This window comes from Erinaceus europaeus, chromosome 22 (assembly GCF_950295315.1).
Source record: "Erinaceus europaeus chromosome 22, mEriEur2.1, whole genome shotgun sequence".
Lineage (NCBI taxonomy): Eukaryota > Metazoa > Chordata > Mammalia > Eulipotyphla > Erinaceidae > Erinaceus > Erinaceus europaeus.
Window position 1 is genome coordinate 3,439,100 of NC_080183.1, and position 120,095 is coordinate 3,559,194.

The window sequence follows — 120,095 nt, forward strand, 5'->3', positions numbered from 1 at the left end:
CCTCCAGACCCCCAAGGACCAGGGGCTCTAAACAGACAGCTTTGGCTGTTGAAGGGTGTGTGTGTGTGTGTGTGTGTGTGTGTGTGTGTGTGTGTGTGTTGGTTTTCTGTCCGATGTGTTAAGAGTAAGGAGCTGCAGCTTGTGGAAGGCTGAGTGCAAGGCACACGATGTCCTTGAAAATCCCTGATGCCAAGAAGGGACCAGCTGGTCTCAGGTGCCTTCCAGCTCTGAGCTCCGTTCCCTAAAAGGAAGTGACAGGAACGGACATAAGGTCCTGAGTTCTATCCCTGGTGTCGCATTTGCCAGAGTGATGCTCTCTCTCCTCTCTCTCTCTCTCTCTCTCTCTCTCTCTCTCTCTCTTTCTCTCTCTCATTAATGTCAGTCTATATCATCAAGGCAAATGATACAAGTTAGCTGTTTTTCTTTTTTATTTCTTTATCTGGTGATAGATACCCAGTTCCCTGTGTGTGGTAACATGCACTTGAAATGTATCACCACTGGGGTCCTGTAGTATCTTTTCTTTCTTTCCTACTTTCTTTATTCCTTTCTCCCTTTCTTTCTGTCTTCTCTCCCCCCCTCCCCAGATGTCGTGGTGTTTGTATATAGAACTTGTTACCATGCTCAAGGCCCTGGGTTCAAGCTCCTGCAACCCACCTGCAGAAAGCTTCATGAGCAGTGAGGCAAGTCTACAGATGTCTCTCTTTCTCTCTCTCTCTCTCTCTCTGTTTCCCCTTCCTTTTCGATTTCTCTCTGTCTCTATCCAATAAGTAAATAAAATTTTTTTGAAAAGAAATATATTAGAGGCCAGGGAAGCCTGTCCTGGAGCCCCTCCCTCAACTCCTGGGCAGACTGGGCGCCCATAGGCACAGGGCCAGGGGCTGGGTGCTCAGTACCGTTGTGTTGCTGGGGAGGGTCGAGAAGCGGACAAGGTGGGACCCCACCCTCCACTCCCCGCCTCCCCTAGCCCCCAGGCCTGTGAGGCCCGGGGAAGAAGCCTGCAGACATCAGCGTCCTGACTGTGAGCAGTGACACAGCCACCATCTGCTATTTAATGAGCGATGACAAGCCAATTGGCGTGTCCCCTCCTCTCTGATATGGCAAATGGAAAACTGGGTCTCTCCGGGTCTGCATCTGAACGCTTCTGACTCCCTGGCGCTCCCTTCTCACGACTGTGTTTGTGAGTATCACCGTGCTAGACCAGGAACCCCTCCTGAGCGTTCTCTGGGGGGCTGGGGTCTTTGGGGGGGGGGGTTGGGCAGAGGGTAGTAGAAGGGGTCTGCCTTCCCAACTCTGCCAAAGGAGGGGGACAAGTCTGATCCCAGGGTGAGCTCCCCAAGTCACAAATCAGGGGGAGCTGGGGTGCCCTGACCCCTCAGCGCATGGGGTGAGGACAAGCCACACAGTTCAGGGAGACCTGGGGCTTCATCCTGCAGCGGCTCTGCACCCCCTGCCCCCCACAGGACACCCCTCCTGCCTAGTTTCTGCATTAAGGAAGGAGGCCTTCCCCTCCCCCAGGGCCCTCCTTTTTGTTAGCCTGTCTGTCTATCCCTCCCACCCCCTGGAGACAGGTGTCCTGGGTTTGAGAGGGGACCCTGTCACCACTTGTTCCCCGAGTGACCTCGGGCAAGTCCACATGTTTCTGGCAGAATCTATGAACCAGCCAGGCTGGGTAGCAGTGCCCATGTCCCTCACCAAGCCTTGAAGCATAAATGAAAGAATGAATGAATGAATGAATGAGTGAATGAGTGAGTGAGTGAGTGAGTGAATACAGTCATCCTTGGAACAGCTCACTCAGCTCTGTGCTCGGGACGTGTCACCTACTGCTCATTCTGTCAGATCCCCTCACTTGCCTGAAGTCCTCTGAGATGGCCCCCAGACTCCCCAGTGGTTTTGCAGAAGCTTCAGACCCAGAAGGCCACTCAGCCGCTGAGAGATGATCCCAGAGTGACTAAACCCAGGTCCTAGGCGTCTGGTACCCTCAGAAGAAGGGGACAGCACCGTGTGGCGCTGGGCCAACAGCCCTCCAGGTCCCAAGTGCAGCCCCAGTGCCAGGTGTCATGGCCCCTCGCTGGGACCGAGGACCGAGGGGCTGCCACCCAGCCCCGTGCTCCACCGCCGTCCCAAAGCCGGGCTCACGTGACCACCGCCGTGGCACCATGTGATGAAGCGCAGATGGCTACTTTGTTGTTGTTCTTTGAACTGACAGCTGCTGGTGTAAAAATAAATTAAATTAAATTTCACATAAGTCAGACTTGGGGGTATTAAAACAAAAACGGAAAAAAAAAGATCTAAGTTTTTCTGGTGGTGTTTTGTGAGACTGTTTCTTTCCCTCCAGCATACGGAGCAGGGGACAACTCCAGGCGGTAGGAACAGGAGCTTTGAGGAGAAACGGGGGGGGGGGGGGGGGGGACACAAGTCCCAGCCTGCCGCCACCCCCCCCCCCCAGCCCCACATCCCCAAGCTGCAGGAGTGAAAATAAAACTTAGCATCTCTGTCAGGGGGCCCAGCGGCCAGGGAGTCACAGGGCCAACAGAGACCAGTGTCAAGCTCCTGGTGTTTTCTTGGCTTGCAAAGTGGACAAAGCCGGGGCCAGGAGGGAGCTTCATGAGACCCAAGACTCACACTCCAGCACCACAGGTGAACCAGCGAAGCTCAGTGAATGGCTGGCTTCTTCCCCGGGCAAGGAGTGAAGCTCCTCCCCCCCTTTTTTTTTAAGATTTATTTATTCCTAATGATTACTCTTCCTTTCTTCTTCCTCCCCCTCCTTCCTACCTTCCCTCCCTCCTTCTCTCTCTCCCTCCTTCCTTTCTCTTATATATATATATAAAAAAAAAAAGCCCAGAGTCCCTCTCTGGCAAGTTTATCGTGAGGTACTGCAGCCCAGATGCCCACCTAAAGCAAGGAATGCACTCTAGCTGCTAAGCCACCCCCCAGTCCTTGCCAGTGTTGTTCATGGTGTCAGCTTTGTTAAAAAGAAAAACTTTCGGGAGCTGGGAGGTGGCACAGCGGGTTAAACGCATGTGGCACAAAGTACAAGGACTGGCATAAGGATCCCGGTTCGAGCCCCCGGCTCCCCACCTGCAGGGGAGTCGCTTCACAGGCGGTGAAGCAGGTCTGCAGGTGTCTCTTTTTCTCCCCCTCTGTCTTCCCCTCCTCTCTCCACTTCTCTCTGTCCTACCCAACAACGATGACATCAATAACAACAACAATAATAACAACAACGACTATAAACAAGGGCAACAAAAGGGAAAATAAATAAATAAAAAGAACCTGTAAAAAAAGTCACTAAAAAAAAAAGAAAAACTTTCTTGTTATTTGCTTTGTGTATTACTATTATTACTTTTATTTCTTTATTGGATACATTCAGAAATCAAGAGGGAAGGGGAAACTAGAGAGGAAGAGAGACAGACGCCTGCAGCCCTGCTTCACCACTCGCAAAGCTTTCCCCCTGCAGGTGGGGGCTAGGTCTTTCTGCATTGTATTTTTTAAATGTTTTTATTAGGGAGTTAATGTTTTACAGTCAACATAAAATACAATGGTTTGTATATGTGTAGCATTTCTCAAGTTTCCACATAACAATTCAGCCCGCATTAAATGTGCGTTGTAACATATGTGCTCAGCCAGGCTCACCACCACCAGGCCCCCTTTATTATTATTTGATAAGCTTGGGAGAGGGAGGCCAGAGCACCGCTCTGTCATATGATGCCTGGGACCCTACAAGGAATGCACCCTACCCGCTGAGCCTCCCCTCCCAGCACAAGGTGGTGGCTTGTAGAATTCTGAGCCACATCCTATCCAAGGAGAGGACATGGGGCAGCCATGGGTGATCCCTTTCACTTTCTTTTTTTTTTTAATTTTTATTTATTTTTATCTTGTGAATAGAGAGAGACAGAGGGAAATGAAGAGGGAAAAGGAAGATAGAGAGAAACTTGCAGCCCTGCTTCACCACTCATGAAGCTCCCCTCCTGCAGATAGGAGCAGGGGCTCAAACATGGGGCCTCAGTCAGGCTAATAATTGTGCTCAGCCAAGTGGGCCACCACCCAGTCCTCCTGTTTGCTTTCGATCCCAAGGCCAAGGTGGACGTATGTGTGTGTGTGTGTGTGTGTGTGTGTGTGTGTGTGTGTGTGTGTGTGTGTGTGTGTTCAGATCCCCCAGCCCCTGCCCTGCTGGTTCCTGAGATCAAGAATCTTGTGCCCCACTGTTAGCTCAGTGCCCAGAGCAGGACCTGGTGGTACTGTGACTCAGTGAAGCTTGTTGGCTGAGAGGCCTCCGCATAACTGAGAGAGACAGTGTTGGGTGTGCAGGAGAGGCTGCAGGGCAGGCTTGCCCTTCTGCCCCTCTGACTCGCTGTGTAGCCTCACACACTTATCATCTCTATCACATCGCTCTGATACCCCATTTCTCCCTCTGGAAAAAAGGGGTAACTAGACATTCTCCTGGGGCCCTCATTGAGCATCAGAGGCCAGGCAGCAGCAGACGGGGAGTCTGGGCAAAGAGAGACCCCTCCACACACACACACACACACACACACATCAGACTCGGCATCGTTTTTCCGACCAGACAGGACGGCTGGGTCCAGAGGACACTGTCGCTGTCTGCAAACACGCTGGGTGTCGTGCTGGAGACAGGCAGTTGGCGTCTAGTGGGTAGATGGCAGGGATGTTACCAAACACCTGCGACTGCAAGAGGCGGGGCCCCCCAACAAGGGCTCATCCCACCCAGGAGTTAGTTGCTAGGAAGTTTAGACGGCCCCATGTCAATCAAGAATGGCGTCTGGGAAACTGAAGGTGGACGGAGAGAGGATACGCGCACACCTGTCTGAGTCCTCCAGCCCCCAGCCCCCTGTCACCCAGAGGAGAGGTGAGGGGAACAGGGGGTGAGAAGCCCCTGTCTCCTGGGACAGAACTCCCCTGGGCTCCTGGGGGCGGGCCGGGGGGGATGACCTGTCCACCTGCCCCCTCGCAGGTGAGCACCAGAGGACTGAGGTGATGGATAGAAGCTGCATGGTTCACAGAACTTTGTGGCATGTCTCCCCCAGCGGTGCCTTTTGGGGTAAACCTTGGGCACCTGCTTCCCTCCTGCCCGTCTTTCCTGTTTCCTTCATGGGCACAGCCCTTGTGGGTTCCGGATCAGCACTGAGTTCTACGTGGGGAGCTCAGCTTCCAGAAACTTCCTCAGGTCCCTCGAACTGCCGTGGAGGCTGAGCTTCAGGAAACTCTGCCCCAAGTTCCCAGGACCTCGAACTGCCGTGGAGGCTGAGCTTCAGGAAACTCTGCCCCAAGTTCCCAGGACCTCCCCTCCCTCCTCACACCCCAACTCTAGAACCATTCCCCGTGGGAATGAAGTGTCCGTCCGCCACCGGCAGGAGGCCGCCCCAGCATCTGGGAGATCCTGTGGGGCTCCCTCCAGCCGGGACACAGCTGTGTGCTTGGTCCAGGACTGCTGTTGGAAGGAGCCCATGTGCTCAATAATGCATGCACCCCCAAATGAGGACATCCATCAGGGGGAGCCCCCAGCACAGCTGTACCTGCACGGCAGAGCCTCCCAGCCCTCTGGGGGCCTTTGTACGCCGGCAGCCCTGCCAGCCCCCCCGCCCCCCGTGCATGTCCACGCGCCTGAATAACGCAGCCCCCCCACCCACCGCAGCAAATCACGTGACCCCAGATGATGCAGAAAGTGGAAAGTGAGGGGCTGGTTTTTCCTCCAAAGCCTTGCCTGCTTGAACTGGAGAGGGGCTCCCCTGGAAGAAGGGGAAAGTCTGGTGGTGGGGTGCTGCCCAACTCTGTGGGCACCGGGCACATGACTGACTCTGCTGAGCCTCGGTTTCCCCATCTGTGACTGGAAGGTGCAGCCTTGGAACCTGAGGTGAGGCCGGGTGGGGAAGAGGAGGTGAGACTGGGCATCTTCTCAGTGGCTCCTTGGCCGTCTGTCTGTATTGAAGGCCTTCGCTCACTTTTCAGCGGGGTTGTTTACCATTTGAATACCGAGTTCTCTGAGTGGCTTATCCATCCTTGACAGGAGTCCCACGTCTGCCTGCGTGTGTGATCTCCCGATCTTTCCCTTTCCCTTTCCCTTAACTTTTTTTTTTAATCTTTTATTTTTTGGATAGAGACAGCCAGAAATCAAGAGGGTGATAGAGAGGGAGAGAGACAGACATCTGCAGCACTGCTTCGCCACTCGCAAAGCTTTCCTGCTGCAGGTGGGGACCGGGGGCTTGAACCTGGGTCCTTGCACATTGTAACATGTGCGCTCAACCAGGTGCGCCACCACCCGGCCCCTCACTTAACTTTCTAAGATTTTTAATTTGGGGGCACAACAGTTATGTAAAGAGACTGTCCTGCCTGAGGTCTCAAGGTCCCAGGTTCAATTTCCCTGCTAGAGCTGAACAGGGCTCTGGTAAAGAATAATAATAATAATTTTGATGAGCTTCAATGTGTTTATCATTTCTTGTGTTAGTTCTTTTTTTGTTTATCATTGTTATTATTATTGTTGTTATTGCTCTTGTTGGCTAGGACAGAAAGAAATCAAAAGAGGAGGAGAGAAAGACAGACACCTGCAGACCTGCTTCACCGCTTTCTTCTGCTGATAATAGACAGCTGAGTCCAAACCATTCATGAACTGGCCTCTTCTTGATCCGCTGATGAAATACCAGTTGCTTGTGAAGCGACTCCCCTGCAGGTGGGGAGCCGGGGGCTCGAACCAGGATTCTTACGCCGGTCCTTGCGCTTCACCCGCTGCGCCACCGCCCGCCCCCCGACCTTGTGCTAGTTCTTTTGGTGGTGAAGCTGAGAATCCTTTGCCAAAACCAAAGTCCTAGAGATTTATCCACAGGTTTCCCCTAAGAGTTTTCAATTTTCTTTTTAGTATCTTTATTTACTTATTAGATGGAGACAGAGAGAAACGGAGACAGAAGGGGGTGATAGAGAGGGAGAGAGGGGTCCGGGTAGTAGCACACTGGGTTAAGTGCACACAGTATGAAGCGCAAGGATCTAGGTTCGAGCCTCCGGCTCCCCACCTGCAGGAGAATCACTTCACAAGCGACTGGTATTTCTAGCAGCAGATCAAGAAGAGGCCAGTTCATGAATGGTTTGGGCCCAACTGTCTATTGTCAGCAGAAGAAAGCGGCTCCTGACCTCATGCCGTAGAAGTCAATTAAGAAGAAGTCATAGCAAACACTAAAGCTCAAACAAGTGCAAGAATAAAGGAGGGGCGAGGTTGCGGATGGAACAAGGCAGGAAACAGAATCTCACAGGAAGCGACAGGCATATTTGCCTATGTACGAACGAAAAGCCATGTGGCACCCAGTCCTGTCGGACCCCCAGAACGTGCTCAGTGGGTTTGTGGTAAGGTTGACGGCTCCTCCAGCACCAGGATCTTGTGTCCCACCTAGGACCGCCCCTCCCTTGAGAGGAAGCCCCAGAGGTCCTATTTGAGCCAGGCAGGGGCACCAAGGGACACCCAAGTACCACACACTGGGAGCCTGGGCCCCAGGGCAGTGCCCAGACCACGGGGCAGCACCAGCCTCCGTGACCCAGCAAGCAGCCCTGCCCGCCCCTCCGCTGTGGGGTCCCGGTCCCAGCCACAAGCTCTGGCTCTGGACTGTTGTGCTCTTTTAAAGCCCACCCGATAAATGTATAAATGTAACACAAGTCTGATCAAAGCCTGATCAAGAGTTTAATGGGGTCTGACAAGCTGATTTTGTAATTTTCAGAGAGAAGAGTACGTGTTTGAGAATAGCCAAGACAGCTTGAAAAAGGAAAAAACAAAGACAGGAATTTTGCCCGACAAGATGTCAAAGCATATTATAAAGCAATTTTAATAAATATAATGTGATATTAGCACATGAATAGATAAATAGATCCTTGGAACAAAAATAGAAGACAAGGGAAAAGAGCCATGGCTATCCCGGAACCAAGAGCAAGGTAGCACGAGAGCAACAGGAAGTGATGAGCTGGTCCTAGTGGGGGTTGCATTGTTATATGGAAATCTTAGAAATGGTATGCATGGACAAACTTCTGTATTTACTGTTGAATGTAAACATTAATTTCCCAATAAAGAAATTTTTAAAGGGGCAACAAAAGGGGATAAATAAATAAAATAAATAGGGGAGTTGGGTGGTAGCCCAGCAGGTTAAGCGCATGTGATGCAAAGAGCAAGGAACAGCGTAAGGACCCCGGTTCGAGCCCCCAGCTCCCCACCTGCAGGGGAGTCGCTTCACAGGCGGTGAAGCAGGTCTGCAGGTGTCTGTCTTTCTCTCCCTCTCTCTGTCTTCCCCTCCTCTCTCCATGTCTCTCTGTCCTATCCAACAACGATGATATCAATAACCACAATAATAACTACAACAGCAATGAAAAACAAGGGCAACAAAAGAGAAAATAAATAAATAAATATAAAAATAAATAAAATAAATATTAAAAGAAAGAAAAAAAGGTCATTAGTCAACAGACACTGGAGAGATTCACTACTTGGAAGGAAGTCCTCCCTCTCTCTTTATTAACAAAAAGAATGAAATCAAGACAAACACCTGTGTTTTTTAAACCATAAGAGTGATATATTTGTTAACTGAAGGGCTCATACACACGCTTTAGAGAAAATGAAAGTTTATAATTTTCAGTACAGAATTTTAAGGTCTATACAATGAAAGATAATATAAAATTCAGTTGTAGCCTGACCCTACTGCATTGAAGGAAGCTTCGATGCTGTGGGCTATGTTCTCTGTGTGTCTCTTTGTGGACAGAAACAGAGAGAAGTTGAAAGGGGAAGCAGAGAGGGCAAGAGACAGAGAGACACCTGCAGCCCTGCTTCACCACTTGTGAAACTACCCCCTACAGGTGGGGACCAGGGGCTTGAACCCACATCTTTGTGAATTGTAATGTGTGCAGTCAACCAGGTTCGCCATCACCTGGCCCCTTCTCCTTGACTCACTATCTGTCCCTCTGTCTCTATCTAAAAAAAAAGAAAGAAAGAAAGAAAAAGAACAGAAGGATGGAAGAGAGGGAGGAGGAGGAGGAGGAGGAGGAGGAGGAGGAGGAGGAGAAAAAAAGTAAAGGAGAAAAAGAGGAAGGGAGGGAGGGAGGGAGGGGGAAAATCAAAGACAATTGGGAGGTAAGGGAAAAATATTTACGACACAGAAAACAAACTAAGGATTAGTGTCCAGGATATATAAAGAAGGTCCTTTTATACAGAAATGGAAAATGAGCAGGAACACACACACACACACACACACACACACAAGAATAGAACTGACAAAGGGTTAATACACATCTTATAAGATGCTCAACTTGTTGGGGGGAAAAAAGGATGTTCAAGTTATTAATACCAAAAAAAAGGGAAATGCAAATAGCTCTGACATATTTTTCCCCGTCAGATTGGCAGAGATTTTCCTGGTGCCAGCACGGAGATTTGGAGAGTGCAGGCTCCTGCCGGCTGCTGGGAAGGCCCAGGGCCCATGGCTGTAAGAGGGAGCTGCAGCTCAGGAGCTGTCCCCAGGCACAGACCAGACAGGGGCCACCCAAAGGGCAGAGGAAAGTGACCCAGCACGGCACAGAGGCTGACAATCTGCCATAACAAGCACCCCAGATCCGGACTGCTAGTGCTGGGGGCCCCAGGGCAGAAGGGCTGAACCAGGAAGTCCAAACCCCAGTTCAAATGCATTTTCTCGCACACTTTTCTTTCTTTCTTTCCCTCTTTCTTTCACCACTTGTTTCTTTACATATTACTGGTCCTCTGAGCATTTTAAAGATCTGTTTGCACAAGGACCCAGGTTGAAGCCCCTGATCCCCACCCCCGGGGGGAAAGCTTCACGAGTGGTGACACGGGGCTGCAGGTGTCTCTCTGTCTGTTTTGTTCTCCATCTCTTCCTCTGTTCTCCGTTTCTCTCTGTCTCTATCCAGTAATAAATAAATAATTTTTAAACAATGGTTTGTTCCACCCTAAGCTGTCTACTTTCACCCGCACTATTCCTGCTTTCTGGATCCTGCTTATTCAACAGTTTGTCCTGCTTTATATCTTACCAACTTTCAGCCACCAAGTTGCAGATGCTATCATGATATCATCCTGACTTCCCCGGGCAGTCAACCTCACCAATGTGTCCTGGAACCCCACCTCCCCAGAGCCCGACCCCACTAGGGAAAGACAGAAACAGGCTGGAGGTGTGGATCCACCTGCCAACACCCATATCCAACAGAGAAGCCAGAAGTCCCATCTTCTGCACCCCATAAAGAATTTGGGTCCATACTCCCAGAGGGATAAAGAACAGGGAAGCTTCCAATGGAGGGGATGGGACACAGAACTCTGGTGGTGGGAACTGCGTGGAATTGTAGCCCTGTGATCTTACTATCTTGTAAAATATTATGTCACTAAGAAAAATTATTTAAGAAAAATAACCATTTGTATGGCAGAGAGACAAAAGAGACCAGAGTACCGCTCAGTGTGGAGCTAAGGATTGAACTTGCAACCTCAGTGCCTCATCTGTGCAAGTCTGATGTTCCACCGCTGCACAACCTCCCTGGCCCTGTTCAATGACTCCTTGCTAGTGGTGTGGAGCGAGACTTATCTGTCCAGCTTAGCTGTGTATCCCTGATGCCTAGCACAACAGTCCTGGGGGCTCTTCCAAAGAGTCTCTGCCCTGTATCTGCTGTGGTTGGGAGATAGCCCAGCCGCAGAGTACAGGACTTGTGTGCCTGTGGTCTCGTCTCTTCCTGGCTCTCACATAAACATTAACAAATATTTATTTATTTATCCATTTATTTATTTAAAGCATCCACCAGTATCCTGGGAGGTAGCACAGCAGAAGAGCTCTGGACTTGTGGGTGTGAGGTCCAAGTCAGATCCCTGGCATTGCATCTGGCAGAGCAAGACCAAGGCCTGCCTCCTTCGCTCTCTCTCGCTCTGTCTCTGAAATAAATCTGGTTTATGCATCAGCTGTGACACTTGGGGAGGGTGTTCTCACTGGCCAATCCTGCAGATCAGGACGTGGAGCCCTGGAGAGGTGGTTCTGAACTGAACTCAGGCAGCTGGGCTTCCGACTGCATCCAGGAGACAAGCTGAGCAGGCTGTCAGGCCTCCAAGGGACACCACTGCCCCCACCCATGTCCGGCCAACCTCGCCAGAGCAAGGCCACCTGGCAGCCACACCTGTCTGTCCCCCCCACCCCCCGCCCCGGGCACCGAGGAGGCTGAGACCCAGAGCTTCGCTTAGCCAGGGAGATCTGGCTTCTTTCTTTTCTTCAAAATGTCACAGGAAGTCCATTCTCATGTCTGGAGACACTGGAAGCATGTCCGCGTGTGGTGTTAATTAAGGCAGAGGATGACAGCCCCCGGGAATGCAATTAAAACCCGCTCTTGCTGTGACCTTTCGGGAGAGCACATTTACTTCTCCATTCTGCTCTGTTATTACCAGAAATCACAGAGGGGTTCCCGAAAGCCGGGGTTGCCGGCCTTCTGTGTGGCTTGGGGTCCCCCATAATGGGGGGGGGGCTATGTGTCAGGGAGCCCTGGGCTTTGGTCCACAGAACCAAGACGACACCCCCCACCCTTGCAACACCCCAGGGTCTGGTCCTCACCCAGCCCATCGGCCCTCCAGCCCCTCGCCAGCTGGTTCCTAAGACCCCACTCAACCACAGCTGTGGCCACACCTGGACCCTGGTCCTCCCTCCAGAGAAGCTCTTCAGCCTGCCCCTCCTGGGCCCCCTCCCCAAACCCTTACTCCTCAGCTCTGGAGCTCAGAAGACCGCAGCCCAAGACTCTACCTCTTTCTTGAAGTTGCTTTTTAAAAAATATTTTATTTATCTTTTTATTTATAGTATAGAGACAGAGAGAAATCAAAAGAGAAGGGGAAGACAGAGAGAGGGAATGAAAGAAGGAAACACAACTGCAGCCCTGCTCAACCACTCATGAAGCTCCCCCCTCCCCGCAGGTGGGGAGCAGGTGCTTGAACCCAGGTCCTTGTGTGTGGTAACATGAGCTCAATCAGGTATGCCACCGCCGAGTCCCCTCGTCTCTCATTTTTTAAAGTTGTATTTTTGATAAGGCAGAGCTGAGCAGTGCTCTGTTCTCTCTCTCTCTCTCTCTCTCTGTGCATGTGTGTGTGTGTCTTTCTCTCTGTATCTCTCACTAAAATAAAACAAATTTAAAAAATACTTTTATTTATTTAAAAAACAATGTATTTTTGGTTTTTGACAGTATAAGAGAGAGGAAGAAGAAACCATCTCAAAGAGAAAACACAAGTAGAACCTGAACTGGAATTGGCACCAAATAAAAGACTCTGGGGTGGAGTCGGGGCAGAGAATACAGGTCCAAAAAGGATGACAGAGGACCTGGTGGGGGTTGTATTGTTATATGGAAAACCGGGAAATGTTATGCATGTACAAACTATTGTACTTACTGCCAAATGTAAAACATTAATTCCCCAATAAAGAAATTTAAAAGAGAGAGAGAGAAAGAGGGAGACCCTCTCAGTGTGTGAGATGTGGGGTGGAGCTGGGGTCTCACACAGGTGAGTTCTGTGCTCCTAAAAGTGGGTCTTCAAAGCTCTTCTCACAAGGAAAACCAAGTAATGAGTGGTTGTTCCAGGTGACAAGTGTTGGCCGTCTGTGGTCTCCGTGTTGAGGCCTCACACATGCCACGTCACTGTGCTATGGACAGTAAACAGGGGCACACGGCCGCAATCACCTTCTAGGCAGGAATAAGTGTGTTTGCCAAAATGTTTTATCTTCTCCGCATCTGTTGCCACCACAGATGCCCCAGTGCCATCCCACCAGACACACCTGCCCTCCTGTCACCCCGTCCTGTGTCCTCTGGTGGCCACCATGGTCCTCACAGGGTTTAGGACTCAGTCTGGATCAGCATAAACAGGAAGCGACGGGTGTTGGTGAGTCTGAGGGGAAGCGGGACTCTGCCCCACTGCTGGTGGGAATGCGGACTGGGGCGGCCCCTCTGGGAGACTGTGTGAAACCCTCTGGCCCAGCCATCCCACTCCTGGGCATTTGTTCAGTGGATACTCGAGCGCTAATTAGAAGGCACACAGGCACCCCTGTGCTCACAGCTGCATTACTCACAACAGCCAGAGAGTGGATGCAGCCTCGATGCCCGTCAGCAGATGACTGGATAAAGAAGTGGTCAGGTAGCCACTCCACAGAATACTACTCTGCAATCAAAAAGGTGACATTGTGTCCTTTGGGATAAACATGGATGGAACTGGAGCTGATTTTGCAGACAGGCTCACACATCCTCACACTCACGCAGACACGCTTACACACACGCCGGCCCATGCACACTCACACACGCCCGCCAGCACGCCAAACACACTCACATGTGTGTGCACACACTCACACTGACCTCCCTGGACCTTGGCTTCTTGTCTGTCACCAAGGCCACCCTTGAGTCCCCAGGGGCGGAGGCGAGGCTCAGAGGTAAGTGCCCCTACAGGGAACAAGCTTGGCCCTTCATTTCTTTTTTATTTTATTTTATCTTAATTTATTTTCCCTTTTGTTCCCATTGTTGTTTTTCATTGTTGTAGTAGTTATTGTTGTAGTTATTGTTGTCGTCATTGTTGGATAGGACAGAGAGAAATGGAGAGAGGAGGGGAAGGCAGAGAGGAGGAGAGAAAGACAGACACCTGCAGACCTGCTTCACCGCCTGTGAAGCGACTCCCCTGCAGGTGGGGAACCAGGGGCTCAAACCAGGATCCTCATGCCGGTCCTTGCACTTTGCGCCACGTGTGCTTAACCCACTGCACTACCGCCCGACTCCCGGTCCCTTTATTTCAATCAGTCACCGAGGGGCCTCCGGTAGCCTCGGAGGGAGACCCCACAAGCCAGCACCATGTCCTGGGGACATGGTGGGGGGGTGCTTGTCTCTCATCAGGTGAAGGCACATTTGTGGGGTGGGAGCCATCCTGGCAGAGGGGAGCCGCGCCAGGGGGTGCAGGGGCACGCAGAGGCAAGAAGGGCGGGGTTGGAAGGTGAAGGGTGTCAGGAAGGCCATTCCAGGGCACCTCAGGACACTCCAGGGCATTCCAGAACATTCTAGGCCAGGGGGTGGTGGGCCCGGTCCTGGAGGAAGACCGTGGGAGGCTGTGTGGTGACCCCTCCCCGGCCTGTTGGGAGGGACGGGCTAGCGCCCAGGAAGCCCACTGCAGACAGCCACGAGGCACCTCCCCCGGTGAGGGGCTCCAGTCTGTATGGTTGCTGCTGAGTTCTTAAATTGCCAGCAAAATCTCCGTCCCCCGTTCCTCTGTGTGGTCTACCAGCCTCTCAGCATTCCGTCAGAAAAACAAAAAGCACCACTTGGACCTTTCTGTGTTGCTACAGATTTTTCTGCAGTTCTTACTGTTCTTTTCAAACAGCCATGTGTGTGTGTGTGTGTGTGGGGGGGTATTCTTAAACCTCTCAGTGTAGCCTCAAAGCTGGTTTGTCTGACTGTGGCTCCCGGGAGGTAGCCAGCGAGGGTCCCGGCACTGTCCCCGAAGGTCCCGAGAATCCAGGACCAACACCCGGGACCCTAGTGGCCAGTGGTTGAAGCCAGACATACAGGACAGAGACCCCTGCACCCAGCCTCCCTGTGTCAGCGTCTCATATGACCACAGGGCCAGAGCAGAAAGGTGCAGCCGGTGACAGTGACACCACCACGGGGCTCCCAGTGTCCCCAGCATCTGCTCACTTCCTGCCTCCGCTCCAGAAGTCACACACGCTCCAGCTTCCACAGCTGCTGAGTCCCCTCCAGTCTAGGACTGTCTTTTCATCTGTCCATCCCTCTGTCCGTCCATCTGTCTGTCTTTGTGTCCCCCGCACCTGGCTCTTTCCTGACTCGTTCTGTAGGGAAGCTCATGTGAGGTTTCTCCTGGGAGCCTCTAACTTCAGCATCCACTCAGAATTCATACTCAAATCAATAAGAAAAAAAAAAAAACAAGCTCCCCAAAGACACAAGTCTGGGACTTTGGGGCCCTGCGTGGCTGACAGGCTCGCTGTCCTTTATGAAGACAGGAAACTACATTGCGGCCACCCCCTGAGCAAAGAGGCTTCACAGGCAGTGAAGCAGGTCTGCAGGTATCTATCTATCATCTATCTATCTATCTATCTATCTATCTACCTATCTATCTATATCACTATCTCTCCCTCTTCTCTCAATTTCTCTCTGTCTTATCCAATAAAAAAAAAAAGGAAAAAATAGCTACCAGGAGCAGCAGATGTGTAGTGCTGACACCAACAGGAAACAAAAGAAAGGAAAAAAGAAAGAGAGAAAGAGAGAGAGAGAGAAGGAAAGAAAGAAAGAAAGAAAGAAAGAAAGAAAGAAAGAAAGAAAGGATAATTAAGCCATGGGTTGCATAAGCCCTGTAGCAAATACAGACCTGGTACTTAAAGATGCCCTCCCTGGTCTGGTCCCCAAACCCTCAGTCTTTGGGAGTGCCTGTGAGAACTGGACCAAATCAAAAGCGCCCAGAGAGGGGCAACGCCTCATGGGGTCCTCGCTGGCACATGCAGTGTCAGAGCTGAGACCTCCTGCATGCAAGCCTTGTGCCCCACCACTGCCCTGTCCCCCAAGCCTCTACTTTTTTTTTTAATGAGTTCTCACCAGAGATCAGAGTCCATTCCATTGCTGGCCACCTTCCTGGCCCAGTTTATTAAAAAAATTTAATTTGACTTGATGTTTATTTTAAAAATATTATTTTAAATTTATTATTGGATAGAGACAGAGAGAAACTGAGATGGCAGGGAGAGATAGAGAGGGAGAGAGACAGAGAGACACCTGCAGCCCTGCTTCATCCCTTGTGAAGCTTCCCCCTGGGGGTGGAGACCAGGGGCTCAAACCCAGGTCCTTGTGCACTGTGCTGTGTGCGCTTTACGAGTTCGAGAGAGAGACTTCTCAGCTCTGGCATATCGTGGTAAGAAAGAGCAGAGCACCACTCCAGTGATGCGGAGCTGGGGTTCGAACCTGGGACCTCTTGCTTTGCAGGGCCTGTGCTCTGAGCCATCTCAAAAGCCACTCTCTTTGTCTGTCGTGCTCTGGTGAGGGGCTGGGGGTCGAACCCAGGTGCCACCCATGCAAGGCAGGTGCCCTGCCACTGAGTGCCTATGGAGCTGTTCACTGGCTGTGGTGGCCATCTTCCGGCTGTGGTGCGGAAGGCGGTGGCCCTGCAGCTCCGCCAGGCGTCCTTGGAGCCCCCTCCCACAGCTGGGGCAGACGCGGCCCTGGCGGCAAAGGGCCTTGAATGCCAAGTGCAGAGTGGCATGCAGGTGGTGGGTCCTTGGGCCCTGGGGGTACCAGGCAAGCTGGCGGGAAGGCAGCCAGGCTAGAAGACCCAGAAGTGGGGTGCTGGCTCCTCGCATGTGGTTGCCGTGTGCTGGCAGAGCCGAAAGCTGTGCCCTGTACACGCCGCAGCAGCGGTAGCACCGAGCCCCGAACACCCAGTGCTAACACGGCCCAGACTCCCAGCCTGAGTGTTGTCCAAGGGCAGCCTGCTCTCAGGGGATGCGGGGATGGTGAGAACTGTCTCCTTTCCTAGGGCCAGGAGAGCTGGGACTCAGGGCCAGAGGGAGATAGCGTGGGTGCTCTGGCTTTGGAAACAGTGGGAGAGGAGTGTGGACTTGGCTCGTTTTGAAGGAGGGGTGCCCCCAGTCGCCCCCGGTTCCTCACCGATCCTGCCGTCCCCTTGAGGGGGGTGAGGGGAGGGTCTGCCCCCTGACCTCTGGCCACAGTCATAGCACACTCTCATTTCTGACCCCGTTTCATGGTCACTTTGCAGATATTACCGATTTTTTTTTTCTTAATTACCGATTTTTCAAGTGGCCAGACTCCCTGAAGTCTGCAGCACTGAGTGGCTAGAGCTCAGTCACGGTTGCACAGGTCTGCTCAGGGCTGGCGGCTCCCCACACACGGTGCTTGGGCTCAGATCTGGCAACTGGTTTCTAATCTTTGCCCTGACAGCCGGCTGCAGCCCTGTAGTCATTTAATAACTATTTATCACCCCTTCCCTTCCCCATTTCAAAACGGAGTAAGTTAAGTGCTCCAGAAATGGGGAAAAAATTGAAATTTGACCTTTATTAACTGGGTTAATTGTCAAAAATCTCTCCTTGTAAAAAAAAAAATTAATGACCAAAAAGGGTAACTTGGAGAGTTTCAGAGATTAGGTTAATGTCCAAGGAAGTCTAAACTTTAACCTTCCTGACACACGTCGTAAGGAACATCCACCCTAATAAATCGCTGTCTACGGGCAATTATCCCTTCCTCCCCGTACCCAATCACGCAGTTTAATTGCTGCTGGAGAGGCTGCCTTCCTTGGCGATGGCCTGGAGAATTGTGGATGCTGACAGGAGGTGTTCGATATTTGTCCCAGGGAGGGTAGTTCTCTCATTTCAATTTCTTTTTTCTTTTTCTTTCTTTCTTTCGTTCTTTCTTTTCTTTTCTTTTTTTTTTTTTTTTTTTACCTCCTGGGTTATTTATTGTTGGGGCTTGATGCCTGCACTACAAATCCACTGCTCCTGCTCCTGTGGCCATTTATTTTATTTTATTTTATTTTCCGGATAGGACAGAGGGTAATTGAAGGTGGGGAGGGGAGATAGACAGACAGACCTGCAGACCTGCTTCACCATTTGTGAAGCAACCTCACCCCCGCCCCCCACAGATGGGGAGCAGGGGGCTCAAACTGGGATCCTTGTGCCTGTCCTTGTGCTTTGCACTGTGTGTGCTTAACCCACAGCACCGCCGCCCGACACCCCTATCGCAGTTTCTAGACACGAGATTATTCGTGGGCAGAACCCTCGGTTGCTTGAGGGAGAGAGCACAGTTGTGGGGTGGAGGGGTGAAAGGGTGACTTCCTCGTCTATGTGTCAGCCGCCCGTATAAAACAGCAGGAAGTTGGGGGACCTGGTGAATTTCCCTGTACACCCAGTGAGAGACAGAGACAATAGTGCGGGGGAGAGACGCCACAGGACGGCTCTGCCACAGGCATGCTTGTTCTGTCCACACTTGTCCCGTGCGGTGCTGGGGATCGAGCCCTCCCGTGTATGAAGGCATGCTCCCTATGCCCTGAGCCATGGCGGGTGTTTTTTCTTTTTTCCAGTGCCGCCTTTTAGGGATGGATGTCTGTGGCCGTGTCCGGGAACATGGGACTAATCCCACCGTCCACGCTTTCTCGCAAACCTCGGGAGGCTTGTGTTTCAGCAAATGGAACACTCATTGAGTCACCCCGATGCTACGATGCTTGGGCCTCTCCTTCTTATAACTCTATTACTTATCTGAAAGATACCAGAATGTTGGGGAAAGTCTGAAACTGTACCCAGAAACGTGGAGGTGAGTCTGACTCCCAAAGAGGTGTGTTTTCAAAGATCTTAAGAACAACTGACTGAGAAGAAAAATCAGACACATAAAAGATTCTACAACTTGGTGACAGGACAGAGCCTGCATGAGTGCAAGGGCAGACTTGGGACAGAGACAGGTAGCCTTCAAGGTGCCTTCCAGAACAGGAAGCATAGGAATCCCTAAAAGAAGGTACAAGCAGGGCTGGGGAGGTAGCACAGTGGTCCTGCAATAGACTCTCCTGCCTGAGGCTCGACGGTCCCAAGGTTCAATCCCCAGCACCACCATCAGCAAAAGCTGAGCAGGGCTCTGGTCTCTCAATCTATCCTTCTCTCTCGTTAAGATAGATAAATTATTTTTTAAAATTAAAAAAATAAAGGTACAAGCACCCCCAGCTCCACGGCTGTGAGAAGCCAGGCTCAGCCGGTGCCCGGGGAACATTCTGGACTTGTACTCCTTCCACATTGTGGGCAGTCTTCCCGACCTTCTGCAAAATAATAAAATCAGATTCCCTCTCCCCACCCCACCCCACCCCGTCCGTCCTGCTGCCTCTCTCCACTGGGAGGGCAGCATAGAATGTGCTCCCTCCCCAGCTGACATCCCCACCGCTCAAGCCCAGGGCAAACACGGATGTGACCCTCCCGCCGAAACCCACCCCCACCAGGTGACTCAGATCACAAGTCCCACCACACACTGAGAAACGAACTGATCTCCTCAATGCAGTTTGCACCCCGAGCTTCAGGGAGGCAGGAGACAAGGGGCCTCTGATTAAACAGTAGGGTACCCCCCCTAATGTGATTACTGGCCTGACTGCCCACCTCCCTGGCACTGAGGCTGGAATAACAGTCAGAATCTCGGGTCAGGTTACCAGCAAGATCCTATTAAACACGCTCATTTGGCCAGATCAACGATGATACTAGCGTAGCACACACACTATATCCCAGAGAACGCTTCTCGGGTAGCCATGGTTACAGCTGGCGCTTCAGATCGAGGCCCTGGAAGCTTCCCCCAAGTCAGCCACCTCTCGCTGAGTCCATTTTCCTTGCAATCAGCTATTCCAGCTCTGAGCTCCAGTTGGAGGTACGTCCTTGGGACTGGTTTTTGGTTTTTTTCAATTTGTTCACTCCAACATGTGCATGTTAACCACAAGCTAGAGGAAACGGTGACTTCCAGAAAAATGAATGCCCTCATTTTTTTAGCCCGTCTCTCTTCCAAAACATCAGAGCCATCTTCCCAAGAGCCCATTCTAGGGTTACTGGAAGGGGTGAGGGTGCGGGTCACCCATCAATTGCCAGTCCGTGTGGAAAGATGGGGTGGTTTTTCTCAGTTGGTGAAGTCTAGTTGCTAACTGTTTACACAAATAACACGGAGCTAAGGAAACAGAAGTAGGTTCTGGCATCTTCCCAAGGACTAGCCTCTTATCCAAAAGCATTAGGAAAAAAGTAAACTTTAAAACGATTTGAGATAAAGGTCTATTTTCATGACAGATGGCAGCAAAGGCTCTTCAATGCCAATTTAAGCACTTTGCCTCCATTTGCCCAGTGCTTCAGTTGTGACTCCGAGTGTGTCTGCGAGTGGTGCTGAAATCTGCTGAGCCGTGAGGGGACGGGGGTGGCTGACTAGTGTGCGCCCGGCGTCACCAGCTTAGTCACTCAGGGCCTGTCTCTGCCCTCAGAGCTCTGACCCGCCCAGAGTGTGTTCTGCTCACAAGTCAGACTCAGCTCCCGAGGTGGGGCCCAGAATCTCAGCCCAGAGAGCCAGTGGGCTGAGGACTGGCGGGCAGGAGACGCATCAGTCGGGAAGGGCTGAGGACTTGGACGAGAAAATTTGAAGCTAAGGACCGGTAGGGCTCAGAACCACAGCTCCACTCCATGATCACGGCCCCACCAGGAAGGTTTTGAAAACGATCCCATTTGTGGATGTGAACGTTTATCTCAACTGTGTGATACTTTTCCCCAAAGGGCGGATTTCTACTAGACTGGGAAACATTTATTTTTGTAATGGTGCCTGGATTTCACACAAGATGCTAGCCTGTTTTTTATTTCAGATGGAATTAAATAGGATGGAGGCGCGCGCGCGCGCACACACACACACACACACACACACACACACTACCGTGCACAAGTACCTGGGTTCGATCTCCCCCACACCCACATTCCCCACCCACGGGGGCGGGGGGAGGTCTATGATCGGTGAAGCAGGGCTGCAGGTGTCTCTCTTTCCCTCTTCCCTCTCCCCCTCCCCTCTGTTTCACTGTCCTAGTGGGGGAAAAAGGGAAAGAATGGCCCACAGGAAGGGTGGATTCGTCAGGCTGGCACCAAGCCCCAGCCATAACCCTGATGGAACTGAGCGGGGGAGACACCACAGCCCTGCTCCAGCGGCCCAGCAGGGTCAGAGCTCCTTGTCTTCTCATGTGGTGCTCAGGCTCGAGCCCAGGACTCGACTCAAACGAGTGAGAACAGAGTCATCATGAGGGTTTCAGCCCCTGGAGGCTCCAACTAGAGAAAAGTCAAGTTCCCTAAGTGCTTGTGTCTCCTGGGAATTAATACGTAGGTTCTAGGCTCCGTGTCTCCTGGGGTTAATAGGTAGGTTCTAGGCTCTGTGTCTCCTGGGAATTAATACGTAGGTTCTAGGCTCCGTGTCTCCTGGGAATTAATACGTAGGTTCTAGGCTCCTTTTTTTTTGGGGGGGGGGGAGCAGTCCCAGCACAGCAACCACGCACACAAGTTCCAGAGGCCTCCCTGGTCTCCCTGGGGAGGGTGTGGGAAGTGACACCCTGTGCTGGGAGGTGATGGGGCCTCAGCAGAGAACGGGGTGATATCTGGAGAGAAGCCATGCTCCCAGGTGGAAAAAAAAAAAAAAAAAGGTGAACTGGTGCTGTCATCAGGCGTTTCTCCAAAAAAATAACCCAAAAAAACACATCGTCCTTGGTCTTAGGTAACATAGGCAGGGGGACTGGCGGTAATGACCTGAAGGGGGTGGCTTCCAAGGGGCAGGACCCCCACCCCAAGCCTCTGGTGCCCCTAAGACCTTGATCCCCCCACCCCCCGTGGCCCTGCCTGTCACACACCTGGGGTGTGTGTTGAATCGACGTTAAAAACGAGTGGGGAGGAAGGTCTCAGTCCCAAGAGCCCACCTGCCCCTCTCCCATGGAAAAGGACAGACAGACACGTGACCACGTTTTGCTTTTAATAAGGCTTTTTACTCCAAAGTGTAGCTCTGAAAATCTCTAGCCTGTGAACAGTCGACAAGCCAGAGCTGCCCCCGCCCCCATGGCTCTGTGCCGCCAGCCCAAAGGGGCTTCCTGACCACAGGGAGGAGGGGGTGCGTGCCCCCTCTGATCAGAGGAGAGAGGACGTGCTCTTAACACGGAAAACCAAACACGGGACGTAAACAAATCTTTAGAAATCACTAGGGAGGCGGGAGGGCATCTTTAAATCCCCAGGTTTCTCGTCGTTTAAAACTATCAAAAATATGGTTGCCACCTTACCTAATCTTTTGGTACAGGGGTGTTTGCTTTTTTTTTTTGGGGGGGAAGGGGGGTTCTTGCCCAAACCCCGAAGTTTCTGCCGTGCCACCGACACCCCCGCTGCCCGCTGCCCCGTTGGCAGCAGGCAGAGCCACGATCATTCTGGCTGTCAGGATGACGGGCCGACAAAGACTCAGCTGACGGGCGGGGGCTCTTCCCGGGGGGAAGCACGTGCCCACCATGGGGCCTCTGCCGGCAGCCTCTGTTAACCTGCCTGTTTTGCCTGGAAGCAAGATGGCAATCTGAAATGAAAAGGGAAGCTAGACTTTTAAATAACTTAAAAAAAAAAAATCTTTTTTTTTTTTTTTTTTATATATAAAGCAGCAAAAACATCTTTTTCCTCTCTGCGGAAACACATTAACAAGGGACAGGGTGGTGGAGACGACGGGTGGGCACAGCTACCCCTGGGCTTGGCTGCTGTCGGGGGAAGGTTCTTTGGCGTCCTCGGCCGAGGGGCTGCCCTCGGCCTGGCCCCCGCTGTCCTGGGCCGCCCGGGGCCCGTTGGGGACAGAGTCCTCGCCGTTCACCAGCTGGCCAGCCGCCGCCTTGGCCCTGCCCGCAGCCTCGGTGAGGCCCAGGGCCTCCTGCACGGCGGCCTCCTCCTCCAGGTTCCTCAGGACCAGGGGCAGCCTTGAGTCCGCCTCGCCCTCCAGCAGCCCCAGGCCTCTCTCCTCGTACTTGGGCAGCGGGGCCCCGGCGGCCATCTGCTTGCGGAAGTGCTCGCGGTTGGCGGCCGCGCTCCCGACGGCTCTCTCCAGGATCTCCTTCTCCCCCAGACGCAGCTTGACGGCCATGCTCGCACGGACGGACAGGTCGTGCTTTTTCAAGAAGGACTTGTCTTCCTGGGGGGGAAGCCAAACTCGGGATTAGCCGCAGAAGGCGGATCAGTGGTTGTTGGGGACACGGGGCATGAGGGGAGTTCGGGGGGGTGGCAGAAGGTTCTAGAACTTGACTGTGTGGGCGGCTGCTGCTGACTGCAGGCCCTCCCAACGTGCTCACTTCAGAAGCGTGAATCTTACTGCTTTTAAATTATACCGCAGTGAAATGATCATAAAAACCAAACAGCCCCTAAATCACGTGGCTTTGGGAAGAAAGACAACTTCACTATTTGAGAAATCGTCCTGTCAGTCTTGAGTGTGCCAGGGCCCCAGGGCCAGTCACTCTGTCCTAGACACGGACACGACCTGGGTTGGAACAGGCCCCCCACCTCCATTGCTATGAAGGAGGTTTTGGTGGCGTGGGGCCTCCCTCTCTGAGAAAGTCAGCCAGTAACCAAGAAAGGCAGGAAGCCACTAAAGACACCAGCATAAAGGCAGACTATGAAAGGACAAGCGAGACTTTATGAGTCACTTCTCTCTCTCTCTCTCTCTCCCTCTCTCCACTACTGATGGGGATCAGGGTCTCCTTTCTTTTGTGATTTGGATGGTGGCAGAGGGAGAGAAGGAGACGTCTGCTTCGCTGCTTCACTGCTTGTGAAGCTTGCCTCCTGAACATAGGGACCAGGGCTTGAACCCGGGTCCCTACAAACAGGGAAGTGTGTGCTCTTTCAGGTGGGCCCCCGCCCAGCTCTCCGTATGATCCTTCAGGAGAAGTGCAAACATGCCAAATGGAGGTAGTTCAAGAAGTCGAGTGCAATATGGTAAATGCTCCGTGGTCTGGCCGGAAGACAGAATCCTACACTCGGAAAGCCTCCCTTCCCTGAGCACCGCCAGAGACACAGCCAGCCCCTGCCCTCACCAGGCTACTTACCTCGACGGTCGTCTTGTATGTCTTTAAGAGAAGTGACGCTCGATCCTCCAGAAACGTCCACAGCTTGACCTCGTTATCCCAGCTCACAGGATACTCCGAGTTACCCAAGGTGAAGATTCTGTCGATCGCCTTCTCTCCCAGCAGATGTTCTTTAAGTTCTTCTACAGAAGCAGACAGCCATCGGTTAGGAGGGGAAGCAGGCCTGCTCCCACTTGGGCAAGCAAGCCACCTTAGACACGATGCTCCCAGCAATGCCACCTCCCCTGGGGTGAGCCCTCCCGAGCAGGGAGCTGGCTCAGTGCCGGGTTCCCCAGAGCCGAGTGGGGGCTGTCCCGGGGAGGGGGAGGGGGTGGAGGCGAGGTCTCCCATGTGGAAAAAGGCAGAGCACGCCCTGGCGTGGGGCAATGAGTGTCACAAGCAGTGGATAAAAGACCCCTGAGTCAGGGAGTCAGGCGGTAGCACAGCGGTTTAAGCACATGTGGCACAAAGCCCAAGGACCGGCATAAGGATCCCGGTTCGAGCCCCCCGGCTCCCCACCTGCAGGGGAGTCACTTCACAGGCGGTGAAGCAGGTCTGCAGGTGTCTGTCTTTCTCTCCTCCTCTCTGTCTTCCCCTCCTCTCTCCATTTCTCTCTGTCCTATCCAACAACGACATCAATAACAACAATAACTACAACAATTAAAAAAAAAAAAGGCCAACAAAAGGAAAATAAATAAAATTTTAAAAAGACCCCCCCAGTCTGTCACCCCGTCGGGTTGAGCAGGCCCTTGTGTGAGCACTGTGACCCCCGGAGCTCCGGGGCAGGGTGATGGGGGGGGGGGGGTCTGCCCCAGCAGCTGCTCCCACAGAACTACGTGCCACGTCTTCTCATGAGGAAGCCTCAAGCTGAAAGCAGCCCAGAGCTGGGCTCTGGGAAAGTCTTAGTTCTTTAGAAATGTGCCCGTCTCTCTCCCCTGGCAGCAGCGTGAGCGGGACTTGCAGATAAACACAAGCGAGCATCTCAGCTCCCTTCCAATGTGCTCAAGAACCCGGCAAGTGCTCTAAGCTCGTCATCTTCCTGTGCGCCAGCTCCCCAGACCCACACCCGCAGTCTAGTCACTCAGAGACAAGATCTCTTTTCAGAGCAAAATGCCCACAGCTGTCACTATTTACAATTCAAATTCCAGAACTTCTGCTGCCAGCAAACTGAACTTTTATTAGTATTAGAGTCATTCAAAGCCGACATCAATTGTCTTGACGTGACAAGTTGTCTTTCTATGACTTAGGAGAAGTGAGAACAGATCAATGGGCCTCAAAGGATTCTGTTCCCCCCCCCACCCCCGATGCAAAACAGAAACAAATCTAATGCTCAGAAAAGAAATGTACTAAGCTAGCAAAAGCTCTATTCTGTTAGCTCGAGCTTGCCCTAACATTCGGGGCTCTTCAAGACTCTTGATACTGTTTCCATATTTTTGTAGAAAGTAACAGAGGTTTAGAGACCAAACAAAGCAGTCCTTCCCAATGATGGGACTCCTCCAAACCGAGGCTACTGTAACCGCCGCAAGTATCACCGTTCAGTTCAGGAGAAGCTCGACTTCTTGGCTACCTGGTACCAGAGCCCCAGCCCCACAAAAGGGAGCGCAGTGCATTCTGGGAACAGCCTCCTTGGCTCCCGCTCTCCAGCAGCTCTGGAGTCAGTCCCCCAGGCCCCCAGGGGTGTGTGGAGGGCGCTGCTGTCCGGTCCTCTCAGCCTGGCTCCTGACCCCAAGGACCAGGAGCCTCTCCAGTGGACAGTGGCACCTAGAGACCGGCAGAGCAGCTAGGGGCACTTCCTCGGCCTCTGGGAGCCAGAGCTCCTCCAAGTGCAGAGCGGGAAGCCCGACTATGTACATGCGCCCCCAGACTCCCTGGCCCCCAGAGGGGGCGCCCGGGGGCTGAGTGAGCCTGTCACCGCTGCCAGCTAAACGCAGATTCCTGCGGGACAAGGACTGTGATCTACGTCTTAAAGCCGATATTTCTAGCGAGAAAAGCCCGCGTTTCCCGACTCCCCATCTGCTGGCCTGAATGGGTGAACCAGGCCCAGGCCCAGCTGACGGGACGGCCCCTCCGCAGGACCCAGCACCACAGGCTCTGTGGGCATGTCCTCCAAACCGCCTCTCTGCACATCAGGGCCGTCTCTCCTAACCCCAGCCCGATGTCACAGCCTCACCTTCCGGTCCAGCTGTGAAGATGGGATATTGCTCCGTCCAGACCCTGACCAGAAGAGCAGGGCAGTGTGTTTACCCAGAGAGCCACCTTCGACTCTCACAGGGTTTTAAGGCCACTGACAACAACAACAACAACCACACACACACACACACACACACGAAACCTTGGGACCAGTGGTACTTTGGGGAGGGAGGAGGCCGGAGTACATTGTGACGTGGAAGTGAACACAACAGGGCCAACCTTAGCATTTAAAAAAAAGAAAAGGAAAAAAAAAAACCCAAATGATTTGACGTGAGCTGACATAAAAGTTGGTGTTCAGTTCTCGCAACTAAATCCCTTTCTGTCCCTCGGCAGGTCCTTCTGTCCAGATGGGATGCCAGCTCGCAGCGGCCTCGGGGGCAAAAGACAATCAGAAGACCCCCGCCCCGCCTGACCCCCATCACCTCTGCCACCCCCCGGATTACAGCCCCAGCACGGAGCGCGAGCAGGCTGCCAGCCCTGGCACCCCGCGCCCCAGCCTCCCTCCTGGTGCGGCAGGGCAGGGCAACGGGCTTCCACACAAGGGGTCCTGACGCACGAGGACCGGACCAAACACCGCCAGGGCCTGGCGGCTTCTCCCCTGACACTGCCATCCTCCTTCCCCCAACTGCTTCAATCCGTGGGGATTTTATCTCCTTAGGAGCGGTGTTCTATTTTTTTTTTCCTTTACACTTTGGTGAATTAAAAAAGCAAAGGTCGGTATCTGTGATTTACCTTCTGTCATGCAGAACACCCGGAGAAACGCCAGGAGTTGGGCCGAGATGGGCGGCTCCGTGAAGTGCAATGCGAACACGCTGGAGCTGAGGAGGCAGAAGAGCCGCCCGTCACCTGCTGGCTGTGAGGGGCCACAGGCTGGACCCCAGCACCCCTCTGGCTGTGAGGGGGCCACAGGCTGGACCCCGGCACCCCTCTGGCTGAGGGGGGCCACAGGCTGGACCCCGGCACCCCTCTGGCTGTGAGGGGCCACAGGCTGGACCCCGTCACCTGCTGGCTGTGAGGGGCCACAGGCTGGACCCCGGCACCCCTCTGGCTGTGAGGGGCCACAGGCTGGACCCCGGCACCCCTCTGGCTATGAGGGGGGCCACAGGCTGGACCCTGGCACCCCTCTGGCTGTGAGGGGGCCACAGGCTGGACCCTGGCACCCTTCTGGCTGTGAGGGGGCCACAGGCTGGACCCCGGGACCCCTCTGGCTATGAGGGGCCACAGGCTGGACCCCGTCACCTGCTGGCTGTGAGGGGCCACAGGCTGGACCCCGGCACCCCTCCACCCCGGACGGGCCCAGCACGCTGGGTCACCCAGAGCCAGAGCCGTCGGCTCCCCTGCACCTTGGGCCGCGGCAGCTCGGTCACTCAGGTGCATCTGTCTCGACCGGTCACCAAATATTGACGCGTGCGACCGGGGAGGCCCGGCGGCTGGGTTTCCATTAACACCAGCTCCGCAGCTCCCCGGAAGAGGGCTGAACCACCGCCCTTGTCTGCTTGGCCATTTTGCACCCCGGCTGCAAGCACACCTTCAAGAATTCCAGCCGGGATCCTCAAAATCGCCCAGGACCGGGACTTCATTACAGAGATGAGCAACAGCAAAGGATTAAGTGGAACAGACTCATCTGGTCATCAACCTTTCCCAGGTGAAAGGGGCTAACGGCGCTCGCGGGAGCACGTCTGGAGTAATGAGGGCGGCAGGCCATGTCCCCGGGCCCAGCTGACAGCCCCGCTTAGCGGGGAACGAAGCTGAGCCACCGGGAGCCCGCCCGGAGCAGGGACAGAAGGATCAAGACAGACCACCGGAGAGGAGATGCCGGGCCGGGCCGGGGGCGCTCTGTACTCACGTGGGGATGCCGGCGCGGGCCAGCACCTCGGCCTTCATGGCGTACAGTCTGTCGCTCTTGCTCACTCCCAGCTTTATTTTCACTCTGTCGTGCGAGTTGTTATCAAAGAAAAAACCGCTGTGGATCACAAACTCTGCGTTTGACCGAGTGCCATAAAAGATGTAGATCTGAGGTGTGGAAGAGACAAAATAAAAGGACAAGGAGCAGCTCAGCAGCCGTTCCCAGCAGACAGAGCAGGGCAGAAGGCAGCCTGCACACTCCGCGCCTCCGGGACCAGCGTGCTGGCCCCTGCGGCCCCTGTGGCCAGGGTGCCCTTTCACCCACTGCTGCCTGGGATGGGTACGGAGAGCCCACTGCCCCCATCTGGGGCGCCCAGTCTTCTCACACTCCTCTCCGCCCTAGGGCAGCTCGCCCGCACTGCCCCCATCTGGGGCACCCAGTCTTCTCACACTCCTCTCCGCCCTAGGACAGCTCGCCCGCACTTGAACCCATCCTCTCCCTCTGCCTCACCTTCTAGAACATGGCAGAAAGCAGAGGCCGCCAGAGTTTGCCCCCCGGGCCCCTGTGCCAGAGCAGGTCTGCGCCTTGTCAGATTCCCGGCTGCATCGGGACCCTCGGCTCCAGCAGCTCTGGTTCTGCTCAGCCTACTTGGCCACCACGACAGGCAGGAGGCAGGTGGTCTTAACAGCTATTTTCAAACTTGCTCAAAGGCTTAATCCTGCCACCGGCCCCTGCCAAGTTATCCGATCAGAAGCAGAACTAAAAATGAAGGCGCGTGCCACATCTTCCAAGCCTGCCCGCATGTCTCTGTGGGCCCAGAGCATGCCGCCTCCCGTGGCCTGCGGTCTCGGGATGTCCCCCCAGGCAGACGCCCTGAGTGACCCCCCCAGGTGAACACCGTTCCTGCGGCCCCCGGCCCGGCATCCACCTGCTCCCCGGCCTGGCACCACCTGCTCCCCGGCCTGGCACCACCTGCTCCCCAGCCCCAGCACCCACCTGCTCCCTGGCCCGGCCCCCACCTGCTCCCCAGCCCGGCCCCCACCTGCTCCCTAGCCCGGCCCCCACCTGCTCCCCAGCCTGGCACCCACCTGCTCCCCGGCCTGGCACCACCTGCTCCCCGGCCCCAGCACCCACCTGCTCCCCGGCCCCAGCACCCACCTGTTCCCCGGCCCGGCACCACCTGCTCCCCGGCCTGGCACCACCTGCTCCCCGGCCCCAGCACCCACCTGCTCCCCGGCCCCGGCACCACCTGCTCCCCGGCCCCAGCACCCACGTGCTCCCCAGCCCGGCCCCCACCTGCTCCCCAGCCCGGCCCCCACCTGCTCCCCAGCCCGGCCCCCACCTGCTCCCCGGCCTGGCACCCACCTGCTCCCCGGCCTGGCACCACCTGCTCCCTGGCCCGGCACCCACCTGTTCCCCGGCCCGGCACCCACCTGCTCCCCGGCCTGGCACCACCTGCTCCCTGGCCCGGCACACACCTGCTCCCCGGCCCGGCCCCCACCTGCTCCCCGGCCCGGCACCCACCTGCTCCCCAGCCCGGCCCCCACCTGCTCCCCGGCCCCGGCACCCACCTGCTCCCCAGCCTGGCACCACCTGCTCCCCGGCCCGGCACCCACCTACTCCCTGGCCCGGCCCCCCCTGCCCCCCGGCCCGGCACCCACCTGCTCCCCGGCCCGGCCCCCCCTGCTCCCCAGCCCGGCACCCACCTGCTCCCCGGCCTGGCACCCACCTGCTCCCCGGCCCGGCACCCACCTACTCCCTGGCCCGGCCCCCCCTGCCCCCCGGCCCGGCACCCACCTGCTCCCCGGCCCGGCCCCCCCTGCCCCCCAGCCCGGCACCCACCTGCTCCCCGGCCTGGCACCACCTGCTCCCCGGCCCGGCACCCACCTGCTCCCCGGCCCGGAAGTCCTGCAGTGCCACACACTCACAGCGGTCGGCCTCCAAGTTGTAGCCGGTGGTGATCTAGTCGGAGAGACAGGCAAGGTGTCTACACAGAGAACCAAGGGGCACCCCTGCCAACTCGAGTCACCCAGAAACCTGGCGCTGGAAGCCAAGGCTTTGGGGAACCAAGAAATGCATCGGGCCACCGGCCTCCTTGGGACATTCCCTCTAACCGCCGAGGTGCTGCCACCCCCCCCCCCCCGGCCCCGCAGGGCTGGCTGACAAGACAGTGAAGCAGGCTGTCCAGCACCAGCAGTCAGGTGAGCGGCTCAGGTGGCCGCACGCTGGACTGTGTGCTGAGGCTCCGAGTTTGATCCCCGGCGCTGCAGGCCCTGCAGTGAAGCTCTGGCCTGTCTCTCTCTCCCTCTCCTCTCTGCCTCATGTCAGTGTTTTTCTCTCTCTCGTAATAAACACATCTTTTTTTAAAAAAAAAAAACAATCAAGGACAAGAGAGGCTCTGCTTCAGAATTCTGTCTGTATTCCGCCCGGAAACTAGAGTTAACTTTGACAGTGAGCTGGTGGGGTCCGCCTCCCCCTCCCCGGGTGGGGAACAGGGGACCCATCTGTGGTCTCACAGGACCACAGGACCTCCCCCTCTCCCACCTGCCTTACCGCCTGCATCTCCTTGACTCTGCTGCCTCCCGAAGCAGCCTCAGTCCACACCGGGGTCACATGGGCACCCTCCACACAAACACACACACACACACACACTCACACACACACACACACTCTCACACACACACTCACAACACACATACACACATTCACACACACACACACACACACACACACTCACACACACTCAAACACACACACAGACTCACACAGACTCACACACACACACTCAAACACACACACACTCACACTCACACACACACTCTCACACACTCACTCACACACTCAAACACACACACACACACACTCACACACACACACTCACACACACTCACACACACTCACATACTCACACACACACACTCACACACACACTCACACACACACACACACACACACACTGCCTACCGTGGAAACTGCTTTGAGGGGGTCTTTACATGACACGTGAATCCCAGGGGAAACAACTGGCCCCCCAAATTTGCACTACAGCCGCCCCTCAGTGCACCCCCCCCACACACACCTCTTCAATCCTCTGTGACTACTCCCCAACTCCTTCTGATCCTTTTATTCTGCAGAATTAAAAGTTCAAGCCCCTTGCTGCCAGCCTGGGTCCAAGCCGACTTGTGACTTGAAGGCATGGTGTTTGGGTGCAGGAGGAAGGCAGCACTAAACCCAGCACCCCCAGCACACATCATCTTCCTCGAACCACCCCCCACCTCCCCACCCCCACACACTTCTGATCTGCAGAGACCAGCGGGGAGGAGACGTGAGCAAGGCTGGGCCACACGGCTCCCCCTTACTGACCCCCGGACGTGGCCTGGATGGTACCTGCCGGGCTGCCCTGGGCACAGCGGGAAAGTCTGCTCCACAGGCAGGCAGAGGTGGAGGGGCGAGGGGAGAAGGGGAAGGCGAGGCCAAGGAGGGCCCTTCGCAGGACGGGACGGAGTCCCCTGCTCTGGGCAGGTCCTGAAGGGCCGTCTGCTGCTGTGGCCAAAGCCTGCGCTTTCTTGAGACCAGAAGCCTCATGTGAGTCTCCAGGTCTTCGGGACTTTTCAACATTCAAACAAAAAGACCCTGATGTTCAAACAGCCTCCCTCAGCTCTGCCGAGTTCCCAACGCCCCTCTGTCCTGATTGGGAGAGCCCCGTCTTCAGATGCACCGGTCGATTATTCCAACGCGCTCTGTCTGTCGGAACCGACACGGTGGCCCAGAAAGGCCCTCGGAGCAGCTGCCGAAGAGGAAGCCCGCGGCTCACTCATTACCAGCGAGTCACACGCAATTTCAAGAGATCTCCTCTCCAGTGGAGCTGGCCGCCATGCCTCACAGGCCAGGCCGAGGTTTTCACCCAAAGGCTCGCTTTCTCCTGCCTCTCTCTCTCTCTCTCTCTCTCTCTCTCTCCCTGCTGCTCCTGCTTTGGAATTACCGTCGCTTCTCCTCCCGTAACCAGGTTTGGGGACATTGTTAGAAGCACCCTGTGTTGCTGGGTTACAGATCGCTACGTACTCCCGGTGGCAGAAGAGACAGACAGCGACTGTCAGGAAAGACACACACACACACACACACACACACACACACACACACAAAAAGAAAGCTGTCGGAGGAGCCGAGCCCTGATTTCAAGCACCTCATCCTCAAAAAGATGTTATCCGCTAAGATGTACACAACACGCGACTTCACTGGGTTCAGAGGGAGCCTCCAGCTCTGGCGGATACAAGCTCTGGGGAGTCTGACCGTCACAACAGGATACCAGCCATCAGGAGGCGCTGGGCTGCAGTGTGCGGGGGTCCGCACAGGCAAGTGGAGTGCAGGCCCGGGTAGGGGCCGGGCCCACGTGGACAGCACCAGGCAAGAATGCGGCTGCCGTGGGTGATCCTCGCCAACTCATCAGCATTGCTCTGAGATAAATGCACATTTCGTGCATGTGCGTGTGCGTGTGCGTGTGTGTGTTACTCTAAAGGGGAGAGAAGTGAACTGCTAGATCCCATTTACAGGGAGGGAGGCCAGTGCAGGAATGTGAACACAGGACCGAGCGGAAGCAGAGCAAGCGGTGAGGCGGCAGCCCCGGAGCTTCTGACCGGGTGCCTGGGAGGAGAGGGGAGAGAGATCCACACGTTCGTTAACCGGCCTCGCTTACAGTACAGAATGAGCTCTGCCCAATTTTACAAGGAAACAAGAAGCCCCTGCAGCCAAGCTTGAAAGCAGTGATCTTTATCGAGAAAGACCAGAAAAACAACCCAAATGATAAATGCTATCTGAAATGAAATTCACTTCGATCTCGGGACTCTGAAGAATAAAGACTGGAAACCCTCTTCGTTCATGGGAATGCAGGCTACAGTTCCGTAACAGGACTAATTAAATCAAGCGTCTCTAAACGAAGGCAGAGTGGAAGCACGTGTGTGTGTGTGTGTGTGTGTGTGTGTGTGTGTGTGTGTAAAGGGCCATCTGCAGCCTGTCTGCAGTCTTACCAGGCCGTTGGTGTGGTTGCACATGTCCCACAGGGGGATCAGCGCCAGCGTCACGCGGGAGCCGTCCTCTGTGGGGATCTGGTTCTGCCGCGTCATCACGGAGGACACTGCCCACCTGCGGGCATCAGAGACAGGCGATGAGAGCCACTTGTCACGCTGCCGCCGCTCAGGCTGCAAACCCTTCCCCAGGCGGCAGCGGTCCTTAAAGTCAGATCTGGGTCCAAGGGAGGAAGGGGGGGGTGTCCCCAGAAGACATCTCCAGCCTCCCGGGCTTCCAGGCCTTTCCCTCCACCCCCACCCCCACCCCATCCCCACCAGTCACCACTGGCACCAACTCTAAGCCCCAAGGGTTGGAAATCCACGCACAGCTCTAGAAAGGCGGACAGCTGTTTATAACTACACTGCGCAGCGGATTAGATGTTTTTGAGAGGGAGAGAAAGTCCCTGCTTTCCACTAATGTCTCTACCTAACACGGAAAAGAGAAAGCAAGCCTGGGGCCAGGTGGTGACACACATCACCATGCTCAAGGACCAGGTTCGAGCCCCGGCTCCCCAGCTGCAGAGGGGGATGCTTCTCAAGCAGTGAAGCAGGGCGCCAGGTGTCTCTCTCTCCCTACTCCTCCCTCCCCTCTCCATTCCTCTGTCCTGGCCAAGAAAACAGAAAAGAAGGAAAGCCTAGGTTACCACACCACAGCAAGTCCTGCACACTGCCTGGCAACCGGGGGCCGCTCCACCCGAGACCCCGGGCCCACGGCCCCCCTCGCGCCCTGGCTGTTAGCAAGCCCGTTGCTCACAGCTGCCGGGAGAAGCCCTGGGGGACATGGAGCCCAGGGAGGGGGCCAGTGCTATGAGATCTCTTCCTCTCTCTCTGTCTCTCTCTCAAAGACAGCCTGGGGAGTCGGGCGGTGGCGCAGCGGGTTCAGCGCACATGGCGCAAAGCCCAAGGACCGGCGTAAGGATCCCAGTTCGAGCCCCCGGCTCCCCACCTGCAGGGGAGTCGCTTCACAGGCGGTGAAACAGGTCTGCAGGTGTCTGTCTTTCTCTCCCCCTCTCTGTCTACCCCTCCTCTCTCCATTTCTCTCTGTCCTAACAATGATGACATCAATAACAATAACAATAATAACCACAGCAACAATATAAAACAACAAGGGCAACAGAAGGGAGAAAAAAAAAAAACAGCCTGGAGTGGTGAGGGCCAGTGATGAACCCCCCAAAAAGGAGAAAGAGAACACGTGTGCTTCCATGTCTTCAGAGGTCACAGCAGTCACTGCTGTCAGTCCCCAGATGCCCAACTCCCTTAGCTCCTCCCCCCCCCCCCCCACACACACACACACACCGACCTGTAATCTTCGTAGGTGAAGGAATCCTTCAGGGGCAGCTTGTTGGCATGCGGATGGGTCTGGGGACGAGAGGGGGGTGTCACTTCTTGGCGCTCACAGAGCCCAGCAGGAGGAGCTGAGGGCTTCCCCCCACTCCCCACGCACACATCAAACCTGCTGCTTCACATTCCAACGCCAGGCCCCACAGACGTGTGCAGACATGGAATGTTAGGGGTCCGATGCCACCTGTGGCCTGTACCCAGCACCCAGTACCCTGCAGGTATCCAGTACCCAGGTGGCCTGTACCCAGCACCCAGTACCCTGCAGGTATCCAGTACCCAGGTGGCCTGTACCCAGCACCCAGTAAGTACCCTGCAGGTATCCAGTACCCAGGTGGCCTGTACCCAGCACCCAGTAAGTACCCTGCAGGTATCCAGTACCCAGGTGGCCTGTACCCAGCACCCAGTAAGTACCTTGCAGGTATCCAGTACCCAGGTGGCCTGCATCCAGCACCCAGTACCCTGGAGGTTACCAGTACCCAGGTGGCCTGCACCCAGCACCCAGTACCCTGCAGGTATCCAGTACCCAGCACCCAGTACCCTGCAGGTATCCAGTACCCAGGTGGCCTGCATCCAGCACCCAGTACCCTGCAGGTATCCAGTACCCAGGTGGCCTGTACCCAGCACCCAGTACCCTGCAGGTATCAAGTAACCAGGTGGCCTGCATCCAGCACCCAGTACCCTGCAGACCCCGCCCACCCGTGCCAGCCAGCGGTCTGAGTGGCCCCCAGCCCTCCTGACCCATCGGTGAAAGGAGGGGCCTGAGGTTTGCGGCCAAGGGTTCTCACAGCTCCGTCCCTTACGAGTGAGCCACAGACACGGGAGAGGTGGCAAATCCTCAGAAGATACAGGGAAAAAACCTTGGTGAAATTCAAAGCTTTGCAAGCAGGACAGAGACACAACAGAAATCTGCAGATGTACATGTCACCCCTCTTTTTCTTTGGACAGGGAAAAAAAAAAAAACATTTGGTAAAAATACCCCAAGCTTCGCACTCGGGAGAAACTCTCTCTCCATTCCGCCTGCCAGACACACACCCCCACCTTGGACCTTCCAAGCACTGAAGAAAGACATCACCACAGCCCGGCAGGCAGAGTGCAGCAAGGCATCAAGTGAAGAGATGGCTGTTTCTGACACGGGGGAGGGTCGGCACCCACATCCCGTCCAGAGAGGGTGTGATGTGACACGGGGCCTTCCACCCCGCCCCGCCCCACAGCTGCTGGCACCGGGACCAGACTGTCAAGCGATCGGGAAACAAAGGCCCGTGGTGCCCCGAGAGCAGTCTGGGGCAAATCACTTCTAACCAAAGGCTGTGAGCTGGGGCGTGGCTCCCAGGTGCCCCCTCGTCCTCCGCTCGCTCGGCTGCCTCTGAGCCTTCGGCAGAAAAGTCAAAGTGTGAAAAGAGATCCAGGGGGCCTGGGTGGTGGCGCACCTGGTTGAGCGCACATGTAGCAGTGTGCAAGGACCCGGGTTCGAGCCCCCAGTCCCCACCTGCAGGGGGAAAGCTTTGCAAGTGGTGAAGCAGGGTTGCAGGTGTCTCTCGGTCTCTCTCCCATATCTACCACCTCCTTCCCTCTCAATTTCTGGCTGTCTCTATCCAATAAATAAATAGACATTTAAAAATGTTTTTTAAAAAAGAATAAAATATTTTTTTAAAAAAGAGAGGAGATCCAGGTCCTGTCCAAATGCCAAGACAGGAGATCCTACTTTCAGTCAAGGTGGAACTGGACATTGCAAGGCTTTCTCCAGCCTGACGGCAGGCAAGTCAGGAGCTCTTCGTGGGGGAGGGACGGGGTAAAAAGCCTGGATCGCCAAACAGAGCAAAGAGAGGAGGATCCAAGAGGCCACAGCCGCCTCGCCCTCTCTCTCTCTCATTTTCATTATGAAACTTAAGCTACAGCTGAGCTGGGCTCGGGGATCTGAAATACCCCTCCGCCCAGGGGGAAATGAAAGTTGACGGGACGGGGTGTGGGCGAGCGCAGGGGAAGCAGGGGGCCGGGCACTGCTGACTCCTTGAGCCTGGAGGGCACCGAGGTTCTGACAGCAGGCACAGCCCGGGTTCGAGGCCCACAGGCGGGCGCACTGACCTGACAGGGACACTCTCACCAAGCCACCTGAGCGATTGGCTGGCTGGCTGGCTGGCTAGCTGGCTGGCTGGCAGGAAAGATGGCAGATGGGCTGGGGGGCAGGTTGCTGGTGGTCAGAGTGAAGCATTTCGTCACCCCTGGACACTACAAGCCCCCTCTCTCCCCTCTCTCCCTCCCGTGGGCCTCCTTGTACGGCTCTCAGGTCAGCTGGTGCTCACAGGCCTGAGGAAGTCAGGGAGAAAACCCGGGTGGCAAGATGTGCATATCTTTCTTCAGATTCGCTGCCAAGGCTGTCTTCACTGCAGGGTTATATAATATTAGCAGAATCTGTTAGAAACGCTTGTTCTTATCTGCTTAAAAAACAGGGTGTGTCGACTGTACCCACTTGTGGTATGAAAAGCGATTCTGCCGACTGGAGCAAAGTGTGAGGCGGAGAAGCCCAGCCCCGCCACTTCCTTGTCAGCGGGCTCTCGCCACTGGGGCACGATCGCCACCTGCTGGTGCCAGGGCAGAACGCACGACGGCCCCACAGAGGCTTCCTCGGACTGCAGTCTCCCCAGAAAGGCTCCTTTTCAGCTTTGGGGGGCGGCGGGACGGTTGACCCTACCTCCTCAAATTATTTCAAGTAGCTTCACCAGAACGCTGCTGGAGCACTCACACTGCAGAAGCCGTGTGCAGTGAGCAGGGAGAGATCGCAGGCTTTGCACGGGGGGCCCAGGTTTGATCCCCGCCGCCCGCCCCAGCGCCCCCCCCAACATTCTGCATATGAACATTTGGCCTTGAAAAGAAATCTACTCCAAATATTTTTAAACCTCTGAACAGTGATCAAAACCACGTGCCTTTTCCCCGACTGATGGCCAAATGCAGGTTTTGAACGTCTATCTTCAAAAATCGGCGACAGAAACTTCAGGTCACAAAGCTCCTCCCATGAGCAAAGAGGCCTTCAGCACTTACTTCTAGCGGAGAGCAAGCACCTTCTGTATCTTGCGCCTTCTCCACAAGATGGTGATTCTTTAGCCTGGACTTCCACTGTAAATCAGGACAGAGCAATTCCTCTCTGTGGTGTTAGCTTCAGCTGTGACAGTCTCCTGGGCACTGAGGCCCATCAGCCGGCAGCCGTGGTGTCTGTCTAAGCACTGACTGCCCGCCTCCCCCCAACACACACACACACACACACACACACACGGGGCAAAGCCCCATAAACAAGGGGCCAGAAGCTAGCAACAGATTTTCTGTTGTGTTTCTGAGTGATTAAATTTTGATATCCTTGAACAAAATAAGTAACTGAAGTTGGAGAATCGAACAGTGGCCACAGCACCTGTAATCGATTTGAGGCCCGAAAAAGCTGACTTTTTAAAAGCCTGTTCCTGTTTTTGGGTGCCGACCCAGGCAACTCAGACCCCCTCTATGCAGAGGGAGGCGTTGCAGACGACACACAGTAATATCGTACCCAGTACGAGATAATCACCATGTTTGGGGAAGATTAATATCTAAAATCATTTGTTTGGCTTCAATAAAAAGAAGTAATATTGCTAAATATGTAAGTATGACATTTTGAAGAATTCACCATATTGCACAGGTCTGGGAGCTACGCGTGAGGAAATTAAAAACCACTGCAGTCAGCGTATTTGATCCTTATTAAAGTTCTATCACACAAAACAAAAATACACCAAGAAGAAATGTAAATGAAACCTATGGATTACAAGAGTTTGAAGATGGAAAACGGAACAGTATTCTGACTTTCAAGAATTGATTTCACATGCGGCTTCTCTTTACAGTCCCTCGATGAAATGAAATCTCCCTAACAAACACTTAATAAAACCTGTCAATATCGCTGGAAAGAAAAATGACACAAATGCATTAAGTATTAAATACCCTTGGAAAAAGTCACATATTCCATGAATTTTTGATGTACTGTCTTGACATTAATGTAAAACCTTGATATTTATAATTGACAGATATTTAATAAAGCACAGGGGAAGATGGCTGAGGCGTAGCATGCAAATTTCTCAAGCTGATCAGCGATGGGCGATACAGACATGTGTTTAAACTCAACAAACGGTGTGTGTGTGTGTGTGTGTGTGTGTATGCAGCACGAATCGACTGTGGCCTTACTTTAAGCTCTTACAACAAACGTCGGTGGAAGACCCAAATAAGCAGAATTCATTATCATGTGGATCGCTAATTCGGAGACGGCGGGGTACGCGGCGCAGGGTTCTGGGAGATTAACAGCTCTGCACAGGTACAAGATATACTCAAGGCAAGCTTGCCGGCTTGTTTCCCTTTGAGCCCTTAACAATAAGCGTTTAAAAAAATAATAATAAGATAAAGATAGGCACTTCCATAAGACACTGGAGAAGTGTTTTCCTAAAAGACAATTCTCAAGGGAGACATTGAAACTAGATAAAGATTTATTTGGGGGGGGGGGGTCCTTCTGACGGGAAAAAAAAAAAGAGAGAATGAGAATGTGCGGTCTCAAAATATTGATTTTCCGTATGGGGACACTGCCAACGAGGCTAGAGACGCACTAAGCACAGTGGCACCGCTCGCGACACCAGCCCAAAGGCAGCGCTGAAAGTCTGCACTGCTCTAGCGCTTCAGACACACGTGAACACGCAGCACCTAGTGACTGGGACACTGCGAGGGAAAGACAGGAGTGCATTTAGATTCTGCTCCTAGCTGGCTTGGATAATTTGTTCTACCCCAGATGTTATTGTTTCTTTAAATTTATTTTTATTTATTCCCTTTTGTCACCCTTGTTGTTTTATTGTTGTAGTTATTATTGTTGCCATCATTGTGGGCTAGGACAGAGAGAAATGGAGAGAGGAGGGGAAGACAGAGAGGGGAGAGAAAGACAGACACCTGCAGACCTGCTTCACCGCCTGTGAAGCGACTCCCCTGCAGGTGGGGAGCCGGGGGCTCGAACCGGGATCCTTACGCCGGTTTTTGCACTTTGCGCCGCCTGCGCTTAACCCGCTGCGCTCCCGCCCAACCCCCCAGATGTTATCCTTTAAGTACGTATGAAAAAGGCAGGTGTGGGGTTAGCTAGCCAGGTGTGGACAGGCGGAGCCAGCCGAGGGACGGCCTCGCTGTTTTGCTTTCTGCAACAAGGACAATGAGATCACCCGGGAGCCTGAGTTAGAAAGTGTGCAAACGGGACCCGCTTTCGCACAGGCTTCCCGTAGCCAGCAGGGCACCCCAGCTGCTGCCCCTGCAACACCGGCTGACTCTGCGTGGATCCTGCATCTCAGCACGTGGAGGCTCTTTGAAAACGGGGAGGAGAGAAAGGGAGGAGCAGGGGGCGGCCCCCCAGAAGGCCAGAGGCAGCACCGCCCAGGTGCGGGGCTGCAGGGAGGTGAGGAGAGGGGGCTATCCCCTGGTAACATGACCTGAGGGAACCCGAAGAAGCCGCTGCTGTCCTCAGAGGGTAGCCCAGGGCGACACGTCCGCCAGAAACACTGGCCCCACGGAGGCCGGAGGGACGGAGCACTCTCCCGGTACATGGCTGGCCATCTGAGACCAGAGCAGTTAACAAACTGCCAAATGTTTACTGAATCTTACACTTCCTTCTGATGACCACAATCAGAATCAGAGCGGGGTTCCCATACGGGTTCTTAAGGGGAGGCGACAGAACTGATTTTTAAGACTATTATTTTTAAACACAGATGACACCCCACTCTTCAGGGAATCTCCCATCATCAAGTTCTTTGAATTCACTCGGCCTGCTCAAACCATCGATACCCTTCACACGTGAAGTGTGTGCGTTTCCCTTACAAAGGTTTCCTCCCTCTGCAGAAAGTGCTTATTGCCTTGTGAGTCTTTTCTAAATTAACAAAGTGAGGCTATCGGAGAAATATCAACATTTAAGAAACTTCCAAAAGCACTTTAAGATGGAATCATTGGGTTTTTTTCATAGGAAGACACCGAAATCTATAAACAAAACCCAGTTTAAATTACTCTGAGGTTTGTTGAAACATCTCAAGACACAGGCTTGTCTACAGTCCTCACGGGGCACGGAGCTGAGCCCTGGCCTCACTGAACCTGGCAGCTGTGCCCTGGCCTCACTGGCTATGTCTGACTGCTGATTCCTCCACGCACAGGTCAGCTCAGTGAGCAGGTCAACACATCTTCTCTGACCACCAAGCCTTCCACGCTGTGTGGGCCCCACAGAGAGATCCTCAAGCTGGGCTGGAGAGACAGCTCAGCGGTGCCAATCCTTCATGCCCAAGGGCCCACTATGTGCCAGGGCTGAGCAGGGCTCCGGTCTCTCGTATGAAAATGAATCTGAAACAAAAACAAAATAAACACCTCCCCTCCCTCCAAGTATGAAGTGTTCTCCTACTCTCAGCCTGGACTGTGGAGGGAGGAGGGAGGGGACCAGGAGAGTCCTCCTCTCCTCTCCGTGGCCCCGAATGGCCTTGGCCAGGGAAGACTCCACGGCGGTGAGGGAGGGTCGGGTGGGACCTCTGACTGGGCTCTGGCTGCACACACCCGTCCACACTCCGCCCGGCCAGCCACCGTGCGTGCACGGCCCGGACACCCAGACCACAGAGGGCGGCCACTTCCGTTCTCTCCACTTCCCTTCTAGGCTCTGCCTTCTGCCTTCTCAGTCAAGTGTCCCCTGATCAATACCTCTGGAAAGGGCCTTCACTCCTTTTCCCCGGTGGTAATCCGAGCTCACACTCCAGACGTGACATTACCCCATGTTTCTGGAGCCAGTGTTCAGGGGAAGGCCAGTTCGATCAGTGCCCACCTCTGAAGTGCTGTCCCCAACAGTGGCCACTAGCAAAATATTTAGTCACTCGGATCAGAAAGCAGCCCCGAGATGAGATGTGACCAGTCCCGCGTGTAGGTGAGGAAAGGGTTCAGAAAGGCAGGTGTGACTCTGAGGCCACCAGCACTCCCAGAGGACAGGAGCTGGGAGTCGGAGGGGCCTTGGGGAAAATGGGCAGGCGGAGGGAGAGGGGCACAGGGTCTGGCTAGCAGGCAGGACACCTGGCAAACGCTGGGGCCTGGGACGGGGGTGGGGGGGGGATGGGACACCCCCTCAGGGGCGGAGGGACAGAAAGGGAGGCAGAAAGATGGAACTCGGGGAGCTGTCAGCAAGCTCCTGGTGACACGGGCCACAGGCTGCTCGGCCAAGAAGGAGCCTTTCCCAGAGGGGCAGGCAGAAGGGACGACACTCGGAACCTCTGGGACCACAACCCCCCACCCTACCGCACAAGGTCGCGTTCTCTGTGTGGAAGTGGGGGGCGAGAGGTGGGGCGGCGCCTCTCTGGCCAGGCTGGGGGGGAGGCTGAGCCCCTAGAGCAGGAGCCGCGGAGGGAGCAGGGTGGGCACCTGAAGGTGGGCGGCCACGGACGGAGCCCTATTTGGGTGGGGGCTGTGTGGGTGTGAATGCGCCCTGCTCGCTGAGGGGGACTGCTCCAGGCTGAGGGAGCTGGGACTCGAACCTCAACACCCCTGAGGGGAAGCAGAGGCTGGCGGTGGAGGCGAGCCCTGGCAGCGGGTGACCCAGTGCCCAACGGGCAGACGCCACCGAGGCTGTGCCAAGGGCCCGAGCTTCCGCCTCTACCAAGGCGGGCTGGGGAGGAGGCGCGGGAGAGCCCCTCTCCTGAAACACTCAGTGAACCTACTGCAAAAGGGAGAAAGTCTGTTTCCCCATCTGCACTTCCAGACATGGAATCAAGTGACATTTCCAACACAGGTTTTTCTAGATGATAAACTTTGTCAATTAAGGCTCCACGCTCGGCAGAATGACCAGCGTTCTTTCTGGTCGGCCTCGGGGTGCTCAAGACGGCCGTGAAGCCCGGCCAGGGCCCTGGAGACCCTGAGAAATGTGCGAGTGGGAAACCGCGGCTCCGATGCGCCCCAACTGGAGGGGCCACCCTCCCCGTGACCCCGACCTCTGACTGGTGATGCCGTCTGCAAAGCGCTCAGGTCTATGTCGCTCTGGAGCTGCTGTGCAGCATTCATTCATACAATCATTCACTCACTCATTCATTCATTCATTCATTCATTTACTCACTCACTCACTCACTGCTGCTGCTGCTGACACTGACCAGAGCACCGCTGTCAAGTGGGACTGCCAGGGGTGAGGTGAGCCAGTGTGGCCGCAGGCTTCTGCCCTGAAGGAACTTCTCCTGGGGGACGGGGGGGGGGGGTGCAGAGCTGGAGGGGAGCAGGGAGAGGGGCTGTGGACCAAAAGGACCCCAGGTGCGCTGTCCCACCTGCTGACCTGAGCAGCTTCCCCCCAGAGGCCAGCCTCCGCAGGAGACCACCAGCTCCCAGAGACCCCAGCCGGGCCACATCCGGACTCCCAGCTCAGAAGCCACGAGGCAGCGAGTACCATGGGCTGTTCGGAGCCTCCAGACCGAAACACACATCAACAGTCACGATGCGATCGGGACGCACTTGTGAACGTCGCCCGAGCACAGACACGCTTTGCCCACCAGGACAGCGAAGGGGGAGGACTGCCCACTGTCTCGAGTGTCTTCAGAGACACTTCAGGGGCTCCAAGCGGCCGCTTGACTTCTCACACACAGGCTCGCCGTGGCCTGGCTGTGCCCCTGCACCCCTACAGCCCCTCCCAGGACCCAGGCGCCCGGCTTGTGCTGGGGAAACAGGAAGTGAACACACTTGCAGGAAAAAAGGGAAGAAGATACTTAGAAGTGGCTGGAAGTGGCAGAAGGAGAGGGTGCCGAGGACATACGTCCGGGGCTGGTCAGAAAAGAGAGAAAGAAACAGGGGCTGGGGAGGGGACAGAGCCTTTGCCCAACAAGCCAGGGACAGAACACCTCAATTCTCCAAACAGGACACCCAGTTGGGATCCAGAGATCCAGGGATCCAGGGATCCAGGGATCCAGGGCGTTTGCTCTGTGATCATCACTAATAGGTCACAGTTTCCCGTCACTCTGGCCCTGCGTACGCTCAGGGTTCACTCCTTCAGCGGCCTGACCACCAGGTCGGTTACACCCAGGCTCTGTTCCCTGAGCAAGGACGCGGGCTTGTCACATGTGGTCACCAGCCGCTTCCACTCGGGCCGCCTTAAGCAGGCCAGATCCAGCACGGAACGCCGTCCAAACCTCCTCTGTTTGCAGAGCCACTCCTGACCGACAGCCAGGCGAACGGGGAAGCTCCGTAAGGCTGCCTCCTATGCTGTATCCTCATGAGTCTATTTTGGTCTCTTAAATCCCACACACCTGCTTCTGTGCTTAGACAAAGAGTCTGCAGCACACAAAGGAAACTGCAAGGTATTCAGACAGACCCTCTGCTGTCCCTCCGCCCTCCCGCCCAGGCAACACAGCGGCCAGGCCTCGGGCCCCGGACAGTGGTGTCCACGTAGTGTGGCTTTAAGGTGTTTCCCAGTGACTCAAACCCACCGGAGTCGAGTCCAGGAAATGAGTTTGTCCTTAGTGGCCACCCAGGGGAACGGCCCTCACGTGTGCTGAGTCAGTTCCGAGCCGACGTGCAGTCGATGAGAAGGGACGCGGTGGCCTTGTGCTGCGCCCCAGACGTGAGGCCGGGAGCTGTGGGCAGCAGACAGGACACCAAGCAGCCTCCAGCTGCACCCAGACCCCGACAGAAGCTGTAAGCACAGACTCCCAGCGGCGTCGCCCCCTGGAAGGGGTGCCAGGAGCTTGCTGAGTGTCCACATGCCCAGTGTCCACCCGGCTGGGTGGATTGACACTGCAGATCACCCCCGGACCGAGAAAGAGGCAGCAGCAGGTGAACCTCCCCGAACTGCTGGCCTTTACCTCCGTGACTGCGCACCACCTGCTTCTCGTTCCTTCTCCTTACTGACATCAGTCGGGGAGAGAACGCCTGGTGTGGTCAGGAGCCCCCTGTTCCCATGAGCCCTCAGGACACGTGTTACTGTTGCCTAGTGGGCATCGTGCCCGGAAAGCCTGGATAAAGCGTTAAGGTACAGCCAGCCTGTCTCCATGGCCAACTCCGGAACCTTCGCCCTCTGAGGTTCTCTGAGTGATCCTGCCTAGAATTCTGCAGATCCCCTAGAGCAGCTGATGAGGTGGCCCGGGGCTCGCGCGCTCAAAAATTCTGCTGTTGTTTCACTTTCTGGCTAGCTTTTTCCCCAGCTGGATATGAAGCAGGCACTGTGGGGTGAGGGAGGCTGGGACTGACCGCCCTGCACCTCCACACTGCAGCCAGCTCACACTGTCACCCGCAGCCCGGTGAAAACGGGGAGCGCCCCCCCCCACACACACACACACACACATCTGGCAGTCAAGGTCGTCCTCAGGCTCAGCCATCTGCCCTCACTTCAGACCAAGGACAAGGCCGCACGAGGCCAGGACTCGAGGCTGACGGCAGCACCGCCACTGGAAATGGTGTCAAACACAAACCGGCTTATTGATTTTAAATGACTTCACAGCATTTGAGGGAAAAACATGAGGCTGACACCGAGAGTTGAAAAGTCATTAGAGTCAGTCTCAAAATCACTGACATATTTAAATGGGAAGCTGCTCGTCTGACAGCTCTGTGCTCGGCACGCTACTGTGCGTGTCACTCCAGCTCAGCTTGGGCGAACACCTCCATCAAACCTTCACGAGCTCAGGAGCTCACAGCAGAACTTCGCTCCAGGCTTGACTTTTGCATACACAACAAATCTGCCTGAGACCCACATTCCCAAGCACACAACAAGCCCGCCTGGCTGAAGACGCAGGCACACGGTCCCCCCCCCCCCCCGGTGTGTCCTGGTGGCTAAGGCCAGTCTGAGGAAGCTGCGACTTTCCAATCTTGTTTCTACCCAAAACCATCACGGCTGGAGAGACAACGGGTGGTGAAGTCTGCCTAAGAGGGAGGAGGCTTCAAAGCGATTTATTTCAGAGACCTCAAGGCCGTCCGTGACCCTCTCCCAGAGTCTCCTGGCCCAGCGGCCAGGAGTCACGCCAGTGCCCGCGAGGCTCCGTCAGATGGCGTGGGAAGCCGGCCTCTGCCCTCCCTGCTGGGGGCCCCAGGAGCCCGCCCGACTGTGGGTCCTGTCACCTGCAGGGCAGCACTGCTGGGGCTGCTTCCCGCCACATCTGGCCTCTCCCTCTCCCTCTCTCCCAGCTCTCTGGTTCCTCTCTTCCGGCACCCAGTCTTGGGACTCCCTGCCAGGACACGCTGCGAGTGCTCAGTCCTGCTTCTGCTTGGTTACAGACAGCCATCGAACGGGACCCAATCTAAAGACGCAAGGCGCGAGGCAATCTCCCTGGCCCCCAAATAAGAGGCGTCAGCAGCTCTTGGGGACCTTGGAGCTCAGGGGCAGCCCGAGGAGGTGGCTTGAGAGGTGTGTGCCCAGGTGAGGGGCGACACGGCAGCACAGAGGACGGCAAGCAGAGGCACAGGGCCGCCGGGAGCCCTGGCCGCAGGACGCGCAGCGGGCAGGGTGGCTGCAAGTGCACGAGCCCAGAAAGGCGTGGTGAGGATGGAAGGGGGCCAGCAAAGGACTGAGTGGTGATCTGGTCTCTCTCTCTCTCCATAAACAAATAAACAGATGGATACAAAGATAAGACAGACGGCTGACAGGGCTGCCCAAGTCCATGTCCCATGACCTCATCTCTGAGAGCAAACAGGAGGTACTTTCTCCTGAGAGAATATACGGCGATTATCTGGGGGAATGCTACGTGAAGACTGAGGGCAGAGGAGCCGGGCGGGTCTGCCCTCACCAAACCTCGGGGCCTGGAGACAGGGCCTGGCCCACTGAAGCCCCGAGGAGACGTGAGAAGCGTCCTCATGCTGACCTCCCGCAAGGGGAAGCACTTGCCCCAGTGGGGACACAGATGTCTGAGAAGGACCCTTCTCTAGTTTAGAGAAAGTCACTGGTCCATGACGTAAAGACAGTGGCAGCTTCACCGGGGCTGCTGAGGGAGTGACATTACGTCATGAAGGCCCCTGACCTGCCAGGGTTGTGCTAAAAGCTCTCGACTGCCGACTAGCGCCCCTGGTCTCCATGCCAGGAGGGTATGTGTGTGTGTGTGTGTGGGGGGGGCGATATCAGGCTGAGAACCAGACAAGTCCCTGCCCTTGGGGGCTGCTGTTCCACTGGCGCAGACAGACAGACAGACAGACACCTCCAGGTGCTGCCTCCGGTCCCCGTTCACAAGGCGGCCCAGTGTCAGTTGGAGGACTGGAGTCAGGAAGCCCTCAATGGACTCACAGTGGACGTCCTGTGAGCTCCGCCTCACCCCCAGTCTGATTCTGGGAGCACGAGAGGAGATGTTCCCTGCCACGAGCCACGCTCCGCCAGCCCCTCCTCATTTCCCGCTCCCTCCCTCCCTCCCTTTCTCCTTCTCTCCCTCTCAGCAGACACGTCTCTGCACAAGACACCTCCCTCCCATCTCCCTCTCCCTCTCCCTCCCTCTCAGCAGATACCGTCTCTGTACACGACACCTGCTTGGAGGCCACTGTTAACGAGATTCATTAGAAGCTTGATTCTGGGCACGTATAATCAATTCAGTAAAAAGTGTTATTTGAGGGCACAGATTTTTTTAAAATGTTAAAGTTTCGAGAAGGAAGAGTGCTTTCAGCCGAGATCTCTAAGAAGATTCATTCTAAGCTCGTGAGCAAGCAGTCGGCAGGGTGTGGCGATAACATAGCGGGGCCTTCTCCGGACAGCCGACACCCCTGTCCGTCTTGCCCCGTGCCGCCCCAGCATGCTGAACTGCAGGTGTCTGCTCCCCTGACAGAGGATGGCCCACAGGCTGGCCATGGGACGCAGCAGCCTAAGGCCAACGGGCTGTGCAGAGGAGGCAGGGACAGAGGAGGCTGGTGTCCCCTCGCACCAGCCAGCAGGGGCGTCTGGGCAGGGCTGGGGGGTGAGTGCAGCTGGGAACTGACCCAAAGGAAGTGGAGCCACCTGGGGGGTTTCCAGGCGGAAGGGACTGGAGGCGAGGACACAGGTCCATGACCCTTCTCGCTGCCCGCTCACACGCTGCACACCCACACACACCCACACACTCACACACACACCCACACACACCCACACTCACACACTCACACACACCCATACACACACCCAACACTCACACACACACACACTCACACAAACACACTCACACACACACACACTCACACACACCCAAACACAAACCCACACTCACACACACACACACACACACACACACACACACACACACACACACACGCTGTCTCCCAACGCAGACTCACACGGGCCGGAACTTCACAGCCTGGGGCCTTGCAAGCAAGCCAGTGAGTGGCCCTTGGTGCTCAGGCCCGAGGCCTTGGGCCTGTCGGGGCTACGAGCAAATGTTGCAGCCAATTCACAGGAAGGAAAGAGGAGAAGCGAGTCTGTGTTTGTTTAGTCACCACTGTCGTGGGACACCAAAGACCGTAAGTGACATCCTCTCTAGGCTCAGCTCACAAATGAGTGTCTCCGTCCACCTGGATCTGTGAGCTGCAGCTTTACAGTGCTGACACTGAGACGGCTTTTAGGGCTCAGCTCTGCCTTCTCCCATCAATCCTCCGGGTCCAGCTTCCCAGGGAATGGCCGCGACTCGGTAACCAGAGGTGTTGCTCTGGGATCTAGCCGCACAGCTGGGGTTCTCAGCCTCGGAACCCAACCCTTACGGTGTCTTTGCTTGAAGACTGTCCTGTACACTTCGGCGGCACGCCTCACCGGCCTGACCGCCAGAGATCCCCGAAGCTCCAGCCCCCCACCCCCAGGGGAGGGGTCCCACAGGAGCCCAGCTGTGCAGCCACAAACACGTGCATGGTCAGGAATAACCAGTTTGGTCCTTCCGTCACGAACACTTTCTCTTCACCTGCTAGATCGCTTCCACGGCACAAGAAAGGGCCAACATTTGATCATGTGTTCATTTCACATGTGGGCATTTCCTGTTTGGCATCTACTACTCTGTTCAGCACGAGTCAGTCGGTCACGGAAGGAGGAAAAGGAACAATGGATCCCGAGCCAGTTCTGCACAAGTGGGACTGGCGGGGGGTGGGGGAGGAGGGTGCAGGGAGGTCTTCCTTGTGCAAGGCCCTGTTCAAGCCCCACCGCCAAAGAGGAAGCACAGATCTGCTCTCCCACTTTCTCTATCAAAAAATAAACATTTTTTAAAAGAATGTGGCTGTTTTTTGTTGTTGTTGTTGTTGTTTTTTAAGAAAGGACATGTGCCTTCATTGTAAGTCATGCAAGTCGGCTGCCATGCTGGGACCATTGTGCTACTCTTGGGGAAGCTTCTGGACACATGTTTACTTCAAGAATATCTTCCAGTTCACATCACCCTTCACTGCGTAGGATGTGCTGTCACCTGAGCGTCACAGGAGCCCCAGCTCTCGACTGGCCTCCCATAGCACAGGCCCCTCTCTTGTGAGACCGACTGTGTCTCTCAGTCTTTTAAAACTTTCAACCTCACCCAGTCCTGAAACTGAACTGTACCGGCTGAGTTAACGCTCACGTCAGCAGGCCAGTGGGTTCGAGAAACGGCTGATGACCACTGGTGCCGAGCGAGACCCTCCATCGTTCCAGGCTCCTCGGCCTGGACACGGAGCTCACTTCTCCCGGGACAGGCTGCTGGCATCTGCAACAAGCCAGTTCCAAAAGGAGCTCGTGTCCAGTCTGCAGTGTCGCGGAAGGATGGTGGAGATGCCGGGGTCGGCCTCACCGTGGGTCACCAAAGACTCAAAGGTTACGGCACACACCTGTCTGCAGACGGGAGACTGCAGGACGGCGGGTTCACACAAAGCGGCAAAGTCAACGTTCTGACCGGCCCGCCGGTACCAACCACGCAGCCCACAGCTACCGTGCAGTCATCCTGACTGACTTCCCGAGTACAGGAAAACAATGAGCCTTCAATGTGAGAAGAGTCATGTGATTCTTCATGTCTTTCAAGTCCCGGTTCAGGGGAGAACAGCACTTGGAGTGGAACAGCCGTGTGTGGTGTGCACGCAGTAAAGGCGCCAAAGGATGAGAGACAGCCGGTACCTCCCAGAGTGATGAAAGGTGACAGGTGATTTTTGTAAGTAAACAAAGCAGGGTCAGACTATATAAGGGAGAGACTCGATGGGGGTGGAAGCGTGTGGAGGGGCGCGCTGGGGACACAGCATCATGGTTCTGCACAAAGACTCTCATGCCTGAGGCACCAAAAGTCCCAGGTTCAATCCCCAGCGTGACCATAAGGCAGAGCTGAGCAGGCCTCTGGTTAAAATACATGAAGAAGGAAGGAAGGTCCATGTCAAGACAAGTACACATTGTCCAACTGCCCAGAGGAAGCTGGCATCAGCCCCTGTTCAACTGGTAGTGAAGGGGGGGCACTGGCCGAGGTGGCCCAGCAGACAGGACGCATGAGGTGACCGTGTGTCACCTGGCCACCACTCACAGGGACTCTGGCAGGACCCGTCTACTGAGGGTGACTCAGCCACACAAGGCCCAGTACGCACTGGGCCACACTGGGGAATCGGCACCATCACACCAAGTTCACTCTCGGCATTCCGTAAATACAGAAGAGCCGAGACCTTCCCACAGACTTTGAGTTTCGCTGTTCTCTACGGATGTGCCAAAGTTTGGGGAGGTGGGGTGGGATAGCATAATGATTATGCAAACAGACTCTCATGCCTGAGGCTATGAAGTCCCAGGTTCAATTCCCTAAACCACCGTAAACAAGAGCTGACCAGTGCTCTGGTGAAAAAAGCCAAAAACAATGAGGTGAGTGTAGACAGCAAAACAGTTCTGCAAAGACTCTCTCATGTCTGAGGCTCCAAAATCCCAGGTTCAATCCCCCGCACCACCATAAACCAGAGCTGAGCAGGGCTCTAAGTGAAAAAAAATTAAAATACAGTTTCACTGTGAACTTTAGCTTCCGGACAACTTGACTCTCGCAACTGCTACTTCTATTTGCACTGATACAGCCAGGTGACGTGTCAGTGACACCCCTGTGGAAACCGGCAACGGCGCACCCTCTCGACTTGAGGCAAACCTCCTTAGTAAGACGCGGAGCGGGCCGGACCGTGCGAGTCTGTGCGAGTCTGACCTCCCGGTCGCCCCTGCCCACCCTGCTGGTCACACCCAGCAGCGGCTCACCTGGATCACCTTATAGAAGTAGGCATACTGCCGGGCGGTGTTCTTGAACTGGCTGAAGACATCGTGGACGGCTTGTGTTGACTGGAGGTAACGGACCTCTTCCTCCTCAAAGTAGAGAGGGGTGTCGTATTCGCTGGGGAGCGTCTGGATGTAGGGCTGCCAGAAGGAGTTGGGGTTGGCTCGTTCACACAGCAGATGGAAGGCCAGGGTGATGTTGCCCATGGCCTGAAGAATTCGGTCTTGAGCATACAAAGGCCCTGAAGCGATACACACAGCAACGGCGTTAGTGCCGCAAACTTTTTCAAGAAGCATTTGCTCAAAATCACATTAGAAAAAAGCAAAACATGTCTTTCTCCTGACATCCACCTATTGTGCGCAATTATTAAGTATGTAAGAAAAAAAAAGGTGGACTTGGAGCAGTATTTCACTGAGAGAACCACCAAGGAAGTACATTAGCAGCACAAAAGGAAACTAACTCTCTGCGTCTTCCTAGTCTGTGCTTTGCGTTGAACAAACAGAAGTGGTCCTCACCCAGTACTGAGTGTTTAGCCGATTCCACAGTCATCAGTAATTTTCGTGGGACCCACAGAAACAGTTCTTCTGCCTAGAGGGGGAGTTAAGAAAATATTAGAATCATCAAGACATGTTGCAGTCTCCAGTCCCACTCTTTTAAATTAAATTTAATTTATTTTCCCTTTTGTTGCCCTTTTTTAATTGTTGTTGTAGTTATTATTATTGCTATTGATGTCATCGCTGTTGGATAGGACAGAGAGACATGGAGAGAGGAGGGGAAGACAGAGAGGGGGAGAGAAAGACAGACACCTGCAGACCTGCTTCACCGTCTGTGAAGCGACTCCCCTGCAGGTGGGGAGCCGGGGGCTCGAACCGGGATCCTTTCGCAGGTCCTTGCGCTTCGCACCACATGGGTCCAGTCCCACTCTTATCTTTCGTTGTGAACCCAACCGCACACAAACGCACCAAGTGCAGCTGGAGGACGCACCCCCAGTGCGGCACTTGTAATCACCAAATGTATTTTAAACTGTAAGCGGAAATTTCTGTGAGCTCTAACAGTAAAAACCATGGATATGGAGAAGCAGTCAAGAAAAGGCACTCTGAGCCTTCATGGAAACAAGTCCCTAACAGGCTGCAGAGAGCACAGGGGCTCGTCTTATTCACACACACACACACACACACACCACACACGTATACGGACTCCGGGGCCCTGCTCAGCTCTGGCTTGTGGCGGTGCTGAGGACTGAACCTGGGACCTTTGGTGCCTCAAGCATAAAAGTGCTTTCGCAGGGAGTCGGGCAGTAGCATGGCGGGCTAAGTGCACGTGGCACAAAGCACTAAGGATCCCGGTTTGAGCCCCCGGTTCCCCACCTGCAGGGGAGTCACTTCCCAGGCGGTGAAGCGGGTCTGCAGGTGTCCATATTTCTCTCCCCCTGTCTCCCCTCCTCTCTCCATTTCTCTCTGCCCTATCCAACAATGAACGACGTCAACAATAACAGTGATAACTATAACAATAAAACAACAAGGGCAACAAAAGGGAATAAGTAAGTAAATATTTAAAACACAGGGTTCTCGCAGAACCGTTATGCTATCTCCCCAGCCTGTCTGTTTTATCCTTTGCTATGTTTTAAGTCCGAAAAACCAAACCTGTCACTCAACAGAAGCGCTCAAATGCCTGTGTGGCTTGTTCCTGTGACTACAGCCAGAGTCACTGTCCTCTCTCCACGCCAGGCTGCGAGGCCCACAGCTCTCAGCAGAGACGCAAGCCCACCAGACATAGTCTAGCTTACAAAATTCTCCCCAATGCATGCCCTCTCTCCCTCCCTCTCTCCCTCTCTCTGCAAGGAGATGCTTGTTGCTATCTCTGTAAAGCAAGCACTCTGACAGCCTGAAGCGCGCCTGCCCCCCCCCCCCCAGGGCCGAGGGTCTCGTGCAGCGAGCGAGTCCACGTGTCCAACCTCAGCCAGACGCACTGCTGAGCGTGCGTGCTTCTCGTCCCGGGGACGGGGCCAAGCCGGGAGGGGCTCTGCCCACTCGCCTACCACGTCGGTCATCAGAACCGTGCCACTCTGCCCCTTTGACCCTTGCCAGAACCGGGAGGAGACCTCTCCAATCTGCCAGAACTGAGGACTGTCCAGAATTAAGCAAGAAAAAAGAAAAAAAATCCCCATTTGTACTGGGATGGGAAGGTCTGCAGTTCGCATCACATGGCAACCCGACTGGGGACTGGGGACTGGGGACTGGGGCCGCCCCAGCAAATCCTTCAAGGTTTCCCCGCAGGCAGCTCCGAGTATTCATAAGGGCCCTCGCCCTGGCTGGTCGGGACTGGTTGGGACGCTGAGCCCCCCCAGCCCCCATCTCCTCCTCATCCTCCTCACTAACACACCTACTCTGAACACGTCTCCGCTTCACTGTCTGTGCCTGTGTCACGTGACCCTAGCGTGTCCCTCGGGGGAACATGCCCACCTCCGTCGTCACAAACACGCATGGCTCTCCCTAGAAAGCTCTAGACGGCTCCTCACCCGGACCTGCCCTTCTGCTCTCAGGCTTCCTCACAGACCAGGCTGGAAGGCCAGGGGCCAGTCAAGCCCTCACTGGCTCATGAGCCGTTCCTGGGATTCCTTGACGACACCACGAGGATGGGAAGAAGCCCACGATGCAAACACACTTACACACACACTCACACACACACTCACACACATACTCACACACACACACACTCACTCACACACACACACACACTCACACACACTCACACACACACACACTCACATACACTCACACACACATACACTCACACACACATACACTCACACTCACACACGCACACTCACACTCAGACACACTCACACTCAGACACACACACACACACACACACACACACACTCACACACACACACTCCCAGTATAACGGGCCATAAACTCACCTTGATATCTCTCGTTGCTTTCAGACCAAAGCCCTCCTCTTTGAAGTTAACCATCTCAAAACCATCCACAGAGGCTCCGTTTTCAGAGGCCCACTTCATGAGGTCAGGAAAGTAGTCTTCTCTCTTTCCATCAAAAGTGACAGACAGGCCTGGAGCAGTCCCATGCAAGGAAACCAGAGTCACACGCAGGCCGCCGCAACACATTCACACGGCTCTCGGGAGGCAAAAGCAGGCCTCGGCCAACCGGGGCGACAGAAATCACTCTCCAGTCTTGGGAAAAATATCAGAACTAATGGCCAGAGAGGTCGTGCGTGTGCGTGTGTGAGAGAGAGAGACTTAACTAGTCTAGAGAAAGCAGAAGGAAAAGTTATGCTCCTTGCCAGCCGGAGGAACGCCCGCCAGCTAGGAGGGGGCTGACTGGGACGTGGTGCAGGGCGCGGGGAGCCTCGACCCCACAGCAGACCGGGGGCGGCTCGCTCGTGAACAGGGAGGCGAGTCCGTGGCTCGCAGGTACGTGCGGAGACACGCATGGGCCCTGGGAGCACAGGGCTGGAGGCTCCGCGCAGGATTCTGGACCGCGACGGTCACAGGTCACACAGAGTGACAGGGCTTTCACGGTATCAAGGGGTCTCACACCATTCACGCAACTTGCTTTTTGTTTTTCTTAACTGAGCCCTGCTCAGCTCTGATTGATGGCGGTGCCTGGGATCAAACCTGGGACCCTGGGGCCTCAGGCCTGCAAGTCTTTTGCAGAACCGCCATGCTCTTCCCCCACCCACTCGGCAAAATTTTCAATGCCAACCACAAACGTGTTTCTGACTGGGGTTAAGTATGAAGCAGAAACACACTCACAGCAAAGACACAAAGCCCACGGGGGATGGGGACGGCACGGAGCTCTGCTGAACCTGTACTGTCTCTCTTCCTAGAAAGCCCACACAGAGGACAAAGGGGGGAGGGAGAGACAGACCAGTAAGCGGGACAGACAGCAAGGAGAAGTCCGGGGCCAGGCGGCGGCGCACCCGGCTGAGCGCACACGTTACCGTGCGCAAAGACCCCGCACACGGCTCCCCACGTCACCGGGGGCCGCTTCGCTTCTTTTTCTGACGTGGGAGACCAGAGGGGGAGAATGGAATCCGGCACTGCGGTGTGTGAAGTTGTTTTGTTTTTTGCTGTAGTGCTGAAGCTGAAACCCAGGAGCTTGTGCTTGCCAAGTCAAGGGTGCTACCCACTGAGTGTCCTCCCTGCCTGTCCTCCCTCCTGTCCCCTTCTCTCTTCTCCCTTCTTCTCTCTCTCCTCAAAACAGTGACAGTTTTCCAGCACACGACTCGGTGTCTATCTCAACATTCTCGACATGCTGAACAGTCCAGAAAACAGGCAGCACAGCGGATCTCTCCTCAGAGAGCACGTGTCAGAGTCTTACTGGTTGAAAACTTTCTTTTTAAAAATATTTATCATTAGAGATAGAAGTCGAGAGGAGAGGGGAGGTAGACAGGGAAAGACACAGACACCTGTAGCCCTGCTTCCCCACTCGTGAAGGGCTTAAGCCCGGGTCCTCGTGTCTGTCAAGCGGACACTTGGCCTCCCGGCCAATCTGGCAACAGCGCCATGGAGAGCTGTCTTCCCGCCGGGTCCAGCTGTGTGCTCAGCTGGGAGCACCTGTCCCCGGGCTCGGCTGTGCGGACCAACCTCAAGCTGCCGTAAAATGCAAACGCCAATCCTCGGGGAGACACAGACCTGACTGAGTTCAAAGCAAAAAGGGGAGGACCGTTGTGTCCTTTCAGCCCCAGAAACTGGCTCTTCCCCGCTCAGTGAGCAGCAGCAAGGCTGCAGAGGCAGGAGAAAGCTAGGGCGTCTGTGTGGGCAAGGCCAGTCCCGGGACAGCGGCTCCCCACATAGGCCCGGCCCACACAGGCCCTCCCCGCACCCGCACCGGCACCCGCACCACGCTGACAGACCCCAAGTCTCCCGCCCTGCCCTGGAGAAGGTACCTTTCTGCTTCTTCCGAATCTTCTCAACCAGAGCGCGGATCTGCACGTACTCCTCCCATTCCTTGCCCGGGCCGGGCGCGGGGCTGCTGCACTCTGCAAGGGAAGGGGAAGGCGGCCCTCGGGTGACAGCGGCTCCCTCGGCCGGCCGCCTGGCCTCCAGGAAAAAGGGACTGGGGCCTGGCTGATGCTTGTCGTTTATTTGTGATTTACTCATCTAGTTCTTGGAATGAAGACAGGGCCTCCCGTCTGAGGCATCTCCCTTCCAATGACCCCCAGCCCCGGTCACCTTTAAAGGCCAAAGTAGCAGAACTAGGTGCCATTTTCAGGCCTAAAGAGGCTGTGAGACTATCCACACAGCAGCAGAGACACCATGGCCCCAGAGGCTGAGTGTGAGGAGGCGCTGGGACAGAGAGCCTCCACCGAGCTGCCATCAGGATGGCAGAGAGTGGACCACACGCAGTGCCCAGGGGTCTCCCCAGTCAGCCCCACAATAGCCCTCCAGGCAGTGCCCAGGGGTCTCTCCAGTCAGCCCCACAATAGCCCTCCAGGCAGTGCCCAAGGGTCTCCCCAGTCAGCCCCACAATAGCCCTCCAGGCAGTGCGGGGTCGGACAGGCCAGTGAGTCAGCGAGCGCACAGCCATGTGAGGCGCTATATTAAGCATCCGGGGGAGGCAGGGAGGGCGATGGCACAGCCGTGGAGGAAGGAGCTCACTCCGGCTGCAGGGCCAAGGCGACCCCGGGGCCGAGACCAGGGCAGCTGCTGGGAAGGGGAGTCCTGAGGGTCCCGCCGCCACACCTCCTCTTCAACCCGCGTGCAGCAGCTACGGTGCAGGACCTCGAACCCGAGGACCTGACTTCGGTCCCTGGCAATCCGGAGGCCAGAGCCACGCTCCGGTTCTTGCCCCCTGCTCCCTTTCTCTCGTTGCTAAGTAGCACACGGTGTCGGAGGAGAGGGCCCCGACCCCAGGCTCCCCCAGGCTCTGCCCGGACAGTGAGCCGCACACCCTGGGCGCCGGCCCGACGGCCGTCCTGTTCACCACGCTCACTTCCTCCCCCTCCAACAGATGCTGAGGTCTCGGGCTGCCCAGGCCTTGTGGGGAGCGGGGTGGGGGCTCAGGTCTCTCCGTAGGGAGCACCGGGGCGCTTGGGGAAGGCCCCCACCCCACCCCCTGGGGCGCTGAGACTCAGAGGGCTGAGAACGGGCGCGCCCGCCATCACCCACCGGGGCCCACGGCAGGGAACCCAGCCCAGCCTCACGCCCGGCTCCGGACTTACTCTGCAGCAGCTCGCTGGTCAGGTTCAAGGTCTCCTTCGGTGACACGCTCGCGGTGGCGCCCGTGCCAGATTTCTGTGTTTTCACTCGACTCTTCTTACCCATTTTCTGACTGCAGGGAAGGCCATCAGAGAGCAAAGATCAGCTTCCAGAAGGGCAAAGGCAAGGACGCGGGTGTGGCACCCGGCAGCCCGCCCCCCCCCCCCCGACCCTCCCACCCCCGGAGCCGGAGCTGGAGCCTTCCTCCCGGAGGATGAGGGACAAACAGTGGTATCCGGACACTCCCGCTCACTGTCACCCACAGTGACTTCAAGAAGTGGCATCTTTCCACGTGGGGTTTCGCTGCGGACACGCCCCCCTTCACTCGGGGCAGTTGGCGGGCACAGCCCACGCTGCCCTAGAGCCCCTTCCCACCAACGGCTTCTGTCAGAGCAGCAGACTGGCTTCCTGCACAAAGGCCCGGGGCCTGTGAGAGGTCAGGCTTCAGAGGCATCCGAGAGCCCTCGTCTGGCTCCACAGAGAAGCCAGGCCTTCCCAGGATGCCGCTGGCAGATGCCAGCACTGCCTGAGGGCCCGTCCCCTCCGGGGGCTCTGGTTCAGGACACCAGGCAGGTCTGAAAGCCGTGTCAGGGGCCGGGTGGTGGCGCACCTGGTTGAGAGCACGTATTACAGTGCGCAAGGACCCAGGTTTGAGGCCCTGGTCATCACCTACAAGGGGAAAAAGCTCTGTGAGCGGTGAAGCAGGGCTGCAGGCGGCTCTCTGTCTCTCTCCCTCTCTATCACCCTCTTGATTTCTGGCTGTCTCTATCCAATAAATAAAGAGAATTTAAAAAAAAGAAAGAAAGCAAAGAGAAGTCAGGAGGTACCGCAGCAGGTTAAGCGCAGGTGGCGCAGAGCGCAAGGGCCGGCGTCAGGATCCCGGTTCGAGCCCCCGGCTCCCCACCTGCAGGGGAGTCGCTTCACAGGCGGTGAAGCAGGTCTACAGGTGTCTGTCTTTCTCTCCCCCTCCCCGACTTCCCCTCCTCTCTCCATTTCTCTGTTCTATGCAACGATGACATCAGTAACAATAATAACGACAACAATAAGAAACAAGGGCAACAAAAGGGAAAGTAAATAAATATTTAAAATCTATGTATTAAAAAAATAAAGAAAAGAAAAAGAAAAAAAGAAAACCGTGTCAAGGGGTCTCCCAGGAGTAAAACTTTTCCAGCACTAAGAGGAGTTGGTTGTGCTCAAGGAAGCGACGGAGGGGGCAGAGGCAGGCTGGCACTGATCACGGTGCCCACATGGCACAGGGGAGAGAACCTCCATTTCCCAAACAACCTGGGGGGAGGGGGGTGGCAGTGGGAGACCCCCGGACCCAGCCTCGGCCCTCGGCTGTTTCTAAAAAAAGCCACTAAAGCCACCCCTCCCCAGTGAAGACCACCCCCACCCCCTGCAATCTCCTTCCCTGACCCCGACAGCAGCCTCTGTGGGCAGAGGCCAAGAGCTTCTCCCTGTGCAGACAGCACATCAGTAAGGTGCACGTCCCCGAGGCTGCCTGCAGCCCCCGGAAGTCACTTTGGCTCGTTACTCTCACTCACCTGTGCCTGACTGTGAAGTGCGGCCAGGCAGACTCTCCTGCAGGGCCCACAGGCCACCAACACGCCGCCACAGCTCCCACCCTGTGTCTGGCCTCTCTCTGCCCTTCCTCCCACCGTTCCCTGGGACGACGTGATCCTGTCTCCTCGGGTAGGTGTGTGTCTCCAAGGGTCAGGCGGAACCTCCCCCAAGGCCTGGAGGCCACCCCTGAAACACCGGGTCAAGTCCAAGGAGACCAGCGTGTGCTAACGGCTCGGTTTCCCTGGAGGGTCCCCTTGGGGGAATGTTCTTGGGGCCGGTTCCCCAGCACAGGCTCTGGGCGCTGACGGAGAGAAAGAGGCCAGGAGACACAGAGACCCTGCTCTAGAAGCAAGGCCTTGCTTCATCTTTCCTACAGAAGGTGGGCTTGTCTGGCCTCATCTGCAGCAAACACGCCTCCCTGGGGGACACTGTCCCAAGTCCAGGTCAGCCCTGGGGGCCAGTCCCACCCAGGAACCGGCTGACCCTGACCAAGGCCAGAAAGCTTCCCCGGCTGGCCAGCCTCCAGGAACTCCCCACACGCTAAGCCCGAGGCTGCGGGGGTGCTGAAGCGCTCGGGTCCCCAGTGGGCAGGAGGTCCCTGAGTCGCCCTGTGGTCTGACGGAGGCCCTTCTGAACCATGGTCAAGCAAGGCGGGTGGGGCTGCTTTGCCCCCGGACCGGATGTGGTTGGCACTAGGTCTTCCTGTCGCCTTGGAAGCTTCACGAGTGGTGAAGCAGTGCTTCGGCGTCAAAAACAAAAAACAATCCGCCCTGGACTCAGGCTGAAATGATTTCCACCTGACACTACCACTCCTGGAAGCCTTTCCCACATCACCCAGAGCCTAGGGCTTGCAGAATGAGGGGGCCCCACTATCCCACTTAGCTATGTAGCTGATACCCGAGGGCTGGCACGACCTGTTGCCGTTGGGGCAGTAAGGTTTCATGGCAAGGAGCCTTGATGCATTCTGCCACCAGCGGTGAGAAGTCACACAGAGGAGCCACCATTTAACTTCTCTACTGAGGACCCAGCCCCACGCCAGAAAAGAAAGCTCTGGCCACTCACGTAGCTGGGAGCCCACAGTCTGTTGTTCAGAAAGCTCCTGGATATAAAACTCAATGAGAGAAGTTCCCTGATAAACACATATCCCCATTTTCAAAGCCTCTTGGCCACCTGGTGCACAACTAAGCAGAAACAAGTTCACTTCCAGTTTAAGAAGAAAAATAGAAAAGATGCCAAGGGGAGTCGTGGCCCCGGTGTGGCCTGGAGTTCCGAGGGCACCTGAGGCCGGGGCTGAGTGTCTGCAGAGCGACCTGTGTTGGCACACGCTGCCTGCAGAGGCCACAGCATCCAGGCCGGCAGGGACAAGGCAGGTGGCGGTCCAGAGGCTTGAGGCATAGCCGGGAGCCCGCGGCAGGTAGGCAGGCAGGCAGGCCCAAGGTGGGTACTGGCGGGCAGGCCAGGGTCAGGCGGGTCTGACTGGGCACACGTGACCATGTGTTGAGGACGGGGAGGAGGCGAGACTCACCGCAGGGTACACAGAGGGCATGGCAGGGGACAGCGGAGAAGGCTGACTACCTCTGCATGAGCAGCACAAGTGCTGGGATCCTGGGTGAGGGAGCCAGTCCCTAAGTCCAACCTGCCCCGCCCGTGGCAGCTGAAGATTTCTCCCATCACGGACTCAAGCGCCTCTCAGCCCTCTTCATCTGCCACTGAGGAATGCGCTCACACGGTGAGTGATGCTCGTGTCACTCCGGCTGAGTCTGGGGCGAGGTGCTCAGTCTCACCCAGGCAGATCCTCCTGCTCAGTCCTCACAATAGCCAACATCCACCTTCCACACTCACAGTAAACTATCAAAGACCCCTCCCCCAAACTTTAGACTGAAATCAGGTACAGCTTACAAAAATTTGTTGCATTACTTTGGGGAAAGCGAATGTGTAAGGGGATGTGGCTTAAATAATATCACCGAGAGAAAGAAAAGCAGAGCTGGGGATGCCTGAGCTTCCTCCAGTGCTGCAGTGCTGACCAGGGCTGTGTGCATAGGGAGAAAGGCACCCTACCCAGTGAGCTATCCCCCACCTCCTGAAAACAACTTGGTAAACAACTTCCAACACTAGCATTCACTTTTTTTAAACAGCTCCATAGAGAGCTACTGATGTGGGGTCAATAGATAGCATAATAGTTATGCAAAGAGATCATCAAAGTCCCAGGTTCAATGCCCCCACACCACCACAAGCCAGAGCTGAGCAATGCTCTAAACATAAATAAAAAGCAAACTACGGACACTTCAGAACCATGCCCCATTTTCTGGGATTGGAACCTTAAAACTTAGCCATAAGAATTTTCTGGCAGCAAGGGAAGTGGCTCAGGAGTAGAGAACATGCCACAAATGTGTGTGATGCCCCAGGGTCTGTCCCTGGCATTGACAATCATGAAGGCGTTCGGTGCCTCCCCTCCCCCACCACCGCCGCTGCCGCTGCCGCAGCCACCGCCACCACCACAAAAAGAGACGGGCACACCCAGGCAGACAGTTCCATCTCCCAGCAAGGTTTGCATGCCCGAGGCAACCAGAGATGGGCAAAGGTTGGTTTCATTAAAGAAAAAAAAAAATTGGAGAGCTTTTTATGATCTTTGCTGATGAACTATATCCTTAACAAGGGGGCAGAGTGAAAGGCAGGACGTTCCCTTGCATATTTACTGAGTTCTGTGGAGATAAGGAGCTACTTCTAGAAACTTTACTTCTGAAAACACTTTTTTCTGGCCAGTCCCTTGGCCCTCTCTGCCCTCCACATCCCACTTCACAAGGCAAGTAAAAGATTAAACTTTCCTTCAGCATAGAAAACAGTGTCACTCAGACCCCAGTTCAAACTGTAACTTCAAGGACAGAGGAGATAGCTAACTGGTGATGAGAAAGACTCTCTTGCCTGAAGCTCAGTGCCCAGCTGAGCTGAGCAGGGTTCTGGTAAAAAAAAAAAAAACTTTCCCTTCAGGCTCTGCACTTGTCTGCATTTGCCAGCAAGGAGAGTTGGGGTTTGTGCATATTATCTGAATAAGAAAGAATTTCTTACTTTGACCTTTGAATTTTATGATTATTTGCCCCATTCAAATTAACCCGTTGGAAACAGTAAATATCTGTGTTTGGACTTCTTGTTTTATGATCTGCTTCCAAAACCTGGAGGAAACCCCCTAGTGGAAATGGAGTCTGCAGCACTAATCTCTTGCTTGAGTTGCTGGGCGACTTCAGCGACAAAAAGCAGACCTTCTAATCTTGCCAATTCTGCCAGTTCAGTTCTCATTCCACAACACTATTAAATGACTGTCAAAGAAAAAAAAAGAGAGAGAGAGGAAAAACAAGGAAAAAAGAAAGCTTGCTGGAAAAATATCTTGTGCACTCGATTGTTGGAAATGTGTCACTTTGGGAATAAGCATTATGCAAATCTATTATCTGCAGATCAAAAAAAAAAAGTCCAATTTTAAGAGCAGAAAAATGAGATGACACAAGGAACCCCAAAGTATAGAAGTCAATTTTGCCAAGCCAGGCACACACCCCTTGGCTATACCTGGCTTGCAAACTTTTAGAGAGAGAAGGACAGCAACAACTGGAAGGTTACATTGTGGCCGGGAGCCAGCTGATACTGCAACAAACACCTCTGATTGTACAGCAAGAGAAAAAAAGGGATGAATCAGTGGGGAAAAGTCTTTCCTGATGACAGGTCCTGACTCTATGCGAGCTGGGAAGATAACTGGCCACAAGCAACTTGCAAACTAACTTAAGAACAAAGCTGGATTCGCTGTTCAGTACTCTCTAACCAACAGCCCCTAAGGGCTGAGCTGGAAGACAGTCTCACGAGTGGAAACACCAGCCTCCCAGCCTCCCCCCACACACACCAGAAGCATCCTCCACAGCCAGTTTCTGAAGATAAAGGGCCCCCGCTCCCCCAGGTGAAAGGCAGACATCAAAGAAGACAGAGAAAGATCTTTCTAGAAGCTGCTTCAGATAAGTAATGAGGCGAAAGGAGACTGACCCAAACATGTCAAGAGACTTGGAAAGCCTCAACTCAGCTGGCATCCGCAGAAAGAGCCCAGATTAAAAGGGGGAGGGGAGCGGGGGCAAGTGTCCCACTGAAGTTCCGTGGGTGTGTGTGGCTTTAGCTGGGGCAGTTAGCTCCGTGTTTACTAGATGCCCCCAGGGTTCTCGCCAGAAGCAGCCCACCAGGAGCTGAACTTCAAAATGGAAAAATACTTGAGTCCAACCTCCAGCGGTTCTGAAAGCAAAGGTCCTAATGCTCACGGTGGAGAAGTGAGGCCCCACTAAGCCTTGTTGGCCGTCTTGCTGGGGGCACTGAACAGACTTGCATCTGTCCAGCACAAGCAGCCTGGAGTCCTGTTTCCAGCTGCAAAGTCTAGCATCCAGGGGGAAAGAGGAGGAAGAAAAAAAAAAAAAGAGCAGGGAGGGAGGGATGTCAGCTCACAGGAAAGGGAGGGGCAGCGACCATTTTCTGGTCCAGAAGAGAGAGTTAAATTTCAGACACAAACTAACAACTTGGGATACAAAGAAAAAAAAAAAAAACCAAACAACAGCAAAAGGTGAACAGGAAGGAGCAGAAACCGGAGAGAGTAGAAACAGACAAGGCTTGGGGGGGGGGGGGAGGACCCTGTCTTGGCAAAGGACTTTCTGGAGCCAGGGAAACGCACTCTCCATGGTCGGTCCCCTTGGGTCAGCCTGCGGTGTAGACCACAGCTGCCTGCCGGATCCGGCTTTCTGCTCGCCTTCTTGGAGGGGCGGACGGCTTTCAGGGCCGTCCCTTGGCTTAGAAAAATGCAGGTTGTGAAATATCAGGTGGGAGGGGGTCTCTTTCCTGAAACGGGGGTTAGGGTGTGGGGGGTGGCCTTTGCACACAGGGGCAGCACCTGTGGGGACCCAGTAGCACCCCGGGGACGTCCAGTAACACCTGGGGGGCCCAGTACCACCCGGAGGGTGCCCCCCTGCCGCCCAGCTGCATGGTGGGGGGGACAGCAGCACCCAGAGGAGGCCCAGCAGCACCCAGAGGAGGCCCAGCAGCACCCGGAGGAGACCCAGCAGCACCCGGAGGAGGCCCAGCAGCACCCGGAGGAGGCCCAGCAGCACCCGGAGGAGGCCCAGCAGCACCCGGAGGAGGCCCAGCAGCACCCGGAGGAGGCCCAGCAGCACCCGGAGGAGGCCCAGCAGCACCCAGAGGAGGCCCAGCAGCACCCGGAGGAGGCCCAGCAGCACCCGGGGCGCGGGGGACCATGCACAGGGCCCCCTCCGGTTCTGGGGCGCAGAGCTGCCCGGCCCGGCGGTTGTGCTGGGCGGCAGCACCTGCAGGAGCCCGGCCCGGCCCGGAGCGCGGCTGCGGCGGGGCGGAGTCTCCCGGCCGGGCCGGAGCAGGTGGCGGCGGGCCAGGGCGCGCGGGGCCCGCGATGACCTACTTCCAACGGCGGTTTGTAGGCGGCGGCCGTGCATCCCGGGGAGGAAGCGGGGCCCGGGGCGGCCTGCATCTGCCGCGGCTCCGCGGGGCTGGACAGGCCGCCCCCGCCGCCCCCGGTCCGTCCCCCCCGCGGCCCCGGGACCCGAGCGGCCGGAGCCCGGAGACGGAGGACCCCGGGGGCGGCGGCACCGAGCACTCACCTACCCGCGGGGCCCGTACGCGCGGCGGCGGCGGCGGCGGCGGGGGCGGCGGCGGAGGCGGAGACGGCGGCGGAGGCGGCTCACTGGGCCCGGACCCACCGTCCGCCTCAACCAAGCCCCAGGCGGCGGCGGCGGCCGGACGGGAGGGGCGGGACGGCGGCCTGAGACGGCCCCGCCGCCGCGGCCCAACCCGGCGCCGCCCGCCCCCGGGCCCCGCCCCTCGGCCGCCGGGGCCGCCGCCCATTGGCCCGGAGCGCGCACGCAAGGCCGTGGCCCCGCCCCCTGGCCGGGCGCTGAGCCGCGGGGCTCCCCCCACCCATCCGGCCTGCGGGCTTCCGAGCTGCTGGCCCCGCCCCCGCCAGCTCCGAGGCTACTATTGGCTGATCGGCGATCACACCCGGACGCTCTGATTGGGCGACGGGAGCGCCAGCCCCCGCCGCCCGCCTATAAGTTCCGTTAGCAGGTTCGGTTGCTCGCAGAGGCCGTCTCACCTCAGAGGGCGGAGCCGCGCGGGCTGAGGCCTCACTGCGCCTCCTCCGCCTGCGCGCGACCGCTACGGACTCTCGGGGCGGGGCCGACAGGAGCCCGGCCGCTCTTTGCCTCCTCCGCGAGCTCCACTTCCCTCTGATTGGCGAACGGGCGCCATCCCCCGGTCGCTTGTCGGACGTCACGGGCGGGATTTGATGACGTCGCCCCGGCATTCCACATCCAAGATGGCCGCCGTCCACCCGGAGAGCCGTCGTTGAGGAGCTTTCGTGAAGCGCGGGGTGAGTGTCCCGAGGATCGCGGGCGGCGCCGCACCCTCCCCGCGTGGCTGGGGGCCCGGCGGCAGCAGTTCGTTCCCCTCGCGGGGCTCCGGGGCCTTCCAGCCGGGAGGGAGAGAAGGGGCGGCGGCCTTGCAGCCCCCTGGCCTGCCCCCCCCCCTCCCCGCGACTTGGCCGCCGGGCCTGAGATTTAATGGGGGGCGGTCGCCCCACGCCCCGGGCCTTGACTGTGAAGCCCGGAGGGAAAGGCGCCCTTCCCGGCCCGCACGTCCGCAGAGCCGACGGCCTTTCGGGCCCGGGCGGTCGGGGGCGGGGGGCGGCCGGGGAGCTCGTCCCGGAGCTGGGGGCCGCGGGCTGCACCCCGCAAGGCGGGAGGGTCCCCTCCGGGTTCCGCTGCGGGTCACGGCGGCCAGAACCAGAGGCGCGACGTCAGGAGCGGCCTCACCGGCGCTGCTGGAGGGGCCCCTTCGGACTTGGGGTGCGCGTGGGGGCGCGCTTGTGGGTCGTTAGGATTTGGGGCGCGCTTGTCAATCATTAGGATTTGGGGCGCGCTTGTCAATCGTTAGGATTTGGGGTGTGCTTGTCGGTCGTTAGGATTTGGGGCGCGCTTGTCAATCATTAGGATTTGGGGTGTGCTTGTCGGTCGTTAGGATTTGGGGCGCGCTTGTCAATCGTTAGGATTTGGGGCGCGCTTGTCAATCATTAGGATTTGGGGCGCGCTTGTCAATCGTTAGGATTTGGGGCGCGCTTGTCAATCGTTAGGATTTGGGGCGCGCTTGTCAATCATTAGGATTTGGGGTGTGCTTGTCGGTCGTTAGGATTTGGGGCGCGCTTGTGGGTCGTTAGGATTTGAATACACTTGGTGTTTGTCGATCGTTAGGATTGGGGTGCACTTGGGGGTGTGGTTGTCAGTCGTTAGGATTTGGGTGCATTTGGGGCGCGCTTGTCAAGCGTTAGGATTTGGGAGTGTGGTTGTCGGTCGTTAGGATTTGAATACACTTGGGGTGTTTGTCAGTCGTTAGGATTTGGGGTGCGCTTGGGCGTGTGGTTGTCAGTCATTAGGATTTGAATACACTTGGTGTTTGTCAGTTGTTAAGATCTGGGTGCACTTGGGGGTGTGCTTGTCAATCGTGAGGATTGGGGTTGGGAGTGTGGTTGTCAGGCGCTAGGATTTGGGGTGCGCTTGGGAGTGTGGTTGTCACTTGTTAGGATTTGAACACACTTGGGGTGTGGTTGTCAATCGTTAGGATTTGAATACACTTGGTGTTTGTCGATCGTTAGGATTGGGGTGCACTTGGGGTGTGCTTAGACGGAAGAAGAGTTTTCTGGTTCCTTTCGAGTGAGGCAAGGGCAAAACCAAGAGGAATGGGGGGTCGGGCGGTGGCGCAGTGGGTTACGCGCATGTGGCGCAAAGCGCAGGGTGAAGCAGGTCTGCAGGTGTCTGTCTTTCTCTCCCCCTCTCTGTCTGCCCCTCCTCTCTCCATTTCTCTCTGTCCTATCCATCAATGACGACATCAGTAACAACAACAATAGTAAGACAATAAGGGCGACAGAAGGGAAAATGAATAATGGACAGAAAAAGATGGAGACTAAAGCCTAGCCGGCAGGTATACTGCTGCCCGGTGGGCCCAGTGAATGGCCAAGTGCCAGTGCTTGCGGAAACGGAAGCGATGCTCTACACCAAAGAGAAGGATGCAGACGTCGTCTTTACGACGCGTAGATTTCGGAGGGGTACTTCCAAAAACGTAAGGAGCTACGGAGAATGGTTGAAAGGTAGTGTTTATTCTGTACCATCGATGTCACAGGTGTGAGGGGTGAACAGGACAGGTGGGCAGCCGCACAGCAGCACCGGAGCCAACGCGGGCACCAGCCTGTGCTGCGGCGCGTTTGACCTGGCGGTGGCCGCTGGACTGTGGCAGCTTCTGCTGTGATAACAGCCCGCACAGACGTTGCTTGTCATCTGTGCTGGGGGGCTGCTGAGCTGGAGAGCAAGTGCCAAAGACCCCTCTTTTTTTATGATTGATTGATTTTTCCCTTTTGCTGCCCTTGTTTTTCATTGTGGTTGTAGTTGTTATTGATGTCGTCAATAGTAACAGTGAGGACCCTGGCTGCCTGGCCTGGCCTGGCCTCCCGTGGCCCCCGCTGTTGTCCAGCTCAGGAGAGTGCTGCTGGGGGGAGGCCAGAGCCCCTTCAGAGCCGCCAGGTCGGGGCGGAGGGCAGCGAGGGCACGAAGGGGCTCGGGAAAGACTCGCTGCACAGCCTGGCGCCGGCTGCCACTGGGAGAGCCCCTTTCCTGCCCCGCCACAGCTCTGTCCTCTCCAGTCTCCAGGTTGCGTCTTGGCCATGGTCGCTAGATGATAGTCACATTCTGAAATAATGAGAAAGGCCTGGGGGTCGGGCAGTAGCGCAGTGGGTTAAGCACGTGTGGCACAAAGCACAAGGACCGGCGTAAGGATCCCGGTTCGAGCCCCCGGCTCCCCACCTGCAGGGGCATCGCTTCACAGGCGGTGAAGCAGGTCTGCAGGTGTCTGTCTTTCTCTCCCCCTCTCTGTCTTCCCCTCCTCTCTCCATTTCTCTCTGTCCTATCCAACAACGATGACATCAGTAACAATAATAATAACCACAACAACAATGAAAAACAACAAGAGCAACCAAAGGGGAAATAAATAATAAAAACTTCTTTAAAAAGAGAAAGGTTAAGAAAGTGGTTGGACAGGAGAAGTGGCTGTTTCTGGGGCTCTGCCCCTCTTGAAGCCGCGCGCGGGGACTGGCTCTAGTGACGTAGTGAAGAGAGGGCCCTCGGTGGCCCCTGGGACAGGAAGGAAGTGCTCCTCCCTCTAGACTAGTGAGGAGAAGCAAGAGTCCGAGGTTGGTTGGTCCCGCGGTCGGTCGCCTATGTTCTGTTGGCTTCGGGGGTGAACATGGGCTCCTGCCTGCAGCTGGTGCTTCTGTCCCCATGGGAAGCGTCTCTCCAGTATCACGCACCAGCTGGGCTTGCTCCACGCACGCTGTCCCTTTAATCTATTGGCTAGAGACAGAGAGAAATGACGGCAAATTGAGAGAGAAGGGGATAGGGAGGGAAAGACAGAGAGACACCTGCAGCCCTGCTTCCCCCTGCAGGCGGGGACCGGGGGCTTGAACCTGGGTCCTTACGCGCTGTGATTTGATTTTGCTACTTCCCTTCATAGGATCCTAACGTTTTCAGAGAATCTCTGGAAAGAGCACGTCAACTTCAATAAATGAAGGAGAATAAGGAGAATTCAAGCCCCTCAGTCGCATCGGCAAACCTGGACCACACGAAACCATGCTGGTACTGGGATAAGAAGGACCTGGCCCACACGCCCTCGCAGCTGGAGGGCCTCGATCCCGCCACTGAGGCCCGGTATCGACGAGAGGGCGCCCGCTTCATCTTTGATGTGGGCACGCGCCTAGGACTGTATCCTTTGAACAGAATATAGACCGGCCACTGCTGTCACCAGGACAGAGCGTCACGCGGGGCTGTGGCTTGGGGTGGGGCACGTGCTTTACATGTGTGAGGTCCGGGGCCGGATCCCTGGCACACGTGTGTCTGCCTTGTAGTGCATATCACGTGTGTGTGTACACATGCTAAAATCTTTATTTTTTTTACTTATCTCTATTTCTAGGATAGAGACAGCTAGAAATCTAGAGGGAAGGGGGTGATAGAGAGGGAGAGAGACAGAGAGACACCTGCAGCACTGCAGGCGGGGTTAGGCTCGAACCGGGGTGGTTGCACACTGTAACGTGTGCTCTACCAGGAGGGCCGCCTGGCCCCCCAGGCTACAGGCTTAATCATTTTGGGGCTTTCCTCTTGATCATTCGGTGTGCCTGTACCCGGGGAGAGAATGGGCCGTAGGGGGCACTTAGGGCTTGCCCGAGCCCTGCCTTGTTGAGAACGGGACGTCCCGTCTTCCTGCTGGACCACTGATAGCGGTACCACTGGGCCTGTCCTCACTGTTTGTCTTTATTGTTTTTAACTAAAAACAGCATCTGTCAAAGTTCTTGTCTAAAGTCCTTAACCAGAGCAACAGGCACTATGACACGCTGGCCACTGGGATCATTTATTTTCATCGCTTCTATATGTTTCATTCCTTCAAGCAGTTTCCGCGATATGTAAGTGAAGCTTGGTATAATTTGCTGTCGTGGCTTATATCTCCATGGAGTTCTTCTGCGTGCTGCTTGCTTGTAAGCTGTCTGATTTTCCCAAATCACTTGCTTCTAAAGGAAAAAAAATGCAGACAAACAGACTTGGGGTTTGAACTTGGTAATTTTCTAATCAGACCTCAGTGGTGTGGGAGCTGGACCGGGACTCCCCCCAGCTGGAGGGAGACAAAAGAAACTGGATGGTTGGGTGGGGGTAGATAGCATCTTGGTTATGCAAAGAGGCTCTCATGCCTGAGGCTCCAGAGTCCCAGGTTCAGTCCCCCACACCACCGAAACCAGAGCTGGGCAGTGCTCTGGTCTAAAACAGACAGAAAGAAACGGATGGCTTCCAGAGAACATGCTTCTCTGCACCAAAAGGAAGATTTTTGTCCTCCCTGCTGTCTGCTTGGCTCACTTGTTTTGTGTGTGTGTGTGTGTGTGTGTGTGTGTGTGTGTGTGTGTTCAAAGATTGTCCTGGTGAGAGAGAGAGAGAGACAGGAAAAGAGAGAAAGCACGCGAGAGACATCACTCTGCTTCACGGACTGCCAGGGATCAAACTCAAGACCTCGTGCTTAAGAGCCCAACACTTGAGCCACCGAGCCACCTCCCAGACCACCACATACAGACTCTTTTAAGAAAGTTAAGTGCAGAGTGATGTATGCAGTTTAAGTTTGAGGAGTAAAATTCCCTTCGGGCTTTAAGAGAGTCGGTCGGGGTACTCGCAAGCTCAAGGAGGGAGCTGGGAAAGCGAGAGGGAGCAGCTGACCTGACAGCATCTGCGTCTGCTGAGAGCTCTGATGACAGCGGAAGCTTCCCCCCCCCCCCCCCATTTTAGGTGACAGGAGCTTGTTGTCTCTTCCTGGCTGGTAAAGTGGAGGAAACGCCCAAGAAATGTAAAGACATCATCAAAACCGCACGCAGCCTGCTCAACGATGTGCAGTTTGGCCAGTTTGGAGACGACCCCAAGGTGAGAGCTGCCCCTCTGCCTCACTGCTCTAGGGTCACCGCCTTCCGCCCTCCCTAGCACCTCGCACACGGGCCTGGGCCTCTGGGCCTCGGAAGTGACGCTGTGGCCGCGCCCGTGCATGCTGTGGACACAGAGGGACGGACACGGCGGGTCTGCCTTGCTTAGCTTTGCGTTCCACGGGGTCCCCCCCACTCTGCCCATTCACCTGTCGGGGGACACACGTGGAGCCTGAACCAGGCAGAACCGACGTGACTGTGGCTCTGGGGTCTCATAGCTGAGTGCTGAGATAGGTTTCAGCGGAACAGCCGTAGAGCAGAGTGACTGGAAACTGGTGCTTGCAAGGTCAGGTGGTGGTGCACCGGCTTCAACGCACATAGCATAAAGCGCGGGGGTCCGGGTTGGAGCCCCTGGCTGCTCCCTGCAGCAAGGTCGCTTCACAGGTGGTAAAACAGGTGTCTGTCTCTCTTCCTCTGTAACCCACCCACCCCGGTCAATTTCTCTGTCTTATCCCATTTTTAAAAATGGAGAAGATGGCCCCCAGGCATAGTGGATGTGTACTGCAGGCACCAGCCCCAGCGACAACCCTGGAAGCAGGTCAAATAAACTGCAGTGCTAAGACATTCAGAGGCGGGTCCCCTCCAGGCTGGCATTATGGGACGAAGGGGAAGCTGCCCGAGAAATGCCGTCTGCGCACAGCCCTGTAATTATCCCATGAATTGAATATTCAGAACACAGAGGGAGAGAGAGCAGGTCTTGACCGCCCTTGTAATGTTAGCTGGGCCACAGCCTGGAAACCAGCTGGGACCTTTGTAAAAGTGTGTTTCTCGATTTAGAAGACGAGAAGCTTCCGCACAACAGGTGCTGGCAAAGGGGGAAAATGGTAGCGACACTTCTGTGCTTGTTTTGTTTCATTTTGAATCATACTGTGTGAAAGTTGGAAGACTTTAAGCAGCTTACCTGAGAAGATGCTTGGGGAACTCGAGTAGGAGACCCATTTGGGAAAAGCAGGCGGGACAGAATCAGGGTGACACTGTTCCGCCACACGAGAGCCAGCTGCCTACAAGTCCTTTCCCAGAGTTACTGGGTCTGTGCAGCTGGTAATGACCTGATTTCCAGTTCTCCGCAAAGCCCTTTCTCCGCTGCAGACAAAGGATTTTCAGATAGTCCTTCCTACACAAGGAGTCTTGCTTCCACTGGCCATTGTCTTTAAGAACTAAGTACAGAGATTGAATTTAAGAAGCACTGGTGTCTGGGCATCAGCGAGGTAGAGGTACCGTCTACAATAGCAACAGTGAATTACGTTTCCAGGAATAGATCTTGATAAGAAATCTTTAGAAACCCTGTCTGGATGGAAGGAGAGAAGCCGGCAAGTAGTAGTGGACTAGAAAGATTTTAGATAGATTGGTTTTTAACCCGAGGCCTTAAGCGAACAACACAGGTGCCCTGCCACTGAGTTCCCCGCCACCACCACCCAGCCCAGTGATAAAAAGTGATTTTTAACTTAAAATTGTAATTCAACATGCTTTTGACAGGAAGATTCATTATAGCTTAAAGTTCAGTGACACTGAAACGCTCTCCCTAAAAACCCATATAAGTTCAGCAAGCTTTCAATCAGCATCAATAAATTTCTGTTTTTTTCTAGGATGACATACGACCTATAATTTGAGTTCAGGTGGGGGGAGAAAAACGGCTGATTGAACTTTCACTTCCCCTGGATTCCAGTACAGAATTACGGCAGACCAGAATGAGCAAACAGGACGGCACATTCTAGATAGGCTCTAATAAAGCAGGGAATTACGTGCTTGGTATGTAATGTCGAGACAGTTTCTCTCGGAAAAGATGAAACACTAAAGGGATATTTTTTTTCAGGCACCCTGTACAAGTCTCCGTCAGAGTTAGCTGCCCTTTTCATCATCTGTCCTTACAGCTCTGGACAGAAAGTCCTGAGGGCCCGCATCTGCTGGATAGAAATCCTGAAAGCAGCTACAAATCAGTTAGGCTGCGCAGGACCCTTGTATTGAGAGTAGTGACATTTCTAGCAAATTTAATTTTGTTTCACATTCCCGATATGACGAGGGCAGGGCTCAAACCTGCAAACCGGTGAGTTGTTGCCTGTTGACGGAGTGAGTTAGACCGCCGGCCCACTCCAGTGTCCGAACACTTTGTTGTCTAGAGACAAACAGAGCATCACTGGCACAGGCCATGCTAGAGGGATCTTGGGGCCTTAGACCTGTACGTGCCCTGTGTGCAGCCTCTGTGACCTTCCCAGTCACTGTTGTCTTTCTTTCTTTTTAACATCTGTTTATTGTCATGAGAGGAAGAGTCGGAGGTGGTCAGTCCAGGAGGTGGCAAAGTGATAAAGCTTTGGATTCTCAAGCATGAGGTCCTGAATTTGATCCCCGGCAGCGCATGTACCAGAGGGATGTCTGGTTCTTTCTCTCCTCCTGTCTTTCTCATGAATAAATGAAGAAAATATTTAACAAGTGGGGGGAGAGAAGCAGAGTATCACTATGGCATGTGTGACGCCAGGGATCAAACTCAGACTCAAACCTCGGGTTTGAGACTCCACCCTCCTTTCCACTGCACCACCTCCTGGGCCCTGCCAGTCTTTTGAAAACATAATGACTCTTGACTGTTTCGCCTTCTACATTTACATCTTTTCAGAAGTTGTTTTTGAAATGTTAAATGACTGAGTGGGAGAAAAGGACAGGAGCAACGCACAGTAAGTCGCTAAAACAGAACCTGAGCAACAGGAAAGGTTGCTTTGCTTTCGTGTTTTAAAAATTACTTATTTATTTGCTGTAGGATAGAGACAGAGGGAAATTGAGAGAGAAGGGGGAGATAGAGAGGAAGAGAGACAGAGACCCCTGCAGACCTGCTTCACCACCTATGAAGCGACTCCCCTGCAGCTGGGGAGCCGGGAGCTCGAACCGGGATCCTAACTGGTCCTTGAGCTTTGTGCCACGTGCGCTTAACCCGCCGTGCTACCGCCCGACTCCCTGTTTTCGTTTTTTTTGTTTTTTTTTTTCCTACCTGGGTACTGCTCAGCTTTAGCCGATTGAACCTGGGACCTCTGGTGGCTCGGGCAGGAATCTTGCTGGCGCGACGACTGTGATAGCTCCCCAGCCCGGGCAGCCTCAGGTTCTATCACCGTTTCCAGCCGGGCTTGAAATGCCTCCCTGGCCCCTGTCTTCTCTGCAGGAAGAGGTCATGGTTCTGGAGAGAATCCTGCTGCAGACCATCAAGTTTGACCTGCAGGTGGAGCACCCCTACCAGTTCCTGCTCAAGTATGCCAAGCAGCTCAAAGGTGAGGGCTGGGTGGGAGAGGGCGCTGTCAGAGACAGGTCTCTCGCATGAGGAGGACAGAGAGTCGAGTGGCTGACGCAGCCGGCCCACAGCTCCCCCACATAATTCAACCCCGGAGCCCTTAACGCCGTTTCCTTTTATGTAGAAACAGATTCTGTCATCCGGTTGCCAGGTGACACGGGGCAGGAAAATGAGTCAGGGTTTCTAAACAGCCTAATAAAGCCAGCCTCGGGCTGGCTTCCCATAGAGGGCGGCTCGGTGGGCATCTGGTGGGAGGGGAAGGCCCCTCTGTCCTCACTCCCCTTGGGGAAGTGCGGTACTGTGTGTCCTGTGCACGGTGCTCAGCGCCCAGCAGGCGTTAAGTCGATGCTTTTCCCCTCTCCTTAACGACGTGCCTTTCCTTTCTCTTCTAGGTGATAAAAACAAAATTCAGAAGTTGGTTCAGATGGCCTGGACATTTGTGAATGACAGGTACACACCCCCCAGTATTGATTCAGCCGGGTTTTCACACAGGCAGCCCCTCTGGGCTGCTCGGTTTTGGCCCCTGGTTTTATATAGGTGGCTTCTCGCCCCCGCAGAAAGGGCCAGCTAGTGGCAGGACAAGCGGTGAAGTCCCAGCAGGGACCCTGCCTCTCAGACACACCTGCCATGTGCCGCGAGTCTGATGAGGCGCGGGGGTCAGGACACCTGTGAGTGTTGCCGCCCTCGCCCACAGAAGCCGCTCGCTCGGTACCCGGCAGCCTGCCAGCTTCCCGGCGCACTTCTGACCCCTGGAGGGGCGGGCGAGTCGGGTCCCGGGGCTGGGCTGACGGTGGTCCCACGGAAGAAAGACCGAGCGCGCCCTTCTGGGGCTGCTGTGCCTAACTGAGTTCCTAGACAGCCGCCCAGTGGGCCCGCGGTGCTCACCAGGCTGCATCCTCTCTCCTAGTCTCTGCACCACCTTGTCGCTGCAGTGGGAGCCGGAGATCATCGCGGTGGCGGTGATGTACCTCGCGGGCCGCCTGTGCAAATTCGAGATCCAGGAGTGGACGTCGAAGCCCATGTACAGGAGGTGGTGGGAGCAGTTCGTCCAGGATGTGCCCGTGGATGTCCTGGAAGGTACTGTCCCCGGGGTCCCTCGCGTAGTCCGTCCGCCTCCGTCCGGGGTGACCCCGGGCCGTGCTGACCGCGACTGCGTCTGTCCCCTAGACATCTGCCACCAGATCCTGGACCTCTACTCGCAAGGGAAACAGCAGATGCCACACCACACCCCCCACCAGCTGCAGCAGCCGCCCTCTCTCCAGCCCGCGCCACAAGTGCCACCTCCACAGCCGTCTCAGGGCCCGGAGCCGCCCCAGCCCCCGCAGAAGGAGCCACCGCAGCCGCCGCAGCCACCGCAGCCGCCACCGCCGGCCCAGCCTCCCAAGAAACCGTCCCCGCAGCCCAGTCCACCCCGGCAGGCAAAGCGGGCCGTGGTACGTCGCCATTTCTGAGGGACCCCGGGGCCCCGAGAGGCACTTCTGTCTGACTTGAAAAGGGGGAAGAGGAAGGAGACGGTCTCCTCAGGTTGGAGCCAGGCTCCCTGGCTGTGGTTCTGTCAGTGCTTCCCACTCTGCTCAGGGCTTGGCTAATGCTGTGTTTTCTCTGTGACAGGTTTCTCCCAAAGAAGAGAGCAAATCGTCAGGTAACTAACTTCCTGTTCTGACATTGTGGTGGTGTGTCTTACAGTTCTCCGTATAAAAACAGGAAACTTGTCATATTACTCACCTTCAGATTTAGGTTGGCTTCAAATTTAACTTTAGAATAGCAAAGGGTACCCTGCCTTATCTTCCCCCCCCCCAAAAAAAAAAAAAAGCCTAGTCTTCTCTTTTTACCAATACGCTGTGTTTGTCATTGTAGTCTGAGTATTAGCACAGCAAGCCTGAGTGGCCAGAGATGAGGTGGGGTGTAGGCGGCGGCTGTGATGATATCTTTCAGACACTGCGTCCACTCGGGGGCCATGCGCTGGCTGTGGGGCTCGTGGCTCTGAGAGCCTCCGCACATCTGAGGCAGGTGACATCTTTGTCTTTTTTTTCTTTTCAGAGCCACCGCCGCCTAAAATCCCCAAACTGGAGACCACTCACCCCCCGTTGCCCCCGGCCCACCCACCACCAGGTAATTACGGGGGGGGGGGGGGAGTTCAGGGCCCGGCCTCCTCGACAAGGGACCTTTGGTCAGACAGCAGTGAGTGGCTTGGGGACCTGCCCAGAAATCTTCTTGCTTTTACAAACCGAGTTCTGGAGAAGTCGAGTCAGAACAGACCCGAACCTCCTACCCAGAAAGGCTGCACCGCCTGGGAGGTCTGGGCCGGGCGGGCAGGCCGAGTAGAGCTCAGCCCTGTCTCTGAAGAAGCCATGTCCCAGTCCCCAGGAGGCGAAGTTAGAGAGAGAGAAGTTGTCTGTCGGCAGGTTCCTGGGGGACTAAGCCACCTACACAGGTTTAGAAACAGAAAAATGTCTTGAAGAACAGGACACCTGTACCTGAGGTGGCACCTAGGGGCAGCCGGGCTGCGGGTGTCAAGGCTGCCACGTGTCCCTGTCACCTCACCTACTCTGGTCATGTCCACTCACACGAGCCACCGCCTGGGGCCAGCCACTCGGATCCTACGGCCATCTGCTACGGGGGTGCCCTCTACCAGCAGGGCCCGGCGGGGGTTGCAGGGAGCCTGTGAAGGCGGGGCTGGAGCTGCGCTCTGGGCTGTCTGTCCGTCTGTCCAGAGAGCCTGCCGGCAGGGCAGCAGCCACAGCTCCTCTGGGGTGGTGCGCTGGCTGCCTACTGCCCAGTCCTCCCTGTGAGGCGCCTGCGGGCAGGAGCCGCCCAGAGACCCCCCCTTCGATCTGGGGTGCGTGGGGGAGATGGGAGGCTCAGGGTGGGCCTGTGCTGGCGTGGGGCACTCGCCCGCCTCCTTGACGCGGGGGTCCTGCCCGCCAGGACAGCAAGGGCACGGAAGGGCTCTGCCTGAGCGAGTCAGGACAGGGCAGGGACAGGGGAGCCCCCCAGCCGCACCGCAGTGACCACCCCCCCTCTCCCTGCAGACCGGAAGCCGCCCCTCGCGGCCGCCCTGGGCGAGGCGGAGCCGGCAGGCCCCGCGGACTCAGCCGAGCTCCCCAAAGTGCCGCTGCCGCCGCCCGCGCCGCCCGCCCCGGTGCACCAGCCGCCGCCGCTGCCTCACCGGCCGCCGCCGCCGCCGCCCGCCAACTACATCACGGGCATGTCCACCACCAGCTCGTACATGTCCGGGGAGGGCTACCAGAGCCTGCAGTCCATGATGAAGACCGAGGGGCCCGCCTACGCCGCCCTGCCGCCCGCCTACGGGCCCCCCGCACACCTGCCCTACCACCCGCACGTCTACCCCCCCAACCCACCGCCGCCGCCTGTGCCCCCTCCCCCCGCCTCCTTCCCGCCACCCGCCATCCCCCCGCCCACGCCCGGCTACCCGCCGCCCCCTCCGGCCTACAACCCCAATTTCCCGCCCCCGCGCCTGCCCCCCACCCACGCCGTCCCGCCGCACCCGCCCCCCGGCCTGGGCCTGCCCCCGGCCAGCTACCCGCCCCCGGCCGTGCCCCCGGGCGGCCAGCCCCCGGTGCCCCCTCCGATCCCCCCGCCCGGCATGCCTCCTGTGGCCGGGCTGGGGCGGGCCGCCTGGATGAGATAGCGGGGCCTTCTGCTCTCTGTAGTGAGCAGTTTGGTGGGAGCAGAGGGTGTAGTCCGCGGCAGACCAGGCCGACCCGCCCGAGAGAGGCCCCTCCGTAGCCCGTCCATCTGGGGGCCATCTGGGGTCAGGCTGCTGTCGCCACCTTTCTGGGACTCCTGCCTGTGACCCCCTGGGCCCACAGCCCCTTCCTGCTGAAGGGGTGTCCTGGCCTCTCCCGAGAGGGGGAGAGGTGTGCTTGGAAAGGAATGTCTGTTTACATCCATCCACAGAGATCTATTTTTCAAGTGTGACTATAACAGCCTACTGTGAATTCCATCTTGGTTACAAACGAGACTCCTTCAGTCACCCCAATAAAGCTGTTGTGAAATGCACGTGTGGTGCTCCTTGTGGAATGGGCAGGTGGGGCGGACGGGTCAGCTGGGGGTCGCCCAGCCTGGGAGGGAGGGAGCCTGCTGTCACAGGCACCCCAGGTTCGAGCCCCTGGATGGAGGCACCAGTCCGTCCTTCTTGAGACCTGACCCTGACTGGTGAGTCCTCAGCTCAGCCTCGGCCTGCACCGCATCCAGTCAGCCGAGGCTGGGTGTGGACCCTCCGTACTGCGCCTGCCCCCATCCCCACCCGCATGCCCGAGGCCCAGCGCCCACACCCACAGACCAGCACTCACGGACGGCGGCCAGGCTTGCAAAGAACCTTTTATTTATCTAGCGCAAAGTAGACACTATTGCGATCTTCTCTGATGCTCCTTTTACTAAAATAGTTCAAATCAATGTTTTGACCACACTATCAAAATTTTTTTTTTTTCTTTTTCTCTCCCCAAATCAAAGTGGTTCAACAGAAGGCAGAAACAGGCCGGGGCCAGGGTCCTGGCTTCTCTGCTCAGAGCGGGGCTGCGGGCCGGGGCAGGGCCCAGACGTTCCAGCTGTTTCCAGAAAGCAGCACAAATAACCCCCCTTACAAAAAATATACAGCTCTACACACACACCCCCCCCCCACCCCAAGGTCATGCAACCATCTTGTTTAAGAAAAAAAGAAATCAGTAGTATGTATTTTGTTTCCTCTCAAGTCTTCCAGAAAAAAAAAAAAATGAAAGGTCACTTTTTCCTCTTCAACACTGATGTGTATCGCTAATAACTTTTGGATAAAAATGCGTCACCCTACAGAGAACCAGGCACGGCAGCCTCCAGGCCTGCCCAGGAGGGTGACCACAGTCGTCACAGTGGGAACTGAAGCCCGGGCAGAGTCCGAGGGCTTGAAACGGAACAGGACCAGCGTGGCGCTGGTAGGGGTGGGGGGGCTCGTCCCAAGCTGGTCCCCACTCTGCTGGGATGAGGTCCCCTGTGACCCAGGACTTCTGACGGACACTGCCCAGTGTCCCCGGGTGGGCGGAGACCCTGCTGGCTGCACTTCACCGCTTAGGAGACGACCGGCATGGTTCCATCTTGCTGACCGGCCATCCCGGGGGGACTTGAGGGGACCCTGTGGACGGGACTTTGAGGCTGCTCCCCCCAGGCCGGCCTGCAGCCCCCCGGCTCCCACGAGCCCACACTTATTGCTTCAGTTCAGTGGCGGCCATGCAAGTGGGCTCCCCAATACTTGGCTCCTTCCAGCAAGCCCTGGCAGCACCTGCATGGCACCCTGAGTGTGCCAAGGCCTTTCCCCTGAGGGCTCCCCAAGCTCCCCTCAGACAGCCGGGGTTCCACTGTGGAGAGAGTGCTTCCCAGTCTGTGGTCACTCGTGGGGAAGTCCTGATCCTCCCCAGGACCCAGAGGAGGGAAGGGCTGCGGGAGCCGGGGGGAGGGCAGGCCCGGCGTGGCTCATCAGGCCTCGGGCACAGCCAGTCCAGCGGGCCGGGACATGTGGACACTTCACAGTGGGACAGGCACTAGGGGCCGCATCCGTCCCAGCCAGGGTCCCCGTCCCCACTTCCAGGAAGCTCGATGAGCAGGCCAGGCCAGGAGGGACAAGACGGGGAGGGTGACCTTGAGCGTCCAGTCCGCCGGGCCAGGCCATGTTCTGGGGGGCCTACAAGGGGCCCTTGAACTGGTTCCCGGATAGATGCTGGCGGATGGAGGGCTTGGAGCTGGCTGCGTCACCCAGCTTCCTCCAGACCACCTGTGGGAGACGGAGAGGGAGACCGTGAGGGTGGGGGCCGCGAGACGCTCAGACCAGCCACATGGGGAGTAGCAGAGGAGGGGGACTCAGAATGGCCCAGCCCCCCGAGCCACCCTGCCACTTCCCTGGGGTCTGTCCCCCACCCGAGGAGCACAGAGACACCCCAGCTTGCAGACACCAGGGAGGGGGGCAGGGTCCCCCACAGCCTGAGCACAGCAGGGAGGGGCCCTGCCTTGGGGTTGCAGGGGGAGGCTGAGCTGAGGCTGCCTCCCAGATCTCCAGGACGCCCCTCTTCCAGCACCGAGCAGCTGTGGCCACGATCCCGGGCACCCAGGCCCCCCAGATCCCCCTGGCCCCCCAGGCCCTGTATCCTTACATTACACATCTCCCGCACGATAGCCTTCTCCTTCTCACTCAGGTCCTCCTCACAGCTGTCCTGGAGCTGCCGGTCCAGATTCTCGTGCACCTCCAGCACCTGAGAGACCGGCCGGGTCACAGCGTCGCCCCCGTCCCCCACTGTGGGGCTCCCCAGGACAGTGGACAGACATCCCCTACCTTCCACGGTGCATGGGAGGGGCCTGTACATGCTCAGGAAAAGGGCTGAGGGCTCCCTGGAGGAGGTGGCACTCTATCTCAAGGGCTACACTCAGCCACTGGGGCCCCCTGGGGGCCATGGGACCCTCCCCCCACCTGTGGGTGTCACATTGCTGTCACCTGGCAGCTCCAAGTCCCTCCGCCTGATGGGGGAGCAGAGGAGCAGGCCCACCCCGGCCCTGGGGGATTGTGGGGGCCACAGAGGCTGTGTGTGTGTAAGGGGTGGGGGGGGTCCTCACCTTCATGGCATGCACGACAGCCTCTGGCTTCTGCCCAGCGCAGCTAAAGGTGGCGGAGGGGGGCGAGGGCAGCTCAGGAACCATGCAGCCTGGGCCCTGGGTGAGGGGAGGGGGGCGGGTCTGAGGTCATGGGGGGGGTGGCCACAGGCATAGCCCCCTCCCAGGGATCAGTGCCCGAGAGGGGGGAGGCTGGCAATGAGGCAGCACCCAAACCCCCCCTGCAAAACAATAAATAAATAAATAAAGACCCTACACATGGCCTGGGGGGCATGGTCAGGCCAGGAGGGGACCCAGCCCAGGCCGCCCATGGACTGAGGGCTGCAGTGCCCCGCAAGGCCAGCAGGGGGCAACGGCCTCACATGGACTGTACTGACATCGGCCCACACTGGGACACCATGGGGCTGGGACATCCGGACCCAGGGTTGGCGCCCAGAGTGGGGAGACCAACGTGGACCCCTGAGGGCGGTGCCGGGCGGGACTGCCCCCCAAAGGCACAGAGCAGAGCCCACCCAACAGTGAGGGGCCCGAGGACAGGTCATGGAGGGTGGGGCCCCCGGCTTCCCCAGTGTTGGCGGAAAGTGGGGTGCCCGGCGGGACTCACGTTCTGCTGGACATCCTGGTAGGAGGGCGGCAGGGCGGAGAGCTGGGACTCCGAGTGGTAGGGGGACAGGCCCTTGCGTAGCGTGCGGAACTCTCCGGATCCAGCCTGACGCGGGGGCAGGAAGGGGGTGAGGACTGGCTGGGGACCCCAAAGGCTCCCTGTCTGCCCTGCGTCTCACCCTTCTGGCCACAGCAGCTGGTGCAGACAGGGTCTCTAACCCCAGGGGCTTGGGGCGGGAGGGGCTGCTTGAGTGTACGAGATGCCGGTTCAAACCCCAGGCCTCTCGCACAGCTCCCCAGTCAGCACCTCCAGATACAGGACCCCCCCCTCCACGCCCCCCGCCACACACACACTTTCTGGTTTCGGCTTCCTGGCCCCCACCAGACCCCAGGATGGACCCCCCCAGCTCTGTTCAGAGGCACAAGGTCCTCCTGGGTGGGTCCCTGGGACAGCTGCTCTGAGTGCATCCCCCCCCCCAGCATGGACAATGAAGCTGGTGGGATGTGCGTGTGTGTGTGTGTGTGTGTGTGTGTGTGTGTGTGTGTGTGTGTTGGGAGCACACCCTAGTGTCACAGGGTGCAGAGCCACAGTCCAGGGATAGGATACATTTGAGACGTTCAACTACTCAGGATAAGAGGGCTCTGAACCCCAATTCCATTGGGACCCGGAGAGAGAAAAGGAGGAAAAATAAAAAAGGACACTCAGAAGTAATAACAGGTGTAGGTGTGACTCAGAAAGAAAGCGAAGGCGGGGAAATTGGTAGCGCAACGGGTTAAGTGTACGTGGCACAAAGTGCGAGGAGCAGCATAAGGATCCCAGTTCAAGCCCCGGCTCCGCACCTGCAGGGGAGTCACTTCACAGGCGGTGAAGCAGGTCTGCAGGTGTCTGTCTTTCTCTCCCCCTCTCTGTCTTCCCCTCCTCTCTCCATTTCTCTCTGTCCTATCCAACAACGACAACAATAATAACTACAACAACAATAAAAACAAGGGCAACAAAAGGGAATAAATTAAATTTTTTTCAAGTATATAGATAATAAAATCAAATATTTAAAAATTCATTTAGGGGCTGGAGAGACAGCACAGGGATTCTGCAAAATGGCTTTCCCACCTGAGGCTCCGAGGCCCCAGGTTCCATCCCCGACACCATCAGCCAGAACTGAGCAGGGCTCTGGGGAAATTAAAATATTCTCAACGGCTGCCTAACAGCCCTCAGCTCACTGACTTCCTCAGGGACGAGGCTTCACCTGAAACTCTTTCTCCCTGGGCAGCCCAGAGGTACGAAGCCTTGAGGTCCATCCCCGGCATCACATATGCCAGAGGGAAGCAAAGCGTCTCTCTCTCTCTCTCTTAGTGTGTGTGTGTGTGTGTGTGTGTGTGTGTGTGTGTGTACAGCCTCTCTCCCTGGGATAGGAAGACCTTCCTTATTCTAGGATAACCCAGTGTCTCCCATGACCTAGACCCCTGGAAGAAAGCAGCCTCAGACCCCCCCCAACATGCCCCCCCTCCAGCTGTGTGTGACCCGTGGGGCTGAGCTCAGCTGTCAGTAGCTGGTGGTCCCACTGGGTGGGGGGAGGTGTCAGCAGACGCAGGCCTAAGAGAGCAGGGGAGAGGAGAGCCCCCCACCTCCCCCATCTGCCTGCCCGGTCACACTGCCCGCACAGCCCATAGCCATAGTGGGATGTTTTTTCTGTTTTTGTTTTTGTTTCTGTTTTATTTGATTGAAAGGGAAGGGGGAGGTAGAAAGTGGGGGGTAGATAGCATAATGGTTCTGCAAAGAGACTTTTATGCCTGAGGCTCCAAAATCCCAGGTTCAATCCCCAACACCACCAAAGAAAAAGAGCTGAACAGAGGTCTGGTAAAATAAAAAAAAGAGGGGTAGGGGCAGAAAGCGAGGCACCTGCAGACCCCTTCCCCAGCAGGTCAGGACCACTGGAGGTCAGGGTCTGGGGAGCCCCCAGCCTTGCCACTGGCTGTACCAAGACGTGGGGGTGGCAGAGGGACACCCCAGGGTGGGCGGGGACTCGGGGTGGGTGTGCACAGGCCTGGGGCTGGGATGGCAGCGTTGGGGGCCTCTGAGCAGCCATCCAGTGGGCAGGGAGGGCACTGAGCTAGGCAGCCAGTGCCAAGCCTGCTGGTTGCCTGGCAACAGGGCCAGGAAACTGACCCTCCCCCTTCCCGGGGCTGTTCCCAGAGAAATGCACTGGGCGTCTCGCCACCTGAGTGGGGGCTGGGCTAAGCTTGGCTCGACATGGGGGCACAGATGCGAGGGGTCGGCCAAACCCAAACCCAGCGGGCAGTGACCACAGGCAGCCGCTAAGGTCCCACCGGGCCCTCCCTACGCCCCCACCACACTCTCCAGAGAGCACAAGTGTCTGTCTGCCCTGCTCTGCAGAGGCCTGTGCCCCCAGCCCAGTGAATCTATCTGCAGGCGGGGCAGTGGGTACGGGATACCGGCTTGGGGACAGTGGCTGGGGTAAGGGACTGGGGCAGGGAACAGAGGTCAGAGCTGAGGGCCAGGGCACAGGGGCCAAGGAACAGGGGCTGGCCAGGGGCTAGGGGCCGGGGGCTGAGGACTAGGGGCCAGGACTAAGGGACAGGAGCTGTGGGCCAAGGGCCAGAGCCAGAGGCCAGGGGCCTCCAGCTGGAGCTCAAAGCAGGGGGCTGACAAGGGCCCAAGCAGGCAGAAGCCAGCCAGCCTCGGCACCCTGCCTGCCTTACACAGCAGTCCTTTCAGCAAGTGCCTGTCGCCACCCCTGCGGCACCCCAGCGCTGACCCTCCCCACACATGCCCGCAGACCAGGGCACAGAGCGGCCAGAGTGAGGACAGGCCTGTGAGCCACGTTCTGGGAGCCCGCGTGAAGGTGACGTCCCCCACGCACCACTACCCGCCGGGCACTTACCTGGCCCAGCTGCCTGTCACTCCCCAGCAACCTCACCTTGCTCTCCAGCTGCCAGATGTAGGACGAGGGGTCTGTGGAGGAGGGGACACGTCAGCCATGGTCAGCTCCCCACCGGCAGCCCCCCTACCCTAGTGGCTACCCCCACTGGGGACATGGCCCCCACAGAGGGAAACCGAGGCCCTGAGCATGACACCCCACAGGACGGGAGAAGCATGGGGAGGGCTGAGGACCACAGAGAGTACCTCCCTTGCAGGAATGGGGATAAAGACCAGGGTCAAGGCACCCCCGCAGGTCACCCCAGCTGTGACCTTTCTGCTCCAGGCAGTGGCCCCGCCCCGCCTCCTCATGGGCTCAGAAACCCCCTCCCCTGAGCCTCTCAGCCTGCCACCGTCCGCAACAATCAGAAAAGGAGGGAGCCCCTCCAGGCTCGCCCCACACAACCCACATGGGCACAGCTGCGAGACCCCCAGAAGGACCCCTCGCTGAGACGCTGACTGACCATCAGGCAGTCTGTGGGCTTTCCCTGAAGCCCAGCTGAGTGCTCTAGGCCAGCAGGGTTGGAGGGCTTGTTGGCTTGTTTGCATTAATGAATTAATAACGATTTACAAAATTACAAGAGAACGGGGACAACTCCACACTGTTCCCACCCCCAGAGCTCTGTGTCCCCACTCCCTCCACTGGAAACGGCAGTGGTTCTCCCAAGGTCACATATGGGCTGACTATGATTTCTGTAACTGTCTATCTATCTATCTATCTATCTATCTTTTTGCCCAATTTTTCTTTTTTAAAATTTTTTTATATTTATTTTCCCTTTTGTTGCCCTTGTTTTTTTTTATTGTTGTTGTAGTTATTATTGTTATTGATGTCATTGTTGTTGGATAGGACAGAGAGAAATGGAGAGAGGAGGGGAAGGCAGAGAGGGGGAGAGAAAGACACCTGCAGACCTGCTTCACCGCGATTCCTCTGCAGGTGGGGAGCTGGGGGCTCGAACTGGGATCCTTAAGCTGGTCCTTGCGCTTCGCGCCACCTGCGCTTAACCCGCTACGCTCCCGCCCGGCTCCCCCTTTTTTTTTTTGCATAACCACTATGCTATGCCCTCAGTCCCTGAAAACATTTCTTTCTTCTGTGTTTTCTGAGAGAGGAGAGACACCAAAGCATAGTTCCACCATGCGTGGGGCTCTTCCTGACGCCGCCACACTGCTCCCGTGTGGTGCCAGGGATCGAACGCAGACCCCGGGCACAGCGAGATGTGGGCTGGGCTTCCTGAGCGGTCTCCTGGCCCTTCTGAATATTTAAACCACCAGCTGAAGCCCCATATAAACATTTAGATTCCAGTGGATTCTAGCCTGAAGATGTCGTTCTATTTTTGAAAGCAAGAATGAGGACTCAGAGCAACACCCCCAACTCATCAAATAATTCCCTGGGGTCGAAAACTCTTGTTCCATGTAAAAGAGGAGAAAAGATGATGAGTTTGTATTCTGAAGGTGGGGGCTACGTTTTGGGGGCCCTGCGCCCCCACCTAGGATTTGGGGCTGCCCCCAGGAAGCCTCCCCTTCCACACTGGACCCCGGAGCACATTCAGCTCCCTGCCCCCCCCCCCCCACACACACACACACATAGGCCTCTCCCTCTGGGCGCCTGCAGCCCCGGCCGCTCTGAGTCTCCATGGAATTAAATTAATCCCAGCTTTGCAGTAATGAAGCAGCACTGCGGAGGGAAGTTTCTTTCCAGCCTGGCTGCTCTGGGCAGGGCAGTGGGAGGGACCCAGAGATGGGCTGGCCAGTGTCCCCAGGGATGCTCCTGACCCCTCCACAAGAGGGGTGCTGATGCGCAGCCAGCAGGAAGTGCCCCCCGGCAGGGGCAGGGGCAGGGGCAGGGGCAGGAACAAGTGAGCTGGGAGGCGGCTGGAAGTGGTGAGAGGAGCGGGCACTGGGAAGACCCCCCAACGGCCACCCCCTTCCCCTAGGCCATCCTGTTACCACCAGCTCTGTTTATTCAAGCAGGACCAGTGACCCAGAGAGGCTCAGCAGCTGGTCCCAAGCCACATAGCGCCAACACTGCAGAGCTGGGCTCCTGCCACCCCACCTCTCCACCAGCCCCAGAGAGACCCCCACCCTGGGGCCCTCAGCAGCCAGCACCAAGGACATGATGGGAGAGAGTCCACGCCATTATACCAACCCATTCCTCGACAAAGAAACAGAGGTTCAAAGGGACCCCGGCCACTGGATCCAGCACAGCTCATAAAAACAGGACCGGGGAGGAAGGGAGAGGAGCCAGACTGTGGCGCACCTGGTTAAGCACTCACATTACAACGCACAAGGACCCGGGTTCAAGCCCCCAGCCCCCACCTGCAGGGGGAAAGCTTTGTGAGTGGTGAAGCAGGGCTGCAGGGGTCTCTCTCCCCCTTCCCCTCTCAATTTCTCTCTGTTTCTATCCAATAGTAAAACATAAATAGGAGTTTAAAAAATTTTAAAACAGAAAAGGAAGACGGAGGTGGGCAGTGATATCCTCAACGGGCAAGCCAATTTCTTCTGGGGTGACAGAAACGACCTGAGAATAGCACACAGATCCGGGACTAAGCATCAGGTCGGTGACTCCCCCATGAGGATGTGGATTCTGACTCATCATCATCGTCACGGCCAGCGCGAGGAGAAAGATACTCGAGATGTTTCTTCCTGCAGGGTTGTCACTGGGGCTCAGCACCACGTGACTCACTCCTGGTGGCCGCCATGTTTTTCATTGTCTTTCTTCTAGATGGAGGGTGAGAGACAGAGATAGAGGGGAGAGAGACAGACAGAGGAAAGACCCTGCAGGGCTTGAACTCGGGTCCTTCTGCGTTGGAAGCGTGTGTGCTCCCCGGTATGCCACCTGCCGGCCCCCTTCAGGTCTGACTGGCCCGGGAGGCAGTGTGCTGAGCTGAGCCCTCAGGATGACGCCCTGAGTGTGACTGACTGGCACTGTGTGGGCCAGAACGGTGCTCTGGCTAATGGTGGTGCCCGATTGAACCTGGGACCTCGGAGCCTCAGGCAGGAGAGTCTGTATAACCACTATGCTCTCTCCTCTGCCCTCCCTTTCTCTCTTTAATACATAAGTTTTATATATAAACTTTTAAAAAATATTGTTAGAGAATTGTTTCACTTATTTCTCCTAAGACAGAGAGCAGGCCAGCTACACATCAGGCTGAGAATCAAAGTGGGGGTCTCTAGCAATGCATACCCTGCACTCCACCAGCTGAACTATCGCCCCCGTCAGGAAGCAAGAGCTGGTGGACTTGTGGGGGGCTCCCAGGGAGGGGGTGCTGGCAGTGGCTGGAAGTCCCCTCTCAGTCCCCAGCCTGCTTTGGGGTGTGCAGCAAATCCTTCCCCCGCCCCCCCCTGCCCCAGGGCCCAGAGAAGCAGGGCGGGAGGTCCAGGGACCCAGGGGGCAGGACAGGGACAGACGCCACTCAGAGACCCAGCCACACAGCGTCCCTGCAATTAGCCCGTGCCCACCCAGCTGGACAAGGCGCAGACAGGCTGGGGGACAGACAAGGGCACTTCCTGTCTGGCCTGAAAGGCCGGTGACCTAAATGCTCATCTGACAGCTGGGCTGGGAGGGGCCATCCGCCCGAGGGCCAGGCGGGGAGGTGCCCTCCAACCCACCCTGGGCAAAGGACCAAGCACTTCCACACTGTGGGGGGGGGGAGAAAGAGGAGACAAGAGGATAGAGGGGGGAGGGAGAGAAGGAGAGAGGGAGAGAGGAGAAATGGTCAGGTGGTGGTACACCTGGTTAAGCACACACATTGCAATGCCTATGGACAAGGGTTCAAGCCCCCTGGTCCCACTTACAAGGGGGAAGCGTCACAAATGGAGAAGAGGGTCTGCAGGTGTCTGTCTTTCTCCCTCCCTATCTCCCTCTTCCCTCTAAATTTCTCTCTGTCCTATCAAATAAAATAAAGTTTAAAAAGTGAATTATTTTTTATTTCTTTAAAATAAATAAATAAGGACTGAGGAAAATTAAAACAAACAAAAACCAGCCTTGGAGGAAAGTCCTAGATCCCTCTGGGTTTTCTTATTTGTTTGTTTGTTTGAGATTTTATTGATTTAGGTATTAACAAAAAAGATGCGAGAGACAGAAAGAACCAGACATCACTGGTGCACGTGCTGCTGGAGAACTGAACTCAGGACCTGGTGCTTGAGAGGCTAGTGCTTTATCCACTGAGCCACCTCCCACCCCCTCCTCAGGCTCCCCCGTGGCCAGTCAAGGGCACACCCTCCGCCCCAAGCCACCAAACGCCAGCTCACCTTGGGGACCACAGCGTCACACCTGGGGGGAGGGTGGGGTCAGGCACACCCACCTGCTACACGAGGCTGCCCAGGGCCAGCTCACTGGAGCCCATCCCCACCCCCTTTAAGGTCAGGATACCGGCTGGGGGAGACAGCCCAGCCTAGCAGAGCACAGGACTTGCTGCCCGAGGCCCCAGAGGGCCCAAGTCCCATTCCTGGCAGTTCCATACGTATAGCTCTGGTCTCTCTCTCTCCTCTCTCTCTCCTCTCTCTTCCATAGGAAATAAAGCTTTAAATATATATATATATATATATATATATATATATATATATATATATGTAAATCAGGTCGGGAAATAGCTCACCTGGGTAGTGCGTTGATCTGCCATGCGCACTACCCAGATTCAAGCTCACCCAGGGAAGGAAGCTGGGGTCAGTGTTGGGGTCTTTTCCACTCCCCCCTCTTTAATTATTTTTATGTTTTTACTTGTTTGTTTGTTCTTGTTTTTATTTGTTTGTTTATTATTATATTTTATTATATATAGAAAGACATTGAGAGGGGAAGAGATAGAGAGGGAGAAAGACAGACACCACGAGGCTTTCTCCCTGCAGGTGGGGACCTGAGGCTCGAACCTGGGTCCTTATGCACTGTAATATATGCACTTAGCCAGGTGCACCACTGCCTACCCCCTCCCCATCTAAAAATGTCAGCACAGTGCAGGGACGTCCCAGAGAGGACACAAGCGTGGAACCCAAAAGCCACTTGAGGGATGTCACCCATGAAGGGGACGTGGAAGCAGCGTGGCCTGAAATCAGTGTGACAGACGGTCCTGGTCCGGTTGCAGCAGCACAAGAGGAAGAAAGGCCACAGAACCGCCCGGGACACAAGGACAGCTCAGGCTGGGGTCGCACGAGGACAGGGGACACCTGCCACCCTGCCCCAGGTGGGTGAGGGTGCCAGAGGGCACCAGGGCTGGGCAAGCCAGAGAAGGAGGGGAAGGCTCCGCGCAGACCGCCTGGGCAGCACGGCTTCTGCTCCTCCCTCCTCTCTCTCTTACAAACACATTTTACAAGGACCAGGCGGGGGCGCACCTGGTTAAGCGCGTACACAGCCCAGTGCGCGAAGACCCAGGTTCAAGCCCCTGGCCCCCACCTGCAGGGAGGAAGTCTCATGAGTGGTGAAGCAGAGCTGCGGGTGTCTCTCTGGCTCTTCCTCCTCCCTCTCAATTCTCTTTGTCTTTCTCCAATAAATGAGTGAATACATTCTAAAAATTGAGGGACAATAGAACGTGGGTTTTTTTTAATTTATTTCTTTATTGGGGAATGTTTTACATTCAACAGTAGTGGTTTTTTTAATATTTATTTATTTTCCCTTTTGTTGCCCTTGTTGTTTTGTATTGTAATTATTATTGATGTCGTCGTTGTTGGATAGGACAGAGAGAAATGGAGAGAGGAGGGGAAGACAGATGGGGGAGATAGATACCTGCAGACCTGCTTCACCGCCTGTGAAGTGACTCCCCTGCAGGTGGGGAGATGGGGGCTCGAACCGGGATCCTTGTGCTTCACACCGGCGAGCTACTGCCGGACTCCCTAAGAACGTTTTTTATAAGTAAGGTGAGAGAGGGGAGGGAGGGGGAAAGGAAGGGAGGGAGGGAGGGAGAGGAGACAGGGTGGGGCTCACCTAGTCTGACATGAGACTGCAGGGTGAGGGCAGAGCACGCAGTGAGGGGCCCGTGGGAGGACTGGGGGCTCTCAGCCCACGGAGGGGCGTGGGGTATGTGTCCCCCAGAGGCGCTCACTCCTGCCCTCGCCACTGCTGACAGCTCAGCTGGCACCATCCACGCATGACCCCACATTGGTGTGTAAGCACCTCTGAGCTGATCACGTCGAGGAATCCTCACACACGCACACGCACGCACACACACGCACCTGCCGGGAGCATTCTGGAGCAGCTCCACAGTTCCGGGATTGGGGCTGAGGGTTTCCCAGCCCTGTCTCCCACCCCCCAGCCTCTGTCTCTAGAGAGTGTCTCTCTCTCTCTCTCTCTCAGCATGTGCGCCATGAGGGTCTCAGGTCAGTCCCCAGCCTCGTATGCCAGACAGGTCTTTGGTCTCTCTCCCTCCTACTGAAGAGCAAATGGAGCCCGAGCAGGGAGGGCAGGGGGGCTGGGCCACACACACCTGATGTGCTACGGAGGGGGGGGGATCGGGGGGGGCGCACAGAGGAGCCACTGGGCCTCCACAGGCCCTTGGCACAGGGGAGCACAAGTGGGCACAAGCCGGCAGAGCTGGGTTTGAGTACGCACTGGTGAGCAGAGATGGGCACAGAGCTAGGCACAGGTGTGCAGAGCTGGGCCCAAGCGGAGCCAGGTGGGCAGAGCTTGGTTTAGGTGGGTCCAGGTAAGCAGAGGTGAGTGCAGACAGAGCTAGGCACAAGTGGCAGAACTAAGCATAGGCAGACAACTGAGTTCAGGTGGGCAGAGCTGGGCGCAGGTAGGCATGGGTCCATCCCTGCATGCACCTGTCCCTCCCCACACAGCTGTGCCACTTTAAGGCTTGGTGGGAAGCAGACTGGACCGGAAGGTCGGGAGTGGGTGCCGGGTGAGGTCAGTGTTTGATTACTAAGAGGACAAACACACCAGGCCTGCAGAGGAAGGCGGGTCTGGGCGGTGCCACAGGGAAGTCAGGCGGGCAGGACACACCAAGGGGCCTCCCGCAGATGACAGGTGATGGCTGCTACCAGGAAGTGCCCACAACCAGCTCCCGGTCTCAGCAAAAGGACGGCAGAAGGGGAACAGGCCGGTCCCAGCCTCTGCTCTTGGCGGAGCCCCGAGATGCCCACCAGGGAGGGAGGTCACAGGCTCAGGTGGGAGCAGGGGCTCGGCCCTGGGCCCGGGCGTGAGGCTGCGAGGACACGGCACCTGGCCACTGCAGCTCCTCTCCCTGGCACACAGCCGAGCGGCCTGGGCAAGGTGACAAGGATAGTGATAATGAGACTCCAGGGTCACGACCTGCTTGAGTCCACAGAGGCCCCAAACACAGCCATATGGGGCTGGGGGGGGGGGGGGGGCGACGGTAGGTAGCATAATGGTTCTGCAAAGAGACGCTCATGCCTAAGGCTCCAAAGTCCCAGGTTCAGTCCCCTGCACCACCATAAGCCAGAGCTGAGCAGTGCTCTGATAAAGAAAAAAGAAAAAGTGGTCCGGGTGGTGGCTCAGTGGATAAGGCACTGGACTCTCAAGCATGAGGTCCTGAGTTCAATCCTCGGCAGCACATGTACCAGAGTGATATCTGGTTCTTTCTCTCTCCTATCATTTTTCATGAATAGATAAATAAAATCTTAAAACAAACAAACAAAAAAAAACAGCCACACACAGGTGTCCCTGTGCCCACAATCAGAGCTCAGCCCAGCCCGAGCCAAGCTGACGGTTAAGATTCCTGCAAGGTCCTGACGAGTGAGTGAGTCATCGGGCTGTGTGGGGAGCTCAGGCAGGGGCCTTTGGGGAGCCTGCAGGTGGAAGTCTTCCCTAGGACGGGGCATTTGGATAAGACAAGGCATCCCCTCCAGGCCAAGCCGGCCCAGAACCCATCAGGTAGTGGGGTCCAGCCCCAGGGCCGGCCCCTGCCCTGCAGTGACCTGAGATGCTGCAGGTGGAAAAGACAAAAAAGCAGGTATAACATCTTCCTTGTGAGCCTGGAAGGTGGACAGACGGCACTAGAGCACAGGACTTGCAAGCCTGATGTCCTGGGTTTGAGCCCCAGCACTGCGTATGCCAGAGCAAAGCAGTATTCCGTCTGTCTTGTGAAAATCAATCTCTTAAAAAATAATAATAACAAACTAAATCTGCAGATACTGAAGAAAGAATAAGCTACACTGGGCCGGGGAGACGGTACAGTGGTTCTGCTAAAGACCTTCTTGCCTGAGGCTCCAAGGTGCCGGGTTCAATCCCCGGCACCACTACCAGCCAGAGGTGAGCAGGGCTCAAAGAAAGAGAGGGAGAGAGGAAGGAAGGGAGGGAGGGGGAGAGAGAGAAAAGAAGAGAGGGAGGGATGGAGGGAGGCAGAGAGAGAGAGACAGAAAGGGAGGGGAAAAGGAAGGAGTAGCCCCAGTACCAAACCCCAATTATAACCCTGGAGGCAGAAAGAAGATGAAAGAGAGAGAGAGAGAGAGATAAAGCAAGCAAGTAGATTTCACAATAAACACAGAGAGATAACCACCCCGCAAGCATGCAGGAGCAGGGGGAAAGTAAACAGTTTGATCTAGGAGGGGAAATAAACAAGTCGACAAAGCGGCCGTGCACCTGGCTTCCCCAAACCTTCCCGAGTTCCACCGTGAATCATCCGCCCACCTTAGACATTAAGCTCAGTTTAGTCACTGCACCTGCCTAGACATTAAAAACGAGAAAGCAAGGGAGCCAGGGAGGCGGTTCAGAGGGTAAAGGGTCTACTTTGGATGTGTGGTCCTGGGTTCAAGACCCAACACCACATGGGAGCACCACTGATGGGCAGGGGGAACTCCAGGATGGTGGGACACTGGTTGGCACTCTCATCCTCTCTCTCATAAAGAAAAAGAAAAGTAACTGGGGGAGAGGCACCTAGGGAGATAGCATAAAGATTAGACACACAGCTTTCAGGCCTGAGGCTCTGAGGAACCCAGGTTCAAACCCCTCCCAACACACACCACCACCACCACAAACCAGAGCTGAGGGGGGCAGGCAGTAGCGCACCAGGTTAAGCACAGACAGTACGAAATGCATGAATCCTGGTTCGAGCCCCCGGCTCCCCACCTGCAGGGGCGTCGCTTCGCAGGCGGTGAAGCAGGTCTGCAGGTGTCTGTCTTTCTCTCCCCCCTCTGTCTTCCCCTCCTCTCTCCATTTCTCTCTGTCCTGTCCAACAATAATGACAGCAACAACAACAATTAAAAAATGGCCTCCAGGAGCAGTGGATTCGTAGTGCAGGCACCGAGCCCCAGTGAGAACTCTGGAGGCAAAATTAATTAATTAATAATAATAAAAAAAAACAGAGCTGAGCAGGGTTCTGGTACAAATGAATAACGAGGGGCTGGGTGGTAGCACACTTCATTAATCACACAGATCCCCATGCACCAGGACCCAGGCTCAAGTTGCAGTCCCCACCTGCAGGGGGAAAGCTTCATGAGTGGTGGATAAGGCTGCAGGTGTCTCTCTTTCTCCCTATCGTCCCATTCCCCCTCAGTTACTTTCTGCCTCTAGTCAATAAAAAAATTAATCAACAAAATCATTTTTTACGTTTTAAAATAAAAGATAATGACATAAACTGGGCCAGGGAGGCAGTTCAGCAGAAGGGCTTTGCAAAAAAATAATAATAATAAAGAAAGGAAGAAAGACTAAAACCAGAGGCTCAGCTGCTCCTGGCCGCACCCCCTCATCACACCACGTGGAATTCTGGCAGGAATCAGCTCAGGTCAGCACCCACCCCCCACCCAGGCTGCACCCCTGCAAAGCACAGCACGGGGGTGAGGGCCTGGAAGCAGCCACACCAGCCGCGGGGTTGCCAGCGGCCAGAGAAGCTGCTGACTGGTCTGGATCTGAGGCGAGGGCTGCCCTGCATTCCCCAGGCCTCCCGCAGAAATGTGGGTGGGAAGGGCCGTGCCAGGTACCACAGGAGGGGGGGCCCAGGAACCCCAGGAAGAGGCCTAAAGAGCCAGCAGTCTTTCCTTCCTTCCTTCCTTCCTTCCTTCCTTCCTTCCTTCCTTCCTTCCTTCCTTTCTTTTATTTTTCCAAATGCAGTGTCAGCGTTCTAGTGCCAGTCGTTTCTTTTTCCTTCTATTTTTTGAAGGTTTTTTTTAATTTTTTTTTTACATTTATTTATTTTCCCTTTGGTTGCCCTTGTTGTTTTTCATTGTTATTGTTGTTGTTATTGATGTCATCGTTGTTGGATAGGACAGAGAGAAATGGAGAGAGGAGGGGAAGACAGAGAGGGGGAGAGAAAGACAGACACCTGCAGACCTGCTTCACCGCCTGTGAAGCGACTCCCCTGCAGGTGGGGAGCCGGGGTTCGAACCGGGATCCTTATGCCGGTCCTTGTGCTTTGCGCCACCTGCGCTTAACCCGCTGCACTACAGCCCGACTCCCTTTCTTTCTCTTTATTTCAGAGATAGGAAGACAGAGAGGGAGACGAGGCCCTGGGACATGGCTCCACCATCCCTGGAGCTTCCCCATGCTGTGCGTGGTGCTCCCATGTGGTGCCTGGGCTCAGCCTCAAGGCTGTGTACAGGGTAAGATTTGCACTCTATTTGCTGAGCTCTCTCCCACCCTGTGCTGATTCTCATTTCAACACACACACACACACACACACACACACACACACACCCTTCTGCCAGAGAGTACCCAGAGTCCAAGAAGGAGCCCTGGGAGTGGGAGGGAGCGTGGGAGGGGTACCACCCACCCCGCCAGCCTCTGCCCCTAATCACCCTTTGTGTCACAGCACCATTAACTAGGAGTCACCGCTGGCACCCAACCTGAGCAGACAGCAGATGGGGTGGGAGGGGCCCAGGAAGACGCTGCCCACCCCCACCCCCCAGCACACACCAGGCCTTGGCGGATGCCCAGGCCTTGGCTCCCTGCCAGCACACTGGGGACCCCCCCTCTGCACCAGGGTCTGGGTCATGGCAGCTGAGGCTCCACATGGGGGCCGAGGGGGTTGGAATGGTGGTGGTGGGCAGGGGGGCCAGTGGGAACGGGAGTCGAGGACAGCAGTGGGAGAGATGCAGGCAGCTGCGGGCTGGGCCAGGGCCGGGGCCGGGGCCTCCAGGGCACATGGCTGTGACCTCTCCCTGCTCCCCCAAATTGCAGACTGAGGACAAGCGGACCAAAGCCACACAAATAGGGTGCCCCTGTCCCATGTCAGCTGGGGAAGCCACAAGGGACCTGGAGTCCACTTCTGTGTTTGGAAGGTGGGTTCTGGACCCCGGCCAGCCAGGCTGCAGCCCCAGAGTGACCCGCAGCCCCGGGGAGCACAGAGCCGGGTCCCCAGGGCTAAGGCAGGCCACCAGGCCACCAGGCCACCACGCTGCGGCAGGGGCGGGCAGAGTATCAGCAGTTTGGCCCCCAGCCAAGGAGGAGCTGAAGTCGCACCAGAGGCCAGGCTGGTGCCTTTAGGCGTGTGAGCGGGGGAAGGGTGTCACACTCCCGTGGGTCCTCACTGTCCGGCTGGGCAGGGGGATGGAACAGGGGGTCTCCGGGGGTCCCGGGGTAGGAGGCTACAGAAAGAAAGGGCAGCCCCAACCCTCAGCGGGCTGTGCTGGCCCCAAGCTCCCAGGCATGGCCCCTCCAGAGGAGGAAGGAATGGGGTCCACCAGCCCCCTTCCTCTCCTAGGGGGTGACCCACATTTTCAGCCCCCGGTGGAGGCTCTGACAGGCTCCAGGCCCAGAGACACAGAGCAGGGTTGGGCTTTCCCGGCTCTGTAATCTGGGTTCTGTGGGGGGTAGGGTGGTTTCCTCAGACTCCAGGCAGTGGAAACTGGGGGGGGGGGGGGGCTAAGTGTGGGAGGCCTTGCAGGGCTGAGGCAGAGAGGGAGAGGGAGAGGGAGAGGGAGAGGGAGAGGGAGAGGGAGAGGGAGAGGGAGAGGGAGAGGGAGAACCTGCCTTATCTGCATGCTCCCCTCTCAGCCCAGGCTCCCGCTGAAAGGCAGATCTACAGCTGTGAAAGAAGTAGGAATTGACCCCAGAGAGAGAGAGAGAGAGAGAGAGAGAGAGAGAGAGAGGGAGAGGAGGCGGGCATTTGGGTAAGGCGATGGCTAAGCTGGCAAGTCTGGGTAGTCCAGAACAGGAAAAGGGGGTTTCCCTGCCCAGCCAGCCCCCTCAGTAAACTGAGGCTCAGAAAGGAGGGGTGAAGACAGAGGGACGGGGGGGGGGGCAGTGGCACACTGGATAAAACATTTTACTATGTGCAAGGACCTAGGTTCAAGGACCTGCTCCCCACCTGCAGGGTGGAAGCTTCATGAGCGGGGGAAGCTGTGCTGCGGGGTTCTCTCTCTCCCTCTCTCTTCTGGAGCTTCCTCTGTCTCTATGCAATAAATAAATTAACTAAATATTTTTAAAGAGTTTTTAACATTTATTTATTCATTTTCCCTTTTTCTTGCCCTTGTTTTTTTTTATTGTTGTAATTATTATTGCTGTTGTTATTGATGCCTTTGTTGTTGGATAGGACAGAAAGAAATAGAGAGATGGGGAAGACAGAGAGGGGGAGAGAAAGACAGACACCTGCAGACCTGCTTCACCGCCTGTGAAGCGACTCCCCTGCAGGTGGGGAGCCGGGGGCTTGAACCAGGATCCTTACTCTGGTCCTTGTGCTTTGTACCATGTGCGCTTAACCCGCTGCGCTACTGCCCGACTCCCAAATAAAATATTTTTATATGGGGGGGACCAGGCTCACAAGGTCCCCCAGCTTCTCAGCTCCAACTCGCAACACAACAGGGCAACAGGGGAAGGGTGGTGGGTACCAGAGCCACCCCTGTCCAGAGCCATCTGCAGAACCCCAGCACCAACGCCCTTCTGCAAAGCAGCGCTGCCAGCTGCCAGCCCCCTCATCAGTCCCCTCACCCGCTCTGAGGACCATGACAGAGATACAGGCCCAGCCCTGTGTGACAGCCTGGCTGGGGCCGGGTTCGAGGCCTCTGCAATTTCAGGGTCCCGAGACAGAGTAGAGCAAACCCGCCCTGCTCTGAGGTGGGTGAACGGGGGCTCCAGCTTCCAGCCCCAGGGAGCAGAGAATTGTGCAGTGTGGGTATCCTAACCCCCCCCCCCCAAGCAAGTGCAGCCTCCCTCAGCAGCCGGTGGGTACACCCAGGCTAGGACAGGGGAGGGGAGCTCCACACTCCAGCTGGCTGGGAACCCCTCCACTCCTCACGTCCCGGGGCACAGCCACACCTCTGAAAATGAGCTGTTTATTCCAAGTAGCACGGCAAGTCCAAAGGCCAGAAGGCGGGTCTCCCAGCTGGCCGCCTCCACACACACACACACACACACACACACACACACACACACACACACACACACACATACACACGGAGGCCAGAAGCTGGGCTGTGTGCCCTTGTCACCTGCAGGGCCTCCCCTCTCGGCACTCTGCCCGTGCCATGCTCCACCTAGCTCTGGGCCTTGGGTGACAAGGCACGCCCTCCGCCAGGCTGCAGGTAGAGTCCTCCCTGTCCCCGACACCAGGCCACAACCAGGGTGGCCTTCTTCCTCCCGCTCCTGGGGAACAGCCCCCCCACCCCCCATCCCCTGGCACGGCTCTGCCCCAGATGCCACCATCTGCCAACACGCACCAGCTGAGAACCAGCCGCCCCGCTCGTCTGCCCCTGACAGCGGCTGGCTCCCGGAATTATGCCCTGTGCTGAGGGACCCCACCTCAGGAGCCGGGGGAGAGGGGGCTGAGACTACAGTCTGAGCATGTGTGCCCCCTCCAGCTCGCCCAACTTAGGCCTGACCCCACCGTGGCTGGACCCCAAAGAGGAGGGGATTAGAAGGGGCGGGGGCAGGTAGCAGTGCACCTGGCTGAGCGCACATGGAGAACTAGGAAACAGCTCAGCAGAGAGGGCGCAAGCCAAGCCGTGCCCAGGTCCCCAGGGTCCCCATGGGGAGGGGAGCCCCCAAGGACGGTGGAACAGTGCTTTGGGGTCTCTCCACATCTCTCTCTCTCAGAAGCACAAAGCAGAAAAACTACTGAGGGCTGACAGGGAGGCTCACCCAGGAGATCTGCTTTGACATGAGCACAGCCCAGGTTCAGGCCCCACACCCACCGCACGGGGAGAGGGGGGAAGCTTCAGTGTCTCTCCCTCTCTCTGTCTCTCTGCCTCTCTAGATCTCAAGTCAAGCCACAGTGATGAAACCCCAGCAGTGACAAAATAAAATAAAATAAAATAAAATGGGGGAGTCAGGCGGTAGCACAGTGGGTTAAGCGCACATGGTGCAAAGCGCAAGGACCGACGTAAGGATCCTGGTTCGAGCCCCAAGCTCCCCACCTGCAGGGGGGTCGCTTCACTAGCAGTGAAGCAGGTCTACAGGTGTCTATCTTTCTCTCCCCTCTCTCTGTCTTCTCCTTTTTCAATTTCTCTCTGTCCTATCCATCAACAACAATAACAACTATAATAATATCAATAACAACAATAATAATAACCACAACGATCATAAAACTAGTAAGGCAACAAAAGAGGGAAAAAATAGCCTCCAGGAGCAGTGGCTTCCTGGTGCAGGCACCAGGCCCCAGCAATTACCCTGGAGGCAAATAAATAAATTAATTAATTAATTAAAATAAAGGGCCAGGAGGGTAAATAATGCACACACAGTATGAAGCACAAGGACCTGAGCAAGGATCCCGGTTCGAGCAGGTCTGCAGGCGTCTATCTTCCCCCTTCTCTGTCTTCCCCTCCTCTTAATTTCTCTCTGCCCTATCCCACAACAACACTAGCAATAATAATAACAGTAACAACAAGGGCAACAAAAATGGGGGGAAAATGGCCTCCGGGAACAGTGGATTCATCATGCAGGCACCGAACCCCAGTGATAATCCTGGAGGCAAAAATAAATTAAATGAATAAATAAATAAAATAAGATAAATACCGCAGGATGCCAGGGAGGTGTCACGGCCAAGATACTGAGCATGTGTGGGGCCCTGGGCTCGGTCCCGGACACCGAACAAAAAAGACAAGAAGCAGCTGCTTCCACTTCTGCAAGGCAGGAGGACCCTCAGGTGGGGGGCGTGTGTGGGCACTGCAGAGGATTATGGAGGCTAAAGAGGTCACAGGTCAGAGCCTCGGGAGGGTGGCGGGGACACGGGACTGAGGAAGTGGCTCTGTGGATCCCAGGCCCTGCCCTGGGATGGGACCGTCACACCCCCCTGAACACCTAGAGGCCCAGGTGACCAGGCCAGGACTTCACTAGCATGACGAGGTGGGGAGAGTTCAGTCCCAGCCCCTTGGGGACAAGCAGTGCCTGCCTCTCCTGTCACCCTTGGATCACGGGGCCCAGCAAGGAGGGGGGCACTCATGGGTTGCCAGCCCCAGCATGGTCCCAAGCCTCCCTGCCACCTGGGGCAGCGTGTCACTCTTCTGCAGAGACCCTGCTGCCCCGTCTGTTACAGCCGTGTCTGCCCAGGAGCTGGCCTTCTCCGTGACACCCGGACAGAAAGCAGACTCCCCAGGGCCCGACGCTCTACAGAACTCCTGTTAGGTGTCAGCACGATGGCACAGTACAGGACTTTGCAAGGGAGCGCCTCACCCCCTCCCCAGGACCCCCCAACGGCCAGTGCCAGGCAGGGAAGCACAGGCCCACTTCCCCTCAAAGGCCCGTCTCTGAGCAGGACGCCGCCCCACCCACCCGCTGCTGCCCTGACCCCAGGCTCCAGGCGGCCAGAGATGAAGCAAAACACAACAGAGGCCTGTGGGTGGCTTGGAGACAAGCTGCCACCTGGGTGGGGGCTGAGGGCGGCCGCTGACCCGGACTGACCCGCCCAGATGGTCCACATTTCATGGGAGTGGCGGCAGGAACGCGGGGTCGCCTCCCCTAGCTGGCCCATCCACCCCAACCCACCCCAACAACCCGGCAGGGGCCATGCCCCCCTCATCCTCACGGGGACAAGGGGACAACGCCATCGCGGAGTCAGGCTGGCCCACTGCTGTGGGTTCTCGATGCTTCTCTGGCTTCAGCACAGACACCCGCCTTGTCGGACACATTTTTTTTTTTTGCCTCCAGGGTTCTTGCTGGGGCTCCGTGCCTGCACCACGAATCCACCGCTCCTGGAGGCCTTTTTTTTTTCTCCCTTTTTGTTGCCCTTGTTTTATTGTTGTTGTGGTTATTATTGTTGCTGTTGATGTCGTCGTTGTTGGACAGGACAGAGAGAAACAGAGAGAGGAAGGGAAGACAGAGAGGGCGAGAGAAAGACACCTGCAGACCTGGTTCACCGCCTGTGAAGCGACTCCCCTGCAGGTGGGGAGCCGGGGGCTCAAACCGGGATCCTCATGCCGGTCCCTGCGCTTTGCGCCACGTGAGTGTAACCCGCTGCGCTACCACCCGACCCCTTAGGAGTCCCTTCCTACTCAGAGGCAGGGGACACAATCCTGAGAGGCCCCCCTCCACCATCACCACCACTAAGGACCACGGGACCCCCTAACCTGGGGGGCTTCTGGCCAAACCTCTCTCCCTTCAAGTCCCCTGCTAGGTCCGGCCCAGGCTCCCACAGACACGACACAAATAAACACATCACGGCCACTGGGGGAGGGGGGCTGCGCCTGGACAGCCCTGCACCCACTGGATGGAACGACAATGGTGACACACCACCGAGGACGCCGGACACCACTCGGGGACCCACCCATCCCTGTGGAAACAGCCAGAGGCAGAACTCCGGCCCAGGCATGAGTCTCAGGGACACGGCTCCCCGGGGGCACACATACACTGTCACACTGTCACCAGCACGCCATTATACTGTCACACATACCATCACGTTGACACACACAGACACACGTCATCACGTACACGCACTGTCATGTGCACAGTCACATTCTCACACACCATCACACTGAAGGACACACGTCATCCACACTCATTCACACTCTCACACGCACGCACACACACACACACACACACACTGTCACACAAATATACTGGGTTTTCAGAAAAGTCACGGTGCATTTTTGGACAGAAAAGCAGACAGCCCAATATACACAAACACTGCCACCTCTGTGAACACACACGTCGTCACCCTGTCACACAAATACCGACACTAACGTACACACACACTCAGACTGTCCCTCAGCCACACACGCCCCCCACCATGTTCACACCCTCACACACATTCTCACACTCACAGACTCTTGGCCTACAGAAGGAGGTCCCGGGCCCCTTCAGAAACTCCCCAAAGGCCAGGGCTGCAGCAGCAGAGGAGTCTTGGGGTCAACTCCAGGAGAGAAAGGAGACCTCCCCTCAGTTCAGCGGTGCCTCGGAGCCTGGTGACTCTGGGGTGCTGGTCCGGAGGCCGGGGGGTGTGGGTACTAGGCAAATGATCCTTCCTGATTCTGGGTCAGATTAGCCCCTGCTGGGCCAGCCCTGGGAGGGCTGAGGGAAGCTGTTCTTGTCTTGTGACCAGGCCGTCTGCCCACTGCGGAGCTGCCAGCCCCACCACCATTTCCCTCTCTTTTTCTTTTCTTTTCTTTTTTTTTTTTTTGCCACCAGGGTTATTGCTGGGCTCAGTGTCTGCACCATGAATCCACTGCTCCTGGAGGCCATTTTTCCCCCTTTTGTTGCCCTTGTTGTTGTAGCCTTGTTGTGGTTATTATTGTTGTTGTTATTGTCATTGTTGGATAGGACAGAGAGAAATGGAGAGAGGAGGGGAAGACAGAGAGGGGGAGAGAAAGACAGACACCTGCAGACCTGCTTCACCGTCTGTGAAGTGACTATCGTGCAGGTGGGGAGCCGGGGGGCTCGAACCCGGAGCCCCGGGTCCCTGCGCCTTGCATCACATGTGCTTAACCCACTGTGCTAGGCCCCCTTCTTTCCATTTTTTTTATTGCTGCCAGTTATTGCTGGGTGCTGGCACGAGAAGCCACTGCTCCTGGCGGCCATTCTCCCACCTGCCTTGCTCTTCTGTTTGTTTTTACTTTTCTACTCTATCTAAGAGGACAGAGAGAAATTTTTGCTTTTTTTTTTTTAATAATTTATTTATTTACTTCCTTTTTGTTGCCCTTTTTATTGTTGTTGTAGTTATTATTGCTGTTGATGTCGTCGTTATTGGATAGGACAGAGAGAAATGGAGAGAGGAGGGGAAGACAGAGAGGGGGAGAGAAAGACAGACACCTGCAGACCTGCTTCGCCGCCTGTGAAGCGACTCCCCTGCAGGTGGGGAGCCGGGGGCTCCAACCGGGATCCTTACACTGGTCCTTGCACCACATACGCTTAACCCACTGCACTACCGCCAGACTCCAGGACAGAGAGAAGTTGAGAGGGGAGGGAGATACAGAGAGCGGGAGAGATAAGAGAGGCACCTGCAGGGGGCTGGTCTGCAGGTGTGTCTTTCTCTCTCCCCTCTGTCTTCCCCTCCTCTCTCGATTTCTCTCTGTCCTATCCAACAACAACAATAACAATAATAACAATAACAACAAGGTCAACAAAACAACAATAACAACAAGGTCAACAAAAATGGCCTCTAGGAGCAGTGGATTCATAGTTCAGGCACCGAGCCCCAGTGATAACCCTGGAGGCAAAAAACTCAAATAAATAATAATAAAATTTAAAAGAGAGAGAGAGAGACACCTGCAGTCCTGCCTCACCACTTGTGAAGCTTCCCCATGTAGATGGATGGCAGGGAGGCTGGAACCCAGGTCTTTTGGAAAGGTAATGTGTGCACTTACCCCACTGTGCCACAGCCCAGCCCTCCCTCCCTCTCTGTTGTTTGTTTACTTATTTATTTATTTATTATTGGATACAGACAGAAAGAAATTGAGAGGGTAGGAGATAGAGAGGGAGAGAGACAGAGACACCTGCAGCCCTGCTTCACAACTCGTGAAGCTTTTCCCCTCCAGGTGGGGACCAGGGGCTTGAACCTGGGTCCTTGTGCACTGTGATGTGAGCACTAGCCAGGTGTGCTATGGCCTGCCCCCCACTCTGTTTTTCAGCGCAGCTCCAGAGACTGAAACCAGGGCCTCTTATACACACAACAGAGCACCACAGGGTGGTGGTCCAATTTTCCCCCTCCCCCCTTCCTTATTTCTTTTGAGAGACAGAGAAGAGACACTCAGCACTGCTCCAGCATCCATGAATCTCCTCCGGTGCTGTCCACAGTGCTCCCACATGGTGTCAAGGCTTGAACCTAATAGGGAGGAGGAGGAACACAGGGCTGACACCTGCCTCGGACCCCAGCTGAGGAAGAAGCCCTCCTTGCTGAGGGAAGAGGTGGCGCAGAGTAGAGACACATGGCTGAGCATCCCAGGGCAGAGACCTCAGGGGACAAGGGTGGGCGAGTCTGCCCCAGGGGCCGCCTCTGAGTCTGGGTTGAGTCCGGAACAAGGGGTCTTTTCACCGGCTCTGCTCACCCAGCCCCTCTGACGGGGATCACATTTCCCAGACCAGGACCCCACTCCACCAGGAGACTCTTGATGGGGGAAGGGGGTTCTGGTATTCCTCCACCCCCCAGCGGGGCCAGGGGCATCGGGGCTGGGACCCAGAACCTTCAGGAAGAGGCTCCGTCTCCATAGCCCTGAGCCCTGACGGGACAGAAGGGGAGTGGGGAGCTGGCCGTGACCTCGGCGTCCCCCACTTCCCTCCCCCATCAGCATACCACTGCACAGAGCTTCAGGAACGGACAGTGGTGGCTGCTTGAGACACAGCCTTGCAGGGAGGTTGCAGAGGGGCTGGGCAGGCAGTCTGTCTGTCTCTCTGTCCCCACCCCCATTTCAGCAACGTCACCTTGACGCCCCCCAAAACACACACACACACACACACCAGGGGCTCAGGTGTGACTTGAGGCAACCTCTGATGGGACCTGCCACCTTGGGAGGGAGGCCCTGCCCCCAGCTCCCACCCCGGCAGGCTGCAGCAGTCCCACGGCAGCCCCGGGGCAGAGCAGAGGGGTGGGGTGTGAGGGGCTACAACTGCTGACTGGGCCTGCCCCTCTACCTGTCCCTCCCACCCTTTATAGCCCCCCCCCCCAGGGATAACCTAGGACTGAGGGGAGAGGAACACCAGAACTCCAGGTGAGAGAGAGCGAGCCCGCCCTGTCCCTCAGGTGACAGGTCTCCCTTCTGTGGTCAGCTGGCAGGTGGGGGGGGGTTGGGTGGTGGCAGCCTGTGCCCTCAGGCCTCGCCTTCCTCACAGGGAGCCGGGCTGCAGGAAGTGACACTCAGTCCTAATGAAATGGACTCAGGACAGGCAGGCACTTGAGGGCAGGGAACCCTTTCTAAATGATGGCACCCAGGCACACGCAGCATGGTGGCACCAGGAGGGGGCAGGGGACCCAGAACCACAGGGCACGGGCAGGATACTGGCGTGGAGACGTAAGGGAGAGGAAGGCAGAGGTGACAGCCCAGCCCCTGCTCCAGAGGATGAGGGGGGAGAGAGAGATGGAGAAAGAGATAACCCACCCACCCCCCACACACACACACACATTCCAGGCAGAGATGGGAGTCCAGGAGGGGCAAGGAGGGAGCCTGGGCAGAGGGCTTTGTTCACAGCTTCCCAGGAAACACGAGCTCTGGTGGCAGGGACAGGAGCCAGGAGGAGAGCCCCAAAGCAGCGGGGGGAAGTGGAAGGAGGTGCGGGCGGGTGCACAGAAGGAGAAGCCGGCTCTGTCCTTTCCTGCCCAGCACCCAGGTGGCCGCCAGCACATTCCAGAGGGGACAGCAGCAGAGCTGATGCCATTGTCCCAGGGCCGAGGGATGCTGGCGCTGCGGCTGGCCGGAACTGTCACAAAGGGCCACTCCCAGGGCAGCTCATTAGGACAGGAGCCCGTGCGGGGACAGGCTGGCGATTCAGGGCTGCACAATCAGGCCCTTGAGGGGGGCTGGGGGCGGGGTGGCCGGGACCTGGGTTCCCAGCTCAGCCTGCGTCTTGCCTTACAGCCTGAGCGCTGACAGCCGCTGAGACAAAGAGTCGCTTCCCCCTGACGCTCAGCTATTTTTGGAAATGGGTCACCACTTTCCCCGGCCTCCAGGGGGCGGGAGCCCCCTGGCCCCCAGCAGTTCAAAGAGGTGGGGTGGGGGGACAGGGGACAGAGGCCGGCAGCTTAGGCTGTGCAGAAAATGGGCGCTGGGGTTCAAGCCCAGCTTGGCAGCCCCCAAAGTCTCACTCCAGGGGAGCAGGCAGCGAAGATAACAGAGGGGACCCCGTGAGGGGGTGGCATTCCCCCCACCCCATGCCGATGTGGCATGACATGCAGCCCCACCCCACAGGCCAGGTTCCTGGGGCCAGCTGTGCTGGGGCCTGCAGTTCTGAGCCTCCAGGGACCCCGAAACCCACTCAGACAAAGGCAGCAAGGACTCCTCTGGGGACTGCCCCTGGGAAAGGGGGGCCATGCCAGTCTGCACCTCAGGGTGGGGGGAGGCTGAACTCAGGCAGTGTCTGGAAGGTGTCTGGTACCCACTGGGGCCCACACAGGAAGGTGGGTGGGCCCTCGACCTGAGCGCCTTTGGGTTTTAGACAGCAGGGAGACATATAAGGGGCAAAGCTGGAGACTGGCCTGCCTGGGAGTACTCTGGCCACTAATCATAACAACGAATCTTTTTGTTGTTGTTGTTGTTGCCCTTGTTGTTTTACCGTTGCTGTGGTTATTATTGTTGTTGTTATTGATGTCACTGTTGTTGGATAGGACAGAGAGAAATGGAGAGAGGAGGGGAAGACAGAGAGGGGGAGAGAAAGACAGACACCTGCAGACCTGCTTCACCGCCTGTGAAGCGACTCCCCTGCAGGTGGGGAGCCGGAGGCTGGAACCGGGATCTTTGAGCCACGTGCACTTAACCCATTACTGCCCAACCCCCATAACAATGGATCTTTTAATAAAGGAGGAGGAGGATAAGAAGGAGGAAAGGAAAAGGAGGAGGAGGAGGAAGGGAAGAGAAAGGAGAGGAAGAGGAAGGTGAGGGAGAAGAAGGACACTTTGCGGTGGCAGGAAACAGCACACAGGTGGATACAGAAGCTGCCCGCCCAAGACTCCTGGCTGAACCTGGCAGTACATGAACTAGAATGGTGGTCTGCTCCCCCGCCATCTCTCTCTCAATTATCTCTCAAGCTCACATGAATCAAGTAAAGCAAATCTTCAGAAGAGTCTTGGAAAACTACATACATCTCTGTGTTCTGAGGACTGGCATTTGGCTTTCTGGTGTCACGTGTAACACAGAGCACGTCCACTTCACGTTATCAGCTTCAAACTAAGACCCGAGTGGCTGCCAGGAGGCCCCACAGTGGAGAGAGCACTGATCTCTCAAGCAAAAGGTTCCGAGTTCAATCGCAGAGGTCAGACTGCTGCTCTGGCTTCCCCCTCCCAAATAAATAAACGCAGAAATCAGAGGTGGGTAGATAGCATAATGGTTATGCAAAGCCACTCTAGGGCCTGAGGCTCCAAAGTCCCAGGTTCAACCTTTTCCCATGAGCCAGAAGGGAGCAGGGGCTTCTCCTGCAGACACACAACCCCTGTGTCCTGGCCAGTCCATCCCGAGACCTGCCCCAAGTTCAGGACCAACCTCAGGCCGGTCACAGCCCAGGATGAGTGTGGAGAAGGGGTTCCCCTGGAATAGGAAGCGACTCTGAAGGAAGAAGCAGACTGGGCAGGGAAGGTTGGTGGTGTTGTCACCGTGGGCTAGTACTTCTATCACACAACACACCATTTCACACGAAGGCTCCACACGCACGCTGAATCCTGCCCAAGCTGTCACTGTAACCTGCACAACACAGTCAAGAACTTTTGGGCTGGGTGGTGGAGCACCAGGTTAAGCGCATATAGTATGAAGCACAACAACCCCTTCAAGGATCCCAGTTTGCGCCCCCGGGCCTCCACCTGCAGAGAGACTGCTTCACAAGTGATGAAGGAGGTCCAGGGGTGTGTCTCTCTGTCAATTTCTCTCTGTCCTATCCAATAATTCAAAAAAATGACCACCAGGAGCAGTGGATTCATAGTGCTGGCACCAAGCCCCAGTGATAATTCTGGAGGCAAAAAAAAAAAAAAAAAAAAAAGGACTTTTGCAAGATAGCCCCAATTTAACTGCATCTAGAATTTTCTGGAGGAAAAGAGTCCTACATATTTAGTCTCAACTCAATAGACTTTCAGGAGGTGATTGAAAGTTTCAACACCAAATATGGGGGTTTTCCAGTGGACCTGGTTACTTTGGGCAGCTTTTTAGGAAAAAAAAAAAAGGAACCTCACTTTTTTATACCTTTCAAGGACATGTTCTATTAACAGACAGGTAGACTGACACATTTTACTTAGGAATAGAGCTTACTGGGGAGGATAGGATTCGATCCTGGAGCCTCAGGCTTAGCAACCCAATGGTCTACCACTGACCTACTGCCCCAGTTCTGATGGTGAGTGGTTGTCCTCTTGCTGTAATGACCACTGACAGATGAGCAAAAGCTGTGAAGATGATGCTTCCTTCCCAGGCCCCATCCCCAAATTTTTTGTTTTTTATTTTTCTCCAGGGTTATCGCAGGGGCTCGGTGCCTGTACTACAAATCCACTGCTCCTGGAGGCCATTTTTTCCCATTTTGTTGCCCTTGTTGTTATTGCCAGATAGAACAGAGAGAAATTGGAGAGGAGGGGAAGACAGAGAGGGGGAGAGAAAGACAGACACCTGCAGACCTGCTTCACCGCCTGTGAAGCGACTCCCCTGCAAATGGGGAGCCGGGGGCTTGAACTGGGATCCTTACGCCGGTCCTTGGGCTTCCTACTTAACACACTGTCCTACTGCCCGACCCCCCATCCCAAAGTTTGACACTCTGGGTCAAAGTCCCTCTCAAGACAGTCCTGTAGATAATTCTATCAATCATCACACACTGACCCCCCCGTGGGTTTTTTGTCTGTCTGTCTGTCTGTCTGTGGTTTTACACATTGCTCAACACACTCAAGTTTTTTTAGGAGATATTTCCACTTTCACTTCGTTGTATCTGGACTCTTACTGGGGAAATAACAGTCCTCCACGTTGACTCTCAGTGCAACATTTAACTTAGAATTTCCAAGTCTCCTTTGTGTCCTGTTGTCTGTGAAAGTAATTTTGAAGGAAATTGTCAGAGGGATTTTGCTTCGTTTCAGAATACTCCAAATTATCATTTTACCAGGCCGGAAGATTACCATCACCATCATGTGAATGTTCATCGCGACAACCAACTTAAGTGGAAAGTTCCTCAGCGAGGCGTTACGTTACGGACAAAAGAAACCCTGGTGGCCGAGTGAAATGGAAACTGTTCATCTGAGGACTCGGTGGAGAACACCAAGGCTTCAAACAGAGAAAAACAGGGGGCTCAGGGGCCAAGGGGAGCAGGGGGGTGTAGCAGTAAGAGGGCACCGGCCGGACCAGCCAAAGGGTTGAGTTCTTGCGCCGATAAATGCTGCTGTGATTATAGCTGCGTTTAGACCATCAATATTCAGGAGGAAAAAAATAAATAACTGTTCAGCAGTGCAGTTTTTAAAGACTTCCAAAAGCCTGATTGGTCCATCTTTGCCTCTTACCGTCTATTCTGAAGGTCAAGGGTCTGCCGTCAAACAGGGTTGACGTTCCAATCCCCCTACGACATAATGACATGTCTTCGAGCAATATCCTTTCCTGCACTCCTCCTTCAGAAACGTCTTCACAAAGATCTCCCAGCTGGGAGTCGGGCGGTAGCGCAGCCGGTTAAGTGCACGTAGTACGAAGCGCAAGGACCCACACAAGGATCCCGGTTCGAGCCCCCGGGCTCCCCACCTGCAGACGAGTCGCTTCACAAGCGGTGAAGCAGGTCTGCAGGTGTCTGTCTTTCCCTCCCCCTCTCTGCCTTCCCCTCCTCTCTCCATTTCTCTCTGTCCTATCCAACAATGACGACATCAATAACAACAACAATAGTAACTACAACAACAATAAAACAACAAGGGCAACCAAAGGGAAAATGATTAAATAAATATAAAAAATTTTTTAAATAATGAAAAAATAAAAATCTGCCAGTGAGGAAAATAACCCCAAGCACAGGGATTGCTGTTGGCATCTCAATGGTCACCCAGAAGGGACAGAATTGTGTGGCAGAAAGGAGGTTTGACTAGGAGTTAGGGGCGGGGGGGGGGGGCGGAGATCTGAGCTCTAATTTGGCCTAGGTCTTGATGAATCTTCGTTGATAGCCTAGAATCTTTCTTCTGTCCCCCTGGCACTAACAGCCAAGCTCGCATTCTGCAAGTCCTGCAGACAGGAGCCTGGGTGAACACAGACTGCGAAGCCCCGCATTCAATCCCACTTCCTGCTACGCAGTCAGTCACCTCACAATTCCACATTATTGGCCTCTCGGAGTCTGAGTGCTTGTCTGCGTGACGAGAGACCTGGGCTATGTGGTCTCTGAGGACCTTTTTAAGTCCATCCAGAAAGGCTCTGGATGACGGGGGAGACATTCAATAGCTGAAGGGAGCAGAGCAAACCTGCCTAGATTTATATCCATTGTATTGGCTCTCTCACTCTCACTTACAAAATGAAAACCATGCTAATTCTTATTTCATGGGGTTTTAAATGGAAATTAAACAAGACGGAGCACATAAAAGTCTAGCACACTGCTTGGTGTGTAATAAAACAGAATCTTGTGATATTAATATTGCACGTCCGGGAGATACAGCCAGACTTTCAACAGGAGCAAACCATTTCTTCTAAAAAAAAAAAAAAAAAAAACTCGAGTCGGGGCTTGGGTGGTGGCACACCTGGTAAGGTGCTCACATCCCGGGGAGACACCTCTCGCAAGTGGTGGAGCAGGGCTGCAGGTGCCTCTCTGTCTCTTTCCCTCTCTCTCTCTCCTCCTCCTCCCCTCTCAACTCCTCTCTGTCTCTATCCAAGAACAAATAAAGTATATTTTTAATTTTTTAAATTGCCTTCTTCCCCTTTTGTTGCCCTTGTTTTATTGTTGTTGTAGTTACTATTGTTGTTGTTATTGATGTCGTCGTTGTTGGATAGGACAGAGAGAAATGGAGAGAGGAGGGGAAGGCAGAGAGGGGGAGGGAAAGACAGACACCTGCAGACCTGCTTCATTACTTGTGAAGCGACTTCCCTGCAGGTGGGGAGCCGGGGGCTTGAACCAGGATCCTTATGCTGGTCCTTGCGCTTTGTTCCTCGTGCGCTTAACCAGCAGCACTACAGTCCGATCCCCTAAAGTATTTTTTTAAAAAAAGATCTTTTGAGTAGTTCCCCCCATGTAGGGTAAGACACACTTTCTGTGTTAAGATCCTTTATCATTGGGGAGTCGGGTGGTAGTGCAGTGGGTTAAGCGCACATGGCGCAAAGCGCAAGGACCAGCATAAGGATCCTGGTTCAAGTCCCTGGCTCCCCACCTGCAGGGGAGTCGCTTCACAGGCGGTGAAGCAGGTCTGCAAGTGTCTGTCTTTCTTTCTCCCCTGTCTTCCCCTCCTCTCTCCATTTCTCTCTGTCCTATCCAACAACAATAATATCAATAACAACAACAACAATAAAACAACAAGGGCAACAAAATGGAATAAATTTTTTTTTTTTTTTTTTAAAAAAAGATGCTTTGTCATTTAACTCCTTGCTCTCGTCCATTCAGACACTCTCTCCACTCTCTGCCTGGCAGTCCTGGACCCAGGCTCAGACCACATCACACTTCCGAGCATGGGATTTGATCCCGGAGGGCCAGGCAGTGGCGCAGTGGGTTAAGCGCACGTGGTGCGAAGTGCAAGGACCAGCATAAGGACCCCGGTTCGAGCCCCCGGCTCCCCACCTGCAGGGGAGTCGCTTCCCAGGCGGTGAAGCAGGTCTGCAGGTGTCTGTCTTTCTCTCCCCCTCTCTGTCTCCCCTCCTGTCTCCATTTCCCTCTGTCCTATCCAACAATGATGACAGCAAAAATGGAAAGAATAGCCTCCAGGAGCAGTGGATTCATGGTGCCCCAGCAATAACCCTGGAAGCAAAAACGAAGGAGAAGGAGAAGGAGAAGAAGAAGGAGTAAGATCTTAGGGCTGAGGAGACAACACATGGTTCTCCAAACAGACTCCCCTGCCTGAGGCTTGGAGGTCCCAGGTTCAATCCCCAGCACCACCATCAGCCACAGCTGAGCAGGGCTCTGGTGTGCGTATCTTTCTTTCTCATTAAATAATAACAATAACAATAATAACTTAGTATTTTTTCTTTCTTTCTTTTTAACAGAGCACTGTTTAACTCTGGTTTATGGTGGCCCAAGGGGATTGAACCTGGGACTTCAGAGCCTTAGGTGCAAGAACAGTCAGGGCTGGTGTTACTCTCAGTGTGGGTGGAGGAACTGAGGCTGAGGGGCCAGCAGGTGGGACTGCCCAGGTCTCCCTGCCACTCTTACCCAGGAGGCTACCCTGCCCATAGGTGCTCGCTCAGTCAGAGCCAGGATCAGCTCTGGGGGGTGGCCCCCATCTCCCAGTCTGCAGGCAGAAGCCCACTGTGCTGGACGTCAGCCATGCTACAGAAAGCAAGGCCCCAGCTTCCACGCCCAGTGCAATCCAGTGGGAACAGAGATTACCAAAGCAGAGGGCTTCCGTGCTCATCGCCGTGCTCAGCCTCAGTGTACAGAAGCTTGCGTCCTGGGAGGGAGCTGGAGCAGGCTGGGTGAGGGCTGGGGCTGGCACCGTGCACAGGACAGGCAGTGGGGGGCACAGGCCCCCTTGGACTCCAGTTAGAGCTGCATGAGGCTGGAAGAGGGGCCCCATCTTTACTCCCAATGACCCTGGAGCTCACTCCTTGTGTCTGAGGTGGGGGCAGTCCCTAGGAGACCTCCCATGTTGGTGTCCTTCAGGACACCCTCCTGCCTGTCCATCAGAGCTGAACAGTCCCACCCAGAGGGACAAAAGGGACAGGGTGGCAGCTCCAGCCTTGGTGCTGGGGAAGCAAGACCCACCTCAGGCTCAGTTTAGTCATGTACACACACACACACACACACACACACACAAGCCCCCTGTGGTCACGCTCCTGTACCCCCCTCCCCCACCTCCCACCCCCACTGCAGAGCTCTGAACTGGAGGGGCCCTGTGACAAACTGTGAAGTTCTGCCCACCCCCCACAGTGAGCTGGCTGAGGGGAACAGCTTGGGGGGGGGAGGAAAGCTTATCTAACCCCCACCCCCCCACCCCGCAGACCTCCCTGCCCTCTGGCCCCTAGCGGGCTGGGTTTTGGAAGGCCCCCTCAGCCAGCCCTGCCCTGGAGGCCAGGCCAGGCTCCTCATAAAAGGCCCCATTCAGAGGTACAGCTCTTGTCTCTTCTTAAAGGTCCAGACCACCCCCAGCTCCAACCTCCCTTTAAAGATACACGGGCCTGGGAACAAACCCGGCTTCCTTTGAGAAACCAGTGTCCACTGTCCAAGTCCCCAGGCTCCAGGCCACAGCAGGCGGGGTGGTGGGGGAGCCTGGCTTCTTGGAGGCCAGCTCAAGGGGAATGGGTCGGGGTAGGGGCAGGGGCAGGGGGACACCAGGCTGGGGGAGGGGAGAGAGATCTGACATGCTTTCCTGTGGGGAATGAATGCATCAGGCATCAGCTCTGGGGGAGGGTACACCTGACTTCCTGGAGCTTGGGGGCTTACTTGTCTCTGTGTGGAGGTGGGGGGGGGCAGGGCTGAGGACAGGTCTATTTGCATATCTTTTTCACAGGTGGGGAGGAGTGTCCAGAATACAGAGAGGTCACACACACCCCCTTCCAGAGGACCAGCTTCTGGGAGAGCACTACAGGGTCATGGAGCCCGTTCACCCACCATAAGACGCAGTCAGACATCAGTTCCAGATGCAAACATCCCAGTCTGTCTGTCTGTCTAGGTAGCAAATGGGTGTGAAGCCCCCTAAACCCTAACGGGTCAAGGATCCTGGCCTCTTGCAAGGGGCTGTGGGGTCCTGACCTCCTTGAGCTGGGAGAGGGGTTTATGGAATGGCGCACTGGGAGGCTGCCCCCCTGCACTGGCCAGAGTGGGGGGGGGGGCGGGCATTCCAGTGTCAGCCCACCCGCCCCCTCTGGGGAAGGGGGTCATCAGCCATCTGCTCTGTCGTCATCGATAAGGAAGTGACACTTCCAGGACAGACGGACATCAGGGCGCAGCTGGTCAGGATTCCAGCAGAGTCACCCACATGCTGCCCACAGTCGTCATGGGGGAGAAGCTGGGTCAGACCGGAACAGAAGAGATACCCCCTCCCCCCCCCCCCCCGCAGGCTGCTCTGGAAAGTGGAAAGAGCCCCCTGCCTCACCCCCAGGAGTCGTGTGAGGCCATGTGTGACCAAGGTCACAATGCGGTACTAGCTCAAAGTGGCCAGAGCCCAGGGTGGCCCCCATAGCCCTCCTCTGCCCCCACCCCCCAGCTGCTCCCTGGGTCTCTCGAAGCAGCACAGGGCTGAGGACAGAAAGTTGTTTCTGAGCCCAGGGACTTCCCTGGGTCCCGGACATCCTGTCCTGACTGGGGCAAGCCAGTCTCAAGGCTGCACACAGGCGGCTGAGGGGCCCAACCAGACAATAACAATAACAGTCCCTCCTGGGGCTCAAGTGTAAACCCCCCCACCTCCCCTCAAGGAAACTTAACCACCTCAAGTTTTTGCCACAGGCCTGTCCCGAGTGTGCATGGGGCTTGGAGGAGGCGGGGGACAGGTGCACAGGGAAGCCAACACCTCTGCTCCCCACTAGGGGGACGCCCCCATCCAGCCAGGAGCCACTTCTGTTTGCTACAGAACCCCAGCACGGTGCCAGGCAGGGTCCCCAAGTGCCCCATCCCGCCCGCAGTTGAAAGGAACTTCCTTACAGCTACACCCCCAGGCTCAGCACTGAGACACCTCACAGACTCACAGAGGACGCAGCCAATGGCAGACAGACACCCCTCAGACCCGGTCACACAAGCCCCTCCCAAGGTCCCCCCAGAAGCAGAGACCCCTGGGGCTGGGAGGTCTCACTCCCTAGGTGTGGATTCTCCCCACTGTGGGGGTGGGAGCACCGTCCCACGGGGCTCCCTGAGGTGGGAGATGAACAGACCACAACGTGAAAACAGAGTTTGTAATTGTAGCTGGCTAATCAGTAACAAAATAGCCCTGGTTATGGACCTGCCCTGGGCGCCCAGGCCCAGCAGGGGAAGCTGACAGTGCCCCCTTCAAGCAGCGGGGGACCAGGGGCCAGCCCCCACCCCCGGCACACAGAGGCCACTTGGCCACCAAGCCAGAGGGAGCCCATATCCCTCCACCCCACCCCCCACCCCCGAGATGTCAGCAGGACTCCGGAGCTGAGGAGGCTACTCAGAGAACCAGAAAGGGCTGTTCTGTCTCCACCTTGGGGCAAATAGTTGATTCCGCACCAACTGCCACCACCAGCATAGGAGAGCTGAACCATCAAAAATGCGGCGAGCAAGGAGGCCGGGAAGCAGTGAGGGAGGGGCTCTGCTGTCCTGACTCATGCTGGGGACCCCCAGAGCCACACTGGCCTGGAAGCCAGGCTCCCGGCAGAGCAGCGGCCTAAGGTCCCTTGCTTGGGGGCTGACCCCTGGCTGGGGACCCCCAGAGCCACCCCGGCCCCAGGCCCAGAGCAGTGCAGAGGCCAAAGGTCCCTTGTCCAGCACCAGGGCGGCACTTCCTGCCAGGCGACTGATCTCCGGCCGGAGCCTTATCTCCACCTCGGAGGGGGCTCTCGGAAAGCCGAGAAATCCGGGGAATACACTCGGGAGAGGGGAGCCTTTCCCAAGGGGCCTGGCCCAGGGGGTGGGAGCGGGCGTCCCGGCTGCAAAGAAACCTCCCCGAGTGGCCCCGGGGAGCCTCGCGCAGCTCCACCCACGTGGCCGTGGGCTGGGGGCTGCAGACCCTCCCTGGCACCCCAGGCTGCGGCGCGCCGGCGGGGGGGTGTGGCGGGGGCCTACCGTGCAGACCGTTGGGGATGCTGCGGTGGTGGGCCGGCGCCGACAGGTCGTCCAGGGAGCGGTGCGTGGCCGCGGCCTTGCCGTCGGGGCCGGGGTGCGGGACCGGGGGCGGCGGGGGGTGGTGGTCCGGGCTGCCGCCGCTGCCCGCACTCGACGTGCTGCTGCCGTCGCCCACCGTGCGGGGCCCCGCGCCCGCGCCGCCGCCCGCCAGGCTGGCCTGGCTGTCCAGCGAGCTGCGGGAGCCCGCGCCCAGCCCCGCGCCCAGCCCCGCGCCCAGCCCCGCGCGCTCCGCGTCCAGCAGCAGCAGCAGCTCCTTAAGCTCCAGGTTCTCCCGCAGCAGCGCCTCCTGCCGCGCCTCCAGCTCCCGCAGCCGCTGCTGTGCGCGGCCCACCTCGTGCCACACCGCGCCCGCCGCGTGGCGACCGAAGCGCTGCCACTCGCGGGCCAGCCGCCGCCCCTTCTGCCGGTCGTCGTCCAGGAAGCAGCAGAGCTCCCGCAGCTCGCGGTTGTCGTCCTGCAGCCGCCGGTTGACGTCCTGCAGGCCGCGGATCTCCAGCAGGTGCTGCTGCAGCCGGCGGTTCACGTCCCGCACCAGGCCGCCGTGCTCCCGCAGCAGCCCCACCTTGTCGTCCTCGGCGCGCCGCAGCCGCCGCGCCAGCTCCTCCTTGCTCCAGCGCAGCAGCTCCTCGTCGGCCGGCGGCGCGGGCTCGTCCGGGGCCGGGGGCTGGGCCATGGCGGGGTCAGCGCCGCATCGCCGGGCCGGCCGGGCTGGGAGCGCAGGCGAGGGGCCCGGCCAGCTCCCGCCGCGGCCCGCCCACTCCGGGCGCGGGGCGGGGCGCGGGGCTCCTCCCCCGGGGCGGCCCGGGGATGCGGGGCGGGGCGGGGCGGGCGCGGGGGGCGCCGGCAGGTGGTACGGTCCGCCCGCCCCCCCGACGCGGCCCGGCCAATCCGCGGGCTCCAGGGCGCGTTCAAACCGCAGGTAGGGCGTGCGGTGGGGGGGTCCTTAAAGGGGACTCGCGGAGGGGGCGCCCCGGCCCGGCCCCCACCCCGGCCTGCCCCTCCCGCCCCGCCGCCGCGTCCAGGCGTCCGCGACCCGGGAACAATAGGCCCCGCGCGGACAGCTCTTTGTCTCCGGCGTGCAGGGGGCGGTCGCGCTTCCAGGCCAGCCCCGGGCCTCCCCTGCACGCCCCCTGCTCAGCCTGGCAGCCCCCACCCGCCCCGCGGCTCCCCTGCACGCCCCCTGCTCAGCCGGGTCGCCCCCCACTCGCCCCGGGCCTCCCCTGCACGCCCGCAGCTCAGCCGGGTCGCCCCCCACCCGCCCCGGGGCTCCCCTGCACGCCCGCAGCTCAGCCTGGCAGCCCCCACCCACCCCGGGGCTCCCCTGCACGCCCCCTGCTCAGCCGGGTCGCCCCCCACCCGCCCCGGGCCTCACCTGCACGCCCCCTGCTCAGCCGGGTCGCCCCCCACCCGCCCCGGGCCTCACCTGCACGCCCCCTGCTCAGCCGGGTCGCCCCCCACCCGCCCCGGGGCTCCCCTGCACGCCCCCTGCTCAGCCGGGTCGCCCCCCACCCGCCCCGGGCCTCACCTGCACGCCCCCTGCTCAGCCGGGTCGCCCCCCACCCGCCCCGGGCCTCCCCTGCATGCCCCCTGCTCAGCCGGGTCGCCCCCCACTCGCCCCGGGCCTCCCCTGCACGCCCCCTGCTCAGCCTGGCAGTCCTCCACTCGCCCCGGGCCTCCCCCTGCACGCCCGCAGCTCAGCCTGGCAGCCCCCCACCCGCCCCGGGGCTCCCCTGCACGCCCCCTGCTCAGCCTGGCAGCCCCCACCCGCCCCGGGCCTCCCCTGCACGCCCCCTGCTCAGCCTGGCAGCCCCCACCCGCCCCGGGCCTCCCCTGCACGCCCCCTGCTCAGCCGGGTCGCCCCCCACTCGCCCCGGGCCTCCCCTGCACGCCCCCTGCTCAGCCTGGCAGTCCTCCACTCGCCCCGGGCCTCCCCCTGCACGCCCGCAGCTCAGCCTGGCAGCCCCCCACCCGCCCCGGGGCTCCCCTGCACGCCCCCTGCTCAGCCTGGCAGCCCCCCACCCGCCCCGGGCCTCCCCTGCACGCCCCCTGCTCAGCCGGGTCGACCCCCACCCGCCCCGGGGCTCCCCTGCACGCCCCCTACTCAGCCTGGCCGCCCTCCACCCGCCCCGGGGCTCCCCTGCAGGCCTGCAGGTCAGCAGAGCCGCATGGGAGTGCGTGTCCGGGGCTCCCCAGCTAGCCCAGGACACACCCCACCTGCTCTGGGCTGCCCCCTCCTGTCTCGACCATTCCCCCCACCTGCCCCTGCATGCCCCCAGCTCAGCCGGGCCACCCCCCCCCCAGCCCCGTGGCTCCCCTGCACGGCCCCAGCTCAGCCAGGCCGCCCCCACCTGCCCATACACGCCCCCAACTCATCCAGGCCACACCCCCTACCTGCTGGAAGACTCCCATGCTTGTCCCCAGCTCCCGGGCCACACCCCACCTGCCCTGGGCTGCCCCCTCCTGTCTCGACCACTCCCCCCACCTGCCCCTGCACGCCCCCAACTCATCCAGGCCACACACACACACACACACACACACACACACACACACACACACACACACACACACACACACACACACCTGCCCCAAGCTTCCCGTGCAAGTCCCCAGCACCCCCACCTGCCCTGGGCTGCCCCCTCCTACCTCTACCGCCCCCCACCTGCCCCTGCACACCTCCCAGCTCTCCATGGACCACTCGACAGCTGCCCTGGGCCTCCCCTGCACACCCCCAGCTCGTCCAGGACACCGCACCCCACCCCCACCTACCCCAGGCATCCCATGAGCGCCCTCAGCTTGCAGTTGCCCTGGGCTGCCCTCTTCTGCCCCATCCCCCCCCCACACACACACAGGAACGAGGGGGGGGGTGTTTGCTAAGGAGAGTTCTGTCACTGAAAGTGGCCATCCTCACAGCAGATGACCTGAAGGTCTCTGAGGACAACCCAGCAGCTAAGCTGAGACGGAGCTCACAGGTGTCACAGGGAGGGCCTCTGCTCGCCAGCACAGCCCTGCTCCTGTTCTGGCTTCTCTCATGAAATAGATGTCTTTTTTTAAAAAAAAGGTAATACCTAGTTGAGCAAAATAAAACAGTGCTCCTGGAGGTAGCACAGTGGATAAAGTCTTGGGCTCTTAAGCATGAGGTCCTGAGTTCGATCCTGAATATGTCAGATGGATGTCCAGTTCTTTCTCTGTTTCTCTGTGTCTCTCGTCAATAAGTAAACAAGGAGGTTGGGCCATGTCGCACCCAGTTTAGCGCACATATTGCCAAGCACAAGGACTCAGGTTCAAGTCCCTGCTACCAACCTACAGGATCTACTTCATGAGCGGTGAAACGGGTCTGCAGGTGTCTAGTTTTCTCTCCCTCCTATCTCCCCATACTCTCAGTTTCTCTCCTAATTAGAAGGGGAAGAGAAGAAGGGGGCTAAAAAAACAGCATATGCTTCTGCAAAAAGACTTTTATGTCTAAGGCTCTGAGGTCCCAGGTTCGATTCCCAGCACCACTATAGGCCAGAGTTTGTCTCTCTCTAGCCCTCTCATTAAGTAAACACAATCGTTTTGAAAATTAAAAGTAAGAAAACGTAGAGGAAGACGCAGCTGCCCGAGGCCCAACTTTCTATCCCCAGCACCACATGCGGAGCTGAGCTCTGCCTTCTCACTCTGCACCTCGTGCAAATAAATGTTTTAAAAAAGAAACGGGGGAGCCGGGCGGTAGCACAGCAGTTTAAGCGCAGGTGGCACAAAGCACAAAGACCGGCGTGAGGATCCTGGTTCGAGCCCCCGGCTCCCCACCCGCAGGGGAGTCGCTTCCCAGACGGTGAAGCCGGTCTGCAGGTGTCTGTCTTTCTCTCCCCCTCTCTGCCTTCCCCTCCTCTCTCCATTTCTCTCTGTCCTATCCAGCAACGACGACATCAATAACAACTTTAATAACTACAACAAGAAAACAGCAAAGGCAACAAAAGGGAATAAATAAATAAATATTTGAAAAAAGAAAGAAATGTGTTTAAAATGAGGTGATGACAGCCCCCCCCCACGGCCATTCCCGCAAGTCCTCTGGGGTGTGAGTCCTGTGCCCACGGGGCTGTGCGGTGTTCAGGTAGCCAGCGGGCTGTGTGGGGGAGGAGTGTCCATGGTCCAGACCTGGTGCCCGGGGGCATACTGCCGCAGGGCAGCGATGGCCATCCTGTCCCCTCTGTGCTGGGTCCCAGCAGGACACAGGACAGGTGGGTCTGAGGACAGTGGCCCTGGCAGGGGTGAGGACTGGTCCCCAGTCACCTTTGTTCTTGGTTTTCATGGTGACATCCATAGATAAGCGCAGCACTGGCTCTCTGGACATGACAAGGATCTGTGATAAGTTAGCTTTTGCATTTTCTCTTATTTATTATTTATTACCACCGGGTTATCTCTGGGGCTCGGTGCCTGAACAAACCCAATGCTCCCAGCAGCCATTTCCCCTTCCCTTTCTACTGTTTAGGACAAAAGAGACTTTCTGTCTTTCTGTCTTTTGCCACCAGGCTTCTTGCTGGGGATTCTTGCTGGTGCCTGCACTACAAATCCAGCGGCCATTTTTACCATTTGCTTTTCTTTTTATTTGACAGAATTGAGAGAGGAGGGGAGATAGAGAGGGGGAGAGATATAGATAGATACCTGCAGAGTTGCTTTACCACTCGTGAAGTGTGCCCCCTGCAGCTAGGGAGTGGGGGGCTTGAACCCAGGTCCTTGTGTACGGTAATATGTGCACTTAACTGGACATGCCACCTGGCCCCAGACAAGGAGAAATTAAGAGGGGATGAAAGGAGGGAGAGAGAGAGAGAGAGAGAGAGAGAGAGAGAGATGCTTGCAAACCTGCTTCACCACTTGTAAAGTTTCTCCCCTGCATTTGGGGAGCAAGGGCTCAAGCCAGGGTCCTTGGTCATGGTGGCATATGCGGTCAGCCAGGGGCGTCACTGCCACTCACAGCCCGCCCCACCCCCTCTACCCACTTCCCTTCCGTCCTGTTGTCCCAGTCTCCACAGAAAGGGTTCCTTGGTCCCTGTCACTCTCTGCCAGTGAGGGGGAATTTCAAGGAAGCCTGGCAGCCCTGCCTCAGGGCCTCGGTTTCTCTCTCCCGAGCAGCCCACAGTGTCTCCTCTGCTCCTGCTCTGGGTTGAGATTCACTATGTCTCGGGATGGGCTGTTCTGCATTGAGGAATGTGGGTGATCACGTTGCTGTCACAGTACAAGTGACAAGTTCCAGGCCCAGACACACAGTCCTTGTGCCCAGCAAGGGATCCCTGATGGGGGCTGTTCTGGGAGGGGTGAAGCCTGGGGTGGACGGAGGCGATGCAGTCTGCAGTGTCCCCACGCCGTCCTATGCGCCCTGAGGACAAAGCCAGCCTCTTCTCTAGGCTCCTGGGAACCTGGCCTCTGGGCTGATCTGTGGGTCTCCGCAGCTGCACCTTCAGACCAGAGGCCTCTGGGCCAGCCCTGCCCAGTGCCCACCTCTTATCTCCAGGGGCCTGGTGCCAGGCCTTTGGGGGCAGAGGCAGCTTTCTGCAGGAGGCAGAGACCCATCTCTCTTGGACCTGAATATTTCATGCCCAGAAGGTGAAAGAAAGCCTCGCAGACCTTAATAGTTAATGTGGCTTCTGCCGACTGCCCCAGCAATGGCCATCCTCTCTCTTCCCCCCTCCAGGCTTGGTCTGGCCTGCTCTGGGGACACTGGGCACAAGGGGAGATTCCCCCCCACCCACCCATCCACAGAGAAGCTCGCAACTGGGCGAGGGTTTACAATATCAGGAAACGAAACAGTAGTTTGCAGTGCTAGGGCCTCGGTCGTGATGTAATTCCACACCCCCCGGGCTAGCCTTCTCACCCTTCTTAGTGCAGAGACAAAGGAGTGGGAGAGACAGCCAGGACCAGAGCTTCCCCTTGGTGCCTCTGGACCCCACAGGTGCCCAAACTCAACCCCGGTGAGCTGTCTTCTTAGCCACGTTGATCACCAGGCCACGAGGTTCCCACCCACTCCCCACAGCTCTTCATGCTCTGGAGTTGAGCCAGGAAAGTTGGTAAATATTTGTTGAATGAATGAATGAATAAATGATGGAGGAGGAGCTGGGTTGGGTGGAATACCCAGAACTGAGGGCTTGGGACTCATGGCATGAGAGCAGACATCAAAAGAGCTCAGAGTCAAGGCACAGGACTTGCATGTCTGCAGACCCAGGTTCAGTCCCCAGCACAGACAGCCCTGTGGTGTGGTTCAGCAGTGCCCTGCCCTGCTCTGCTCTCCTGACAAGTAAACGCAGATATTAAAGTGAAAAGAGAGTAGAGGGTGAGACCCAG

General features: G+C 56.6%; 3 protein-coding genes and 1 long non-coding RNA gene across 8 annotated transcripts; 1 reads left to right on the plus strand and 3 right to left on the minus strand.

Moving 5' to 3' along the window:
• Positions 1-21,469: 21,469 nt before the first annotated feature.
• SETD3 (SET domain containing 3, actin N3(tau)-histidine methyltransferase) lies at positions 21,470-64,123 on the minus strand. Of its 4 annotated transcripts, XM_060181028.1 has the most exons (14): positions 63,610-63,690; positions 57,009-57,067; positions 56,362-56,471; positions 55,087-55,179; positions 53,099-53,247; positions 50,691-50,763; positions 50,160-50,416; positions 33,990-34,048; positions 32,651-32,765; positions 29,517-29,591; positions 27,630-27,796; positions 26,516-26,601; positions 23,576-23,736; positions 21,470-22,668 (listed from the first exon to the last, which is right to left on the minus strand). In XM_060181028.1, the coding sequence occupies exons 3-14, from the start codon at positions 56,462-56,464 to the stop codon at positions 22,225-22,227; spliced, it is 1,782 nt and encodes a 593-aa protein (XP_060037011.1). In that variant the 5' UTR covers positions 56,465-56,471; positions 57,009-57,067; positions 63,610-63,690; the 3' UTR covers positions 21,470-22,224. The 4 variants fall into 4 exon arrangements, with proteins under 4 accessions (XP_060037011.1, XP_060037012.1, XP_060037013.1 ...); XM_060181029.1 differs by lacking the exons at positions 57,009-57,067; positions 63,610-63,690 and adding an exon at positions 64,101-64,123; XM_060181030.1 differs by lacking the exon at positions 57,009-57,067 and having other exon boundaries at positions 63,614-63,830.
• CCNK (cyclin K) lies at positions 64,116-76,851 on the plus strand. The gene is made up of 11 exons (XM_060181031.1): positions 64,116-64,376; positions 67,562-67,809; positions 68,423-68,504; positions 69,370-69,501; positions 72,703-72,808; positions 73,221-73,278; positions 73,736-73,905; positions 73,996-74,261; positions 74,440-74,470; positions 74,869-74,940; positions 75,861-76,851. The coding sequence occupies exons 2-11, from the start codon at positions 67,613-67,615 to the stop codon at positions 76,478-76,480; spliced, it is 1,734 nt and encodes a 577-aa protein (XP_060037014.1). The 5' UTR covers positions 64,116-64,376; positions 67,562-67,612; the 3' UTR covers positions 76,481-76,851.
• Positions 66,137-72,707, minus strand: LOC132535422 (uncharacterized). The gene is made up of 2 exons (XR_009547206.1): positions 72,535-72,707; positions 66,137-67,401 (listed from the first exon to the last, which is right to left on the minus strand). It is a non-coding gene; the product is annotated as an uncharacterized LOC132535422 (long non-coding RNA).
• Positions 76,852-77,154: 303 nt separating the features above from the next.
• On the minus strand, positions 77,155-114,716 carry CCDC85C (coiled-coil domain containing 85C). 2 transcript variants are annotated; one of them, XM_060181033.1, is made up of 6 exons: positions 113,721-114,716; positions 82,926-82,996; positions 80,027-80,131; positions 79,426-79,521; positions 78,969-79,067; positions 77,155-78,592 (listed from the first exon to the last, which is right to left on the minus strand). In XM_060181033.1, the coding sequence occupies exons 1-6, from the start codon at positions 114,451-114,453 to the stop codon at positions 78,503-78,505; spliced, it is 1,194 nt and encodes a 397-aa protein (XP_060037016.1). In that variant the 5' UTR covers positions 114,454-114,716; the 3' UTR covers positions 77,155-78,502. The 2 variants fall into 2 exon arrangements, with proteins under 2 accessions (XP_060037016.1, XP_060037015.1); XM_060181032.1 differs by having other exon boundaries at positions 82,962-82,996; positions 113,721-114,527.
• Between the last annotated feature and the right edge of the window lie 5,379 nt (positions 114,717-120,095).

Bases quoted from the DNA above. Each gene is read 5' to 3' on its own strand.
- CCNK (XM_060181031.1), top strand. From the start codon at position 67,613: ATGAAGGAGAATAAGGAGAATTCAAGCCCCTCAGTCGCATCGGCAAAC. The intron at 74,471-74,868 runs GTAACTAACTTC...TTTTCTTTTCAG, and splicing joins AGAAGAGAGCAAATCGTCAG to AGCCACCGCCGCCTAAAATC. The intron at 74,941-75,860 runs GTAATTACGGGG...CTCTCCCTGCAG, and splicing joins CCCGGCCCACCCACCACCAG to ACCGGAAGCCGCCCCTCGCG.
- CCDC85C (XM_060181033.1), bottom strand. From the start codon at position 114,453: ATGGCCCAGCCCCCGGCCCCGGACGAGCCCGCGCCGCCGGCCGACGAG. The intron at 80,132-82,925 runs GTAAGTGCCCGG...CCCCCGCGTCAG, and splicing joins GTGACAGGCAGCTGGGCCAG to GCTGGATCCGGAGAGTTCCG. The intron at 79,068-79,425 runs GTGAGGACCCCC...CCGGTCTCTCAG, and splicing joins CTGTCGTGCATGCCATGAAG to GTGCTGGAGGTGCACGAGAA.
- SETD3 (XM_060181029.1), bottom strand. From the start codon at position 56,464: ATGGGTAAGAAGAGTCGAGTGAAAACACAGAAATCTGGCACGGGCGCC. The intron at 32,766-33,989 runs GTCGGTGTGTGT...TGATGCCCGCAG, and splicing joins TTCACCTACGAAGATTACAG to GTGGGCAGTGTCCTCCGTGA. The intron at 23,737-26,515 runs GTAAATCACAGA...CTGCTTCTGTAG, and splicing joins GGTGTTCTGCATGACAGAAG to AAGAACTTAAAGAACATCTG.